This window comes from Cucumis sativus, chromosome 6 (genome assembly GCF_000004075.3).
Source record: "Cucumis sativus cultivar 9930 chromosome 6, Cucumber_9930_V3, whole genome shotgun sequence".
In the NCBI taxonomy this organism is placed as follows: domain Eukaryota; kingdom Viridiplantae; phylum Streptophyta; class Magnoliopsida; order Cucurbitales; family Cucurbitaceae; genus Cucumis; species Cucumis sativus.
In genome coordinates this window covers 26,059,557-26,200,427 of record NC_026660.2, presented here as the reverse complement: position 1 = coordinate 26,200,427, position 140,871 = coordinate 26,059,557, and the positions used below count along the sequence as shown (strand labels likewise).

Genomic DNA, 140,871 nt, shown 5'->3' with positions numbered 1-140,871 from the left:
CTTCACCCCCACTTTGAAACTGGATATATTTTGTTTGTTTGCTAGTAGCAGAGAGAAGGATGTCTAACGTTTCATATAAAAGAACCAAAAAACCCAAATTTCAGCAACTCATAGCCTATTAGCCAACATTACCAACAAAAAACCCAGCTCTCTGTTTGAAGAAAGCAAGAGGGGGGGTTTAAATGGAGCAAATAGAATTAGCGTTGGGGGGGCATGGCACGCCTTTGGTATCTATAGGGATTTGTGTGTGAGAAAGACCATCCTTTTGCTTTACCCTACGCTCTCTCTCCACCTACCCTTTTCCTTTTTTACTTCTTTTATGTTCTTGGAATTAAGGCATGGTTTTGTTGAAGCTTTTATAGATTTATATAAACATGCAAATCCTTTACACACTAAATACAACAATAGAGAAGGGAGGTTGTCTTTCATTACTCTATGTATAATCTAAGACTTAAAGGGCACCCCACCCCACACCACTTAAGCAAAATGTAAACTTTGAAGCACCCTTTAAAAATTATTGACTAATAGTGGGCTTTGTTCAAGTGGGTTCCACCGTATTAATGTGATTAAATGGTCTGATGAAGCCTCTGAAGACCTTGAATTAGATTTACATATACGGAAGACAAACTGTCCCTTTAGTCACTTCATATATTCAGCAGCTTCTGTACTGCATGGACCTACGCATCTCAAAACACCACCTTTGTAGCCATTTGCCAGCTACGCCCACCAAAAAAAAAAAACAGATATATATATATATATATATATATAAACTCATCACATACGGCGCCGTTTCTCCCTATCGACTCTACTGCTCATCCTTTGACTTCAAAGCCTTTGTTAATTGGATGGATATGGATCACACTCTTTGGTCTTTAGGCATTTGCCTTTGCCTTTGCCTTTGCTACTTAATGTAAGCTTTTCTTTTTTCTTTTTTTATCGCCCCCTCCATTTTGTAGTCTTTTTATTCGGTGCCTGTTTACTGCTTCAGAATTCAGAAGGAGGAAAACAAAAATAAAGTGTAAAAGAAACTCCTTTTTTCAAAATGGCACCTCGTTGAATGCGTTGGATCAGATATCCAGCCATTAGCCACCAACTAAACAACACTTTTTCATTCCAATTAGGACATGAGAGAATCTTCTTCTTACCCATTGAGCTTTTGGTGGGAATGCGTTTCAAGAATTTTCACCTGTTTTTTTTTTCTCCATCAGAATCAGCGCATGCTTATAAAAATTGCTTACTCAAACAAATATCCCACATTTAAATATGCAAATCCTAAATCAAACTCTAGAGATACTTTAAATCAATGGATTCATGTATACTCTATAGTTTAGTTTAGAAGCTATAAACTATTTTTTGTACAACTTTATATACTTTTGAGTCAAAACAAGCAAAAATTTTATATTACACCCTTGTTAATTCAGATGTAGTCTTTACATCTTTACTTCTATTGTAGATCATGTGAGAGTAGAGGTGGCTGTCGAATCAATACTTATTGATGCTTTTTTTTTTTTTTTTGACTAATAGGTACATCAAATAAACATCTCAATCCAAATCTTTTTAATGTATATTCCCCTCGTTGCCACCCAAAGTTAACTGAAGGAGGTGAAAATTAACCAAAAGGTAAGAAAGGAAATGGTGAAGAATTATTAGAAAAAAAGAAAAAGAAAGAAATATGTTTGTGGGATCTTTTGCATTTATCTTGTATCAAACCTCTGAAAGCTGCCAATTCCACTTATTGACAAATAGTACTATTTACCAAATACTGAGAAACTTCAAAAATCTAATTTAGCAAAAACTTCGTTCTTGGCTGCATCTAATTATACAACAGTGATCTCTCAATTATTGAGCAAATTAAAAGTGTTCGATTTGGTGGCTACAGGACCGGCAAACATTCACAATTATTCTCCTTCCCCACCATTGTTCTAACATATCTTGAGAGTTGAGTTAGTTTTTTTTCTCTCTACAATGCTTCTGTTTTTAAGTTGATATTCATTTTACTTTTAAATTCATTATTTGCTTTTCTCAAAGAGTTTAGTCTATTTACTAGGTTTTTTCCCCCCTTCTTCTTCTTCTTTTTCTTTTCAATTTTTATGATTCCTTTTGAAATTCTAGCTAACTTCCAAAAACAAAAAGTAATTCTTGAAAACTATTTTTTTAGCCAGATTTCATTAGTGGTTTTGTCTTCAAAATCTCTCTTTTTAAAAAAAGCTTGTTCAATACCTGCCTGTTTCTAAGAAAAGTCAATAGCATGTTTTCAAAAACTGTTTTTCTATATTTTAAATTTGAAGTAAATTTCAAAAAGAAAATTCAAAATAAAGATATATATAAGAATTTGTGTGTGTTTTTGAGGAATATTATTAAATGATCTTCTGGCTTTCAAAGTGGGTATGATTGTAAAATTGTTAAGGAAAAAGGTCTATTTATCAGTTTATAAAACAAAAGAAACCATTGATGATTAAATATATTAAATCTTTAGAAAATGGAATGGACTAAAAAACAAAATTGGGAAACTCTCTTAAGTATCAGCAAACCAACTTGGAAAAATGAGACTTTAGAGTCCAATTTCTCATGATTACAAATTCCCATTTCTGGGTCCCTTTTCAAGTCTCAATCCCATCTATCTGAAATGAAATATATATATATAATTCCACCATATTTTTGCATGTAATTTTGCATGACTTATAAGTTTTTGGAGACAGATTTTCAAGAGGGCATCATTTGGTTTTCTAAAGAAAAGTGGGATTTTTATTTCTCCTTTTTGGAGTATTTGTAACTGAGAAATTATATTAAAGAGAGAAAACCTCTCTTTTTGATTGCAGCAATGATGAGAAACTTCATCATTCCTCTCCTTCCCCACAATAACCCCCAATGACCAATAGCATTCCATTTCCAAAGGAACTTCAAATATAGAGTGATACATGTCAAATCAATAAGGTTCAAAAGAACTGAAGAAAAATTGGACTCAACAGATCGATGATAAATTTGAAACCCAAAGGAAACGGTTTAAAGTCCCTCAGCTCAGCAACAAGCAGCCCCCTTCCCCTAAGTTTGATCCTACAAAAAAGGGATCTACTCTATACTACTACCACTCCTGCTCCCTACAAGGCTACAAGACATCAAAATCCATAGTAGAAATGAAGGGGTATTTTTAGCAGAGGTTTAGCTAACAGAATAGCCGTATAGGGCCCTAAAATTCTTTCTCTAAACACAGTGAGAGACTTTGAAATGGTATATTAAATGGTATTCTTGTAAGAGCAGAAAATGCAATCTAAAACAAAATCTAAAGCAAAGATTTACAGAAATGGACAGAGGTCAACAGAAAAAGTAAATTGTGGATAGCAACCGAACTGAGAGCGACCACATAACTGTGTGTGGGTACACTACTGTTTTGCATGGGGATTAAAGTTCTCTGTCCACTTTCCCTTTTCTTAGAGAGAGAGAAAGACAGTATCTTTCTCAAAAACTTAATGGCCTACCTCCATCAAACCAATGCCATCTCCTGCCATTGCCAACCCCATTGCTCTCTTTAAGTTGCTTTACCATTCGGTCCATCTGTCTCTCTGCTAGAATTAAGAAACATGTCATGTCCCATTCAAATTTTAGATTCTTTTCTTTATGGGGCTTTGGTGACTCATAACAAAAGAAATTCTGACCATAAGAAATGAATTACTCAATCACCCAGTTTTGAGGTTTAAGATAAACAAAAGTTTGGGATATACTGTGGAAATATCTTGTGGGCTTTAGCTTAGTACAGTGCTTTTAATACTCAAGTTTTTCCGTCATCCAAAAGAAGAAAGAAAAGCCCCTCACAAAGACAAAGCTGTAAAGCAATCAGAAACCCAAACCCAACCCCCACAAATTAAGTTTGATCTTAGTACTTAACAGAGGAATCACTAAAATGCCCTTTCTTTCTTTCTTAGGATCCCTATGTTACCAGACAGATTGAAAACAGAGAAAGTCTCGTTAGAGAGAAGGACTAAAAGAAAGAACTTTTTTTTTTTTTCTTCTAATTTTTAATTAGCTTTGGCGCTTGGTCGAGCTCCTTTAAGGAAGAATCCAAAATCGGACCTCCCCTTGATGAATAAAAGACGTGCCTTCCACATCTATTCTGCTACAATGTAAAGGAATTATGTATTAATTTTGTTTCTTTTCTTTTAACTTTGTCTAATTCTAAAGATTAAAGACAAGAGCACATCAAATGTGACTTTTGGACGGGGGTTTATATAGTGGCCTTATTTTCCTCCTGGCGTATGAAGGGCTATAAGACGTGGTTTGACTTAGAAAACGTACTGAAGAAAGGGACAGGCACAGATTGCTTTAACACCAAGACATGGAATCCAGCTTACACTTTTTAAATTTTTCTTTGCCATATATACCTAAAAGGAGGATGTAATCAAAATCTCAGAAATGAAATATTGTATTGGTTTTTGTCTTTTGTTATGAGGGTTCAAATCAAGAAATGGGTAGCGTAATCCTCTAGTGTAATACTGAAAAAAGGAGATTAAAAACATAAAAAAAAAAAAAAAAACAGGATTTGGTGTGCAACCCAGGTGTTTGTGTTGCGAGAGGCAGGCTTTGGTTTTTCAGCCTCTCGTTTGATCAATCATCAAATCACCGAACGAGGAAAGTGGAAAGCTTTAAATTTTGTCATATAGAGAAGGAAGGCCATATCTAATCTATGGAGGTCGCCATCTGTCTCCCGTAGCCATAACTCCTTTGCCCTGTTTTTCGCAAGTTTTGGGGCTTTTTCACCCATTTCCTTGCTTTTCTAAATGGGAAAAACGTTTTACTTCAAACAGTGATATAAATAAATAAATCACCAACCAATCGTTTTAGGCTATTTTGATAATATAAGTGAGTGTCGTCTCACACCTTACATCAAACTATATTACATTTTGCTTGTTTACTCATTTCTCCCTACCATGTCATTTTCTAAAAACTATATTATATAAAACGAGTATTTTCAAAAGTAAAACAAAACGATCAAATATTTCTATTACAACAGTTTAAAAATTAGAAAAGACCCATGAACTCATAATATAAAATACCAAAAGTATCGGGTGATTAATTGATCTTCAATGCCAACGTACTTAATATATTTGAAAAACAATCGTTTAATTCAATGAAAATGAATGACAAACCTGAAATATTTAAAAAATTGGTCAGTTTCATGAGTTTTTTCATTTTGTTATACGAGGTAAATAGTTTACCGACTTATTATATTTATAAAAATTAACCTAATATCAATTTAGAATGGTTGAATGAGTAATTGATGTTAATTTTCACTTAGAAATCAATCTTTGATTTAAAAAGTAAAAAACAAGTGAAACTGAAATTCTAAATTCCTAGTCATACCCACTTTTACCTCTTTGTCACTTAAAATTGCAAATTTTGTCATTAAATAAATTCTTTCATAAATAAGTTAAAATAATGATAATTATGTCTTTTGGGAATAACTTTGAGCTAAGGCACATAGGGAAAAACAAAAGTTAGTAATAGTTACAAAAAATAACACCTCATTCAAAATATTAACCTATTATAATAAATTATAGAATTATAAATATAGCAAAATATATTAAATAGATTACGTTTTACTGTATTTATAATTTTTTTAAAAACAATATACATAATAGTATTTTTTAAATTTGAAAACGTTAAGTTGAAGGGAAAGGAAAATATACATTTCTATGTTTTATATCATTTTGTTTTTCTTATAAGTGATAAATGATAATATTTTTCATATTTATCTCCCAAGTTATTGTAGTAGAGATGGGATGGAGAGTTTTAAATAAACATGGAGTATAACTATTGTTGGTTCTCAAAATTATACAAAGAAGATAAAGAATAATCAAGCTTTTAAAAAATGAAAATAACAATAGGTTGGCGCTTTATTGAGAATTGTTAGTAAGTCAAGCAGTTGATGGCAAAGTAAGAAGAAAAGATAGCGAAGCTTTCCGTTATATGTGAAAAAGAAAATTGTGGGAAGGCAGAGGCAGTAAAGTGGAGTAGTAATTGTAGTGTGTAGTGTGTAGTGTATAGTGTAGAGATGAAGTTTTTGTAGATGATGAACTTCCAATAAATTACAAATTTGTAAGTCATAAAGTTGGAAAAGTAATCTAATAGGTAGCAACCATGATTAAATAGCACCCTATTCAAATTACTAAACAATAGGTCACATCACAGCCCTTTACATCCACTCCAAAATTAATTCAACCCTACTCAACTATAATAAATTATATTATACAAAACAAAATGGCCTCCATCAAGTCTTAATGTTCAAAAGGTACTTATTAGCTCGGTTGTTATACCGCCATCTTTATATGATCTTTTTTTACTAGAAAAGAACGTGTCATATAATAATCGAGATTTAACTTCTATCATATGTCAACCTCATTTTTTTTATCCACCTCAAATATCTTTATATTGGACTAAAAATAATAAAAGAAAATTAGATTTATTTATTAAACATTGGATGGTGTATTAGTTAAGATCATCAACTAATAATTATATCAAATTTGTTATTTTTATAAGCTTTTGTTTATAGTAATTAAACTATTATAAACTATGAAGGTAGGGCAATTAAGGAGAAAAAACAACTTCCTGATAATAATTTTAAAAAATGGTAAAAGTCACCCCTAAAAGCATATAAATATGGTTGTGATTATATCTTGATAATAATTGAACCTGTAAGTGTTGAAATTGAAACTTGAAATTTATAAAAACAGTAAAAAAAAAATAGACCCACAGATAATAAAAATAAAAATTTCAAATTTATATAATAAGTAAAATTAATAGAATTATGTAAGTTGGATGATTCGATTTTAAAACTGGGATAAATTAAAGATTTTCATTTTTAATTTGGTTATATATATTTTGCAATTTGTGCTAAAAGAGAACCAATGTGAATGAATCGTTGGACAAAATTGTAAGGGATGATCGTTGATAAATTCCTAAAATGATTCAATTATAGTTTCTAAAAAACCTAAACTGAAATGGGTCTATATAAAAGTGATTTCTGACCCAACACGAGAACCACTTGGTGGGTCGTACCACTGAACCACAGGCTTGGAGTACAGCCTAAATCACGATGGGCCTTACAAAGCCCACAATTCAAGGTGGCTTATTGATTCCCGAGCCGAGTTCAATTGGGGTTTTAACAAGGGATATGAGTGGAGGCAGGCCCAGTTAATATCGAGCCCAAGAGGTGAGACCTGAGGGGAAGCCTAAGGAAGGAATATCCTAAAGATAAAAGATAAGGGAGCATCAATCCCTTTCTTAAAGGTCGCTCTCGAGGTCTCAGTGTGAAGTGTAGGTTTGACCAAAAATTAAAAAAAAAAAGAAGAGAGAAAGTACTTAAAATGAAGCTAAAGAGTAAAGAGTAGAGACAGATCCATCGCTTTTAGGAACCCTAATTCTTCTTTAACACAAGTGGATGTAAGAAATATATCTTATGAAATCATAAGGTCACGTGGCCCCCCTCTCGATTTATTATTATTATTATTTGGGTAAACAAAAAATAAATTCAATATGCGATATCTAATTGATTTGTTTAGCTATACATTACTTTTTAGTTTTTGAAATTTATTCTTTTACTGGATTTTATTAAACGATAGTTAAATTTAAAAGTAAAGTCACATGTTTCATAGTTAATAGTAAAATCATATGTTCCATAATTAATCTTTCTATTTACAATACAAAATATTATAGGACATACTTCCACCATTACAACTCATGAAATGTACTCTCCCAATTGTAAAATATTAATAAATCCAGTTTAAATCCTACCCAATCTCTCTGTGTTTTGACATTGAATCAGGGGATTCAACCACCAGATTACAAGCACATATAAGAAATTGTAAAGTATGTATTTAAAATATTTATTAAAGTTCTACATCATGCATCCCATAAAGATATCATATCAAATAACCTAATAATATAGTTGAACAATACATGACAAATTTTATGAATTTGTATTATGTGTTAGCATATAAAATATATATTCTTTCAAGCCCTAGATCTACAATTCATAAATTAACAAATATTTGACATCTCTAAAAAGTAGCAAGAATAATATCTCATGCATAGTTTATATGCCAAAAGTAATATAAAGTTTTTTTTAGTGAGTTCAAATAAATTAAATTATGACAGAAGCTATTGTCAAATAAAGTGGTACTAAATATTGACCTATATTTAACACGCTTGTCAACGTGTTAAAAACATCTATCTAATTTCGTTCATCTTTTATACATCTCGTATCTAATCATGTATTGAAAAATTATTTTAAAAAATAATGGAGTTTGTCACGTGTACCCAAATATTTTTAACAATATTTGGAATACATTTATATTTGAAATACGTTTATGTTTGTGGATCATGTTCAAGTCACAAAAATAATTTTTTTAAAAAAAAATTATCATTTGACAAAACTATGACATAAGATAATGGTATAACTGTACTTTCTAACACATTTGAATTTTATTCTTTAAGAGTATGTTACCTATTAAAGATTATAGTTATTAATATGTAATAGTAATATATGTTAAAACATTAATTGTGGATATTTATATACTATACCACATTCACTAGGGTATAATCTTAGATTGGACGATATAATTAACATCAAATAGGAACATAAACAACAATAACGACAATAAATTAGTAAGTTTATTATTCACTCACAAACTCTTAACTTGTTGTCTTAAACATCAAAACATGTGTTGCACAAGCACTACTATATCAATAAGTCACGTGAAAGTTATTGCATTTTACCTGTGGTTAATTCTGGCATCAACACAATAACTTATTTACCGATCAACTATTCGACTTTACAATTATATTTTAATAAACAAATGCTGTTACTTTTATATAAAAATAATTTACATAATTACATTATTGAAAATTGAATAATTGTTTTTTTAAGAATGGAAAAACGACAAAAAAAAAAAAAAAACCCAAGAATTTAATATAGAAGATTGAGAGTATAAGCGAAGAGAAGGTAGTCCAAAATTTATATATGGGAGAAGGACGATGGAAATGAGACATCCTTAGTTGTGTTGAAAAGAAAAGAAGAGGATATGAATAGAGTTAGAAGAAAGTAAGGATTACTTGAATTGACCATACATTGTGGCTTTAAGGGTTGTAGGGTTTTATGATACACATTAATACACAAACTAACTTTAATGCTCTTTCTTTTGGATTATATATAATCATTAATGGCTCCATTATTATGACCAATTCTTATGAATTTTGCACTCACCCCATTTCATCCACCTCATCCATCCATTTTTAATACTCACCCCTACTTCTTTTCTTTTATTATTACTATATAGTTCTCCTCAAAATAAACCCATTTTCCAACTTTATTTTACGTTATTAATATATGTTAATTTGCTCCATTTATACGTAATTAAAATTTCCAAACTATGTCGAAAAGCATGTGAGATTGGAGTTTTATTTTATTATTCTTTTTTATACAGTCAAATCTAATAATAATAGATTCTTATAATCTATCATTATAAATTGTAAATTTTACTATATTCGTATATTAATATTTTTGAATTTAATTATTATATTTTCAACTCTAAATTTGTTTCTTTATTTGAGTGGATTTTATGGAATGTTTTTTTTTCTTTTTATAATTGAAATCATGACATGTTTATACATAATTTTCTTTCTCTCTCTTTTCTCCTCAGTGACTTTTTTTAACTATCTCAAATTTTATTTGTTTTAACTTTTTCTTCTTCTAATTTATTTACCTCCTTCTAACAATCTTTTTGCCATCAAGTTTTTGTTCAGTTTTAGAGTTATTCTACATAAATTTTTTTTTGTCATTTTCTCCAAATTTGTTATATTTCAACAATTTTATTTCTTCATCTATCAATTTTCATTGTCTCTATTAAATTTCTCCCATTTCTAACATTTTTTTCCTCTTTCAATTTTTGTTCTAACTCTCAATTTTCTCTATGTATTATTTTATCGGTCTCTAACTTTCTTCATTCAAACCTATGCAATAGTTTTAAACATGTTAATATTTGATTCTATAATATTACAAAAAGTTAAATTTAATTAAAATTATCATCATTATTCGATAATTCAAACTTCAAACTACAATAAATTTTGAGATGTATTCTTATAATATCTAATAAATATAAACATAATTTAAAATTACTAAAATTACAAAACCAAAAAAGAAAAATGATATTATGGAAACCATCCTCAGTAAATGAAGGCAGGTGGGAGTTAGATGGAAAAGAAAGGAAGAATCTACCCACAGCTATCCAACGTATGAAATTGAACTTAAAATTGAAAAGAAATATATGTGTATATATAAATGATTAAGTTAGTCAAATGTTGAAAAATAACAATAATAATTAAAACCCTTTTTTTTTCCTTTGTGAAAAAAAAGAGAAAGAAAGTAATATTGAATAATTATTGGGTTTAGAAACTAAAGAGAGAAAAAAAGGGGTGCATTGGATTCTAGTACATCCACCAGTGAGTGAGCTTCTTTTGGCTCATAATTACACCCAATGCGCACCCTCACCTCAACCATTATGCACAAATCACAATGCCAATGCCCTTCTTCTCTTTCTCTTAATAATAATTTTCATAAAAGCCTATGCTATATATTTAGCCTTTTAATGGTAAATATTATTTCAACCTACCGAGGCCTCACAATTCAAGTAAAACTTAAAACAATGATAATAATAACATTTCTTTACACATATATGTACATTTGTCTTTAATCAAACCCACTCATTCAATAATTAAGATATTGATAATATATATTCCTAAGTAGAAGCTGAAAATGTTGGGAATCCTTACGATGTATTTATAGTTCTATTATTTATATCCTCAAAATAAAATTAGATCTATCTCCCTACCCCTACCTCTAATTTGTATAATGTTAACCTCTTTTATTCTCGTTTCTGCCAAGGTCAATGGGATTTGTCAAGAAGCTACCATGTCCTAATTAATCTTTTATTTGGAATTAGTATATCTTCGAAATAAATGTTATATGTTGCATTATTTTAAAGTTATTGTCCATGTTCATAGCTATTAATTATCATTGGATTATATAAAATTGATATCGAATCTATCCATATCTATTTATTTTCGTGTAGTTGAGATTCTTTTTCAACGGGGTGAAACATTTTGTATTTAAAGAAAGAAAAAAAAGTAATGCAAAAAATATTATGTTAAGTAAACCAAATTTAAAGAGGTTTGGGAGTTTATTTTGCTTTTATGGTTAATTAAATTACTTCATATGACATTTTAATTTGTTTTATTTAAAAGATGTAGATGAGATTTAGCTGAAAACTTTCTTTTAAATACAGTTTAATTGATTTTTGAAAAAAATAATAATTGAGTTTACGTAAGGGTTAAGTGAAAAATAATTCTATCCATGACCCGTCTCCAAAATTTCAACATAAGGATTCTCAAACCAATCCCTTACGTGGAGATTTTTGTGGCAATTGATAAAGGAAATTGATGGCTGCTCATCTTTCTTTCTATCCTAATTGAACCTTCTAATTTAAATATAACTTTATTGATAGACATATGCGACAACAAAATAAAAACAACTCAACTAACATAAATTTGTACTATAGACTTTAAGATTGAAGGATTGTTTTCCAACTCACATATTATATTCAAAGTTTTATCAATGTCTATTAGTATCTATATGAATAGATTCTAAAAGTTAGGCATAGTTATAAATAACTTTAACAGTTTTATCATTTTTACAATAATTTTTTTAAAACAAATTATAGACACTGATATGCTATCGACGATAGATTCTAAAATTTTTACTATATTTTGTAAATGTTATGATTAATTTTATTATATTTATAAAAAAGCTTTTTAAAATTATTATATATAGTTGAGTTACGTTCGTTTTGATAATTTTGCATGTTTGTTATGAATGATGGAATGTTTTTGAACCTGTGTTATTTTAAAAATGGAAAGCTGTTTTTAGTTCAACCTGGAGGGGGGATGATCTTCAAGCCAAACACCAAATATGTTGGTTTCACCCTTTGTTACACGTCAGAATGTGAGCAATGAGATTATAATTTTATGGACAAAATGAAAAGCTTAAGACAAGCTCGAATATCACCAACAAAGGCTTCAACTTTGTTGTTGAAACAATTTCCAATCTTCAAGTAAGCTATAAATAATCAACAAATATGTTTCAACCCATAAGATAACAATAGCATCAACCACCTTAAAAATACAATACTAATGAATTTTAAAGCTTTTTGCATCAAAAATCATAGGTCTGCCATCGAAGTTATGAACAATGGCTCCAAAGCCCATTGCTCCAATTATGAGTTACACCATTTGGAAGCTTATAGCAGTTTGATACAAACATAATCAATAATAAGAAAAGAGGACATTTGAGATCGTGACAAATTCAATCTTAATTCTTTGAGTAGAATACATATCCATCTTTTAAAAATGCTCCCAAGCTCATTGGATAGTGTCAAACTACTCCCAAGCAAAACTCTATTTTTCTATTTATCTTAGAGACTTTGAAACCCTGTAAAGAAAATACAAAATTACCATATTTTGGTTCATATACGATGGCACACGGAAGCATTTTCTACAAAAAAATTCACTAGTTTGACTATTTTTTATATTTTAAGTCAGTAAGTGAATGATATAATATTAAATTTACTTTCACCTACAAGTTTAAACTTATAAGTTAATTGGTAATTTAAGATGAAATCAAAGCTGGTGGTCCGAAGAGATCGTGAGTTCAAGTTCTTAGAGTATTATAAGTACCTTTCTAATTAAAACATTTTCACTTGGTTCGCCCTTCTCTTCTTTCATATCATCATAATGTTATTCCAATGCATATGAGTGAATAGAAAAGGCATAATTAACAAATATCAAATATGGCTATGTTGATGCTAGTTGAAATTACGTTTTGTATCTTTCTTTTTTGTTTGGTCAAAATAATGTTTTGCATTTAAAATGCCTATTTGGACTGCTATAAATAGATGGCTATGTCAAACGAGTGCACATGTCCTAAATTTAATATACCACCAACTACTCAACACAAATAAATTATTTACATTTCTATTTACAAATAACTAATCACACACACACACACTACGTAGATATTTGTCGTTCGGCACCATATTAGATTTTTTTATAAAAGAAAGATCAAATGATTGTACTTAGTTTTACATGATTTGTGTCCTTTATAATATATATAGTGCAATTATATTGGCTCTCTCTCTATATATATGTGTGTATTATTTTTCAACATCAACTTCATATAATTTTGATTTTTTTTAAAAAAATTAACTTGGTTTGTTAGAGTCAAAGTAATATATATGTATATGTAAGGACCAACCTACCATTTTACTAGTCAATGGATCTCAATAATAGTTGGTGTGTACTTCAACAACCGCACATGTTGAAAATAGCATTTTTAGTGAAAGACAACCACTTCTTCTTCCATGTATTTTGTTTAACCATTGCTACAAAACTATTCTCATTATTGGAAACATTCATTACCATAATATTACAATACCCTTCCTTCTCTATTTTAGTTTATTAACTAAATACATTCTTCTTCAACATGTTTCCATTTTTCAAACAACTCAAACTCAATATAATTTTATTTCCACATTCAATTGCTTACTGCCATATTTAACTCAATGCTCAAACTAGTTAAGATAATGTGTATTGTTTCAACTCTTTTTAATTATGTGTCATAACACTTTTCAAGTAGTTAACCTGATTTTATCACTAATTTGATTTCCTATGTTTAGTTTATAAAATGGCTTTTATTTTCTCATTTTCTTTCTCCTATAAATTCCATCCTGGTTAAATAAGAAAATGGCTGTGAATAGAAAAATATTGAAACATGAGAAAAGTAATTTTTATATATTTTGTAAATAGTTTTAATATGGTTCTATTTTTAAAAATCTATTACCCTTTCTCTTGTTTTATATTTTGAAATTTAATTAATGTTTTAATTATTTTAAAGGAAAAAAAAAGTACAAATGGTAGGTATGTAAAATAATTTTTTTAAAGAAATAGAATCACTATTAAAGGAGATGAGAAAATAAAAATATCACCAAAATATATGTTTCTTTCCTAATAAAAATGGGTAAATAGTGCTAGAAAAAGGTGTTGGAAAGAGGTTGCATTTGTATCAATACAGAACGTATCTATTATCTTGATATCTTTTCGAGTCTTTTAAGTTTGGCATGATGTGTATTTAATATTCAAGTTTTAAAAATATACTTCATTCAATCTCCATATATATAAAAATAGACTTATTTTGTTCTTAGATATGCACTATTTATTTTAAATAATTAGATAGAATTTCAAATTAATTGAATAATTTTTAAATATCACTTCTTCCTAACTCCTCTTTTATAATTTTAAATATCTATAATTATTTTTTAAAAAAGGAGTTTATTTTTACAAATCTGGAGACGAGGGTCGAATTAAAACTCTTTTTAACCAAAAGAGAATTATTTTTTCTTATCATTAATAGTTATTTATTTATATATATTTATTACACACATCCATTGTTAGTCAATATTAATGCGTGCTCGGTCATCCATAAGAAGTTTCAATCAAAACTTGCAAAAGAAACAATAATAATAAAGTTATAGATATATATTTATGATGATAGATAAAGCAAAAACATCTAAAACCAAGTTTATATCCACACATTCACAAAAGAAAATAAAAGAATAAAATAAATGTTTTTTCCATTTATACTTCCATTCACGTGAAGGGAATTCTTTCTTTCTTTCAAAAGCACAATCGTTTCCCTGATATTGCAAAAGCAAAATATATATATTTTTGGAAACTCTAAGTTCCTCTTATAAAATTTCAATAAACTCCCGTCAACTTTGAACACATTTAATATGAATATTGGGTTCTCCATTATCCCATCTTCCAAAAATAAAAGTGACTAAAAAACTTATTGTTATTACGAAAGAAGAGATGAAGCACCAATTTTAAGATAAATAAACAGGATGAAATGAGAATATAGAAGGGGGAAAAAGTAGAGAAGTTTTCGTAGAAAGAAAGTGAGAAAATGGAAAAGGAAATGGAGTGAAAGGAGAGGTTGGGGAGAAGCAAGGTGGCAAAGCAGAAGGAGTTTGTGGAGGAATATCTCAAAGAGGAAGGGGGAGAGTGGGTCCCGAAATGAGAGGTGTTGGTGGGGTCACGTGCCTAATAGCATCAATCTTCCTCCTTCTTCCTTCTTCCTTCTTCCTTCTTCTTCTTCTTGTATTTGTAATTTGTTATTTGTTATTTGTTATTCATGCAACCACGCGCCACTCTGCTGTGCCCCTAAATAGTGACAGATAACTCACAAAACACCCTTCCTCGAAATCTTACCTTTCCATTCCAACCAAAAAACAAAAAAGTATCCTCTTTTTCTCTTTGAGGAATTCAACATGTTTAACTCTCTACACTTAATGACCTTAATTAATGAATTAATCTCTAGAACTAAATACTTTTTACCACATTCTATTTCTGTCTTCAACTACTGAATCTTCTTCTTTTGTACTGTTGGATGAATCTTTCTTCACTTAATTCACTAACCACCCATCAAAATGCTTCCTTTTTTAAGGAAATTTTTTTGCAATGGAGGGGACGGATTTTGTTTTGTTTTTTCCCCCACTTTTTTTTCTTTTATTCTTTTTTCATGTGGGTGGTCGAGGGAGTTTTATGAATGTTAGTTTGTTTGAAATTGAATATAATTTGGGTTTGAAGAAGGGGAAGGAAGAAGAAAAATAAAAGAAAAAGGAGGGATAAATTAGTGAGAAGGTCGAGTGTGTTTGGTACTCCAAGCTTTGTCTGTTCCTTACTTTCAACTCTCTCACTGCAATTATTTTTAATATATCTATATATATATATATATATATATGTTTTATTTTTCTCCTCTCTCTAAAGATCAACCCTTTAAAAATCAGTTCCTTCCTCACGGTACACAAAACCCAACCCAAACCCAAGATGCGCCTCTGTCTCCTTCTTTTCCATCTTCTTCAACCTTCTTCCTTTTCTTCTCCTATTTACTTCTCTTTTTTGCCTATCTTCTTTATGAACTAATGCTTACAACAGATTTTGTAGATTGGTGTTCTTTTCCAGAATGGACTTTGGGGTAGTGGGGTTGGATAGTTTTGTGGATTCAAGTGATGCCCCTTCTCCTCACCCTGCATCAGACCCTGATACTAACCTTAAATCTCTTGGATCTGCTTTCTCCAAGCAGGATAGATCTGGGTTTGTTGATGATGACTGGAGGAGCTCCAAGATTCCTAAAACTGAAACTGTCTCTGCTTCTTCCAAGACAATGCCGCTTCATCAAGGCTTCCCTTTGTTGAGATCTAATACTTTGCTTTCTAGTGATGGGCGTCAAAAGGAGCACATGCTTAGCTTCTCTTCAGTTAAATCTGAGACTTCCTTGCAAAGTAAAGACTCTGACCTGATTTCGAGGAATACCCAAAACTCTATTTTTCCTTACAATCAACAGAAATCTTCAGTTTACTCTAGAAATACAGGTAAATGATAGCTCTGTTTCTTTGACTTTCATTCAGTTTTCTGTTATTTTGTTCCACACGTCTTGAGGTCTGCTTGAGTGGATTGCCATTGTCTTTTATTGATAAATTTACATCATGAGATGTGGTGTTCAATCTGTGGGAATGGCTGAGTTGCATCTTTGTGAGAAGTGGTGGGGTTTGTTTATTTAGCTTTCTTCCCAACATTCATTTTTGAAGCGTGTTGAGGATAACTCTAGTTTCCATGATTCGTTTCTGGGATCGGTTTGGTTTTGGTGTAAGTTTCCAGTTCCTAGATTAGAAACTTAAAGGAAAATAATCGCTTTAAAACTGTTGAAGAATCTGAAGAGGGTCCACAATATTTACCAAACCTTGTTTGTTTTTAATAGAAACATCAGCAGTGAGTCGAGGGTTTTGTTGGTGTGCAGGATGTGTTTCTGGAAGCTATAGTAGCATGCATGGGCCTGTAGCTGGGATTAGAGGACCGTTTACACAATCACAATGGATTGAGCTTGAACATCAGGCATTGATCTACAAATACCTCTCTTCAAATGTGCCTGTACCTTCTAATTTGCTCATTCCCCTCAAGAAATCCCTCTATCCCTATGGCTTGACTTGCTCTTCGGCTGGATCCTTGCCTCCAAACACAAGTAAGTTTGTTCTTTCTATTTAATATATAAATCGATTACTACATTGCTTTTCAGAACTCTGCTCTTTGTCTTTGTCTGTCTTTGTTTTCTTATTGCTTATGGGGTTGGGGAAGGTGTGTTCATAGGCATATGCCTGCATTTTAAACAATGGGAGGAAGATTTCTGTATTTTTTTCAACCATTTTCAAAAAGTGATGTGTAATGGAATTGATTAAATATTCCATGATGTGAAAAAAATCTAGAAGTCTTGTTGTGTTTTTATCCATCATCACATGTTATCTAGTATTATTGCAAGAATATATGCTGGTTTTGGAGCAGAATATATATGCTTAATGCTTTTCCCTTTTTCCGAGTTGTCTTTTGTCTTTCTTTATTTCTCTCTCATTCTCCATTTTTCTGGTGCGTTTCTTCATCAATGTACTGTAGGGTGGGGTTCTTTCCATTTGGGTTTCTCCGGCAATGCTGATCCTGAACCTGGAAGATGTCGTCGAACTGATGGAAAGAAATGGCGGTGCTCTAGAGATGCTGTTGCCGATCAAAAGTATTGTGAAAGGCACATAAATAGGGGCCGCCATCGTTCAAGAAAGCCTGTGGAAGGCCAGACTGGCCATTCCGCCCCTGGGACCACCAATCCAACAGCCATGGTGGCAACGATGTCCACATCGTTGTCATCTACGGTGATGCCCAGCGGCGGTGCATCCAACAACCTCCCTATCATTCAACACCAGCTCAAGAGTTTGCATCCTGTTGCTGCTTCCGATCCTGGTGCTGATGCCCCTGTCAATAGGTGACATTTCTTCATTCCACACAACAAGAGCTTCATTTCTATGTTTTGATCTTGATAAGAACAAACTTGCATTCATCAACATGAATAACAACAATGAGAATTCAAACTCTTTACTTCCTTCTCCTCCACTTTAATGCTGATGGTAGACCCCATGGTTTTATCTTTGCTTTGTGAAAGTGACTTGTCATCTTAGTTGAGACTTAGGATTCCTTTTCCAGGAAGATAACATCATATTGCTATCATTTTTAATTACTTTGAATACAATAGTTGGGTTAAAGGCATCTTGATTAAATGGCATCCCCATTTTAATGGGCCTCTGGCTATCATGAACTCGGTTATGTATGCTTTTCTTTTCCTTTTGGGGTAACTTTCAATTTACCTTTTTTCCTGTATATACATTTGCTTTAGGTTGCTAAACAAAGAGACTGTGTGTAGCAGAATCCAAGAGTCTGGGGGCCTCTCAATGATGTCTTCCACTGTCAATCTCATGTCATCTAATGATAAATCTGGTGCAAAACAAGAGATTTCAATAGGAGAATCCACTCAATCTGAATTTGGACTTGTTTCCACTGATTCCCTCCTAAATCCTTCACAGAGAGGATCTTATCCCAATCCCAAAAACTATGACTCTTTCCTGATCTTCAACGACCAAGAATCCCAAGACCAAGACCAACATCCACTTAGACAATTCTTCGAGGACTGGCCCAAGGACCAGTCTAGTCGCTCGGTCATGACTTGGCCTGAAGAATTCAAGTCAGATTGGACACAGCTCTCCATGTCGATACCCATGTCTGATTTCTCCTCATCATCGTCCTCACCAACACATGAGAAGCTAGCTCAATCCCCTCTCAGGCTGTCTAGGGAGCTTGAGCCAATCCAGATGAATTTGGGGGTAAGCAGAAATGATGGTGAGCTAGTTCAGAAGCAAGGCAATCAGATAACTATGTCATGGGGAAGTTCAATGGGGGGTCCTTTGGGAGAGGCATTAACAAACGGCAGCAGCTGTGTGAAAGCAAGCAAAGTGCCACCATCACTGAACCTCTTAGCCGAAGGATGGGATGGCGGTCAGCTTGGATCCTCACCTACTGGTGTGTTGCAAAAGGCAACATTTTGCTCCCTTTCGAACAGCAGTTGAGAAAAAAGCAGCTCCACGGGGGGGTGGTGCGTGCTACTGGCTGAAGCTCCTTAAGCTCCTTTCTTCCTTTTCCGTAGACAGGAGTTTTCATTAATATTCATAAAGAAGGAATGCAAAAAAGAAAAAAAAAATGGTGAACAGAAAAAGATTGAGAAAAATGGTAATGTCGGTGGAATATGTGATTGAATCAGAAGTTGGGACCTTTTTTTTTTTAATTTGTTCCATTTCCAGCTCAGTGTAATCTTCTTTTTATTTTTTCTCCCCCTCTTTTTTCCAACTTATTTGTTTGTTTGTTTCATTTTCTAAAGTATTGAGTATTGACTTATGCTTAATTCTAATTCAAATAGGGCATTCACTGTTTTTTCTTCCCCTATCATGTGGGTTTGTTGGTAAATCTACAGTTTTGTGAATTTGAATGAAAGTTATTGATGCGTTTTAGCATTTCCTCCCAATGCCAATCCCAATCCCATCCACCATCATTCTTCTGTTTCTGTGTATAATAAATCTCCAACAGTAAAATGGAAGCAGCAGGGAATGTTGAGAGGAAGCAGCAGGGAATGTTGAGAGTAGAGTTTTGATATACAGTCTAAGAAACTATTTACTTGTAACAATCTTCACACGATTCTGTTGTTTTGAACTTTGAGATTCAATTCAATGACAGTTAGTTCCCCATAGGGAAATCCCAAGTAATTAGTTGAGAGATGGAGGAAGGGGGTGGAGGAGACAGATGGGAAAGTGGAGTAGCTTTAGATCGGGACATTGGCAGAGTCTGTGGCTGTGTGTGGTTGCAGAGAAAAGAGAAAAATGTGAGAATGTTTAAGGTGGTGGAAATTGGAATAAGCATTTGCAATTGCATGGTCTTTTATGATATGAATGAGTGTTGAAAAAGGAAGAAGAAAAATGGGTTAAGGGAGAGGGTGAGTTCTGAGTTTGGCAGACAGGAGACACTTCTGTGGGCTGTCAAGCAGGCAGAATTCATCAACATGGGCCATACTTCACCAACCTGGACCCCTCTTTAAAACACTTTACCTTACTATTTGGCCCATACCTTTTCTCTCTTTCTCTTGTCTTGTTTCCTTTGTACTTCTTCTCAAACAATTATACATCTCTCTCTCTATACATATAGATATAGCTTTTTTCCTTCTAAAATTTAAATTTAGCTAGAATAATGGATGAAGAAAATAGGAAGCAAGCAATGGAAAAAGACAAATCCAATTATAAGACAATACAAGTCATGTTTTTAAAGTACTATGATAATTTTTTCGTTGACAATTTGGGTGGGAAGAGTTTAAACTTAGACTTAGGTTTAAATTGTAGTTCAAATTCATGTTAGTTGAGTTGTTCTTTTCTGTTTTGTTTTTTTTTCCATGTACAATGGTTATAGATATGCTTGTTTTGAAGGTGAATACATAAGGCCTAAGTTAAACTTTTGACCAGGATGGGGGATCCTACCCCACTGTTGGTCCTTTTGTTTTGGCTTCTTCTTAATGAAAGTTATGCATTCTATAAAAAGAAAAAAACACAATAATTACAGTTTTGAATAAAAATGAGTAAGAATCAATCAACATAAAATCCTGAAAGTTCAGATCTATAGCAGGCGCCATGATTCACCCATTTTTGAGTCAAATTAATAGTTTCATCCCCAAGATTGAGAGGCCTTGTAGTTTTTTGTCTGAAGAGTAAATACTAAACACTTACACTGTAATAGTATTGACCATAACTAAATAGTTTATGTTTAGTAAAAGGGGCACAAGTATTTAAAAAAAAAAAAACTAGAAACAGAAATCCACATTTTGGATTAGTAAACCCATAGTTTAAAAAACTAAAAAACTCAAGATCGAGAAATTCAGCAACTTAGTGAAGTTGAAAAGAGTAAAGTTTAGTCTAATCTTGAGTGAAATTAATGATTTAACATTCATTCAAATTAAGAATTGAATCAATCAAACAAGGCGTCACTTTCTGTTCAACTTATTCTGGGATAATGTGCAATTATAAGCACAGATGAATGGATGATGATAAAATAAAGAGATGAAATTTATCAAAACCCAAAGAAAAAGGTAATCCTAATTCGTAAAAAAAGAGCGCGTAATTTCAGATAGAGGAAGAAATGGAAGAAGAAAAAGGTGGAAAAAGAAGGCTCAGACACGCACAAACGCTGTCATCAAATCAAGTAAATTCGAAGGTCCGTCTGTGAATTAACACAGTACAGTATTCAGATTCGAGAAATGAATTTGTTTGTCATCACTGCCTCATTTCCACAATCTCCTACCAATTTCTTTTTCCAAAATTTTGAAACACAATCAGATTCTTAATCAACCAAACCCAAAACAAAATTAAGAAATATACCAAACTCAAACAGAAAATGAAGAGATATGAGAACAGATTGCATCCCGCGCTTCCACTTCTGCAAAACCCTAAATTCAAAGCGACAAATATATAGCTGAGATCTAACAAAGTGGGCCGAAAAGTCCAATTTCTTACAAATAGTGGGCCGAAAAGCCCAATTTCTTACAAATAGTGGGCCGAAAGCCCAATTTCTTACGTTTCCATTGACCTCATGTCAATTTGTTGACCCATGGTTTTCAAATCACTTGGTTAAAGTTTTTCGAGTAATTAGGGGTATCCATACCAATAAAAAGGTGAGAAATACAAGTTCACATAAATAACAAAATGATAAATATGAATAAACTATCTTTCATTGGTGATAAACTTAAATGATGGATGTGTTATTTTTATTCATCCAACTCAATTACATGTTGGTTGTTCAAACATTTATTTCAGTCGCTTTTAATACGTTCATAACTATTAACTGTACATAAAAAATAAGTATGTGTTAATTCATTATTCACATCAATGATGCAACACTTCGGAAATAATACTTCCCTAATTATATCTTAAAGGCCATGCTTTTCAAACCACTTGTCTTGAAATGGTAACAATAACCAAAATTTGCTTTTTCTTTTTCTTTTTAGGAGTAAATACTTACTTATAAAACCATTTGTCTTGAAATGGTCACTAATAACAAATATTTGCTTTTCTAATTTTTTTTAATAGTAAATACTTTCTTTTTATAAGTAAGTGGTTAAATATGCAAATTTTCAAGTAGGCAAACAATTACATTTATATCAAATATTTAGCGTGATTGATCAAATCATAATATTAACTAATCCAATCACTCATATATTACTCTTTAGTTACATATACTCTACTAAACTTCTAAATTTGACGATCGTAAAGATACAAGACAACAATACTAATCATATTAAGAAGACATAAAATTTGAAATAATCACAAATTATTTACTACATATAGAATTAAAGTAAGAGTGAAGTAAAAAAAAATGAAGCTTATGACATAATTTAAACCCATACAATCTTAAATTTCGTGTTAAGTAAGAAAAGTCATGGTATTACATTAAAAGCACCCACATAAAATTGTTGTATAAAACTTGATTGGTTTAATCTTTTTCTTTTTCCTTGCACTTAACTCCAAAATCCTTAGCTTTCAGCTCATGCCATTAACTAATATTAGTTCAAACATTCAAACCGAAGAGCCGCCAACTCATGAATTATTCTAAGCCTAATCCTTTGAATAATTGTCCCATGCATTATTCTTGAAAGTGATCCATTGTATTTTTATTTTGTTTTGATATATAGAGACCTTGGTTTCAACGTAATATATATATATATATATATATATAATTTTTATTTGATAAGGGTTTTAATTAATTCCTCCACCTACCATTAATGTGGACTTCCCATTACGCTTCAACTCTTTACTTCTTTTTTATTTTCTTTTGGTGTTTTGTGTGTGGTGGCTCAATGTATTTTATGATTTAATATAATATTATTCCATTTTATGAATTTGGAAAACAATGCTTCAAACGTTAAATCTCCAAACAATGCCTCTTTTTTTAAATAACCATTTTAAATTGAATGAGTGCATGATGCACCATGGAGCTTTGGTTTTACAAAGCCTATTGGTCTATTCGTAGTTGAAAATAAAATCTTTATATATTTAACCAATATTGTTTGGTTCTTAATCCATTTTTTCTCTATTTGTCACTTATGTAAATGTGAAAACACCAATATGCAAATCAAAATTTGGTGTTAGAGAAATTTAATTTCTATATAGATATGAGGTGTAATAAAATACATAAGGGCGTTACTTTAAGAAACAAAGAAAAAAAGAAGTTAAGAAATATAATAAAATAATGTGTATATATGGTATTGATGAAATGAATTAAGGTGGGAGTGAGAGATTTTTATTGATTTGGAAGAGGGCCCATTTTGATCTGTTTGTATCAATTTTCATGAGCATTTAATTGGTCAATTTAGGAGGATTAGTCTTTTGTTATATATATTGATCTTTCCCTTTTGAAGTGAACATATTTTGAATTTTCCATTATCAAACTTTTCACGATAAATATTCTTAATTTCAAGTTTGCATATGGTAGCTTTTTTTAGTTCACACTTACTTTATGATGTTTGGTTTTAAAAGTTTATATAGAACAAAACTCAGATCAGCATCAAACACTTCTGTAGAGATCAGTTCCTAATTTCTTTTAAAACCATAAAAAAAGGGGAAATAGAATGATATACTGAAATAAATAAAATACAAATAAGAATCGCAATCCAAAATAAAAACAGTATTATTTAAATTGGTTTGGGATGGCAGAAAAAACCAAAGCGATTGAGTTGTGGAAACGAAACTACATTCCACGTTTACCGCCCAAAGTACTTGAGAAAATATAAAATATTAAAACCCCCATCCATTCCTTCAACAAACTCCTTATCAAAATCGCCTTTTCTTTCCATTTCTCTTATCAATTATTAAACAAACAAATTCCCTTCCTCTTCACGTCACACCCCACCAGCTACCATTCCCTTTTTTTCTTCTCTTCTTCTTCTTCTTCTTCTTCTTCTTCTTCTTCTTCTTCCTGCTCTCCCTTTTTAATCCCACTGTATGAGCCTTCCCCTTTTTCACAATTATCATTTTGATCTTATCATCATCCAATTATTGTTGTTATTATTAATATGAGTACTCGTCATAGAAAACTCCTTTCCCAAGGAAATATTATTCCCCATCATAATCAAAATCCCCCAGGGGTTTCCAAATTCCGGGATTTTCAAGCCCTTGCCTTACACTTACACTCCTCTTCTATTTACAAAAACCCAGATGGCGCTTCTCAGTTCGACCACCTAGTTTCTTCTAAGATTCCTCCACCGCCCTGCCGCCTTCCGCCTCCCTGCAATAATGCTGTCTCTGCCAAGGAGGAGCTGGACGATCCTTTTCTCCTGGCATATAAGGAGTGTACTAAAAGTGTTAAAAATAAAGGAATTAATAACGACGTTGGTGTTGTGAAGAAGAGTAAGTTTTTGTTTGGACGTTTTTCTTGTAAGACTATTCATTCTTGTGATATTACTGATAATAGTTTCTTCAAGCTTCCTAGAGATACAATTCATGTCTCCACTTGGAAATAAAATCAAACACCTCCATACTTAATAAAATATTATTCACCTTCTATTGTCAATTACCTTCTTTTAAGTCTTATGTTAGCTCACAAATATACGTATTTCAAATTTGTTAGATAAAATATTTGTCTCTTTAATGATTTCTTTGTGTTCAAGATGCTGTTCATGATAAATACAATTTAATGGCATAGTTTAAAAAAATGTTAAATTATAATTCTTTTAGGAAAAGAAAACTTAGGCCTTCACAACTCTCCAAAACCCAAATTTATTTTTGTGCATCTTATCATTGTCTTTTTTTTTTTTTTTTTCTTTTTCTGGAGTATATTGCAATTTGTTTTTTGAGACAGTAAATTTAGTAAGTTGCTTCAGTATCGGGTATTAAAAGAAGCACTATAATACCATCTTAGTGAGTATATACATTTGAGAGAAATGTACGTAACTAAAATAGAAATGCAACATCTACATGTTAATTACGTAATATTTGTGTATTTTTCTTTTTGCATTAAGATTATTGTCATTATTTAATTAATTTTGAGGAAGTAAGGAGTTGAAGATTTATTGGAAATATATCTTCATTTAAACTCACAATAAATAAATTCAACGAACTTTAAAATTAAAAAAAGGAAAACATCTACCGTATTAATTGTTTCGGCGGTCGGCCTCGGCCTAGCGGCAATCATGGGCTGTTAAATTCTTGAGAGCATGTGATTGATGGGCCTACTTAGTAGTGGGGTCTTTGTAGTGGGCTGGCTTTTGGAAAGGTAGGCCCATTAGTGATTAGTTGAGGACAAAAAAAAAAAAAAAAATCTGGCTTTCATTGTCATTTAAAGTTTTAAACCAACGCCTTGGGGGCATTCACCTACCAAACTTGGTCAAAATTCTACTTTTCTAAATTTGAAACCAAGTGGATTTCATTGTATGAGCTGATGCTTAATCTATCAAACTTGATGTTATTGCTACCATGTTCTTCACACACACACACACACAAAATATATATTTATATTCAAAACAAATGTGGTGAAACTATTTAAAATTCTCTTTTTATTTTAAAGAAAATAAAGTTAAGCGTAAACCTATATTGTTTTTCCTTTTCTTTTCTTTTGAAAATTATGTGTTGGTGTGAGATGAACAAGGGATAAACGATTGAAAACGCTCTTGAATGATAACCGTAATCGTAAGAAATGTTAGCATTTATTTATAATGAACCATCTTTTTTGCTTCAAATAATTTAAAAAGTTGCCATAATTGTTTTTTTAAAAAAAAACATGTAATGTAATCTAGAGATGGTTGGAATTGAGAATTTAGGAATAAAATATAAATATATATTTGCTTTCGTATGGTTTAAATCTGTTTAGTCCAATATAAATAAAAGGTGAAGTTTGAAGCATTTATCCACTTGTGAAATGAGAGTGATGTTCTACCATCAAACTATATTTAAGGATATTAATCAAATTCTATTGGGTAATCTGACAATAATAATTATTAAAAGAAAAGAGAAAAAAAAGGGAAGAATTAAGGGCCCAGTTAAATGGAAAAATGATGAGGCTTCACAATCATTTAAGGCTCCCTCAATAATTGAGATTTGAGAGAGAGGATGGTAAATAAATTAATATATTAATGTTCAATTTGGGGAAGAAAATAATGCACATTATATATCAGAAAATTCATAATATTGGAAGAAAATTAGAGTAGAAAGCCAAAACTTAATTAATGATAATATGAATGGGATTATTTTTAATTATGCTGTGGGGCTCTGGAGAATTAGAGAAACACACCCTAATAATCTTGATTATAACTTGCAGGTGAAGAAATCAACAGAAAGACACTGTTTTTCTGCCCTAAAACTATAATCAACCTTTTCCCCCTTGATTTGATGTCCAATTTTATTCTTACCTACCATAATTCTAACAAATATTTACAATGGAGTGAGTATTATAGTCAATAATTATAGATACAAGAGAGTAAAAACCGTAACAAAAAAATTAAAATAATAGTTAAAACTTCGATTAAAGTCACCAAAATATGAATGATGATGTCACATCCAAATATTCTTTATTCAACAAAAATTGTTTTAAAACACTGTTCTATCATCCCATCTTATTTTTAATTTATGCTGGAGGAATAGTTTAAATAGTAGATAAGAGAAATTAAAATTTATAAAAAGATTTAAAAAATATTTTGAACTAATTAATATCTTTTTCCTGAAAAAAGAAACCAATATAATAGTTGGTTAGGGAAAGATATCATGAAATCCAAATTCCATGTAGGTAATTATTAATGACAAAGTTCTTTTTTCTTTTTTTATTAAACGATCCTAATACAACTTAAATATATGGCTATTTATAGCCTAAAACAAAGGAAATGGAACTTGAAATGTTTAAATTCTAAATAGTGGTGAACTAAGTTAATATCACTTTGGTTCCCTCTATCTATTTTGAAGTTTACTGTTATAAAATTTGAAAACATATTCATTCATTTTATTTTATTATTATTATTTAATTAATTCAATAAATATTTAATTTGAGGGATCAAATTTAATATTTTACGATTTAAAAGCTAAATGGAGTTGATGAAATAAATAATTTAGTTCATATTTGTATATGGGAAAACATCCCAAATAATTTAAAAGTTATATTTCCTTCATCATTACCGCCTAAAACTTCCCAAAGTAACAATTTGTAAAGCTTTTTGAAGTGTTTTTAATTTCATGTACTCTATAAGTTTAGTAATTTTTGATTTGTCATCTTCACCCACCACTAAAAGATAAAGAGTTAAACGAGTTTACTTCTTTTTTCTTTTCTAGTTAATTAATTCTTATGAGAAATTTAAAACTCCTTTATCCTTTTAATTGTTCTTTAGTAGTGGCTGGACATCAAATGAACATGACATTTTCAATGTGTAAATAGATATGAATTTTTTACTTTTATTCACACTAATTTTTAAATTTAAAGTATATACCTAAAATTAAATTAATAGAATAGGAGTTATCTATCTTCGAATTAAAATTAACTTAAGATGTGTAATTAAGAATTACTAAAAATGAAAAGAATGTAGAGAAGCGTGAGTAACTGAAAACGAATTAAAAATGTGATCGTAAAATGCAAAAACAACACGAATAATAGAGTTAGGATTAAACACTATGAAACATATTGAGTTTTGTTATATAAATCGAATCCAAGAGGTTAAATCTCAAATATGATAAGTTTTTGAAAACAATTCTTTATTATTATTTGAAGTAAGTTAGAGGTTAGGTGGAGTAATAGTCCACAATATGTATTTCTCAAACGACATTGTATTTATAAACATCGTAAACAAAGAAGAGAAAGAAAAGGAGGCCACAAACACCTCTTCTTCTTTCTTTTTTTCTCTCTCAGTTGGGATACCACGATCCAAATTAAAAAAAAAAATCAATGGGGTTATTTCTTAAAATCCTACTCAAATAGAAATCATAAAATTGAGCTCAAATTCCAAAAACCACCCACATAAATGTTCGAAATATGATAATAATTACTGTTATTACACTTTCAAACATATAATTATTGAGTAATCAAACTTACACGATATTTAATTTAAAATTGAGGTAATCAACAACTACTGATTTAAGGTAGAGGATGTAAATATCCAAAAATACATCACAACTAAAAATAAAATTTATAACTATTCATATAGTGCAAAAAGTAACACAACACACACTACTATTTCTGCCGGCCAAAAGAAAAATAATTAAAACAATAAAATTAGTATTAGTCGTTTCATAATTTGGCTCTATCTTACTCACATATTTTCTCAAAAAAAAAAAAAAACAATAAAATACAAAAATATAAATGATGCTTTTAAAAAAAGAAAGGCAACTTTATGATTAAATATTGGGAAAATATATATTGATGGGTGTAGTAAAGAAAAATAGAAAGAAACCAAAGTTTGGTGGAGAAGAAAAGAATGTTATTATTGGGGAATTGTTAATGCCATTAAAACTATGCGGGGACTATCCAATGCACCTTATTGGATGAATGTCTTTAACTTCCAAAATCTACTTATAAATTTGGTGATGGGATAAAAAAAAGAGTGATGTTTCCATACAAAAAGTCTATAAATAATATTAAACATATACTTTTAATGGATTGGGATCAGAATTGGGGTCATACACTTCACTCTTTTTTTTCAATTTAAATATAATATAATCAAAACTATGATCGGTTGGAATAGTCGTCATTCTTAGAATTATTGAACTAACTACTATACAATTCTATTTTAATATTTCTTTTTAAATCTTTACGAGAAAAAACAACTATTTTGATCTCGTCTTATCACCTCTTTTAACCCATAACTTTTATTTTCAAATAACTTCAACTTACATGATTAGTGGTGTTAGCAATTTTAATAATTTTAATCATCAACCACTACTCTTAACAACAAAAAAATGCAAGTTTATTTATTATCAAAAGTTATTAAATGATTTGTTCATTTGAAAATAAATATTTTATTGATACTCAAATAACTTATTAAATGATTCAAATTACAATATATTTTAACGTTTAAGGCTAAAATTATAACGTGGTCTAAGTTTAGAGAGTTTATGGTCCAAATTGATATGATTGAATAAGTTTAAAGTTAAGATAGTTTTTTCTAATTTATTCTAAAATTATGCATTATGTTTAAGGAGGTTTAAAATTTGCATTTAAGTACTTGAGCAGTCAATCTAACTAAAGATTTTTGAGTCAAGTAAACACGTCTCATTTATCTATAGACATTTATTTCTACAACGAACATGATTAGTACTTCTACATATAAATAATGAATTGAGTTACTTTTCTAAAAATATATTTATAAGGTAATTGTGGTTTATCTTGACCAAACTTAAAAGAATTTCAAATCTTCCAATTTTAAATTTGTGTACTTTCAAGAAATTGGTTTGGTTTATTAGTTAAAGCACACAACCATATAGAGATAAGAATAGTTTCTATCCTTCCACTTTTAAAAACCTTTGCCAAACTTATTTATGAGCTAAATCCATATTCCCATACCATTTCTGTGAAAAAAATAGTATAAAAATGTCTAAATAATTGATCAAAATCACTGACTTTAAAAAAGAGAACTAGGATTGCTTTACTTTTTTTTTTTTTTTTTAATAAAAGATATTATTTTAGTTATGGAGATGAGATCAAATTTCAAATCTTTTAAGAGAAAACACATGATATTTTTTTAAATACTATTTTTATTAAATGGATGAAAAATAATATTTTCTTCAATGAATATGGGGTGTAATAGGTTGTCTAGTTGAATCTTTTTTTGGCTCGAATAAAACCCTAAAGCCATTAACCACTAATTTGTTTGTTTATTACGTACAAATTGAGGTCCCATATATCTCTAGTTAGTGCTCTTAAAATTAATAAGAAACAGATAAAAATAATAAAGTTTATAAACTGCTTCCAGCTCTCTCATAAAGTTTACATGGACGTCATAGAGAAATTAGATTACATTTTACCAATAATTGCCTCACAACATATAAAAATAGGGTTTCACTCATCCTTTTAAACAATATATAATGAATCTCTCCACCTTTTCGTATGTATCGTAATATCATTTAAAATGACAACTGTGCAACCGTACATAAACTAATACCATATAGAGCTTAGTAGATGGAGATAATAGACATTTCACAGTTTCATAATTATAAAGTTCATAAATTGTGTCACCTCGTGAATAAGGCCTAAGTTTGTTTTTAGACATTATTTCCAAAAAAGAAAAAGTAATAAATTAAAAACACTGTTTAATAGAATATAGAACAATAGTGTAATATATTGGCCCCATGCATCTCTAATTTTCAAGCAGATTTGCTAAAAAGGAAAAGGATTCTTTGTTATGAATACTCCATATATATATAAACAAGAGGAAACGGAAAAAGAAAAGAAAAAGCTTAATTGATTAAGCATATAGGCATTACTAATAAAGCTAGTGTCGCCGAACTTCTTTTACACACTATTAGTTGCTTCAAAAATAGCGTAAAAACCCCACCAATAATATATATAATTATATATTTTTCTCTAGCAGCTTCTTCTTCTTTTTTTTTTTTTTTTTTAGTTTACAAAGAAGAGAGAGAAAGAAGAGGAGAGAGCGAGAGCGAGAGAGAGAGAGAGAGAGAAATTGGTTGTTGATGATCTTATAATATAGTACGTGTTGATTGTGTTTAACAATTAATAATAAGGTTGTTGTTGTTGTTATTAAGGATATATTGATATTGAGATTGAGATTGAGATTGGGAGATAGTTGGGGGTTTTTCAAAGGCGTTGTAACCCATTTCTCGTTGGTATTGCCGGAAAATTAATACTTGTCTGCTGCACATTAGTTTCCGCCTCAGAATTGTGTGTTCTGTCTGCAGATGATCGTTTTCTGTCCTTACACGGTTCACTTCATATACCGTGAACCGCAACCGGTTCGATAGCTCCCGGTTTTCTACTTTCAGCTTGTTCACCAAGTTCCTTAAGTTTTCTAAGTGCTTCTGTTTACGCAAACGGGACCGCCTCGCTGACTCCCGGTTTGACTCCATACGCCGTCTTTTTCTCTCGTCTACCACCTCAACTTTCCGGTCCGGTTCAAATGGACCGGGATCAATCGCTTCCGGTTCATCTGGGTTTTCGGAACTGGAGCTGGACATCACTGGGTTCGGTGACTGGAAAACGTCCAATAATCCGGTTGGTTCCGGCATCTGGAACAAAGCGGGGAAGAAGGCGTGGTTGGGATCATGGCATTCCCAGGGCGTGGAAGCAACCGGAAATGGGTTTTCAAGCATGGACTCGTAGGGTGAACCGGTGGGAGAAGTGGACAGCATGACGACAGGATAAAGAATTTTGAGAACAAGATAAAGGAGGAGAGAAGGAGGAGAAAAGGGAAGAATTGCAGTGTAGAGGGCTTCTATTTAAAACTGGAACAGCTGTGGTATTTTGGTAAATGATGGTTAAGGGTTGAGGGTGATTTAGTAATTGAAACAAGATTAGATATCTAAGTGGCATAGTAGTGGAAGTGTGTAAGCGCGCTTTTCTTTTGGCGGGACAGATGGGTGATATAAGCCAGTGGGACCCTGGCATTGGTGCCATGGCTGATAATATTACCTTCGTAGTGAAGAAACAAAGTTTTTGTGGGGTCCCACAGTCCTACACGTGTCAACCATCTATTCGATCCTAACGTCACACCCAATTCTTATTTAAATCTTTCTAATTCACATTTTTTCTCTCTCTCTTTTCCTATTCAAAATATTTAAATCCAATATTAAAAACAAACCACCCTTGCTCCTACTTGTGACTTCGGCTGCGCCGCCGAGGATTAGGACGGCTCACGATTCCTCCACTTCAAAGAAATGGCATCCCCTAATTTATGCCCAATGGATGTAAAAAGGTGCAAACTCAGAGGGTTAACTAGTCATTTTGGATATTGAGATTGTTAGTTTATTGTCAAATAAGTTTAGCATAAAGTTTTGACTTTATTGTTCCATTTTTAATTATTAAGCCATTATTGATATTTTGGCGGTCTGTGTGACTTCAAAGAAGAATCTGACAGGAGATTCGTATACTATACATCGTGTTAGTATGGTGTATAACAATTGAAGAGCTCTAGATGTGCCCTACTTTTAGCTTAGCTTCTCATGTAAGGAGTTGCAATAGCATACGTTTTTTCTTTTCATAAAAGGAAAAATTAAATCAACCAAGGATGAGGCCTTGATCGAGCTTTCACATTTGATGAACAGGGGACACACCAGATGCAGACCCTAGTCCATTTGACTCAAGAGTTAACCTAAACACAACATTGGTGTGCAAATCTTTACATCTTGGAAGTCATACTTTTTTTTCACCAAATTACAAATCTGCCATATTGTCGTGTGAAGGGTCATATATGTGTTTTCTCTATCCAAAATTTTCTACGGATGCATTTAATTACCATGGAATGATAATCTAGAATAGGTATTTGCAATAGAAAGGGACCAAATAAAGGTTGAAGAAGAGGAAAAGGAGGAAAAACTAGTAAACAAAAAGAAAAGGCGTCCGTTGAGAAAAAATTGGGAGACATGAAGCCGTCCAAATAAAAAAGCAAACCTTAATTATTCTACAGAAATGAATCAATGATAGAGAGAGAGTATTGGTTTGAATTTAAATACCACCAAAATTCCTAACTTTAAAAAGAGTAGAATATTTGCTCAATCTAAAAGCTGATTGACTAAAACTGGGAGTTTACTTGTTAAATACTCCATGCACATAACAAAGAATTAAACTAATTATATAGTTTTCGGTGTTTAAAATTAAAATTGTAAAAAAGAAAAAGAAAGAAAAAAGCTGCAGAGAGGGGAGATGGAGTTGAACAACCTTAAAAAGATTCGTGTGTGTTATTCGGAAATTGAAAAAAAAGGAGTGGTTGGGAGTTGAGAGGAAAGGCAGAAAATAAGTTTGGGCAATCATCTCCACAAAGTCCCTCCCTCTCTCTCTCTAAAACATACACTTAGTAGGCCTCATGTGGAACGACACTTCTTTTTGCCCATAAAGATATTTTTTTACTTCATTTAGTTAATTCCGACTTTAAATGTAACTAAAGCATCCTTTCTTCTGTTTGCTCTTATATATTACTTCAACCTTCCATAACTCTAATATCATTAACATCCATCACACCTTTTTTCTTAAGTTTAAGTAACGAAAATAAACTAATCATTACGAGCAATGATTAGGTATAATCTAAGATATACAAAATCTCATATTTCTTTTATTTTTCTATACATGATGAATTTTTTTATTAAAAAATCACTTAAAAGATGTGTTATGTGAGTGCAATAATAGTGTTTGTTTTCATTTTAATAATATCATGATACATATAAATTTATAATGATTTTAGTTTCATCCGTAAGGCATCATGTTATGAGTGAATTTTAGTCACGGTTAATTTATCCATGTCCATATTTTTGGCATTTAAAGATATCACATGCATAAAGACATTGTGTTCTTTTAAGCATATATGGTCGCATAAAGCTTTATGTTTATATTGTACGTATCCCTGACTAAAATCTTGCTTTCACATTATAGAATCATATACGTGAAATGTTCAACTTATATGATTTTGCATTACATTACGCATTTTATCTCTCGTCTACTTGCAACGACATGTAAGAGAATTCTTGCGAACATGAACTAGGTCAAATGCTAAAGTCCCAACTTATTCATTCTCTATTGAGACTGAAGGCTTTCAGTTCTCAAGACAGGGAAGGACAGGAACACAGAGTTCATTATTAAAGGAGATTGAAGCCATGAAGGTGGGAAGTTAACAGTTATTGAAAGCAGAGAAAAGAAGAAGGAAAAGGAAGGGAAGATGACTTTAACTTTAAACTCCAGAGAAAGAGGAAGAGAGGTGGGGGGGTTTGTTTGGACATAAGCACATGTGAAAGTATGTAGTTAAGAAAATGGAGGACAAAAGCTTTTGTGGTGCACACACACACACAAAAAAAAAAAACTGAAAAAGAGGGAATTCCATTAAGGCAACTGGGAGTTATTGTCCAAAGAGATATATAGTACAATATGTATTTGAAAATTTTGAACGAGGAAAGCCTAAAAAGGGAGTAATGTAGGGTTTCAGTTGAGTTGGGCTTTAGAGGACCAATATTGGATTGATTGGGATTAATATTATATGGTGTGATTGTGTTTGTTTTACCACTTTTTTCACTGTTCCTTTGTACCTTCATCTTGCTTTTTTATACCCTTCTTTACACATGCTTCCTCCTTCTTTATCTTTTTCTCCAATTTCAATTCCCAAACCATGAAGAGCTTGCCGTGTGGAGAGATTGCCCTTGATTTTGTTGGATATCTTTTCTTTTTAGTCTTTCAACATTTTAGTGGTCACAATGCTAACATTATATCACACCTTTATTGAATAATATCAAATCTAGAATATCGAATACCATGATTTATATGGTAAGTTTTGTGGTGGAAAAAAATTCTCTCACTCCTTCTACTACAAAAAAGAAAATCAATCATTGACAAACTTAAATATCAACATACCTAAGAAATTGTATTAATTATGTGAAACACAGTGTAAAATAACTTTACCTAGTTTGAACACCCAACTAATAAAGAAGTTGAAATTAAATTTGTTGTTAAGATTTTTTTTGGGAAAAATTATTTAAGTGGAGACCATACATATTTTTATGCACCTTATCCGATTTGTTAATGTAATTAAGAGGTCAGTATCGTGTTTGTATAACATGTTTCATGATTGAATAGATTTTGCTGAATCTATTTTTATTATCTATAGGTGGATATTGCAAATTTGGTGGGTTGCCTTCCTGTTTCGTTCTAGAGATTATTTATTTCCTCCTAATTCAATATTGAAAAGCTTTTGATAAGTTTTAATCTAATTGCAGTTTTTAACAAAAATAAATAAAACAATAATTTGAGGCTATTTATTATTAATTTGTAATATGCATTTTCCCTTAAGTACCATAGTCAAAATCTATTAGAGTTATGGAAATAGTATCCATGAACTTAATTAAAAATAAAAAGACAAAAATATCATCCAACGGAATCTAAGTTAGTCATACTTTAAAAAATCTACATATGTGGTACATAATTTGATGAACGTACGTAACACTCCAATGCAATCTTTAACATGAATTATTCAATATTTAAATTAAGTTAATTTAAAGGAGGAAACAAAATGGATGACAACCACTCAACAAAATCCTCATTAATATTTGTTTAGTTAGTGAAAATGTGAGATCAAACCATTGATTGTGTAATAATGAAATCATATATTTTTTTTTTGTCCTTTACATAAACCATATGATCATATATGGCTCGGCTTAAATGGGCCGATGACATAATCAAAACCTGAAGACACTAATAATGATTATAATTAGGAATAACTGATTATAATAATTAAGAAAACAATGTTAAAATTAGTATATCATAATGTTCCTAGCTAGGCAGAAGAGGTTTGGAGGAGTTGACGATTCCTTTCAAGAAAATGATGGGGAAAATGACCTTATTGTTAATTAACATTCGTAATCCATTTGTCCTCTTGGAATTCGACAACGTACAAATACTTCACTCCAACCATTAATTAGGCTAAACATACATTTGGGTGTTGATTATTGCGTCTTCCTATTTAAACTTAAACAAATTACATCACTTTATTAGGTAAATTACATTAATTAGGGGAACCTTAATTAAGGTTAACAAAACTACATGTGTCATCCCATTTTCAACTGCTTCTATGATTGTTACTTTGGATCGATTCTTTATTATTATTATTATTAGTTTTTATTTCTATTGATAGTGATTTGTATTTGGACTTTTTAAAAGCCTATATAATTTATTGAAAGAAAAACATCAAAAGAAAAAAAAATCACTGGGAATCAGCTGAGTTATTACTTTAATCCCAAGTTAACACTTCAGTTTTTTACAATTTTACCTTAAATTTAAAGATTAAACAAACAAATACTAATGTATCAACACATAACACTATGGTTTTTTTTTCCATTAAAAAACAGAAATGAAAATTTAAAATTATGAAGGTAATCTTAATTCCTCCCTAAAAAAATAATGCTCTCCATATTAATAAAAGAAAAGAAAGAAAAAACAACGGTTCTGTCATCTGTGCCTATCAGGAGGGAAAAAAAAGGGGGGGTTTGTACGGAACTTTAAAAAGTATGAAAAGGAAAAAAAAAAAAAAGATGGGTTACCTTGAAAGTTGAAAGAAAGAGAATTAAATATAAAGAACACAAACTATATACCAATATCTAATTTTATATTGAAATATAAAGTGAGGTTTATTAAGAGGAGATTAAGTTAATTAAATAGAGAGTGGGATAATTGAAGAGAGTTTTTTGTTGTTCAAGTGAAAGAAAGCATTAGAGTGTGATGATTTGTGCGGTATGAAGTAAGCAAATCAAATGCATAAACAAATTGAGAAAAGTAACATTACTACTAAAAAACAATGTCCATGTTAAAAAGTTTAATATGTATATTTAATTCATTTGGAATTTCAAATTGAATTGAAACATCAACTTGGACGATGGTGATTCATTTAAAATTTGGCAAACACTTTAGTTTTGTATTGAAAATATCACATGTTTGTTTGTTTGTTTTTTTTTTTTTAATTTTGATATAGAGTTGAGCAATTAATTGTTGTATCTTGTTGAGATAATTGCTATGGTATGTTTGTCGTCCATTTATAATAATTACTTTTAAAACAAACCTTGTCAGAAAGTGTACCTTGATTATATATATATAGATCAACCTATTTTTATTAAGATAGCTCAAGATATTACGAAAGATAATCCATTTTTACTCTAAAATTTTCTATCATGTTTTCAATAGATGGGATTAAAGTAATTCAAAAGAAAAAAAAATCACAATCTAACAAATTATGGTTGAACAATTGAGTAAAAAAAAAGGGATAGGTACTACCTAAAATAAAATACACGATATTTTTTTATAAATTTTATGAAATTGAACTCTAAATTTAGATCGTTACCACGAGTACTCAATAATAAAACCAAGTTTGTACAAAACTTTTCAATAAAAATAAAGTTTTGCACAATTAAATTTTATCCGTTTGATTTTATTTTTTCGTTAAAATTGAAAATTTTCAACACATAAATTAAGCTTAATTTTTGTCTTCTTTAAACACAAAATATCAATTTTGAAGAAAAAATTGATAATATATTGTATTAGTTTGTACAATTTAAGGTTAAAGTTTACCAAAATTATATATAATATTTAAATTTGAGGTGCTAGTTAATGAAATTTACAATTTAGTGGGTACTGTGAATAAAAATTAATATATTGTGATTATAATGGATGAAATTTTTATAAATAATATAGTAACATTTTTTAAAAAATTCACAAACACGACAAAGTTTATTGTTGATAGACTTTTATCGCTGATAGACTCTTATAATTTATCAATGATAGATTAATATTTGTAACACGATTCATCATGAGAGGTCAAATTTTGGTATATTTGTAATATTTTTAAAATAGCAATGTATGTGTGATATAAATTAGTGAAAAATGATTATTGGATACTAATGTATGTTGTTAGAGCCCATGGTGAAACCCAATAAAACAGGCTAATGCTATTTAGAGCTTGGATGGGTGATCCAAACACAAAACAGGCTCTTTTATTTGGACCTCTTTCAATATTATCAATTTATAAGGCTTTTATTTTTTTAAAAAAATCACATACTGTCTGCTATTTCAAAGAAATCCTTAATCTACTATTTCAAGTTGATCAACATAAAATTGATTAATATGTTGAACCAGAATATGATTAATAGGCAACTTACAAATACCCATTGAGGAAGCCTTTATATTGTCCAACCACAATTTTTTTAAAAAAAAACAAAAGACATTATTTATACTCAATTTTTTTTATATTTTTGTTATGAATGATTTTTTTTAAAAAAAGACATTTTCTTCTATGAATATTGTCCACTTTTATCTTAATTCTTTTATCATTCATCACTTTACAAATTGATGAACAACCATGTTTGCACAAAAGATAAAGTAATGGATATGAATGCTACTATAGATTTTGTTAGATCACAAAATTTGGTCAAAAAAATTTATCTAACCTTTATGTAACATCCGCTATGTATTTGTATTTTGAAAAAAAAGGTCACCTACCAAACAATTAGAGTATAATAACATAATCGTATCTTACACTATGATGCACTTACCTTAGTTTTCAACCCAATGATTAAACTAAGATTTTAGAAAAGAAAATGTTGAGTTGTCTGGTTTCATTGGAGTTAAATCAATGATATCCTCAGTTTCTCTATGAATAGAACTCCAACATGTTGAATTGAATAAGCGATTGGTTGGCCTCAGTCCTGACCTCATCGCCACAGGGTGGGGTACGTGAGGCTTTCGGTCGAATTGTCAACCTTCGCAATTCCCATTGAGGCGGGCCTTTTGGGCCATAAAGGACCCATTTCACCTCACCCACTCTTTAGTTGTGTGCCTTTGTTTGCTAGTCATCTCAAAACTTCCATTTCATTATCTACCCTATTGTTTGTCTAATCCGTGTAAACTATAACTGATAATAGCTTTAACATGAATAATTATATTATAATACAAAGTAGTGTACACATTATAATTGGAATTGCATGGGGGCTAAGCTGAGGCAAGGAGTAGGGGATAAAATTACAAGACCCATATCATATCTATATATATTATTGGTTATGTCTACATGTTGTAGTCAAATGCGCACTCAGGCCCTTTTGGAATCATATGATTATTAACCCAACATTTCTCCATAAAAAACTTTGACAAAAAGAAAAGTTTCTTAGGAAATTCTGTCATCTTATGCAACACATTTCCTCTCCTGGATCCCACAATGTGCAGAATGTGAAGAAAAAAAACCCATCACTAATCCATGTTAAATCTGTACACATTACACACAAACACTGGCACCTTTAATTCTGTTTCTGTTTATTTTTCTTTTTTTTTTTAAAAAAAAATCAGAGTTTCGCTCTAATGATAAGTATTTTATTTCGGCTTTATTGTTTAGAATAATGGAAAATAAATTAAAGACTTGAACAATCGAATAATAATTTGTCGAATTTGTCGTATTTCGTTTTTGCTTCAAATGTAATAGAAGTGGGAAAAACGTTATATATTTGAAATTTGAGTAATGTATTTTTTACATCATCAAAAGATTTCATTTAATCAGAGAAAGTGAAGGGCAGAGGCATATCTTGTTCTTGAAGCAAATTACGAGATTGATTCTTTATGTTTCTTTTTCTTTTGTCTTCTTTTCTTCACCTTTTGATTTAATATTTAATTGTTCTTTACTTAATTTATTTTAATTAAGCAAAAATTATGATTACAGCTTTCACAAAGAGAGATTTCATATTGAATGCGGCCGCAGTTATAACGGTTTCAAAGAAAAGGATCTTTGAAAATTTTTGTTCTATACTTTTCAACTTTTGGTTCATGTAAACAAATATGCTGCACTCTTTGAATTTTTCTCTTCCTAGAAAAGAAAAGAAAATAAATAAACAAATAATCTTTTATCTTTGGTCGATATAGTCAAGCGCAATGTAATCTCGGGACAAACAAAAGCATATTTCAACTAACCCAAGTATGTATATAACCAAATTTAATTCTCCATCTTGCATGTTTGAAATATAGTTCATTAGATTTATTTTAATTTTCTTTCGTTAAACTATATCACTCTAATTTACTAAACATAAACATTTGTCACACTATCGTTTTTCAAGTGTATGTACCAACGGTCAATCTTTTAACAAATATTATCAATGTGAGCATATTAATTTACCTCTCTTTTTTTATACCTAGGGTTAAAAAATGCAGCAATCTGTTGACAAGTTCCAATTAGATTAATGTTTTAACTAATTGTATTCACACTTATGTAGAGTAATCACAATTAAGTTAGTCTTTTAAATGTTTGAAAACTAGCATGGGTACAATGCTTTAAAACCATAGTTTAACCTTATAACTAATTTAATTAACCAGACAAGTATATTTTATTTATGAATCGGTATATTCTATGACTACACCTACCTTCTTAACATTTTCACACATAAATACGTTGACCCACACATTTGTTGGTCACATATTTATATAATAATGGAAAATTTTGTTGTTTCTTTTGAAGGATACAAAAAAAAGGAGTCTGAAAATATTAGTAAATAGAGAATATTTTAGAATGTAAAGTTGTTATAATTATTAAAGGTTGGCTGGTGGTGCACTGCCCATGGCAAGCCCCACTAGTAATTCCATATACAATAAATCTATTCAACCAAATAAATCCACAAAATTTTCAACATATCCTTTTTTATATTTTTTTTAAACTCTTTTTTCTTTTGACTAAATTAATAGATTCGGAGAGATCATTATTATATAGTTAGAAGATCTGCTTTTCTCTCCTCATCTTCAAGAATGCATGGTGTAAAATTCGTTTCTATATATATGGTTTCTTGGAGCTTGGAACCCTAGTTTATGCACACCTAAAGTAGGAGTTGATCAAAGTAATGGATGAAATATATCAAATAAAAAGTTCTAAAAGTATATTTATATTAATATACAACTATTTTTATGGTTGTTTAAACCATGTCAATATATCATGTATTGGCCAAAAGAAAAATAAATTTATCAATAAAAGTTAAATTTTATATTACATCTACATCTTGATATGAACTTATTAAAATTATGTGTTAATATCAATAAAAATGTCAACAAGTTGATAAAAAAAATTAATATAATTTTAGTAATAGGAATAAAAATATCGAAAAGATGAAGTGAAAAATGTGATATCATTTTTCAATTAGCAATACTTGTTCTCCTAACTAAGTGGATCAATTTAGCCACAAATTGAAAAAAAATGTCAAAACAATGTTAAAAATGAAAAGTTTGCCACAATTATAACATATGGTTGAGCCACTAAGTTAGACCAAAAAAAAACGGATGCAACCTAAATAAATATTTACCGCTTTGGAGTCATAATTGTCTTAAAGATGTTCGGTTCACTATTGATTGCAATCATATAATTTTTTAAGAATAAAAGTTGTTGCAATGAATATTCATATTTGATTCTTCAAAGAAGGAAGTTTTGCCATTTTACTTAGTGTGAATAGTCAATGAAATTAAAGGACCTCCTCTCGTTAATGGAATGTTAAAAATTCCATCACATTGCCTTGAAAATGGAAGAGTTGAATTTTTTTTCTTCTTCTTCTTCATAATTTTAATGATGGATATGTCACCTTAGTCCTCAAATTCAAATATACCAACATCAATTATATTTTTCAATACTTAATTTCTATATGTCATCATGACTTAAACCAGGCCTCAGCATGTAGATAGAGCCAATAAAAGCTAGAATATAAGAAAATTAGAATTTAATTTTCCACCTTTGATAAATTTGAAAATTCATCAGATTTGTCCAAGTGAAGATACAGCTACCTGCTTATAGTCTAGGGACCATATTCACAATTTACTATAAATAAATTGTTACGTGTATTTTTTTTTATCAATAATGAATAATAATAATCACACAATATTTCTTTACCATCTAAAACATCAGTAGGATATATAATAAAAATCAAAATTTTATTACGAAAAATAAAAATTAATAAAAAACCAAAAACACTAAAAAAAATTAATATAAAGATACATAGTTCACTAACCGTTATATTAAATATGTCAAGATAAGTAACAACGATCATGTAAGATGAGAGAGTTTATGTAACACGTTTCTCAAAACTCTAAGCTCGAACATATAAATAATATAACTATGTCAAATATGTGATTTCAACCTATGGTTCGAGCACACAACTCCATGATTAGTCAATAATAAAGCTAGACATTCTCAACAATAAACCTCCAACGTCATAGAGTAAAAGAGGTGGATAAAGCTCGAAACGTTGAGTAATTAAAGATGAAAAATCGTAAATTAAAATTAATTACCACTATATAATTAAGAGTATCTGTCTTCAATTATGTACTGTAGAGATGATGTCTATAATAATTCTGTTTAAGATGATCATGATTTTGACCTTCCCTTACGCTTTATCTCCAAAATCTTGACCACCAATAATCAATAAATTTCTGTGTTTTGTCCGATTAATCCTAGTGGGCTTCAACTCACTCCCTCAACTGTTGATTATAAAAATAACCCAAAATTAAAATATATGTTAAACAAAATTGTAGTTTTGTTATATATCAAACCTCTGATCCCTTCACCGTGAGCCTCGTAAGAGGAAGAAAAACTCTGGAAAAGAAACCAAATTAAATAGACAAATCTAACGAAACCAAAAGTAGAAAAATTATTTAATTTCGGTGCTAGCTTTTCCACTTTTTTTTTCTTTCTTTCTGGAATCTAATTAGTCTCGTATATGATTATTATTAATTAGTAATAGACAAATAATAATTTGATTAATTTAGAAAGGGGAAATGTCAACTTTCACGTCCACCTTTCGTTCATCTTTTTATTGTGCTTATTGTGATGTTTGATATAAATTCCATTTATATAAATTTTGGTCCACGATCTGCTGCTACTACTTATACCAAAGTCTAAGGCAGCACCTTCTCAAGTTCACACCCAATCCTCTCCTTTTTCCTCTCTTATTTATACCAACTTCTTTCATTACTCTCTCTTTACCGTTTCATTTTATCCAACTAAATCAAATCCACTATATACTCATGCCTTCTAAATTCTTCTCCTTTCTCTTCATCTTCTTTCTCCTCCTCCTCCTCCACCGCCCGCTAGCTTATGCTGCTCGCCCCACTCCCGCAGCCCCCACAACAATCCCGACTCAGGTAATTAAACTTATCTTAATATCATCTATTAGGTTTCGACAATAATTTAGTATGATATACAGCTTGCATATTTGTAGGGTGCATGGTGTTTTTAATAAAACAAATTTTAATGGTTGTTTATTTTGGCTCTGTAGGAGTTGGCCGAGGAATTAAAACAAAGTGATGGTGAGATGGTGATGGACGAGAATTGCGATGGAGTTGGCGAAGAAGAGTGCTTGATGAGACGAACTCTAGCTGCTCACTTAGATTATGTGTATACACAAAAGCATAAGCCATAGTTTTGAAAATCAATGAATTAATCATATATATACTCTTTGTTTTATTTTTAAAGATATTGGAAGTGTTAGCTTTGATTTTAGTTTCTTTCTCAAATTAAAGTTGTATGAATGAAATGTGTGTGAAAAGGGAATTTAATTATTTAGGGGAAGCTAGGACCATGCAGGCAATTATTATAAAAGTTAGGGTTTTGGAAAGGGAGAATTAATAGGGAGAAAGAAATTAAAGTAAAAATGGTCCCTTGGGGCCGCAATTGTTTCTTTTTAACTTTATGCGTTTTAAGTTATAGTAATGAAATCCAAAGTTGATATGATATTAAAAAAGGGATCATATATCAAAAGCAATTAAAACATGAATGTATGAATAAAGGGAAATATGGGGGGTGGGGGGCTGTTTATTTGACCATCATTCAACGTAACTCCCACCCATGGCCATGACCTATGTTTCTCGGTGCGCCAACCTTTATCCATAACTACTTTCCTGAATTGCTATTTTCAAAATCAAAATTAACCTACATGTTTTTCAATATTTATATTATCTATGTGCTGTTCACAAAGTTATCTAATAAAAGATAAAATTATTTCTTTTTTTTTTTGTGTTAACATATAAACTTAGTTGTTCATCACTCTTTCAAGATTACTCTAAAAAATCGCATATGAAAAATTATTATACACTTTTTTTAAAAAAAATGGTTTGTTCAAACTATACATTTTAAATAATTACTCAAATATTAATTTAAAACAATTTAGACACTGGAATAAAAAATTTACGATCAAAGTGTTTGGTAAATTATGCAAAATTTATATTACTATGAGAGTATGTTCAAAACTATAAATTTTTCTTCATAAATAGTTTTTAGTACCTAAGGATCCACACCATATTTAAAGCTCGTCAATACAACAACTAAAAAAGGATATATATAGTAACTTTATTTTAGTACTTAAAATTTTCTTAAACTATTGATTACATTTGAATTCTTAATGAAATAAGAAAAGGAAGAAAAGTATTAAACATTAGTTAATTTTAGTTTTAAAAATTCTAACTTGGTACTGGTAAAATTAAAACGATGAAACTTAGAAGTAAAAATGATGTTGAAAAATCTAAATGTTACCAATTCAAACTTAAATTGTCATCCAATGGATTAGTAGAGAATTGAAATGGCCGTCCAATGTGTGTGTCATGTGTGTATGCATTTGACAAAGTGCAAAACTAGAAACTAGAAAAGTAAATTCAAGATCTCTTTAAATAAACAAAGAAATTGGGACACAGCAAAATCCAACGAATATCTATTATAATAATCAAGAACACTCTTGGCCGACTAATCCCAATATAACATTATAATTGATATAGTTTTTTAGTTCCAATTTTCTATAAATTAACTATATGGTATATGGACATGTGGTTTATGTTAATTGAAAATTGGTTGCCTTTATGGAATTTGGGGGTTTTATTTAATGTGGAAAAACATATGGAAATTGGATGATTAAGCAATTAATCCCAAAAAACCTTAGATTTAATATAAATATATCATGGAATGGCCTTGTACCTAACCAGAGCCACCATCCTAAGTGCAACAAAAGGCTGTCTCCACATTCCATACACAAGTCAACCCAGTTTCCTATGTTGCCCATTTTAATATATTTGGGGCACATTATTTAATTAAAAGTTTGTTTTCTTAATTAATTGATTGAAAAAATATCAACATATCTTACACCACTCTTTACTAACCTATGTTTGAGATTTGGACAATTAATTAACATATTATACGTTTTAAAATTAAAGATCTCTCTGCTCTATATGTTTTTCTTTTTTTCTTTCCTACTAGAAAGCTTTTGCATGTGTTCATGTTTTGTTGTGAGATAGTTGGTCTTTTTGTTATTTATATTTTTAATTTTACCTATCATCTTGTGTTATTGTAGGGTTATTATTGTTAGATGATATGATATAAAATTTACTTGTATTTATCAAATTAACTTTTTAGGTTAAATGGCAATCTATTTGAACATTATAAAATGTATTAAAAATACAATTATTTGGAAGTCTAAATTAATTAAAAAGCAGTTCTAATACAAAATATTCTTTGTTTATTTAATTTTGCTGTCTAATTTCTTTTTTCTTAAACGAAAATTGATTAGGGAACTACGTACCTTAACTTTGAAATTTTGATTAAAGAAAGAGAGAAATAAAGTTGTAAAGAAGCCGTACAATGTTGAAATGTTGACTTTTCGGCCGGAAAAATGAATGAGATGATTTTGATTATGTTTATCTTCTTGAAATAATTTAACAATAAAAGCCTCATTCAATGTAACTCTTTGAATAAGAATTTTAATATGAGTAGAAGAAAATTATAAAGAATTAAATATAGAACGTCGGACCCTTGACGACATGTCGCCAACCACAAACTGGCACCCAATATATATAATATATAGTTTTGTTTTGTTACTTTGGGAATTGGTGATTTCGCATGGTTTTCTGTGATCACCATCGCATTGACCTAAAGTCTATATTTTCATGTCGGTTGGCGTGCGAAGTACATATGGGTGAAGGAGGAGCTCTTTTATAAAGCATTAAATCCAATTTAATGGAATTCATTTTCTGGGTTCTCATATTGTGGTGAACTTTGGATTACTGTTTACTTCGGGAATAATAGTATTGGAGTTCGTATACCAATTTCGACTGTTTCTGGAATGCAAAAAAGTCCCACCTAAAACTTGTTTACTTAAGTTGAATAATTTCGATGATTTAAGGAGGTGTTACCAAGATTAACTTTCAACTTAAAGAAAAAATATATATAAAAATTGAAAATTGATCAAGTTTTGAAGAAAATCAATTGATTGAATTAAACTTTTGTTCAAATTAGTGAAATTTGACAAAATTATTCAACAAACAATTTGTATATCAATCAAACTTAAATTTGTTTTGAAAAATAAATATATAACGTCCCAATTACTAAATTTGATAAGTAAAGAATGGCAGAGATTTTAACTTGAGAAGAGAACTTTTATATCCATGTACCATTTTTTTTTTTTTTTTTTGCTAACCAAAGAGTTATTTAAATTAACTGAATGTAGGCTGGTTTTTGCATTAAATAGTAAATACAAAATTTAATATTTATCTAAGTTTAAAATCTTTCAATTATATTTGATCTTATATATGGCTAAAGTTTATTCAACTTATATATGAGTATTGACTTCACAAATAAACTGTTAACTATCTCCAAAATAATAATAATAAAAAGACTAAATATAACAAAATTCAGTGATCGACCCAAATTTTTATTATGATATTTAATTGATATGGTTAAGGATATTTAATTGTGTCCTAAAGAAATAACTGGAGTAAAATGGTGAAAACTTTTTTTTGTTTGCTCCTCCTGGTTCTTGTTTTAAGTTTCAAAAAAATGAAAGCATTATTTTGCATTCAAATTGGACGCTAAAGTAAACGAAATAATGATTGCTCTCTTTAAAATTCAAAACTGCCCATTTATGAAATCTCTTTCAATTCAAGTATTATTTCAAGGTTTAAGTTTTGTGGCTTACATTAGCTATTATAGGTACGTAACTATATTGCTAGTTACCAAACAATTCCATTGTTGTTTATGTTTGCTAGTTATCCACTTGTCAAATTTGAGTGTTGCAGTTAACCACATTTTTCATTTGTGGGATTTAAATTTCAATATGCATAACAATTTTTCTTATTAAAATTTCAACAGCATTAATGATGTCATTATAATGTAATAAACAGTATAAGCCCCATGATAAAATCCCAAGCAAACAAAAACAATAATTTTGACATACAACACAACAAGGCAGAGCTAAAAATGAAAAGAGTTGAAGACCATATAGAAACTTCAATTTGCTAACTTTGACTCTGACTCAATAGTCAGACATATAGTTCCCATACATTAAAAACAACCACCCAAAAGAGAAAGAAAAAAAAATCCACACTATGTACAGATAATTCAACAAATGGATAAAAACCCATTTTCCAAAAATAAAATACCTGAAATCAAAAAAAAAAAAAAAGGATTTCTTTTTTTTTCTTCTTCTTGCAATTTCAGGCCAAAAGAAAAAAAAGAATCTAATATGCGAGCAAGAACCATGAAGTTGTGTCAAGAACATGGAAGCATAAGGAGAGACAAATAGTAGCAATTACAGAGGTCTTTGAAGCTACATACCTTACAATTTCCAGCCCTCTCTCAATCACTTCCTCATTCACTATATCCACACTTCGTTTCATTCCTTCATATATCTTCTCCAACAATACTTCTATAAACGATCTCACCATTTCAAATGTCATCCTCCCTGTCAAATTCACAATCACTTTCTTGTTCTTCCCCCACCCTGACCCTCCATTTCTGGGCCGTTTTCCAATTTCCATTTTGGGCTTCAGGCCCATTTCCATATCCTCAAACTCCTCTACTTTTTTACCTGGGCCTTGGCCCAACAACACTTGATGAGATGTTCTGATCAATGTCTTCACTGCACCGTTGGAAATAGAAACCAACATCTCTCTCATTTCTTTTTCGTGCTTCGGATTTGTTAGGCCCGAGAATATTTGATCGAACGTGTTGATTTCCATCGTCTTCTCAAGATAAACAGATATCGCCGAGCTCACGAACATTCTAATTAACTCCCCCATTAATTCCTTGCTTTTCTCATCGTATACCACTCCCATCATCCATCCCTCCACTAAACTACTCCCAGATTTACTCTCCTCCATTAACGCCATCACTAAATTTCTAGCGAAACTCCCAACTACAACAGAAACAAACCCACACCCAGATTCACTACAAAGCTTCTCCATAATTCTATCCGTAAAATCACTCGATTTCTCATTCTCATTCTCCTTCTCCTTATCACCGCCTCGTGAGTACTGGTCGTAACCTCGCAAAACTCCCAGAGTTATGGCCTTGGAGAGACGAGTTAAAGAATCGGAGATCTCGTCAGATCGGGCGAGTTTAGAGATTTGCTTTAAACTCTGAGGGATTTCATCGGAATCGGAATGAAGAAACTCCTTTAAATCTTTAGAAAGAGTAGCGACACAGTCAGCGGAATCAGAAAATGCGGTGGCAGCAGAAGATAAAGCCGCAAAGAATTTGGAGATCTTAGCTCTCTTTCGAGAGATTGAAGGTAGGTGATAAAGTGTGTAAGCAGAGTAGCCGGTAAATCCAAGAGCCGCGATTAGAAGAATCCAATTACTCCTCCGAGGGGAAACTTTAAAATCCTTATCCATATCCCTCATCGTAAAATTGAGAGGGGGGAAGAGATTCAATCCATTTTGATGGAGTTGAGTCGATGAAGGCGTCGTTAAGGTTTAAGAAGAATAAGAAGAATAAGAAGAAATGAAATGTAAACTATATCCATAAGTGTAGAGGTGGAGATGACACGTGACAAGTTGACCGGGTAAAAGGATAATAAAACTAATGGAAAATTGAAGTTAGTTATTAGTAAAGTAAAAGTGGGAAAGCGGAGAAGCACCGCCCCAAGAACTAATAATGGGGAAAGAAAAGAAAAGAGTGTGATTGTGTTACATATCATATCATTAATTATGGCAGTATGGTGCCACGTGGAAGTATGGGCTTGGTTCAACATGGGCCAAGTTTAATGGGCCTTTGATTGCGACTTATCTTCTTCTTCTTCTACTACTCTTTACTCGATTCTTCTCTTCTGACATTTCTTTTATTATTTATTATTTATTAACTTCTTTTCCTTTTTTTTTTTATTAATATAATAATACCGCTATTATTATTCTCTCTCTTTTTTTTAATTATTATTATTATGTTGTATTTACATATTATTTTATATTTGTTTTCTTCTTTTTATGATGAAACGAAAGCATGAGGAGTGATGAAGATTCAATTTTCAATCTTGCCGGATACTCAATCTAAAGTCGGTCCAAAATTCAATGTGTGATGGATCGGAGTGAATTATTATTCTTCTTTTTCTTTTTCTTTTTCGTTTTATAACGAATAGATAATTTAGTTTTTCATTTAATGTACATCTCCCTTTCATTTTGGGAGAGATCTTGAGATGTGAAGATCTAACCTCCATGTCTGAGATGTTGCCTTCGATAGGGGTTGGTTGATCCAACCTTTAATACCTCAATTCATGGACTAACTTTTGGACTTCCATTCTTCAAATTAAATTTTAAACTATGATATATCTAAATACATTGCAAGAAAAGTTTTTTTCTTTTAAAATATGTGTTTCTTTTAATATATGAAAGTTATGATCATATTGGTCCGATGATAAGCAAAATTGTTTGGCCCGATGAACAATTCAAATCTGATTCAATTGAGTAAGCTCAAGGGCCACTCTATTATCAAAAGGTCCTCAAAGGGGATGGATTGAATAATGAACTAGATCACTTTGATCAAATTTGTTTGCATTTATAAAAAGGATAGCCAGGTAAAAAAATAATCATGTTTTCTTCTTTTCCTGGTGAAGTAAAGTGTAGGAGTAATGAAGTTGTTTTTTTAAGGGTTTAGGGCAATGAAGTTTCACTTCCAATCTGGTTGAATACTATCTAATCTAAAGTCTGCACAATCTAACTTTTTTTCTAATGAAGAAATAGTTTAGTTTTTTTTTTTAATTAAATTTTATGTTATTTTATTTGTATTTTAATTTAATTTGGTTTGCATTATATATATAAAATAGTAATGGTAAAATTTTAAAAAACAGTATATATGTATCTGTGTGTATTATAAAGGTTGTTCTTTCTTTTCTTTTTTTAACACAGTTAAACTTATGTTCTCTCAATTTATTCAGCATGAAATTCATTGGTAGTCTTATAATGGAATTTATAACCAAATTTTATTAAAAAGTTAAAACAAATCTTTTAAAACTGTTTTTTAAGCTTTATAATTTTGGTAAGACATTAATAAAAAAAGATAAATTTAAAAGTGATTATAAATTTAAAATGAATTTCATGAAGTATATATAAGTATAATATGCATAAAACTTGCAATAATATTCAATAAAAATAGGTTTTCATCAACATATATAGATAACTTATGATTTACATACAGTGAAGTGTTCAAAAGCTTTGTTAATGGGAGCTGCGAAAAAAAATATAAAAAATGTACTTTAAATAACTAGGCTAATTATATATATATATATATACAAAGTGTATAAAGTTGATGGACTCAACCCTCCAAACTTATACTAAATTTGTCAATGCTTATATGTACGTTAAACAATTGAAATTAAAATGTTGAAAAGCAAATTCGATCACAGATTTTATATTTTAAAAGAATCATAATCAAATAATTAAAGTTGAATTAGTACCTCAACATGAACATGATTCTAGCGTCCGTAAATGTGGGTGTTGCTAAGTGCATACAAGAACCTATGAAATATATCATTATGCCTTAGATGATAAAATAAAAGGACAAGTGCTAGTTAATTTATCCACCCAACTAATTCAAGCTCAAACACTCAAAACTTTACCCTTCCAATAATTTATGAATAATAATAATATGTGATTATTTTAAAAAAATTAAGATATTATACATAAGTTTAACTCAACTGACGTTAACTCGTATCGAGTACCACAAAAGTTATAGGTTTAAATTTATATCTTATACACTAAAAAGAGAAAGAAAAAAGAAATCAATACCCACCCCTTGAATGATTAGATGTTTGGATATTTTACAAAAATGTGAAGTATACAACTCTATTTCTGTTTGTATGGAATGAAAATTAGATAGAAAGAGTAGAAGTGGAAAGATACAAACTCATTTGATTGAAAAAGAAGGTAAAGGAAAGAAAGGATATGGATATTCATAAACAAATTAGTTTGTTAAGAAGGCCAACTCAGCATTGAATCAAACAAGATATGCTAAAGAAGTTTCCATCTTGAGATTGACTACCGAATGCTCTAAGAGGCGGCGAAGCGTACAACAAAATATGATTAAAATCACGCCAACGACAAATATTTTAATTATTGCATAAACCATCACTTATATCTATTCTACACTCAACCTCAAATCATACAACAATTTTTTTTAAAATCTTCTCTCATATATTTCTAAATTCAAGCACAATATAGAAATAGGTTTGTATCAATTTTTATTATTGATAGTATTATTTGCATCTATTTGATTTTATATCGTACCAATGTTGTATAATTAGGATAAAATACTTTTGCAACAAATTATTAGGGTATTAAATTTATGTAAATTTTAACTACAAAAGTTAGATTAATAGGAAATGCGAATTATTTTTTTCCTCATAATTTAACTAATTTTATAAATTTAATGAAATTGGAGGTGGGGAAGAGAAAGGTGGAAGGGAGAATGAATTTAGAAACTATTTGTATGAATCAGGTTTTAGATTCGTAGAAACAGAAACGATTTAATTTGTATCCGTCCGATAGCTTAGGTACGAAGGAAAATACCAAATTCCAAATACACATCCTTCTTTCCTCCTTTCCCTTCTCTTTTTTGTTATTGTCATGAAGGACACGTGGCAACCTTTTTCCTCCAGGCAGCCGCCGCCATTGGACAGCATGGAAACCACCCACCAACTTCCGCCACGCCTTTGCCGACGTGGCAACCCGCCAATGAAACTACTTCTTCACGTTTTCAATTTCCTTCTTCTTCTTCTTCTTTTTTTAAACCTTATCAAACTCAAAAACTCAAAAGCAGCTGCTCCATCTATCTTACATTGTAGAACTGCCTCAATTCTGTTGCCGCCAAAACTATTTTCCCTTTCTTCTTTCTATTCATAGTAACCATAAAAAGTTACCCTTCTCCGCCTCTCCTTTTTCTTTCTTCTTTTCATTTCCTTTTACTTTCCCTCGTCCATCGCCATTCCATACATGCCTTCCATCTCCATCTTTAAAACTTCTCTCTGCTTTTCGAAGTGAAAAATCAGAGGATATGGAAACTATCTATCATCAGCCTTATTTTGTGGATCCCCAGTTGGAATTACTCATTGAAAGAATTTACCCTCCCAGGTTAAAATAAAAACACACACACATCAATCTTTCATCTTTCTTCGTTTCTTTACCCTCCCATCTTTGCTTCTAAATGTTCTCTCAATTGGGGTTTCTTTTTTTCTTTTCTTTTTTTGCCATTTTGCAGAGTTTGCATTGATAATGATACCTTTCAAGATTGTACCCTTGTGAAGGTTCAGTCCTTTTCTTCTAAATTTCTTCTTTTAATTTATGTTCGTCGTATTCTTCCCTTCCCATTTCTGCCATTTAATATATATCCTCATCTGTAACAGAGATGGAATTCGAAGATCACCCTTTGAATTCATTCATTACCTTTTAGCTAAGACTTTGAAAAGTTTTAATCTTTGAGGGGTTTTGTTTGTTCTATTTTGATTTGACAGGTTGATAGTGCAAACAAACATGGAATTCTACTTGAGATGGTTCAGGTTTTGACGGATCTTGACCTTGTTATCTCCAAATCTTACATTTCTTCAGATGGAGGATGGTTCATGGACGGTCAGTACCTATCCACGTTAATACAAACTTATCCCACTTAATTATACTTGTTTTATGTTCTAATTGGTTGATTAAAACTATGATTAACCAAAAGCAAATATATAATAATTCCAGCACTAAGATGAATGGAAGCTGACTTATCGGATAACAACTTCTATAATACTATTTAGAGGAAGGAGACTCGAAATTTCCCAAAAAGATGAATGATTGTTAATGTGATTTTATTATAATGGAAGCTGACTTGTAATGGGTTGTGTTTTTACATATGTATGGTGCTGCAGTTTTCCATGTGACAGATCAGTTTGGAAATAAACTCACGGATGAAAGTCTTATCCATTACATCAAGCAGGTCTCTTTTTAATGTTTCTTTTGACCCTCATAAACTATGCTTAATTAATAGAGAAATTATAATGCATATTCAAATACTACTATGCAATTACAGGCATTATGTGCAAGTAGGAAAGAAGGGTCACCAAGAAAAGTGAGAATGTGCAACACAGGAAAAGAATTATTGTCACCAGAGCACACGGCAGCGGAGATTACCGGAATTGATAGACCAGGTCTCTTGTCGGAGATATTCGCCGTCCTGGTTGAATTGGGTTGTAACATCACAGCGGCCGTGGCATGGACCCACCACAAAAAGGCAGCCTCCATTATCTACATAGAAGAAGGTTGGAATGGTGGAATGATAAAGGATTCAAAACGGCTGGCCCATGTGCAAGAGCAACTTGAGAACGTGGTTGACGCCCATAATGGACAGGGGGAAACAAGCAGCGTGAAGTTGACAGCTCCATCGGCTGGATGGACCCACCCCGAGCGGCGGCTCCACCAGTTGATGTATGCCAATGGCGACTACGAGCAGTGTCGGTGTCACGACGATAGCAAATCGTGTAAAATGAGTTGCACTCGTACACACGTAAAGATAGAGAGTTGTAAGGAGAAAGGATATTCGATTATCAATATCAGAAGTCGTGATCGTCCGAAGCTGTTGTTCGATACGGTTTGTGCTCTTACGGACTTACAGTACGTGGTGTTTCATGCTGCAGTGAGTTCAAATGGGACTGTGGCTTATCAGGTACTATTTGTGTCTTTGTGTTGTAATGGTCTAGAATTTGAATGTTGCAACTAGTTGCGCATATTGAGATTACTTTGTGCTTCCCTAAGTTCATGTGCCATTTCCAATCCAAGTTGGCTTTTGTTTTGGTCCAAAAATTGTCTGGCTTTTGTTTTGTCCAAAAATTGTCAAGTTGTGTGTGTGGTGGGGCTGATGCAATTTTGTCTTTGTGTTCAAAATGGCAGGAGTATTTTATTAGGCAAAAAGGCGGTTGTATCTTAGATTCAGAGTGTGAAAGGAAAAGGCTTTTACAAGCCCTTGTTGCAGCCATAGAGAGAAGGGTTTCACATGTATGGCTCCTTCAAAACTCTTGCTATCACCATCTTATATGTCAGTTTAACATTAACGAAATGGACTACATTACAGGGATTGAGGTTGGAACTCTGCGCTTTAAATCGAGTAGGATTGTTATCAGATATCACACGGGTATTTCGTGAGAACGGTTTTTCGATTTCTACCATGGATGTTAAAACCAATGGCAAGAGAGCTATTGGGTCTATTTTCATCACAGATGCATCGGGGCATGATGTAGATGTAGACCCACATATACTGGACTTGGTGCTTAAAGAGATTGGAGGTTCAATTGCTGTAGTTCAAGGGCCTTCAAAATGGGATGATCGAACCTCCTCTTCAAGAGCAAATCATGGGACAAAAGTCGCTAGAGTTGAAGATAAGCCAAGATTTTCATTAGGCAACTTGTTGTGGTCTCAACTTGAACGCCTTTCAACTAACTTTGGCTCTATTAAATCGTAGTGAAGGAAGGGATTCTAATGTTGGATGTATGTCTTGTAAGATAAAGTTGTATAGAAAGTGTTGTAAGGTTAATCGCTAGTGGCAATAAAGATAGTTGTGAACTATATCTGTTTTAGCCGATAGCATAAGTCTTATCTTATCTGGATGATATAAGCAAAAATGAAACTGAGGTAATACATTGAAATTTGGCAAGCAAATGGATTTTACACAACCAAGTAAAAAGACGGGAAAAATGATATAACAATAGTACAACGGTCTTAAAAATGAGCTGAACAAATTACAAATACAGAATGACACCATGGTAATTACTACAAAGCCATTTGTTATTTGCATGTAAATGAATGTTGTGTTTTACAAGTTTTTCTATATACAGAGATATCATGACATAGTTCCCAAAACTAAAACGCTTGATTCATATAGAGAAAACACATCGATGATATACATTGGAGAGAATGAGATAAAATTCTTTGAAGATAGACGGATTGAAGAGTGCAATGGAGGAGTTATTGTCACATTGAATCAATGTCGTCGACATTAAGCCAGTCACTTGATTCCTTGCGGGTGCCTACATGCCCGGATCCAGCATGCTTAATCTCTAAGGTGCTTATCTCCTTGTCTGAATCGCCAGAAGTTCGGCTAAGCTGAACCCAATCTCGGGAATCTTTAGTTGAAGAATCAGAGCCCGATGTACCCTTCTTATGATATGCTGGCACCTCCTGATCGTCGTCCTCGAGATCGCTAAACGATACATCCTCATCGTTCCCAATAGGGATGTTAGTTCCACTGTCACCATCAATCTCAAGAGTCTCCTCTTTCAACCAATCATCTGCATCATCCACGTCTATGTCATCAAAAACTTTGGAAGGACCAGAATGGGAATGTTCAACGCCGGTTTGCAAGGGCATTTCCTCAATGATAGGACTGTCTACAACTTGGATTTCCACGTTCTTAATTGGATGCTTGTCAGTCTCAACATCAGTCACTAATGAGGAAGGGGCTGTCCTATCAGGGGAGTTCTGAACAATTGGTGGTTCACATTGATCTCTATGTGGAACAGAGAGAAGCTCCTCATTTGATGAATCAGAAGATCCTTTCGAACTAGAAGAGATATTTCTAGATATCTGAGGCTCAATCTTTTCCTTGGTTAGTTGTTGTAATTCATGAAATTGTGCTCTGGCTTCTAGTACCTAGAAATACAGTCGAACAAGTTCAAAGAATTACTGATTAATTATTCGGAATAGGGAACTGCAACTTTGAATATTCCAGAATCCTCTGATGCATATTTGGAAAAATAGTTACTTAGATAGTGCCCAAACCAACATTTGACAGATTGCTTCCAACAATAACAAAACACTCGGGAAGAAAGCAAATTTTCCAATTCAGTAAAACTTTACTTCTACAAATAAGGAAAATAAACTACAAATAAAGCAAACATTTCAGCATCATGGCCGTTGCTTTCTTATTTCAACTGAGAAAACTTCAGCCAATTTAGAGGCTAGCAACTTGATGAGAAAAACATGTAATATAAAAATATCCACGTTGGGCTAGTAGCTGATGATGACCAAACGATTCTTGCAATAACAAGCATTTGACCATCCAACAGACCAAATTATCAATGCTATCTAAGACCCTCAAGAAAGTTCAAAGCAACTTGTTTTCCCTGAAACAGGTAAAAGCTACTAAAGAGTCCCATAAGAAAATTACTAAAATTAGAAGCTGTGAACTTATGAGGAAGATGGGCAAAGCTCCTACTAAAAAACTGCCATCTTTCAACTCAAGGACGAGTTGAGGGACATGATTAAGGTACAGCATCGGTCGTTGTCATCAGGGTTTCATCTCCGTTTCAGGTAGCATAGTCCCCTCATCAAGAGCACCATACCATGTCTGCTCAAGATGCTAAAAAGCTTTGGACTCTTCGATTATTTACATGGAAGTGGCAAGTGTAACATATATCTAGTGGACCAGCTAAGCCTCTTGGCTAAGGGAGTATGGAGATGAAATCATGCTTGACGTCATCCCTATTCAGATGACAAAAAAGGAAGGACAACAAAAGGAAGCTTTGAAGGATAAGATCTGACAGCTTAACCTTTTTTTTATGAGAGATTTAATCACTATTTCATTGATATTATGAAATTCAAAAAGGGAAAAAGAGCCATGAGAGATTACATTCCATTAAGCTATAAGAGTAGTAAGATTACGATCACAAAAATGAAGTGTGTTTACACCAAGACGGAGATATATACAAAAGATGGTAAAAAAATGGGCAAAGTCCATTTCTTTAACGTTGAAAGTGCAATGATTCCTTTCATTCCAAATGTGCAGATCTGACAACTTAACCTTGTTCAATTAACATTGAGAAGCCCACTAGATTGGGCCATTTATATAACGATGATCGTGATTGAAAACTTAGAAATTTGGAAATCAGAAGGAAGATCAATGCAGTTCGGGAATATATTTTGAAAGTAAAACCAGATTTAGATTTCTTTAGGATAGGAACCCAAGCTTCCAGTTGAAAATAGAGGGTTGACTAAATCCATTTTAAGCTTGCATCAACACTGGTTAGTCCTCTGGGGACATCATTGGAGGCAAGGGGAGGGCGTCCTGGATGTTGCAGAATGGAGTTCACTAACTGTTTCGAAGGTGGTGCCTAGTTCCTTCTTCCTGACCTCTCTGTCAGACTATCCAATGACCCTAGTTGCCAGCTTATCAGGCAAACATGGGCCAGCCACATACCACCTTTGGAATAATCCTTGTTTGAGAGGATTTTGTTGTTGCATGCTTAGAAAACTATTTGGAACAGGGAATCAATCGTGCAATTACAGGAAAGAGGAATCATCCACATGCCCTGTTAAATTGTTGGCCCATCACCTTATAGCTGGCCGTCATGCATTAGGTAGAACATGTTCTCTCAATCCAAGCTAAATAAATTTCTCTGGGGTGGGGTAGGTTGGACAGATTTTGGGTTTTGCATTTCATCTCATTAGGGTTATATGCATTCACAAAAAACAATTTCCATTTTATAATTCCCTGGTGATCTCCGGACAGAAGAATACATATACTTCACTGCCATTGCATCAATGATATAAAATACATACTCTAAGTCAAATTTTCCAATATCATCCCTATCTACCTTTTAAACTGAAATTCATCTCGCACCAACATGTTCAAAAAAGAATGAACAACACGCAATACTTCCTAGCCACAAAGATCAACATCTCACTTCGTGGATCAATAACCAAGGATGTTATGGGAATGTCTTCATTTCCTAGCCAAGGATCAACGCTCCCTATGTGGATCAAGTTTACAAATCCAGAAGAACATTAAATAAAAGAGAAGAGGAACGTCCTATGCTATTCACTAGGCTTGAGTCTCTCCCAAAAGGAACTATGAAACGCAGTCTTTCTCCTCTACCTCACATACTATAAATTGTAAGGCAATCACCAGATTACCAAGAGGGTCCTACTGATTTCAGACACAAAATATTTTCTCCCCTGCCCATCACGTAAATAACTATTACCCTAAATAAGGCTTTATTGTTAGGTTAAGATGCTTTTTGTTTTCAGACTCCTCTCGTCTTAGGCTTTCACTTTATTGTTTCTCCCACTCATGTTTTTCATTTTTCTCAATGAAAACTAGTTTTGAATACAAACACACAAATAATTTACGCATTTCTTGTACTAAAACTATAATTGCTTTTCTGCGGAATAACTAATAAGCATCCAACATTTTGAATTCTTAGAATAGATAATGAAATATGAGGACCACTTCACCCCATTGACTGTCACACATGGGAATAGTGCAAGGGCCAACGCCACCAAAAAATAATGGTATTTAATAAGAGTGCCAACTTACTTGGGATGTTGATAAAAGCTCAGCATCATGCTTGCTAAGTCTAGGATGCAAGAGCACAAAATAGATCTTCCAAAAGCAATCTTCACTCATGTATTGAGGACAAAGTTCAATCCTCAAAGCAGCCAATCTTGGAACAAAATGTTCAACAGCTAAAGCATGTTCTTGCTGGGCATCAGATAACTCAAGATCTATATACGAGTAATCAAATGAGAAAAACAGTTGGTTTAAAATTGATGTGGATCTGCTGATACATGCGATAAGAGAGATAACTAACAAGATTAACAAGTTAATTGCTGTAAAAGAACAAAAGAAGCTCAAGATATTCTGTCAGAAGCACATCCGTGATCACTCAAAATCTAAACTTACTAAATAAATTGACATAATACCATACTGCGCGTCAAATATTTATATCCAGGAAAAAAGAAACATTGAATTTGTGCAATGGAGGAAGTATCAGATAGAAAAAACGAGAGGTACCGTCGGAATCTTCGTCATAAGGAAGAGGAAAGTCCAGCCAGGTCTCAGGATGCTGCACAATATTCCTCACAAATAACAAAACCTCCTCTGTTACACCAACCGCGTTTCCCACATCATAATTCTCCAAAGAATCCTCTGATCCAAACTGAAGAAAATTGGAAGCAATCTTGGTGATATCAGAAACAGCCTTGGTGTTGGAAAGCTTGGAGATCCCGGTCTTAAACTTCCCGCTAATTTCCGCGAAATCACTGCGAATTCCAGCAATTAGATCTTCTTCAGACAATTTAGAATTAGATGAATTGTCGGTTGTTGACTTATCAATCGGTTCATTAGGTTTTAGATCAGAGAGTTGAGAATGTGAAGCAGAATGCTCAGGCGGAGGGGCAAGGAAAGAGGCAACACCCCAGAATTGGCGGGTTAGGGTATTCTTGAGCTCGGACAAGTCCTCTTTGACACCTCTGGCAGTGGGAGTTGAAGAGGAAGAGGAGGGCGATGAGGGAGACTCCGTCCGATGGTATTGATTAGATAAGGAATCGGATTTGAGCGGTGATTTGGGGTTGGGAACGGCATTTGGTTCGTCTTCATCGTCATCGTCAAGCTTCAATGAATTTGCAATGGATCTGGCCAACCAGGCCATGGTGAAATGTGAACGCAGAGAAGGTTAAAGAGTGGTGGAGTGAAGAAGATCGCAGCTTGGAGAGTGGGAAGTGAAGGAAAGGAGCTTCCTCAATCGGAGATTACTTGAGGGCGTTCTTTCTTCAGTTTCTTTGTTTCATCCAAAGGCAGGCAGCCAGGAAGCCAGCCATCTCGTCATATCATTCATCATTTACTTAGACGAAAGAAGAATGAAATGGAAGGACGCAGGTGGGCCAAGTTGGGCTTTGGGATTTGCGGGCCTCTGTTTTCAACCCAGCCCGAACCAATTGTAAGGCTAACCCCAGTCAATAATTTCCCTCCCTATGTCGGTTTGATAAGATGTTTAATTTGTTTTCTGTTTCCAATTGTAAAGCTGTCTATTTCCACAAATTGGTATTCCGCGTTTCTTTGTTTTTCTTCCCCGTCTTTCTATAATCAATTTTGGTTACATCGATCAATTGAACTACTTTTACTCTCAAATTATTACCATGTAGATTCAGTTCAATTTAATTTTCATAGGTCCAGACAATAGTTTGGAAAACTTGCCACATTCATGAAATTCTCCCAAATTCTAGCTCAAATACAATTAATATTATCGCTTAATTTTTTCTTATGAGTAGAGAAAATAGAAAGGGAACAGTTTTAGGGAGAAAAAGATACTCATTGATATCAGAAGTTGCTTTGAATATTACTCTCTAATATTCTTTCATGTTCAATATTTAATTTCACTTTTATTTCTATATTTTTCGTAAACTCTCTTATATTACTTTTCATATAATGGTTGTAACTTTTCGAGTAAAATCTTAAATAACACGTAAAATATTTAATTGAAAGAAAGCAATAATTAATACCATGAAATAATTCTTCATTTCAAGTTTAAAATCATAATGATAAAATTATTGTATTATATATACGACCATATCATGTACAATATCAATTCAATAGTTTAACTATTATAAAAAATTTAAAAGATGATAATATGAAAACATTAAAATAATAATATCACATTATCTAACTTCTAGTTTTATTTATTATATTAAAAAATTAGTATTATAGAGAAACTAATTGAAACTAAATATTTCATGTGCTAAAATGATTTTTCAGGACAAATTAAAGGCAACCATATATGCTTGTTTCAAAAGCCATTCTTATGATCTTTTAATTTGTTTCTAGACCTTAAAGACCAAAAGCATTAATTATGGTTATCTACTTTTCATCATTTTCAATTGCCTTTTTCATCTTAATGCAATTTCATCACATTCTTCACTATCTTCTTCTAAATCTTCATCTACTAATCATTTTTTCTTATGAAAAGCCAAGGCTAAATCATTGAACACTTCTTTTTTCACAAAATGTGTGTTTCTGGAAGTTTGATGCTAAATGACAATATGTATCAATCTTAATAAAGCAAGATGTGCATAATTTTTTTTATTTTCAAATCAATCTTAATTTACTTTTATATATATTATTGTACAAGCTAATAGCCTACTACTCATTTGTTGTCTATACTGTGACACTTTTTTTTTTTGTTAGAAGTAAGATCTTCAATTGAAATTAAGTGTTTTTGGATCAAACTAAGAATAAAGTTATGATCAGATTTTCATTCCTCAATACACAACATCATATATATCATAATAAATTCTGATATATAAATTCATAGAGATGTTTGGAGGTATAATTATCACTTACATAACCCATATACCCAAAAAAAGGGCAAATCTCACAAATTATCCAAACCAGCTTCCTATTAGGGTTTTTTAAAAAAAAGTTACTATTAGGTAAATTACATATTGACATTAATAGAAAAAAGATAACAGTAAAGTGTTTATCTTTTACTACATTTTACAAGGGAGATTTGATAAAACCACAATAAGTTTGTACTCAATTAAGAAAGGGAAGAAGGGAAAAAAAATCATATGATATAAATATTCTTTCACAAACCTAAATATAAAACCAAAATGGAGAACCTACCCATGATCTCTCCATGTATGTGTTTGGTTATTTTGATTACATTATTACCAACTTTGGAAATTTAATTTTCCCCCATCAGCCAAAAAAAATATATAACAAACCAATCTAAATTGCATCCAAAATGGCCAAAGTCTCAGGACTCAATGCAGGGAAAGAGCACCAATTCTTGTTGAAGGGCGACAAATTGAGCTCAAGAAAGCCCCCACCGTCCACCGCCTCATTCTCCACCTTCAAAAGCGACGAAGCCTTAAACACCGTGTCTTCCACGGCGGCAGAGCAAGAGTCTTGGCGTCGGGAAATATCAAGCGGTGGTGGCGCCATTTTTTGAAGCCGTGGAGATCGGAGTTCAGCCAAACCGGTAAGCTTCTGAACCAAACCCCGGAAGTTAATTGGGTCGACTTTGTAAACCCTGGGCCGAGTAGGTGGCAGTGGCGCAATCGCTGGTTTCTTCCACGGCTTCACCATCGGCTTCCGAACACAATGAATATTGTTATTAGAATAACTCGAAATCTCCCTCTTCACACTTTGATGCTCAGATTGGTCGTTTTTTTTAGCCAAAAAGCTGGAAGAAGAGGAAGAGGATGAAGAAGTATAAGCACAAAACGCATCCATATCCTCCTTTCTTTTAAAACAAACTCAAATCCAAGTGAAATTATAACCCAAAAAAACAAAAAAAAAAGTAGCATTTATATAAAGAATTTGAAACTGCCCAAAAACATGAAGTCAAACATTCAAATATCTGCCTTTTTGTCAATTTGTCATCTAACGTAGGCGGGGAAATGGGCACTAAGAAAAAAAAAGTATTTAAAAATAGTCAAAGCCAATAATTTGACTTCAAATTATTCAACAATTGGGAGTTGTGGACCCTCTCATAATGTACTAATGAAGTGGGTTTAAGCAAAATTGAAATAAAATAAAATAAAATTAGGACCCTTTTTATATACCACATAATAAATCAAAAGGTTTACAAAATATAATAAAAATGTACTAGAGATTGGTAATCATTTTTCATAAAATTAGGATAACTTGAGATTAGTGTATGGGAGGGAAGGGTGTAGCTGGAGAAGGGTTTATTAACAAAACAAGGGGAGCAGGCTAGCAGCTCAGCCGCCTCTATTTTGTTATTTTCTTCCATATAAATTATAATAACATCCATAACTTTCTTAATTATTATAAAAAATATGGGTTTAATAATTAAAATAGAACTGGGATTGGAGGTTTGACTATCATTGATTGCAAAACTTTTGGTTGAGATTATGAACAACGATCTCCTCAAGATTATGTGATGCAATTTTACTTATAAATAACTTATCTTTAATAGTGGACATTGAATTTGGACTTTCACTTTCTTTCTCACCTCTAATTAAATATTTTACTCTTAAAAATTATTGTTATTATTATCATATTCAGAAGAATGGTGCAAGTTGAGAATTTTTTTTTTTCTTATATAATTTACTCAACTCCCAGATATTTGGAATGTTCTGTAAGGATGTAGTTTTTTAATTTAGGATGTTAGGTTAATTAACTGTTAAATATTTAGCTTTAGATTAGGATGAATTGTATTTTGTTAAAAAAAGTGGGCTGATTAATCATCAAAGATGTGTATTTTATTCTTGGTGTATTGAGATTACACTATTCATTAAGCTGATAAATTTCCCAAGTAAAAGCAATACTTTATACAATTTTATTTTTAGTCAAATAAGTTGAACTAGTTGGTATGAGACAGATACATTTTTTCAAGACCAAACAAAATCCATCCATGAGTGTGGACAGAAAAAGAAGGGTAAAGCAAAGCAAATGTTGAAAGTGACGGTTTTTCAATGGTAGAAGTAATGAATAAGAAGAATATCATTAAAAGATTATATATGATCCAAACTATTGTTTTTTTTTATTAATACAATAACAGTAGGAAGATTTGAATGACAACCCTCTAATTAACTCGTTTAGTTGGTAACACACTTTGTATAATACTTGGATAACACACACAAAATTAGTATAGATCTAAGTAGGATTGGAGTTGAGAGTATAAACTTAGGGAGCTAAGTCGTCTTTCTTTCGTACCTGACAAATATTACAAAATTTCGTACTTTTATACTTTTATGTAAAAAAAACATGTTAAACCACGTATTAAGAGTTTTAGAAAATGATAATGAGTAAATAATTGTGTTTCTATCATATGTTTGGAGAATGGACTTGATAAAGGAAAAATTAAATCCAATTCAACCATAATCAAAACTAACTTAATTAAATATCATCCATAAAAAAAATGCAAAAACAAGAAACGAGTGAAATGGATCTTTTAAAAAAGTAGAACAAAAACTGCAAAATATTTACGAGAACAATTTCGAAAACAGATGATAAATTCTAAAAATATCATGTTTAGATTTGCCTATTCCTATACCATCGTTCCAAATTTAAACGATTTTAAAAAAAAATATTTTGTTAAGATCAGAATTGGCACGTATGAAAAGAAAAAAATTTGTCAAAGAAATTAAAAGACGATGAAGAAAAATTACATAACAACGAAAAGACGACGAAAGGAAAATATTTTATATATTTTATATTTAAAAATATTTTTTATATATATCCGAATTTAGAGTATATTATCAATAACTATCCAAGTTTATGAAGATATAGCGATATTTTGAAAATATTTTCTAACAAACTTTACAGAGATTAATATAAACGCAATCATAATATTGTTCAAATTGAAAGTACAAGAAATGTTAGAATGAGAATGTGTTCGTTGAACATGATAAGTTTCCAAAAACAACAATAATAATTAATAAAACTCAATCATTTTTTTTAAAAAAAAAAATCTTTCACATTAAATTATTTTTGAGTCAACAAAATAGAGGAAGTGGAGAGGTTTTGATGAAATTAGAGAAAGTTGATGGGGCCTTTCTTGTTAGCAAGGTTATTTCTGCTTTGGAAAAAGACAAATTTTCTTTAATTTATTTTCTTCTTTTCCTTAAAAAAATCCACCTTTTTATTATTCATAATATTTGTTTGGCTGTACAGACTAATTAAAGTTGTTTGAACATTCCAACTTCATTTTAATAATCCAATTTCATTTTCTCCAATTCAAATAAATCAATGATATCTTGTATGATTGAAGCCCTTGAATCATCCAATTTTATACTTTGCTCTGTGAGATCGCAAATATCCTAACATAACTCAATACTAATAAAAAAAAATTGTATCAACATTTTATTTTGATCTTTAGCTGAATTATGTGAAATAAATTTCAAATTTATTCTATAAAATTATAATTCTAACCTACAATTCTAATTTGTGTTTTCCTATATGGTTTAGGCCTACGTTTATTTATTTGGATAGGTTTCTAATTTGTGTTTTTGAATTCACTTTATAATAGTGATTATAATATCTAATATAAAGGATCCTTTAATGCTTTCTCCCTCTAATGTGGAAGACATCTTTTTTGGAAGTCTTCGTAAAAAGCAAGTTTTTATTACCCAAAATTTATCTTTTAAGACTCGTTTTTTAATAGGAGGAGTTAGGGGTTAGGCTAGAATCTCCCGAGATAATTTGCGAAATTAAGCTAAACCATAGTAATCAAACCGTAGAGACCAAATGTGAGCAACACGAACTTATTAAATTTGTTATTTTCCTCTTCTTATTTTTTCTCATGTCTTCTACTAATTTGGATTGATATATTAGGTTGTTCGATCTCACTCAGGTAGTTGGTTTTTTTTTCTTTTTCAATTCTTGAGAAATTATATAAAAGTATTGTTGAAAGTTCAATATACATATATGAGTGATGAATGTGGTAGCAAATCTGTGTTGAAGATCTTTGTTTGAATCATAAACTTATTTTCTATGTCTAGTTGAGATGGAACCGAGGAATGAGGTTAGATAAGAGACGAGGCGGCTATTTAATATAATAACTAATAGTGACTACTTTTTTTCTTCCAAGTCAAATCAAATGTGCATAATAAAATGAAAAAAAAAGCGAACATCATTAAAGCACAGTAATGTTTAATTTTAATAACATAACTAACAAACACAATAACTTATAAATATATCAAATAACAATAGATACAGTGAAACATAATTCTTTTTTGGTATTTATTTAGTACACGTATATTTTATAATTATTCAAGGTTAACTTAGGTTCTTCTAAGTTTAACTTTCTTTACTTCTACAAAAAAAAAAAACTTCTATAGACTCCAGACTCGTATTCTCACCTTCATAACTAATTATAAAAATTTATCATGAATCCTTACTAATGATTAGTTACACCTATAACAAATTAATTAGAGGAGCCAAGCTTAATCATTTTCTGGAACAAACTCACACCAAGTGGATATTAATTTTTAATCATAGACATGAATATTCAAGGCTAGAGATAACATGAATATAATTATATTAGACTAAAATATATACAGACACACATATATGACTAGGCTTGACAAGATCTTCCAGAAATAAATTTATATAATCCATCTATAATAAAAGGAAGGGCAGACCACAAAATACTAACAAAGATGGTATGGGTTTTAAGCATGAATGTTATATTAAAATTTAGCTCTCATGAATTCATAATTTAATCTCACACACTCAGTTTTCTGAAAGAAAAAAAAAAGGTATACTTTTGAAGGGTGAAATTACAATATTAGCCCCTTGAATTTTTGAGTTTATCTATTTAATTTCTAATCTTTAAAAAATATTTTGTAAGTATGTAAACTTTTAAAGGTTGATACTTCTCCAAGAAAGCTAATACAGATTTAAAAAACTAGGTAATCTATTAGAAATATAACTAAATTGTTTTGTCCCGTGGGAGTCAAAACAATATTTGATTTTAGATTTGGTAAATTAGTGAATCTAAAACTTTAAAGATTAGGAAAATGCACACTCGTTTTGATTTATATACTCCAAAAAGTTTGTTCAATTATAGTTGATCATACTTTTAATTGTCAAATTTTAATAATTTAAAAATTAAGTGAAAATTTGAAAACTAACAGAATCATTTTTAAAAAGTTGTTTTGTTTTTGAGATTTGATTAAGAATTTAACAATTCTATTTTAAAATATACAAAGAAAAAATAAATATAATTTAAAAAGCCCAGTAGAGATCGTATTTGGGCCATAGTAACCTCACCACGTAAGACCCAATATTGGTTTGGGCTTCAACCATGGATTCATGATTATAGCCCAAGTGAATTTTGTGTTTGTTTTGGTAAATTTGTCCTTTTTTCTTTTTGGTATATTATTGTTATCTCAATATATATAGAGAATACTAAAATTACGTAATTTGTAGAAAGGCAGGATATTGTGATTAAAGAATTGGGCGACTATATGAGGTGTGGCTGACCGGGTCTTCTTGGGCAAGCTTCCACGTGCACAACTTTAAACACAAAAAATGATAGCCTTGAGACAATTTAAGTAACGTTTCACAATTTTATTTTTGGAGGTTGTGTGAAATGAAAAAAACAAAAATCAATTTGAATTCTAGTTTCAATTTCATTATGTTACATCTTCATCTTCAATAATTGTTCCTACTCTACCTCTTTCATGTAATTTCTACTCCTTTTCTCTAACACAATATTATCCTCGCATATATAAACATATTTTATAGTTCACTGTATAATTATTAAAAATTTATCATACTATATCAATATCATACTACTAGGTAAGAGAAATGATTAAATGTAGTCTACTCTTATCTATCTTATTTGTTTTTGGTTGATGATCAACAAATAAAATTTTAAAAACATACTCTTTTAGAAAATTAAGAATGACATGTAGCACTGATTTATTTAAGTATAATGGGATGTCCAACGTTCAAATTTTCTTTCACACTAAGTAAATGGTAGAGATTTCGGTCCTAAATAGTTTTAAATAACTTACTTGCTTCTCTTATTAATTCACTAACAAAATTTGTCAAAAGAATAACAAAATATTTTCTATTTCTTGAAAATATAAAGTATAATAATTTTTTTCTAGTAATGGTTTTTTTCCTATGGAAGATGAGTAGTTTGTTTGTTTTTGAAAAAATCACTATCACTATTGTTCATCTCTTTTTTCTCAAAAAAAAAAAAAAAAACATCTTGGATCCATGAACTATGTAGATTTGTTCTTGGAAAATTATAAAAAATAAAATATTTACACTTATGGAAAACTGAAATATAATAAATTCTATATTAAAAAAAAAGCTTTGTTTTTATATGTCACACATTGCTTTTGTCTAAATAATTATATTTATATACAAAATAATCTAATTTATAGCAATTTATTTGGACTATCAATTTTATAGTACATTTCCATTAAAAAAAACAGGATAATGAGGAAACTGTCAAAACTGTTTTTGTATGAAAAGCTGATGGTTCAATCCATTCGATTCCATATAAAATCTCGATGATAGTTAACAACTTTCACAACATTTTCGTCTTTTATCTTATATCTTTTAAATTAATTTTTTTTTCTATGATTAAAATGATTTGTATATTTTTCAAATACATTTATTAAATTCTTAATCAAATTAGGAAAATAAAACAATTTTTTAAAACTTATTCTTTTAGATTCTAAATATGGGACTTTATTTTAAAATTAAAAGTAAATGTATGTTTATAAACTAATTCCACTTTGTGATTCCAATATCAAATAGACCGTTTGCTTTAACGAATTGAGTTCACCTAAAATCAAATTTTGAAATGATATTATATTAGGTGTTCTTTTAATTTTGAAAACATTTAAACTAGTTTAATATTTTATTTCCAATAATAAGTGCTTCGAGTTTTTTTTTTTAATAAAAAACCTTTCGTGGTGGAGTTGAATTTGAAAGTGTTAGTTTTCAAGTAAAATTTTAAACCCAATAAAGTGGTGAAGTATATATATAGATATAACCTTTTCTTCTTCCAAAATTTTTCTATTAAAAATATAAGTTATTGAATTAAATGAATTAAAAACACATCTTTTAGATTAAGTTAAAAAGAACTCGAATTCGTATGAGATACACATAGTAATTATTTTATTTAATAAAATTATAACCTAAACACTAATATATTATTATAATATATATAAATAAATCTCCTTATCATTTATATTATCGTTAGTTCACAAAATTAATAGTTAAATAAATTAAATGATGCTTAACACGAAACATGATGCATTTTGACCAAATTCATGTTGAATTATTCATTTAGGCAAACTAATTAAAATCTCTCATACTAATTCTTTCTATATATATATACACCCACACACACTATTTCTTTCTATATGAGGTGTTGAAACCTTCTAATTATTAAAAATAGAGTTGGAAGAATTTGACCAAAGAAATTTTTAAATTCAGTATAGCACCACACCCACTTATTAATATAAATTGGTTAACTAATTGATTTATTTTGCAAAGTCTTTGCTGCTAAACTATCTCTCGATATCAAATTTTAATTATTGTCCCTAACAGTCTTAAAATAGTTTAGTAGTTTTTGTATTATTTTAACTTTAATCTCAAAACGATTCACTTCATGCATGCCTCAGCCTCACCTCATTCGCCAACTCAGTTTCTTCTAATTCTTTGGCTATTTTAATTTAAATTATTATATTTTACTTTTGATTATTTCCCAAATTAAATCCTAGCCATATTGTAATTTTAAATTTTCAAATCCTTACTTTTGACCAAATTCAATTGCAGTCTTTAGAAGGCAACCTTTTCTTAATCATATTCAAAGGCCTGCACATTGAATCACAATTTAAAATTACATCCATCATTCAATTCAAAAAATAACTACACATACGATTTTTTTATATAAAAAAAATCGTCTCTCATAGTTAGAGGTATTATATAAAAAAAATTGTTCCTAATAAATTTACAATTTTTTCAATATTGATATAGACGTAGTTAGTTTCACAATTCATAAATGTATTAAAATGACATAATATAAACGTATTAAAATGAAATACAACTTTTTTTCATCAATTTACTTTTAAAATCATGTTAATAGATTTTGCATATTAAATTGTTCATGAATTAAAAATCTAGGTAAAGTATTGAAAGTTAATATGAGATGGGAGGATTAGAAATACATATTTATTCATTGTTAATATATAAAAACCACTTTATGTTATTTAAACTAAATTTACTTCACATGTCTGAGTCCTTCCATATAATTACTTAACATGTATTTCTTAGACATTTTATTTTATTTATTTTACTTTTGCCTTCGCCATTAATATTCCTTAGGCACTTTGTAGTGGTCGAAATGCAATATATTTATTTATTTGACAATTCTCTTTTCAAATTCAATCATAAAAAAAATGACCAATTGATTAAATTAAACGTATATATAGTTGGCTTTTGGAATTTTGAAGTTGACAAGTGAAAGAGAGTTGAGGAAAAATTCAGCACAATAACGGAGCCCAGTGGCTTGTTTTATTAATTATTACAATATTATATGTTACATATATTATAATAACATACTATAATATAATGGTGTAAAATATCTTCTAATTTTATTCAACTTTACTCTCTTGGAATTTCTAACTAAAAAAGATATCATTTGTCATATGTCCGTTTTGAGTTTTGACGAGGTCTTCCTTTCAAGTCTCTCTACCGTACACAAAAAACACAATAGCCTCTATTTTGGAATTTTTCTCTTATAAGAATTAGGCTTTTGGAGTTTGGACTCAATAATTTATATAGATATCCTTTCACTGATGTATAAATTTGTTTAGATACTTTTGATCTTCTTTTATTTAGTAATAGTTTTGTATTTTGTAATTAAATGCAGGCATGTATTTACTAAGGTCAAACTTCAATGGCTTGCAAGATGATAGATGATCTTTAAAGGGATCATCTAACCTAATAACAATAATTAATGTTCAAATAAGATTAATGATAAAGTTAAGTTAGTCAAGTAACCAATTTAATTATAACATATGTTTATTAGTTTATTATATTATGACAAATGCATAATTATAGTACACTCACTTTTAATATTGTCGTAATTATAAGGGAATAGATTCATTCTAAATCGTATAATTATAAAAACTTATGAATTAATTAACATGATACTTTTATTAACAAAAATATTAAATTACAAAATTGTGGTTTAGGAATTGGATATAGTTTTACTCACTTTTAATCCTAGACAATCAATTAAAAACAATTATATAAATTGAAAATACTAAGCTTCTTGCAACTTAAAAGATAATAGTTTACTCAAATTTCACAACCATACTCACAAACCATTAATTCTATTTGAAATTGGTATTTAACTCACCATTTATATCTTGTCTTTGTCTATTATCTAATAATAATAATAAAAATGTTTCAATTTTGTGTAAGATAGGTTTACAAAATTTAAAACATGTACGTTAATAAATCACATAGTTTAACTTTTAATAATTCTATAAACATTTTAAAAGTAACTAAGTCCATATTAGCTACAAAATTACTTGTGTCCAATAAATCGTTAGACTTATATAATAACAATAACAACAACTACAGAACATTGAGTTATTCTAAACAAATAAATAAAAAGAATTTAACACCACAAGCACAAGGATGAGAAACTTTTCTCGTCCCCAACCCTTTTAAGCCTACAAAAATCTTTTATGTCCTACTTCCTCCTTATGTATTTCACTTAATTGAAATTTTTACATCCAATTAGAAGTAGATTAGGATAGAAAAATAAATATCTCTACTTATTACCTCACGATCTATATAACCAAAGCTCCCACAAAAGTAATGACTTATTTTTTATGGTATATAAAACTCGAAACTCATGGTCAAGACTCGTATTCAAAACTAAATGTATATATCAATAAAACAAAATCAATCATTTTGTGTAGAAAATACGTGTGGGAGTATCTTTTGTTTACATTATCTCTCTCAAAACTCCAGTATGGTCTTTGACACATTCCCCTTCCGTCAGACTCCATTTCTCTCTATATATACATAAACATTCAACCACTCCCAAATTCAAACTTCCACCGAATTCTACTCCCCGCCGATTTCAGATTTCCGACATCCACGGCGGCGCGTACTTAGCAAATAAAAGGAAGAAAAAAGAGGGTAAGCAATCAAATGGAGAATATAATTAAGAACGTCGATGAAAAGAAGAAGATGAACAAAGGAAGCAAATTGAGCCAACTAGCAAGAGCCTCGAGCCGGCTGTTGTCCAAAGTCCGAGATTTCTACATAAGAAGCCTGACGGACTGCTCCAACCACCTGGATTACGGGATGGCGCTGAGTGGACCGGGCGGTCAGGTGCCCATCAATCTGCCCAGGAGTTACAGCGTTGGGTCCAGCGCCGCCTCCAGCCACGGTGGCGACGACTACAGTGAGCTTCTGAGGGCGGCGTCAGTCCGAAGCTTGGGCAAGAAAGTGGAACTCGATTTGGAGGCGAGGAAATCGCCGAAGAACGTGCCGAGAAGCCAGAGCGTGGGAATTGGGAGAATCGACGAAGACAAAACTTATGAATTTGAAGATGAATTCAAGGGGAGTAATCTTAATAATTTGTATCCTAGAAGCAAAAGCTACGCTGTTCATACTCATAGAAGATCATCGAGACGGGCGTATTAAAATTCAAACTTAATTGATTATATAGTGTGATTAATTTTGGTATTTTCACCTTCTTGGAATTAATTCAATCATTATTCCATGGTGTCGTGATTAAAAATATATATTTATACTGAATTAGTATATATTATTCATCTAAGTTCTAGCTTCATCTCGTTTTATAATAAAATGTTCAAAATTGATATGTATTGGAGAGGCAGAGGGGGTTGAAACTTGAAACTGGAACGTGCCGGCCGATTATTGCCCATTTTTATCTCCCATTGTTGTAATACGCTCATCCCCATTGAATAGCAATTGCAACTTTTTTCAATTTTTTTTAAAAAAAGTTTGGACTTTAATTTTGAAATTATTGATTGGATCAGTGGAGTTTTAGGATTATGTCAAAGAAAAGAGAAAAACTCACTATCTCATTTTCCAAAAAATAGAAGGAAAAAAAAACTCTAATATGGATATTGAGGAATTTCTGATATAATTTATCTTTTAAAGTATATTAACTAATTAAATTTACTACCTTATATCTATTAACATTTCATCCTAAATTTTAAAAACATATATTATTTATTTGCCTGAAAATTATTTGGTCAATTTTGAAAAAAAAAAAAATTTGATAGTTATTTTCTTAAAAGTATATATACAAAAATTGAAAGATAGGATCTAAAACGTATTTTAACTCAATTCATTGTGGTAGTTTTTTTTTTCCCGAAAAAAATATTCAACGCATTGTTTTAATTAAAAAAGATGAAGTACTTTTCAAATATAAGTATAAGTCAATGAATTTAATTTTTGAAAAAATAAAATCATTAATTAAAGCTTCCTTTTAAAAGCATCCACCTATTTATTCATGCTTATTTAGATATAGAAAATCATAAGATAAGATAAAGAATGATTTTAAAAAAATCAATTTACATCTCCGGTCGTATGTTAATTAGAACTAAGATAAGAATTCTTAATTTAGAAATCTTCATCATAAACTTTGAATCCACGGGATGCTCATCCATCTATGGTAGTTTTACTTCAAAAATTGTCTTATATATCATTCAATTTTTAAAAAGGTATGTATTTTAAAGTTTTCGTTTTATATTTTATTGAGTTGTTTTAGAAAATATTGGATATCTATTGGTGGACCTAAAACCTATAGACATTGAAAGATCGCGTAAGGATTGACATGCATCGTAGAAGGAGAAAAGTAAACGTCACGGGGTTTGTTTTGATCGACCTATTTGGTATATATACTAAACGAAAAATAATCAAGTTACATTCAATCTAGCATCCTACAACCTCAAGTGTCGAAAACACTTTTACATTGACAACGTTACATGTAGCTAAGATCGGTGAAGAGATCGTTTATAAATAGTTTAGTTGACTAGAACATGAGTAAATAATGTAAGTAAATTTAGTGATGTTTGTTTTGGGATTTCTTTTTAATGATGGTGGGATTGGAGCATTTTATTGGGGTATTTAGTTTTTTTTTTTAATTTGATATTTTTTCTTTTACTACACATTGAGGATTGAGATGCTACTGCTGTTTTTATTAATATTATCTACTATTATCGCTGTTTTGATTCTTTAAGTAAGGATTGAATTAATTATAAAAAAAGATTGAATTAATTATAAAAAAAAGATTGAATTAATTATAAAAAAAGGGTTTGACTTGTTCTTTCATCTAAAAACAATTTATTTTTCTTTAGAATTTTTTACGAATTGAGTGTTTCTTATAGATTGGAAAATACGCAATCCTAAATTATTCAACAAATTTTGGAGTTAAGTTTCTAACTTCTTAAAAAATATTATAACCTTTGTACTTATTAAGTTGTGTTATATCAATTTTTGGCAAATTATTTTCATGGATTAAATAAAATTTTGAATTAAAATTTACTAACATTTAATAGACTATCTATACATTTATATCTCTACCTATGACTTTTTCCAAAGTTATTAGTTTATAGAACAAAGTTCAATCATTATAAAATTGTGTTATTTTTCGTCTAAATTATATATATAAATATAGTTTTAAAACAAGGTATGAGAATGAATTAGCAAATAAGGTATTACCATTTTTTTTTGTTGGAGATTTAAATTGTGTAATAAAGAATTGCTAATTGTAAGTATACGTGTGCCAATTGCTAATTTCCATGATTGATTTTCGTAGTTCTTTGTAATATGAAGTAATAATCATTCAATTTTATTGTTGAGAATCAAATCAACAATGGAATCAGAAAATAAAATAGTAAAATTGAATAATAAAATACTCAATATGTATCAACGGAGAAAAAAAAATATATTTTTTAACAAATTGATTTCACTAATTATACATACAAAGACAATAATTTTCTACTCTCGTTTGTTAAACTAAAAAAAAATGAAAAGCAATGACTCGTAAACATTTGATTTTTTGCCCGTGCCATTATACTTCGCCTTTAAACACACTACCGTCACACACCCCACACTTGGGTACTTGCTGCTGTTGTGCCTTGTGTGTGTTCCCTTGATGTGTTCACAAAGTTCCACATGCAGCCTATGTTGCATGCTTGCTCGTCCCATTGAGCACATTGACACTCCCATGCGTGTCAAATTATGATTAGAGGTTAACAGGTAACATAATTGGCCAAATTATGATCCATCCTACTATCTTCATGCCTATTGAAAACCTACCATTATTTTTTTTTTTGTAACAGCACACAAAATTAAATTGTTCCTTAAAGTTAATTTAGTTTAATATTTGGAGGGATTTGGAGGATACGGCATTTAACACAATTACCCTCCGAACGCCAACGTTCAGAAAGTGTTTCTTCGAGTTTGCAAAACCCTGAACCCTAACCCTAATTCCCAAACCTCTGTTTTTGCGTCTTTCTCCAATCAACCAAAATTACCAGCATCGGCTCTTACGATGGCGGAGCTGAAGCTGTCGGAGAGCCGCGACCTAACGCGAATTGAGCGCATTGGGGCTCATTCCCACATCCGCGGCCTCGGCCTTGATTCCTCCCTTGAACCACGGGCCGTCTCCGAGGGAATGGTTGGCCAAACCGCCGCTCGTAAGGCCGCTGGTGTTATTCTTCAGATGATCAAAGAAGGCAAAATTGCCGGTCGGGCTGTTCTCCTCGCTGGTCAGCCTGGTACTGGCAAGACTGCTATTGCCATGGGCATGGCTAAGTCCCTTGGTCTTGAAACCCCTTTCGCAATGATTGCTGGCAGTGAGCTCTTTTCTTTGGAAATGTCCAAAACTGAAGCGTTGATGCAGGCCTTCCGTAAATCTATTGGCGTCCGAATAAAGGAAGAAACCGAGATTATCGAAGGAGAGGTCGTTGAGGTTCAAATAGACAGGCCAGCAGTTGCCGGGGCAGCGTCGAAGACTGGGAAACTTACTTTGAAAACAACGGATATGGAAACGGTATATGATTTGGGGGCGAAGATGATTGAAGCTTTGGGAAAGGAAAAGGTGCAGAGCGGGGATGTAATTGCGATTGATAAGGCCTCGGGGAAAATTACTAAACTAGGGAGGTCTTTCTCTAGGTCTAGGGATTATGATGCAATGGGTCCCCAAACAAAGTTTGTGCAATGCCCCGATGGTGAGTTGCAGAAGCGGAAGGAGGTTGTACATTGTGTCACACTCCATGAGATTGATGTCATCAATAGCAGGTTATTAGATTTTCCTTTAAAACTTTCCAATTCCAATTTTGTCGAGTTTCGTGTTTTTGAAACTGTGCTCTGAGACTGACATTGGAAACAATGTCTCTTATGATAATTGGCATCTGCAAATTTTATGCACGTATAGTGGTTCGATTGAAATATGTTTCAAGGTTTTGTTTGTTTACAGTTAGAAGTTATCGAGAGTCGGGATTGTGGTATCAAATGCCCTTTTGATGATGTTTCATGAAACTTCTGTTTGCTGTTGGTCTCTGTTTCTATGTAACTAGCTTACCATGCAACGAATGTTATACTCCAGTATATGGGGTTTCCCCGGATTGCTCAATTTGTGTTTCCCAAAAATGCACCGTCCCTTCTTGAACTTCCATAAGTGCATGTACATCTAGCTTAGTGAGCTTACATTGAACTATCCGTATGACTTTGCCGTTACTATCACTAAATAATGTAGTTTGTTCTGTTATTTTGCACTTCCTCAACTTTTGTTAATATAAGTAGATTTGAAGGATTCGATCTCTGTTTCTCAATATATCATATTACACGAAATGGTCCCATTCCTTAATTACATACATATTCTATGTTCACACCATTGATCTTGGTTTTCCCTCTTGATTTTTTTTTTTTGCTTTTAAGCATGGGAGGAATTGAACTAATGACACCAGTTCTGTAATACATAGCATTGTGCAATTTTGCGTGTGACCTCTTACCTCTACTAAAGCATAATATATATTTTCTGTGTTCTCTAAAGTAAAATTAACTCAACCCAATCCTTTGTATGCAATGAATGAAGATGTAAGTTGGTTATATATTCTTCAGTTTTACGAGTCATTGGTCATACTCATGTCTCGTGGCCTTGATAAGTTGGCTGTCCCATCTAACTCTTCATTTTTTTCCTCTGGATTTCTCTGAGAGTTATGTTCTCATTTAATTGTCCTTTATCGTCAGAACACAAGGTTTCTTAGCTTTATTCACTGGCGATACTGGAGAAATTCGAGCTGAAGTAAGGGAACAAATTGATACCAAAGTGGCTGAGTGGAGGGAAGAAGGCAAGGCCGAGATAGTTCCAGGTGTTCTCTTTATTGATGAGGTTCATATGCTTGATATTGAGTGCTTCTCTTTCCTTAATCGTGCTTTGGAGAATGAGATGGCTCCAATACTAGTTGTTGCTACAAACAGGGGGATTACCACAATCCGGGGAACAAACTACAAATCCCCTCATGGTATTCCTATTGATCTTCTTGATCGATTACTTATAATTTCTACTCAACCTTATACGGAGGATGAAATCCGAAAGATTTTAGATATCAGATCTCAAGAGGAAGAAGTAGAAATGTCTGAAGAGGCAAAGAGACTTTTGACCACAATTGGTGTAGAAACATCTCTTAGATATGCCATCCATTTAATCACAGCCGCTGCTTTGGCCTGTCAAAAGCGAAAGGGGAAGATTGTGGAGATGGAAGACATAAATCGAGTATATCATCTGTTCTTAGATGTGAAGAGATCAACTCAGTACTTGATGGAGTACCAAAATCAATACATGTTCAGCGAATTGGGAGATGGTGAAGAAGATGATTCTAATGCTATGAACCCTTGACATCTTTAGTAGAATAATTTTGGAGGCTAAACTGAATTGTGCTGTAGTTACTAGGATTTTGAATTTCCTGCAGTCTATATATTACCTAATGGCTTTCCTGATTCTTCACCAGTGTGTAAGATCTATATCTAGTCTTTTCATGTTCGATGCTTATTGCTCTTGGTTTCTGTACTTTGGTTCTGTTAGATTGCTTAGATATTTATTTTTGTTTTAACCCGTGCTATATATGATTTTTCAGAAGAGGGGTTTGAAATTACAAATTTAAGGCTGTTAAAATTACTAGTAATCCTGAATTATTGGGAACGACTGTATTTCTCAATTGTCCTTTGCTTAGCTCGGGCTTTGTAGAGTTGATGAGCTGATAGAGCTGCTGTCTTGCGGGCTTATAAATGAGAAGGCAGGGTTTCAAAATTTTTTTTGTGGCCGCTCTTGAAGAGGAGGCATACATATACTGTATGTCAATTGAACTATACTCTATTTTTAAGTCTTCTAATATTTTTTGTTATACATTATGTAAACACTGCTCGAACTCTGAAATTGGATTGTTTTCACCATTTCTTTTGTGTAATTTCTCCTCTCTTCAGATAGGGGTAAGTAAGCCTTCTGTTTAACTTTATCCCCTTTTGGTTTAGGTTGTTTTTCCTTTTTATTCATTTTTCAACTGAAATTGAACAATATATACTATAATTACATGTAATCACTATTGTTTCAAACCTAACATATTATTAATTATATATAAAATGAATATTTGAAACAAAATACATAAATCAGTTTAAAAAATTGATAACATAATCTTTTATTTATAAAATATACAATGTATTGTTTTATAAATACTATTCTTAAACCAATTTAACATTTCAATCTTTTTTTTCATACAATTCTTTGGATCTTAAATTTTTTAATCAAATTTCATACATAGCAAAATTTTCAGTTTTTTTCAACATTACATATACCAAAGAACAACTAATATTTTAATAGCATATACTACATATACTCATCATAATTTGTTCTGATTCATGTTCCTATAAACATAAACAACTTTCATACATAATCAATATTATTTCAATCATAACGTATTATTTACCACTTAAGATATGAATATTTAAATAAAATACATAAACAAATTGATATAAGAATATTTAATTAATAAAATATACACTGTATTATTCAATATAACTGTAATTATATAAAATATATGAAAAATAATGAAAAATGAAACAAAAAATGAACGGAGAGATATTGAAAAGTGAGAAAAGAGAAGGGGAGAAATTTTAAAATTTTAAAAAAAATCATAAAGAAAACGAATTAATAGAAATTTTTTATTATTAATATTAATATAATAAAATTTAATCACTTACCATACTTTTACACATAATATCTATAAAGGCAAATCTTAAACATGATTCACTTTTTTTATAAATATTATTAATAATAAAAAAAATAAATTTGTCATTTAAACCCTATATTTATGTAAAATATTAGTTCATTCGGAACCTTTCTAACAAAAAAATTGAAAATTTTAGGTCAAATTTATAATAGTATATACAATTTTAGGCCATATTTGTTAAATACTCCAACATTAATACTGGAAATAAATTTAAAAATAGCCCAATAACAAATGAAAATAAATGTTACCCAATGCTTACATTTATGATGACTTTCTTGGACAGTTGTCCTTGTTTAATAAGGGCCAGAGCATTTATGTCATCCCATGCATTTACAATTATATATTAATCTCCATATTCTTTTTTCCGATTTTTTTAACTTTTTTTTAAAAGTACAATAATACATTAGCCCATGGAAGCATAACAGTAACCGACAGACGAAAAACTGAAATTGAATTATTGCATTACGGTACTGTATTCCCCCACCCCTTTTCTTCTCTATTTAATACGTTGACACAAGTATTGTCATTGTCAATGTGGTAATTTAAATCTTTTCCAAAAACCTGAGTAAAATTGCTCCAAATTTCAAAATATAAAAACTAAACTATTACATATTAAAATTAATAAATCTTTTCCAAACCCTGAGACAATTTTGCAAACATAGTGTTGGATGGACGTTCAGGATCACATTGGCGTGCTTTGCTAATGGTGCTAGGCTTCGACATATGACATGTTATTTCTAGAGGTTAGGGCAATAGTGAATGAAGTCTGAGGTATTAACTCAAGTTAAATGGGTGACATGATATTTTGACCACAGAAGCACAACAAAAGATTTATTTTAGGCATAATTTAAAGATCACAAAATATGATAGTTAATGGCTTAGCTCGCTGGAATGATGAGTTTCGGTGCCATTTTCTAAAACTGGCACAAAATGTAGATTTATAATATAACTTTTGCTTGGCATTATACATTATAATTTTCTGTTGATATGTATATATATATTATTCTTCACCTGCCATATTCTAAACAATATAAAGATTGTGCCATAATTACATGAGCAATGATGTTAACGGTTGTATATTAGGCTTGATCTTAAATAATTACAGAGATCCTATGTTTGATTCCTACCCCACATCTTTAAACTAAAAAAGAAAGTGCATAAGTGGCCCCAACTACCTTAATACTTAATTTCAAACCATTAATTAGAACATAATCAAATTAAATTCCCAACTCAACAATAGTAGAATGGGGCTCACACAGAGAAAAGCTAAAACTAAGTCCATTTCAATCATACATCTGATCTAGTAGTAAAAGATCTCAGTAATCTAATCTACATTAATATCATATATTTTAAAAATTATGAACTTTCTATCTAATCAAATCCTTAGAAAAATACAATGTGTCAGAAACTGAATAGAAGTTGGAGAATCAGAAAGTCAATGCACAATCCAACACAACCTACAAAGATATGTATGTGCAAGGTCAGTTTAAGACAAACGTCAATAATACCCCATTCAAATCTCCCATTATATTCTTTTTTTTTATAACCTTTCCATAATGTTTATTAGTACTATTTTTAAATCTAATAAAATAAACTAAAATATTACTTATTTATTTTATCCTTTTGGATGTGTTGTCATAGGTATTTCCTGCTTCCAAGGTCATTATAAATACGACATGCTATGGACCATGCCAGTACTCCAAATTAAAGTGATCCAATCGTCTAGCTATAATTCAAATGTGTGACAATATCAATAACAATTTTAATTCCCCAAATTAAAGATAAAGTATACCCAAAAAAAAGTTAAAGTAAAAAAGAGAGATAGAGTCAATCGGGGCTAATTGAAAGGAAGACAATCTCGCATGCACTACCCGACAATATGATGCTTCCATTATACAAAAGTTGGGTAAAGTAAGAAAAATATTATCAACGATTTTTTTTTTCTAAAATAGAAAGATGAGGAAAAAAAGAAGAGAAAATTATCCTTCAATCATGCCATGACTTTATGCGGGCAATTAAAAATAAAATACCATAAGCATCGCCATAATTTGCTGGGAAGCAAATTAGGAAATCATCTCCTGCTCTTTACACTTTCTTCATGACTTTAATTTTGATTGAATTGCTAGTTTAATTCCTTATTTTGTTATTTTGTCTTTATTTAATTTCTAACTTTAGAAAAATATCTATTTCAAAATTTTAAAGACTAATTGATTTATTAGGTATCAATTTATTTTTTATTTAATAAAAGAAAAAGGAATTAAAAATAAAATTGTTATTAAAGAAATGAAACTCTAAAAATTCAAAAGCACTACTACTAAATTTATAATATTAAAAGTTGAAATATAAAATAATTAAATTTCAGAAACTGAATTTGCATGTAACAAATAAAACAAATTGATATACAAGTTAATCTCTTAATACAATTTAAGGTTAGGTCAAAAGATAATTGGATTTTAGTTCTTTCTACCTTACCTTATTTCTGTAGTACCAAAGATAAACAGCAACAATAATAATACACATTACCCTTTTTGTCTTATGCTTGAAACAGACAAGTTTAACCATTTCCAATATCATCTCAATTTGCATTACCCAAGTTAGCAGCAATTCCTTTATCCTATTCTGAAATCCGTTTTCCCCTTTTTCATATGGATGGATTTTCGAAGCACTTCCAAAAAAAAAAAAAAAAAAACCTCTTTCTTTAATCCATTTTTCTATACAATTTCATATAGATGTGCGAATCTAAGATTCCAAAAAAGCACTTCAACCAAACACACACAAAAAGAAGAACATCAGTTTCCAAAAGCCACTCGGTAATGCACTATTTTCCAAGAAGAAGATAGATTACACTTACTTCTCTTTTCTCTAATTCATACACATACGTACTCCTTCACCTTTCTCTTAAATTTGGCAGATAAATATGACTCCAAATTTGACTAAACCAAGAATTACATACCTCTTAGTCTTAGGCAGGATAATCATAAGGAACTTCAGAGACGGAAGAATCAAATGCATCTGGGTGCATGAAACCATACTTTCTAAGCACTTGATTATCAGCAAAATTCAAAGCTTTACGCATCCCATCCCAACAAGATCCACCAGAATACATCTGATTGTGATCTCCACTACAAGGCTGACACCCAGTGAAGTGTGTGATAAAAGGCCTTCTCCAACTCCCTTTACCATTTCCAGCTTCTTTCAAATATTTCTCCCTAAACTCACCGTATTGCTCACTCACCTTCTCCGCATGCCGCCGTCGCAGCTCCTGTCCCCCTCTCTCCATTTCCATGTACCTCTCGGTGATGTTGTCAAATGTTGTAACGATCTCTTCCCAATACCCTTCGAAGTAATATTCCCCTTCTAAGTAAATCTTGTTCCCCCATTTCTCCTTCTCCTTGTAAAGAAGATAAACCAGCCCCGTTTGATCGTCTGATTCCGGGAACAGCTTGTCCGGAATCGTCGATTTCAATACCTGTCCCCACTTCTCGTAATTTGGGGTTTGTGGGCCCATGCTGGCCCATACGTCCATGAAGTCCATGGACCATTGGCAGTTTCTCATGAGAAACACGCCGGCGTTCAGCCCTGTCCAGCTTTTCCGTTCGTAAATTAAGTGGGTCCAGCCGTGGACGATGAGGTTGTGGTTCTTGTAACGGTCCAATGGGAGCTTGAATTCCATGTCGGTGAACAACGCGTCTGAGTCGACCCACCAGATCCACTCGGCTTCTGGGTGGGCTATCATGGCTGCTCGAACCACCGGTAGTTTCGCCCAGTACGAGAACATTTTCGGCTGGAGTAGCGCGTTGTTGTAGAAAATATCGTAGCCGTGGATACGGCAGTAGTCCACTTTGTTCTTGAAGAATCTCAGTAGCAAGTGGTCGCCGATGGGGTTCCGGCACGGCTTGGGCTGCGACGCCGTTATCAGAAGCACCCTCTCAGAGGCTCCAGCAGCGAAAGAAGGGTGGTGTTTGAGCCAATGGCGGCGCTTCTCGTCCCAATTCTTGATGGGTTTCTGAATGGAGTAGCTGAGTTTGGGGTCATCGTAGAAGGTGATATCCGGTGGGTCATACGCCAGAGAAGGATACTGATTTTGGGAATTACGGGAGGAAGAGGCAAAATCAGGAGGGTGAAGGGAGTCAAAATTAGAAGAAGAAGGAATAAGGAAAGAGGAAAAGGTCCAGAGGAGAAGAAGAGCGAGAAATGAACCGACGAGGAAACGGAAAACGTCGGCGAGACAGGCAGAAGCCCTGTGGCGGAGAGTGGGTTTAGCCATGGAAGGTGAGGAAGAGTGAGGAGAAAGCATGGTGGGTTTAAAAGTGGGTTTAGGGAAAGAAAATCATGTGAGTATTGATTAGGAGGAAAAGTAAGTCGAATAGGTTAGCGGTGGTTTGTGCGAGTAAAAATGGTAAGTTTAGAAGAACAGAAGAGAACAGGGAGGAAAGGGAAATGAAATGCGTGAAGAGCGTCAGAAGTGGCGCCCTCTTCCCTCTTTCTATACCACTCTACTCTCTCTTCTTTTATGTCATAACCATCAACGGGGTTTCTTTCTTTTTTTTTCTTTTTCCCCTTCTTCACACCCTTAAAATACCTTCTTTTTCAACTTCCAAAATAATTCTTTTTAAAAAAGTAAAATTTTAAACAATCTTTATTCCCATTGTACTGTACTGTATCCCCTTTAGTCTTTATACTTTCAAATTGTAAGGATTTAGTCTGCATCCTAAACATTTTCATCAAAAATAAGTTTGAAAAAAGAATGGAATAAAGGAAATAAAAGTAGAGATGTGGAGCGGATTTCCTGGGAAGATAGAAAAATGTTAGGAGAAACGCCGTTCAAGAAAACAACCCATAAAAGGGTGCAACGTGTTATATGTGAGTGTGACCAAACTTTTTACCATCTTTGTCCCATCTCTCTCATTTTCCTTTTTCAATCTTTTCTCTTTTTCCATAATATATCATACATTAAATAAATAACTATATATTTTTATCTCAACTACAGTGAAAAGAAGAAACAATGTTACCTACCAATATATTATGGCTTAAAATTGCTATAGATTCCTTCTCGGTCTTAGTTTATATATATATATATTATATATATATATATATATATATATATGGGTAGTTTTCCAAAATAAATAAATAAATAAATTTACAACTTCGGTAAAATTCAAAATTAATGATAAATTTGGAGGAGGAATTTGAATTTAGTATTTTTTTTCCCATCATCTGTTCGTTTCTTAATTTGAATTTTCTAAAAATATATGATTGTTCAATTTTGCTATAGAAAAATCAATAATTCTGATAACTAACCGCACCCTAACCAATCTTTCCATTGCTCACCGAGTCACATCAACGTTCGACATTCACCATCACTAAACCCAACGGCCAGTCTTCCGTTGTTGGCATTGACCATCTCCTCACTGCTCTTTTCAATTTTGCCTTTTTAGATATACATATGATACAACTTTTATAGCTCTCACATGACACATTTGTTATCTAGGTTACCATCTATTGTCCAAATCATGTAGTTTATGTATGTTAAGGTCATGTAACTTGTCCTAATAGTAGATATGCTACTTGTACCATGTCCACGATTCAGCAACATACCCATTGATAGGGTATACAATTTATCCAACTTAATTATGCACCATGTGCTACCTAATCTTGCTTAATTATTCGAGACCATTCCATAATTTTATGTTTCTAGGCTATTTTATAGGTTTTGATCAATTCAATAGTAGAATTCAATGTTTATATCATTTTATTGTTAAAATGAGTGTAAGCGAAGTCAAAAGGTATCGACCAAAGCAAAGTATGAAAAGAAAATAGAAGTCAAAGAGGTTTATGCTTGCAACGTCCTATGGCGCTATGAATGTGTCACACTCCCTCCCTGAGCCCTTTCTCTAACTCCTAACCTGACCTCGAAAGAGGATGCAAAAGTTGACAAACATTGCCATAATTTGACAACACTTACCAACCAACTAACATATTTGACTTAAATATTGGCTTTTGCATGACAATCTTAAAAAACCTCTTGCTTACCGTTCTTTTAAACTCTTTCATGCCTAGACACTTGAATTCTATCTTAAAGAGCACTACTAAAATGCCTAAGCTTTACTTGGTCGCGTGGTATCTAACCATTCTCGCAAAGCCCTCACCTCAACCAAAGCGTCTAACCCTTGACACACTTTAAAACACCAACTCTTCAATGCATGACATGCCCTTTGGCCACATTCTTCATGTCGCACACCTTCTCACATGGCCTTTGCCCCAGTGCCTTGCCTTGGTCGCATGGTGTTGCTCGCCTAGCACACCCTTCTCGCCTAGCTAAGCTTGCCAACCTAAATGCCTAGTATATGCTTTGTCCCTAGAGGTTATTTTTACAACTTGGCTGCCTACCTTTGACTTAAAATGCCTAGCTAAAACACTTAAGCCTATTTCCACCTTGCTAACCTCACTTTAGTCACCTACCACCAACAATTAATAAAAATAAATCCTTTTTCAAGGATAAAATGACACGTAAATCATGACACTTTGGTAACAACCATCTTTTACAAAAATTTCTTTCCACCCTTTCTACTAACTCAACACAATATCAACTTCAACTTCTCCATTAAAATTTATACTACACACGACTTAAGCGTTCTTAGGTATAAAGACTTATATTATACATAGTGATGTAAAGCAAAATAGTCTAATTTTATGAAAACCACTCAAAACGGCTGCACATGAATTTCCATAAGGGTGGCTTTCTATTCTTATAAAATTTGAGTGGTGAATGATATAAAGGTGGGTAAAACAAAAATTGGTTGATTGAGGTAAAGGATGTATCGTTTTTAAGGGTACCCTACAAGAAAATTAAATACACACCATACCATATCATGTGTTTAAGTGATAATGTTTGTGTCTCCAGAAAAAGCACTACACCATCTTTTTGCAAATGTCAAAACACACAACGCCGACACATTTTGTAGCAGTAAAACCATAAGTAGAAATGTAGAATTAAGAGGAAAAAAACAAAATAACTAATTGGAGTTTTATCTCTACAAAACCAAAGGAATAAGTTCTAATTATTTCGATTTTTTATTTACCAGATATAAACTTAGAACTTCATAAAACACCAAACTTTCCCTTTCTTGTTTAATAAGTTTCATTCGCAATTATATATTATCAAAAGAATTTTAAATTTAATTAAAACCTCAAAGTTTGTATTCAATTAGATCTATACATTTTGAGATTAAGTGGACAAGAGAAGCTTTTAGATTTTTTTTATAATTATATCTAAAACTAGCTTATTTGATAAGATAAAGTTTCATCTCAAAATCAATTGAAAATAATATTAGTAGATCGTGTATCATATATGGAGTATGAGTTTCAGACTCTCAACATTTCAACACCGCTCACTCTCCGGATGTTTGCAGCACAACCCCACCTCTCTATTTCTCCATCTCCACTACCCACGTGTAATGTTATCATAACTCCCCACCACACCCAATCCAATGCGTCTCCAAATAATACTCCCATTCTAAATGAACCTTGTCGCACCATTTTTTCCTCAAATAAATGAGAGCCCACTGATCGTCCGGAACTGGAAATTGCTTGTTCTTAAACGTCGCCATCAATATTGGGCCCCATTTTACGTAATCAGATTATTGAGGGCCCATTTGGCCCATGAGTCCATTAAGTCCATGGCCCATCGACAGTTTCTTATCAGAAATACTCCAGCATTGAGGCCGGTCCAGCTTTTATTATCCCAGTCCTCGTAAACCATATTGGGCCAACTGTGGACCACGAGGCTGTGGTCTTTGTATCTCTCTATGGTACCTTGAATTCCATGTACGTGAACACAGCGTCAGAGCCCATCCACCAGATCCATTCCACTTCTGGATGGGCCAACATTGAGGCCCGTTATTGGAAGTTTGGCCCAATGAGAGCCCATCTCGTGGCCGTGGATTCGGCAATAATCCACCTTGTTCTTGGAAAGTTTCAGTAGAAGGTGATCGCCGGCTGGGTTATTGCACGCCGATGGCTGTGATCCGGTGACCAGAAATATTCGCTTGCTTGCTCCGGCGTAAAATCTGCGGTGGCGATCCGGCCATGTGTTTCCGTTTCTGGTTCCAATCCTCCATTCGTCTCTCGATTGAGTAACTGAGACTTGGGTCGTCGTAGAAGGTTGGATCGGGCGGGTCAATTTTGTCGGATAACTCATCTCCGGCGAAAGATTCACTCTAAATACGGAAATGGAGTAGTGGGTAGTATTTAAGAAGAAAACCAGAAATGATCCTCCGACAAAGAGAAACATTGCAAAAGAACCAGCAAGTTCTGCTTTGTATTGCCATGGAAAATTTTGGGAGTTGAGAAGTATTGGAGAAGGCAACCCCATTTGTAAATGTTTGGAGATGGAATTTGTTGTCCAATAATTTTATCATTAAAATAGACAGCAATTTGGGAAAGAAGAGTGATCAGATTCGTTGTTGAATAAAAGATTTGAAAGATATCGATAACATTCCTCAAAAGCTTTTGACTGTACTTGGTTATGGAAGGCTCATCCGTATCTGACAGAGGATGCTTACTATTTAAATATAATATAAAAAGATAAAAAATCCATAAATGGTCAAAGAATTATGCCCCATTTAAGTAAGATAACATCAAAATCCCTCGCCTGTGCATGCTTTTCACATCAACAATTAAATTAAAATGGATAGATCACACCGAGACAACTATAAGACCTCAATAATTATAAATCCAAATGACTCAGTTTGAGATATAATTATTTTTGTTGATCGAGTTCACACTGATCTACCATGAATGCAGTAAAAAGTATATTTCTTTTTAAGGATATAGAAAAAGCCTGTACTGCAGAGCATGTAGATTTAACAATTCAACATAGTGGGTGGGAATTGAGCATTGAGAATGAACACTCAAGACTCAGCATTGGACCATATTCTATTAAAACCTTGAAGCTGGTTCTGATCTTACGGCCCGTGAAATGTTGGGACTGGGAGTGAGCTTTCTTTCCAAGTCCGGCTAAATATTACATACGTACATATAGAATATATTAAACTAAATTCTCGTTGAAATTCTAATTTAACAACCTTGCAGGTCACGCCATTTGAGGTAAACCAGTCCTGCGCGATAATGAGTATACGCCCCAGCAACTACTAAAATGTGGAATAGTTGGTGGCTGTGGCCAGCAATGTCAAATTTTCCAGGCATCCATCGCTCCGGAATTCTTGATGCATAAACAAGGGCTCCAAGACCATACAATATCCCCATCAGTATCTCATACCCTGTTGTGTGGAGTGCTTCAGGTGAGCCCCAGAACAGGATAAGCTTGTGTAGAATAGGGGCAATCCCACACAAGCCCATGCCAAGGAAGAGGGATGCTCGAAAAGTGCGATATTCGGGGCTTTGAAACATTGGCAGCAGAGACACCAAGATAGTTGCAATTCCCAGTAGAGTAATGAACCCCATATAGAGACTGCAAAAGAAGGGGTAGCACATGAAGGAGTAGTAAACTGGGGGGTAGAAGGAGGTAGATATAAGGGCCGCAATTCCGGCATAGTCTAGTCTGAGCATTATGTACGAGACACGCTCAGAGTGGCAGGAAAGAAGGTGGCAAGTGCTGCTGGCAAGCAGGCAAAACATGGCTCCGCCCAAGAATGCGAAGAAAGGCCACCGGGTGATTGGTCTCATAGCTAAGGGTGCAATCATGTTGGCAACCTCCTCCTTCATACTTCTCTGGATTAAATCAAGAAGATAAGAACAGAGAAAACAATTAGAGGAATATAAAATCAAGTTCTTCTGAACGAATCCCCAGGAAAAAGGTAAGAAACTAATGTCTAATTCCATAGAATCCAATAAAATAACCTGGGAATCCCAATATTAGAATTAAGCATACAGCTTACCAGAACACAGTCATCAGTTTGATTTCCATGGGAGAATCGCTCAGGCAAACAATTGTATAGAAGTTCCACAACATGCCAACGAGATAGTGATGAAAGCATATCCATTGAAGGCATTGCAATCTTCAACTCCTCCCTGAGCTTCTGCAGATCAGGGAAGTGAGGCAACGAAGGAAGGCACGTCAAGAGTTCTTCTTGCAATTTGTGCAAATCAGCTTTTCTCAATGCGTCAGGCAAATGTTGAAGAGGATGAATGTCAACAACGTCAGGAATCTTTGTTGCAGTGTATATGGTCAAGGAGAGAAAGAGGAAAAATCCAATTAAATGCCTGAAACGTACAGTATTCAAATGCAGCAGGAGGCGACATGAAAAGAAGAAAATATCAGTTTACTGCATAGCAAAGAATATGCGAGATTCATTGCATAACTTGATGCTGAACATAAGCGCAAAGCACAAAATTTCTTGATGAATAAAAAGGATTATGGCCCATAGTATAATTTAAAACAAGTTCCAAATGTTTCCAAAGGAAAGGGGGGAAAAGAGGGGCAAATAACCCAACCCACTATAGAACTGAGAGTTGACGATTGTTAGAAATTATTCAACTAAAGTCTTCAAGACATATGTATAAAGCAACTTCTTTAACAGTGGATGAACCTAATCTCTACAGCGGAAGCTAATTACAGATTTATTCAAGCTTTGATTTATACTCCTTATAGATTTATTCTATTACAAGTCCCAATGCCTTATCAGAAAATATTATTAATTAACTACTCCTGTCTCTCCAGCTACTAATCTCAAAAGAATTACATCAAAAAAAGATGTAGTAGGCACCATGGCGTTCGAGAAACAAAATTTCCGTATTGTGCACAACGCTCCACAGATTACATAACATAATGATCTAAACATATTACTGGGTATATCTAATATAAACTTTGACGATCCAATTAGTAATTAAATTTAAGAACAATGCTGATTCGCAATCTTCATGTTTTGTAGTCTAAGCTTGTAATTGATCAAAATTTCACAATGTCAAAGCAAAAAAAGTACCAGCTATCGTCTTCTCAATCTCATGAAAATGAAAATTTTGCTAATTTTAATTAAAAACCCTCAAAGAACAGTAGCTAGCAAAATGAAGTGTAAAGCCTTACGTCCAAACATTAAGAGTCTCATTGTGAATGGAAAAGATGCTGAGCAGTGTCTGCTTCATAGGCCAATCAGCACGGTAATGGCCCAAAATGAATTCATTATCCCTCAAGTAGGCTGGTAGAGCGTGGTACTCAACCAGCTGATACTTCACCTTCTTCCAAAGCCTTTTCCCTTTTCCCTCCTTCGAAGAATACTTATGATGACCCTCATTTGTTTCAGCAGAAATTTTAAATTTCTCAGTCACTTCCTCATATGCATCCATATCCATCTCCTGCTCAACCAAACAAACAATGTGCAATGAACAATATAACCAACCAATATTATTCTCCAAGTCAAACGATTCAAAATAAGAAACAATTCAAAACTGTCTCAAGCAATATCATAAACCTCCTATTTTCCCGCCATGATTGACTAACCGAACAAAAGTCTTGAAATCGAATATTAGAAAATGCAATATGCCAAAATATCAAACCAAACAAAGACAACAAAACCATTCTCACGTCCTGTTTTTCCAAAAAAACGCTCAGATGTAAAATTAGAAGCGAAAAACACGTCCAGAACTCGGTGAATTAAAGAAGAAAAGAAATCCCCAGAAGAAGAAAACAACAAAAATAATAATAATAAGATACCTATAATTTGGAAGAAACCCAGAATAATATAGGACAGAAGCAAACCCTCGTCCCCTCCTGCAGCAAGAAGGGGAAAAAATGAAAATTACCGGACAAAATCCTGCAAGAGGGGGAATAAGAAGGGAAGCAAAGAAAAAGGAAAATGCATTGAAGTAGGGAAAAGGGGAAAAAAAAAAAACTGACCACCAAAATTGCCAAGGAGATGGATCAATTCCGACGTCGGAGACCCCCAGAAGGAGAAAAGGCTTAGATGTTAACGAAAAGGAAGGTTTATATGTTATTGGGAGCGATGAAAAAGAGAAAGAGAGAGATTCGTTGGCAAGATGCGAAGATGCGATTTGGCAATGTACGAAATTGGCTGGTGGCGCAACTTCAATTTCTCCTCAATATAACCGCAGATTTTGATTTGATGTGTACCTTTCTTTCTCTTCCTTTTTTATTTGGCTTACTTAGTTTCTGCCTTTTACGTAATTAATTAAATAATTGAGTTGGTGATAACATAAAATTCTTCAAACCGCCACATTTGGTGAGCCTTTAATTCGATTTTTCTACTCATGTATCCTATTTGTCACTCTCTTTTCCTTTTTGGAACCTATATTCCTATTCTTAATCTTCTTTTATTACTCTCTATCTTTCACATTTTCAATTTTCTTTCAATTTTATTTTTCTATAATACTTAACCTTCTATTTTCACTCAATATTCGCTTTTTTCTCTTTATAGTAAAATATTTACCAATTAATTTAAACTTGATTGAGTTTCGTTGTTTTTTTAATTATTATTAAAACTAAATTTAAATTTTCAGTTCATCATTATTTAAACTTAAATAATTGTTGAAAACTTCAACTAAATATTTTGTAAAAAATTATAAATATACTTTTTGAATCTATAAACTAAATAAAAACAATAAAATCAAATTAAAAATTAAAAATTAAAAGTGTAAATATGTTAAAACCTATCTATCCAATAAAAATTAGACTCTAAAATTTAATACTAGAAGTTATTTTTTCTAGTTTTTTAATTAAAAACATCATTTTATATTTCTATATTTCATACTTGTATGAATTTAAAATATATGAAACTATAAATTTATTTATCTATTTTAATTATTTTACTTATTGGATTTATTTAAAAAGTAACGTGTCAAATTTAATTATGTGAATTAAATACCGACGTCTTTAGAGAGTGGACCTAAAAAAATATTGAATATGACATGTGGTATTGATGTTATTCACATAGGTTATTTAACTTCATCTTGAAACCAAAACAAAAGCAAGAAAATTAGGCACACTATGATGAAATTTGAAGTACAAAATGAGAAGTTTATGGTTAAACTTTGAAATTTTCGAAGTCTTATTTTAATTTATTAACTTTAATAGCCTTCAATGCTTCCACGATTGTTAAACAAATTATCTCGCATAAATATTGAATAAATTTTGTTGGATGTCCACATCTACTTTAAACAAGTGGATTTGATAATAGATTTTCAATTCTCCTTCCCTACTTTCTAAATATTTTATAGCCACATTGTAGGTATCCTCTCACATCTTATGCATTCAACTTTCATTTATATATATATATATATATCTGAGGGTGCTTAGTTCAATTTATACATATTTTACTTAATTTTGTAGGACAACATATTTGATCCTATGTTAGTTGGAAGTTAAAAGGAAACTTTTGAGAAATTGATTTCTAGATAGTTATCCATGGTGAAAATTAAATCATGGTAAATAGGTGTAATGAAAGTTGAATATTCAAAATTAAAAAAATATATTATTGATTGTTATCACACATATGGGAATGACTAAATATTTTATTTATTGGTTTAAGCTATAGATATATATGAGCTGTGTTAAGTATTCAAATTGCGCATTCACGGAAAGTTTCCTGGTATTAGTGATTTTGTATCTTGCATAGAGCTTGGACTTTATTGTTAAAATCTTTTACATGTTTACAGTTATAGAGCTAGACAACTAATATTTTTTTTTACTTTGGCAGATCAATTATACAGTAGTTATCATTAATTTACTATGGATCATATACATTGTTTGATTACATCGCCACGAATTCAAACCATAAAGATATGATCCAATATGTTAATGCTCAAATGATTTTAATAGAAAAAAAAAGTGGATATCATAAATATTTTTATTTGAAGGGATAAGGTTGGGGCTTCCATGTATTATTTTATTATGTGGTGTAATGACTAAGAGATGGCGGTTTCGTCTATAATCATCATTCTATTATTCTATTGTTTTGTAATGTAACGGACTTGTTTTTTTCTTCCAACTAACTCTTAATAATTTGTTTTAAAAAAATTATTAATAGTAATTAATTTGGTTTTCTATCTCCACAACTATCATGCTAGACCAACTTGGTTATTATTGATTTAACTGTTTTCTTTTTTTTTTCTGAAATTTAAATTTATGTTTATGTATCTAAATTTAACTTTTAAAAAATAGTTGAATATGAATTAAATGTTTTTAAAATAGATAAACAAACAAACAAAAAATTTACAAAAATTGGAATCACATGAAAGTAAAACTAAACAAGAAATCATCGGTGGATATTGAATTAGTAGGGGCGGCTAATCATCTCGGACTCTAACAACGTCGAAATGATGGTTGGGCCAACTGAGCCCTACATGGAAAATACACGCCGCCCGTATTTAGTTATGAGGCCCAATAATATGCATTCTAAAACCCCCGTCTTAGATTACTGCAAATCTATAATTGACGAGCACATAGCAGTTTTAAAAAAATTAAAAATATAACAAAGTTGATTGAGGATAGATTTTTACTGCATACATTCTTGCCTAACATTGATAGATTTAACCGATTTGGATATATTTGTAATATTTTTAAAACTTTGGTATGTACTAAAGGAATATGATTACAATATTGACAACTACCATTTATCATGAATGTTATTTTGTACTCACAGTTTTACTCCTTGTTGAAACTATCTCTTCCTATAGTGATTTCACGTTTTGAATTTATGCTTTTTGCAAATGTATTGTAATAAATGCTGAGGTGGAAAGTTAAACCCAAAACCTCTTGTCTACATGAAGATACATGTGTCAGTCGAGCTAAGCTCATGTCCGCGAATTTATGCTTTTTTTTTTATATCAATACTTTTATTAAAGATTGTTGTTACTGCATGCACTTCTAGTTGAGAATAAGGAAGGAAAGCTTTCTTTGAGGGGATCAATTCTCTGTTTTCTCCTTATATATCATTTCATAGGCAACCTGCCCATTTTATACACTGGTGTACGCCTACAATTAGAACACACAATAAAATACAAAAGAATAATAGACAGTATCAATAATTAATCTTACACTTCGCTGATGCTGATACCAGGCAAAATATTCCTTAAAACTGAATGTTAACCAATGAATGCTTCTAGATTATTTCCTCTTGCTTTCTGAATTTTCTAATCTGTATTTGTAGGATGAGATGAGGATTTTTAACTCTGATGACTGAGCTGCTGACTCGTGCTTGTGCTGATTGGGCCTAAGTTCTTCCTTAATACTTTTTACTCCATGTTCACTATTTTTGTTGTCGCGCGTTATATGTATGAAACACGCTAAAAATAGATTAGCTCTATTTATGCTATACACGTAAGGACCAAAAGTTGATGCGTTCAAATTCTCTATTTTCAATTTGTATTAAAAAATAATAAATAATTACAACATTTATATATATTATTTAATTTCTACTAAGTATCTATTATGTATACTTCATTGTATGTTCTTAATATATTTAGCTAAAAAATCACACCAAAAATATGTGGTAGATGTTATTGTTTTTTTTTTTTTTCGGTCAGGTGTTGTTCAATATACCGAATAGATATTTTTAAATATAGCACAATCAACCACCATATTTATTACAATTCAGTTTCAAATTTTACCGTATGCTATATGAATTAAAATATTGACCTGTTGAATTAAGAAATAGAAGTTGTAATTTTAACATGACGATCATGAAGTTTCATCGAAAAATCAGGTAGTAGTTCGATACAGAGTATTTTGCCGTCCATGCCCACGGCCGGGAGCGACTAGCTAGTGACTAATGACAGCATCATGGAAAAAATCAGCAGCCGCGTTTGTGTTTGGCGTTGAAAAATTAGTATCAGATGGCCCGGTTGCAAGTTGACTTTAAGATAAAATAAAAGTTAGGGCTTCTTTTCTTTTTCTTGTTTGGTAAAATAACATTTTCGAGAGTCCAGAATCCTAACGGAAAGAACCCGTACATACAGGAGGTATTAGTTAAAACTCCACCATATCCTTTAATTCTTTACTTTTTCCTCCCAACTTCCGATTCTAGGAGGCTGTGGCTTTATAATAACCTTCTACACACTTTCTTATGAGTGGGTAGTTTCATTTTTTAAAATTAAACACACAAAACATACTATCTACACTTTTTAACTTCCCACATTTTTTTTATGTGTTCTTTACCATTCGTTTAAAAAATCTAAGCTAAATTTAAAGTTTGTTTTTATTTTTTAAATTTGACAAGGAGTTCAACAATTATAAAAGGATGTTGCAAATTATAACGTGAGAGAGGAGGAAAATAGGCTTGATAAAAGAAACAAAAAGGAAAAAACAACATGTTAACCAAACGAGGATCAAATAATTAATCAACCTAGTGTGTTAAGGGATTTTCTGTGTTTGGTACTCAGTGTGGTTTGCTTCATAGATGAAGAGATATTAGATGGTAGGGAGTTCCATTTTAAATAAAACTTATTTGACAATGTAAGAATAGCTATGTTAAATGAGAGTAAGATCCCTTCATTAATTTTTCCTATGTGGAATTGTTCTTTTTTATTTTGTCAATTTAAGTTTTATAAAGTTCCGATACAAAATGAAGTTTTAGGGGATACTTGAGAAATGGGAGAAAATTGTTTTTGTAGAGGGCAATAATACGGCCTTTTGTACACACAAAATCTCTTTTATGGTTTCAACCAATAATCGAGAAAAGGAAATCATTCCTATCCTTTATCGAAAAAATAGAAGAAAAAAGGGAAGTCTACAATATATTATTGTAAGTACTGGAACAATAAATAAAATGTACAGAACAAATTGTAACAAACTAGATTTTTCAATAAATCTTCATACTTGTTAGTTCTTCTTTGGTTGACGTATTTGACGTGTGAATGGTTGAATTGCTGATTTAGTTTCATACTCACAATGGTTGAATTGTTGACTTTGTATTGCACGCCTGGCATTCTCCACAGTTACCATATTCGATCTATACATCCCTACAATAATTTTCATTGGTTCTACATTTTTATCATATCCATTGAGTTGCCAGTTGCATCTAAAACATTCTACAGGAATTCAAAATAATTATTGGTAATTATATAAATATATTTGATCCCCAACCTGCCAAATATTAGCTGTGTTTTATCTTTGAAGTAGTTACAAAACAGTAGCTCTTGAAATTAAGATATTTTATATTGAGATTAATATATAGAGGGCAAGCAGTTTGAGCCATACCATGCCCATCCGAACACTTTACTTGGCATGTGGTTACAAGGTTTGAAAAGTCAATAAGATCGATGGTGATATTAATTCCAAATGCATAAATGATGAGAAATGGATCCCATTCATTTCAATGTGAACTGTGATTCAGCCCCTCTCCTCAAATTTCAGCTCTTTTTCTATATCCTTTCAAAATTAATTAGTTTGGAATTTTCCCAACAAACGAAATAGAATGTACTATTCGTATTCAAAGTCTTCCATAGTGGGACACATCAACAAAAATTGTTGATCTAATTTATACCGATAATGTTTAAAAGTGAGTGGGTTAAAGGTTAATATGTATATATATATTTTTGACTGATAGTAAAAAGTAAAAGAGAGGGGGAATATGTTTTTGAGTAGGCAGAATAGGTTGGAATCTCCCGTCAAATTAGAGTCACATCCCAAAATTAATTGGCCACGTCAGCATCCCATACTTGGTTTTTTTTTTTTTTTTTAATACAAATAAATAAATAAATTGTTTAGAAAAAGAGCTCGGCCTAAACCGGTCCTTGGGGCCAACTCTGACGGTCCCTGAAACCTGAGGTCAGAAACTCAGAATTAAAGACATACAGTGGGTGATAGAAATTCAAGTTTCCAACCTCCTTTTCAGTTCTTCATCAACAATATTCATATTGAATAAAAAAGAAATAAAGAAAAATTAAATAACTTTTCTCTCGTCATTGGTCAGTTATATTGCTTTTAATAATAAGTTCTGAACTTTAACACTTAATCATGCTGATTTAGTCAAATTAGCATAAGTTCCAATTTGGGATGAACTTCTAAGGTTATGGTTCAAATTGGTACCTTAAATGTTTATAATGAACATAAAACTACAACTCCGATTAAAAACGAAACTGCTGTTTCGTTTCTTAAATTTGTGTTAGTTCATATTCCAATATTTTCAGACCGCCGTTCTAAAACAATGAACGATAGATATGTGTAGGGATGAGATGGAGATTAGAAAAATCATTATAATAGAGGCTGAGGGTGGGACCCAGCCCTAGGTTAAAAGGACCCAGTTGGGTTTTGCAGATCTTACACGTTTCGAGCAGATGGGAGCTTTCAGTTCTTACGTTCCTTCTGAACCATTTTATAAGTACCCATTACCCAACTCACCAACTTCATTCCCTTCTTCTTTACCTTCTCTATCTCTCTCTCTCAAATTTTCAGAAAAAAATAAAATAAAATCAGAAATTATTTTTCCTTCTTCTTCTTCCTCTGTCTCTGAATTTGTTTCGTATAATAATTTCTTCTTCTTATTGTTTTGTTGGTGTGCTTTAATCGTTTAAGTGTGTGATCTGGAAAACGTCACGTCCTTTTGTTCAGAATTGAGATTCTTGACGTGCATCGTGTAGAGAGCAATCAAAGAAAGGCGTCAGACTCATTTACTCGTGTGTATAGTCTGTGATTAATTAATTTTTATATCTATATCTATATATATATATATATAGCTTAAGATTAAGCTTCTACTTCAAAAACAATTAAGGCCAACTTCCCCAACGCACGCGACCCACACGCGCACTTGGGATTCTTGAGTTGAAGGATTTGGTTTAGAGATAGGGAGGTAATGGGGAACTGTCAGGCGGCGGAGGCAGCGACGGTGGTGATTCAACACCCTGGTAATCAAAAGATCGAGAGGATTTATTGGTCTGTAAGTGCACACGAGATCATGAACTCTAACCCTGGCCATTACGTTGCTCTCCTTATCACTTCCTCTACTATGAAGTCCGAAAATGGAACTCCCATCAAACAGCTCAAGCTCCTCCGCCCTGACGACACGCTTCTCATCGGCCACGTCTATCGCCTTATCACTTTCGAAGGTATTTTTCTTTTTCTTTATTTTTAACAATTATATTATACACGCACACACTTACTTTTCTCGCAATGCAACAATAGAACAAGTACATTGGTTGAATAGTTTTTTAATAAATATTCTTAAAGTTGGAAGAAGAAAAACAAAACTTTAGTGCATGTCACAGGCTTTACCCATCTTTTATGCAATCTAGTCAATATCGGATAAAAATATGTCATACGTACAGTAGGTTTTTTTTCCTAAAGATTTCTTTTATCATGTGTAAAAAAAGATGCAGCAATAAGGAAAAAAACTATGCTGCGCCTAATAATTACTCTTAAATTTAAAGGGATGTTCATTACTAAACACAATGATGAATCTGATCATATGATTCGCCTATCTCTATTTTTTTTACCACTCTCGCATATCTTTATCCTTGATATGCCGACCACACAGTTGAATTATACTTAAAAGTAAGCTATTTTGTTAAGAGTTCGAAATATAAATGAATGATTTTATTTTAAACTTATATAAAAATGGTCCTCTCTTTAATATAATATAAGGAGATAGTGAGATGGAACTTCCCAAGTAATATAATATAAGGAGATGGTGAGATCAAACTTATCAGCTTCAAAGTTAAAAGTGTTTTCTGTTATAGTTGAGTTGGACTTATTTAAACAAATAAAACGGTTATTAGAGAGACTGGAGTGGGTTGCTAACTAAATTTAATGTGTGTATTGTGTGCTAAATTGGGAATTTTCTTTCCTCTTTCAGATGTACTGAAGGAGTTTGCTGCAAAGAAATGTGTGAAATTAGGAAAGTTGCTGAAAGAGGGAGGAGCGCTTTCGGTTGGGATGAAGATAAAGGGCTCAGATTCTGGTTCAAATCCGAATGCTAATTCTAAATCCCAAAATTACATGAAGGTAATCAAATACCCCATAACCCTTAATCATGCTCCAAATCCCAAAAGGGGATTTTTCCTTTTCTTTTCTTAAAAAATCCATTGGTTGGGGGTAAATATCGCGATTTATTGAATTTCGTTTTTCATGATTACACTCTGATTAAAGCCAAGAAATAAAAGAAAAAACAAAAAGTTGTTTTTTCTGAATAAAGAAGCATCTGAAATTGGTTTGAAATTTAAGGCCACAAATATCGAGGGAAAAGGCTTTTTATGGGTCACCTCATGAATCTTGTCAGGAATTGAAGTAGAGCTGTACACACCAGCGGTATTCAATTTTTATATCATCTTCAACTCAGATATATTCACTCAACCCAGTTCTTTTTTTTTTTTTTTTTTCTTTTTCGAAAATGAAAAAAAGTTCAACTTCATTATAAATTAAGGATTAAAAAAATAATAATAAATAAAAGGGGAAATTTCTTTTATCAGCTTTCGCAAGCATTCTCTGCATGTTGTCTTATAGATTTAGAAAGGAAGAAAAAAAAAGTTTGCTTAACTTAAAAGTTGAATTAATTATTCAGGGGACCAAATCATAATGGGGTTTGCCTGTATATTGAAACTAACTCATTTTCAATTTGAGTTCCATTTCCCACAGACTTCATCAACAATTTTATATTGAAATCTAGAGGTTTTAACTCTTGAGAACGTTTACAAGTGACCCTCTTTAAAAAAAAAAGGACAATGATTGAATACAATTTGTCCATTGAAAAAAGTCAAAATTTCTTGTTATTTTGAAAAACTGGAGTATGCAAAGATATAGGTGCAACACAACCAATCAACACTCTAATACTTTTTCTTTTCAAAACAACACTTTCTAGCTCCTTTCTCCTTTCTCTCTTTTGCTGATATATATATTAAAAAGAAAAAAAATCTAAATAACATGGCCTTTTCTTTGATCATAATCATAAAGTAGAAAGATATTTGTTTGCTTGCTCTTTACAAAGTCGATAACCAATATCTTCAAATGAACGTGAACAATCCTACTTTTTGATCATTGGAGTCAAATCAAAAACATTATGCTAAAATAATGATATTTTCGCAGCCGGAGCAGGATGCCGAACACCGCCTCGAAAACAGCAACGCCGGAAGCAGCGGCGGTGGAAGAGGACAGAGAGGTATGGGAAGACATTATGGTGGTGGAAGTCAATGGAGGCCAGCCTTACAAAGCATTGCAGAAATTGGAATTAATTGAAAAGGAAAAAAAGGGAAAGGGAAAAGGAAAGGCAATATATGAACAAAAACCAAAACAAAAAAATTGGCCTTTCGCTTTCATGATCTTCAATGAATAATTACTACAAGAAGTTAACGTCAAAATCTCAATCTTTATCTTTTATATATACCTCTTTTTATATTTTTCTCTTTATTATTTAGATACGTCTCTTTGTGTATTTGCAGTAGTACTTTTATTACTTCTTTCTATCTAATTTTAAATTAGTGTACGGAACTTCATTAGTTGAGGTGCTTTAGTTTTCTTTTTTAAATGTAAATTATTGGCAATTACTTTAATGATCGTCTGCCTTAATTAACTTCCTTTTATTTCATTTTCAATTAATTGCATCATATGCCATGTTTGATAATGTGTTTAGGCTGATAACTAAGTGTGACGATATATCATACAAAATTGTATTACCAATAATGGTAGATGTTTGGTGTATTATTATTTTCATTAAATGTTTGGTGTATTAATTGCATAAATACAACCGAATTCTATGGTTTAATAAGAAATTTTTTATTTTTCTATTCCACTTGCCTTCTACCATTGTAATAAATTATTGTTAATGTGCAAGATGTTAATTAACTTTCATCCATACATTTAAAACTTTCCATAAGGAGTTTTTGGCTTATATAGTTGGGAGTAGAAGTATTATTCCAGTTAGAATTATATATTAACCATTTCAAATAAACTCGAGTTTGCCAATATACAATAATTATTTCTACAAAAGTCACGAGCTTTTCAAATATATTAAAATGAAAAGAAATAACAAAGTATAACTTTTTTTTTGTCATTTTTCTATAATTATAAATGAGTTATCAACTCATTTTATTATATGAAAAATAAAATTTCCATGCATTCTCTTTAATTTAATTAAATGTATATCATTAAAGTGTTTTCTAATATATGGAATTACAGACATGTACATATCTCAATTCACATAATTCATAAACTCAATCAAAAGTTTTGACATTTAAACGCTCTACTATTGATGGAATAATTGATAGGTGAGATTTGTGATCTATATAATTGAAAAAATATATATATAATATGCACTTCAAAATTCTAATGTCAGATATATTATATTTCCAAAAATAAGTATATATATATATAATCTAAAATTTATAAAAAAAAACCAATTAGAGATTTGTTTAATCTCTAAAGATATAATGCGTTATTATTCTTTCCAACTGTTCATATCCAGATTTATACATTATGTAGTCTAAAAGCATATGGTTTTGAGATCATATATGATTACAATAATTGAGCCAATCATTCATACGCATGCTGCATATCCCACAAAACAAAAAGGATATACCCCACTATATTATATATTTATGGATTCACTTGAATCATCTCCAAAGATTCTAATTATTCCTTAATCACTCATTGTTCTCCTATATCTATAATATATATATTCAAAATCTATATGTACGAGGCTTCAATCGAATTCCCATATGCCTTCCATTGATCTCACATCAATTATTCTTCAATTTGGCTACGCCATTTTCTTCTTAATTATATATCATTTCTTGCTTTAAAATGTTCGATTTCAAGTAACTGAAAATCACCCAATCGCTATATTTAAACAACATTTGTGAAACATCATACGTGGTGGAAAAGAAAAAGTTGAAAAAATGTTTATTTTTTTGTTATTCAGTTAGAATGGTTATAATTTTTAGATTAAATATACCATTTTGGTCTTTTCTAACTCTATTACATGTGATTTTAATTCTCAATTTTTAGTTTATATATGTTTTCAATAAATATAAAATTTATATTAAAAATGGTTAAATAATCATTTTTATTTAAAGAAAACAACCATATATTTTTTTAAGATTGTTTTTAATATAGTAACTATTGAAAATATTTATTAAAAAATTAATTTTTATCAATAATATATTTTAGACTTAAATAAATATTTGTTCGTGCCTATCATTAAAATAATTATAGGCATCTATTTGAGTGATAAAAAGTAAAATTAAGTAAAATTCTTTTATATTTGTAAATATTTTCTACAATATATAATATCAATTGAAAAAATAACTTGAATTGGTTTTTTCTCTCTTTCATAATACAATGACGAAAATGTAAATTTAACTAAATTTGTAACTAATTTCTATATCAATATCCATGTAAATATTAGTAGCTTAAAGCATATTTGTGTGGTTAAATAAAAGTTTTTTTTCCCTTCATTTTATTAACCCTTTTAAATGTATATTTGTAGATATTTCAACTATCACTTGAAACAACAACGTAGAGACTATTTTTTTTTCTCAAAATACAAGAACCAGAATATAAATTTAACAATTTTTTTTATTAATTTCTATTTCATCGATATTTATTTTTGTAGCTTATTGGCTTATTTGTGTGTTAAAATAAATAAAGTTAACTCCCTTAATTTCATAATCCTTTGGATAAGCTTCAATTGAATTGAAAAAGGTTACTGACATTATGTAAATATAATGTAAAGGAACAAAACTTTGGTTTGTGGTTATGAATGGAAGAGCACCATGGACAATGGATATTCGTTGTTCCACCTTTTTTCTCAATAAATAAATAAAAGTACCATTGTCACCTTTTTGTGGTTTCAAATATTTGTTTGAACGTATGGGACATGTTTTGATTTTCTTGGATTCCTTTGGCTCTTTAAATTAAGAACTACACATATTACATTATCTTTGGCAAAATTAATCCATTTTTTGGAAGTAGGGTGTATTGTTTTTCGTGTGGGGTTTGGGTGGTTTCATGTTCAACCATCTTAATTTCTTTAGGAAAATGACCAATTCACTTTACGTGTCAAAAAATAAATGAACACTTTCTCTCTATATTTCTACATCATTGGGTATTTGATTTTGTCTTCATTTAAAGCATTATTTTGCCGTCTCATTTTATTTTTGGGTCCATATTAATTCCCTTGTGTGTCGTGTGAAAGCTTTTAAGTTTATCGGTTTGAAAACAGTTAAATGGTTCATATACCCTCCGCTCCTATACACATAACATTCAAACAAGTGAGTAGAATATTGATTACATACAAAGTAATATTGCACCAACTTCAACATTAGACTTTTCTAAACTAACTTGCTATAATACCATATTAAATCATTGATTGACTCAATAACTTAATTAACAAGTGAAGATGAATTTAATTATATATTTTCTAACAAATATAAGGACAATAAATTGAACAAACAATTCTATTTGTGAGTGCATGTTGTACATTGAAAATTTGGTATGTGCGGTATTATTGTTATGCGTGTTTCTTGAATTATCTATCAACTCACTTTTCAGATCTCGTTCTGTCGTTTGAGTTGACTTGCATGAGAGTTACTCACACTATACTTATGTTTAATTAACTGACGAATGATATAGTATCTAGATCAATACAAAAAAAATGATATAGTTGAACCAATTAAGTATAGAAAATAAGGTTGGGAAGTTGTTTGGATTTTACTTGCTTCTTTTAGGTATACGTTTCGGAATAGTTAAGAGAAATAGGGAGAGGGAAGGTTTCATATTAAGATTTCAATATCTACTGCAATGACAATTAATAAGTTGAAACTTGAAATACTTCAAATAATTAATAAGTTGGGTCCATGTGTTTTTGCCTATTAAATAAACCAAAACTAAATAACACAACAGAAAATGCCATTATAACACACTATCTTACCAGTGGAACTATTTTGGAATCTCTTTCATTTGACACTCACATGTAGTTATTACTTATTACGTGGACAATGTTAGAAAGATGATGACTCTCAAGGTGCAGAGTGCTAGACTTAATATATTCAACTCGGTTATTTACTTAGATAAGACACTTCCTTTTTGTTCGACTCGCTGTCACAAAATTGGAGGGTTTTCCCTTTTGAGATGCAGGTACTCTCTCCCCATGTAGCCCCTTCCAATTTTAATTTCTTAGACTTGAACTTGCTCACTAACTTTAGCCCTTGTCCTAGGCAATCCCCAACCATGTATATGAGTTTTTACAATATGGCATCATATATAAAAGATAAAATTCTAACATAATGGTGTTGATTTTTTAATATGTGTTATCAAATAACATAACTAGTTATTATAAATATAATCAAATAATAAGATTAAGGATTGAATTTGTCATCTTCACTTCTCTACCGGTAAAGCCATGTACATAAGATCAACTTTTATTTTATCACTAGTAATTTAGATTATCAGGTTTTTGGTGGGAGGTTCAAAATCTCTTGTACACGTAAGTTGTACTAGAAAAACAGTTTATAATTTATTTTTTAATAACTATAATGGATAGCTTTTTCTAATTTATTTTTTGAATAATTACGAAGGACAACAATTTTATGAATAATAATTAAATACATTGCAATATATTTAAAGAAAGTGCAAAGATACTAAAGTCTATTAAATAATATATCAATATTTGTAACATGGTTCGATAGATTTGTAGTTTTTCAAGATGTTGTATACTTTATTATTATTGTTTTAACATGGCTGTTATATTTGTAAATTACAAAGGGCATATAGTTGTTAAGTTTTTCCCTTTTTCCTACTGCCTTTTGCATAATTTGGGCCATCGCGGAAGGCAAATGCCCTACCACAAAGTGATACCGTTTACAAGCCCAATCTACAATATAATGACAATTGGGCTTTAATTTTTATTTTCTCAAATGGCCCATTGGGCTCTCCTCAATTTCGAAAATAATAATGCATTTCCCACCTTTTCTTTAAGCATCGGTGGATCGAACACCTGGTACTCATGCAATATCTCTAACGTATTGATTAGACACAAGAGACAGTCGGGAGGTTTAAAATTGTTTGTTCTCCAAAAAAAGAAAAGAACATGTTTAACACTATTCTTCCTTTAACTTATTCGAACACTATGTAAAAAAAAAATCCGAACAGGTTATTTAATTTGATAACAAAATCATACAAATTCCATCTCAGTAATTATGAGATTAACAATAACAACAATGATAATATTATGTGGTTCTTTTCCTTAATTCCGTTGGTCATTGTTCTCTCTGCTTTATCAGTTCAACTCATTCCCATAAAGTAACTTCCCTTTGCCATCTCCTCACAGAAAAAAGAAAAAAGAAAAAAGAAAAAAAGAAAAAAAAAGTATTTTTCGGATAAGTATAAAAAAATATTAAATTACAAGGAATTTACTAAATTGCCCACGACATTCTAAATTCCTCCACGTGCCCTTTCTAATCTGCTGAGGTAAACCCAAATGAATATTCAGGGAGTGGAAGTCACGTGCAATGGAAACCCCCGCCCGCCTCACTCTCATTTCTTCTCAATTTCTTATTACAAAAAAAGGTTCAATTAAAAAGTCGAATTAGGAATAAGAATAAACGAAAGAAAAAATTCGAATAATATCAATGACTCATTTCTTTTGTCTTTCTCTAAATAATTGAAATGTATGTGTTCAGACTATTTTTTTTCTTCCTTTTTTTGAATAAAAAAAGAATTTACGTCCATGAATGCAGAGGTCATCAGCTTCTCAATTGCCATTGCTCAATTATTTTATAAATATTAATGAATGAGTTCAAAATTGAACCTCACCAACCGATTCCATACATTCTTCTATTTAATCGCCACTCCACAATTCCTTTAAACATTTTTTTACTCTTTTATCACTTCTTTTCTTCCCACCCCACCGTTTCGCCGCGTTCGCCATTCAGCTTCTTCCTCTCTCTTCTTCCTGCCTTTCTCTGTTTCTGTTTCACAATACACTCTTTAGAAAACCTTTTTCTTTTCCTTCTGGATTCTGTTTCACTTCCATTAAACTGGTGGTTATGGCTACTCCCACAACAAGGACTTGGGTTTTTCCGAAGAGTAGTTACCGTGAAATTACTTGCTTTGATTTTGAGTCGGTGGGTGTGGGACGTGGGTACAGAAAGAATCTGCGGCGATGGACGACGATCAAAGGTCCAATGTGCTGTGAGAGTGGGAAAAGAAAATTGAATATGGGATTGTCGGCGGGGAAAGTCTGCAACCGGGAGGAGGTCAAAACAACCGCTGAGGGGCCGGAAATTGAGACTAAAAATGATGCGTATTATACAAAAGTTACTGAAGAAGACAGGAGATTTATTGAAGAATTCAGAGAAGCTTATCCCTATATTTTTTCTCATATAGGCCGTACTTTTGTCGTCGTTATATCCGCCGAAATTGTAGCCAGTCCTCGCCTCCATGCCTTGCTTAAGGTCTCTCTTTCTCTCGTCTCTGTAATAAAAATTGCTTCATTTTAATTCTTTCTATCGGTGGCGGATAATTATGAACTCTACTTTTAGTTTTGTTTGAGTTAAATGGGAACTTAACCAAAGGCAAGAGGCAGACAGAGAGAGAAATTATCGAGTGGGACCCCTTGTTTAGATCATCACGAAAAAGGAAAAAACAGAACATAAAATTAATGTCTACATTAGTGTTTTATTATTTTAAACTCAAATATCTTTACGTCACACATTAGTATTTTAAAAAGTAAAAAAACTTTGGAGTTTGGGACCAAACCCAATCCCCATGTTTTTATCTTTTGATGAAAAGTAGAACATTTTTGGACTTTGGAAGCATTTTGAGGTGGAAGTGCTTTGAAGGGCCAAATCAGAAGTTGTTTTACAAGTTGAGTAGTGTAGGATTTAGACAGGCTTCCGTTTTGTCGCTCTATCTTGGCTTGATATATTCTTGCGTATCTCATCGGCTCTTCGTTGCTTGAGGGGCTTTATGATAAGTATTAGAAAAAAACAGTGAATGACAAAGGCCAAGTGTTGAACTAAGCTTTCGGTCTCATCACCACAGTTTCGTTTAGTCGCGTCTTCCTTTCTATTTCCATGACTCGAAACAAATCCGATAGCGATAGCCACCATCTCAAAAGAATTGGGTTCAGCCCATTTAAAGCTTCGTGGCCCAAAAGGCCCAAGATTCTACAACCCTTTTCTCCGTGGTCGGCGGCTCCGCAATGGCTTTTATAAGTTGGAAGTTTGAAACCTCCAAAATTCTATTTTGTCACTTTCTTGCCTCGCTTCGTCTGCCATGTCTGCCTCCCTTTCAAGCTCTCAGCTTTATTTACAGACAAGCCGAGGATTTCCTTCTAAAAATGTCCCTTATAGCCGTAGTTTCCAAAATGGGAAGGCAATGTTTAAGTTCAATAAGTTAGAATTGCGGGACAAGGGATTGAAGAAAGTAGGGGAAAGCTCGAGAAGGTTCAATCTATTCAACTACGGAAATGGGGACGTGGAGGAAGAGGAAGAGGATTACAATTCTGTGGAGGATAAGCAGTTTGTGCGTTGGTTTAGGGAGGCTTGGCCTTACTTATGGGCACATAGAGGAGGCACTTTCGTTGTGATGATTTCTGGGGAAATTGTTTCTAGCTCTTACTTAGATCTTATTCTAAAGGCAGGTTTTGTCATATCTCTTTAATATGACTTTTTTCGTGTTTATATTGATCAGGGACCTACGTTTTATGATGTATTTCTTTAGTTTTGGTGTTGGTTTCAATTTATCCTGTTGAAGCTATTTATACGTCCAGGACATTGCTTTTCTTCATCATCTTGGAATCAGATTCATTCTCGTTCCAGGGACCCACGTTTTAATTGACAAACTTTTGGCGGAGAGAGGTTTGTTCTTTGATGTCTTTTGTTTATCATATGCAATATTGTTGAAACCAAGGACTTGGGCCACTTTACTATTATTCTATTAGTATACTTAAAAAAGAATTTGTTATTTTTTCAGTTCTCTTTCATTCTCATGTTGACCTTGATATGATTTTTAATTTTAAATGTCTGTACCCGTTACAGGAAGCAAGCCGAATTTTGTTGGTCAATACAGGGTTACTGATAGCCAATCTCTAGCAGCTGCAATGGAAGCGGCTGGAGGTATCCGGGTGATGATTGAGGCAAAGCTTTCACCCGGACCTTCTATCTGCAATATCCGTAGACATGGAGACAGCAGACGTTGGCATGAAGTTGGTGTAAGCGTTGTTAGTGGCAACTTTCTTGCTGCTAAGGTAGAAATCTTTTTAGTTTGTTAATATGGTATTTTCCTTGAAACGCCTATGATATATCGTGGATTTGGGATATTATTTGATTGTAAATTTGTAGAATGAGTGGTTACTCTCCTTTTGCAGAGAAGGGGAGTTGTTGATGGTGTTGATTATGGGGCAACGGGTGAAGTTAAGAAAGTAGACGTAGCTCGCATGCGTGAGAGGCTTGATGGTGGTTGTATAGTTATATTGAGCAACCTTGGTTATTCTAGTTCTGGCGAAGTTCTGAATTGCAAGTATGCAATGATGCCTGTAGTTATTTGTTGTTAAATCTTGTTTATAGTTTCTTCCTTTATAATTATGATTCTTTTTGTGGGCGTTTGATTTCTTAGTCTCTCTATCACGAGCATTTCATTATTTCTCAGCTTGTGTAGTTGTTTCCCTTGTATGTCCGGGAAGTAATTTACTGAAGAGAAAGGGATAGTCCAAATATGTTTTTGGTTCATACAAAATGTAGTGCTTAAATTAAAAGGGTGGATATTTTGTTGAGATCACTTGGAGGAAGAGCCATTACTGATGTTCTTGTCTTGTGGATTTCAGTACATATGAGGTTGCAACAGCTTGTGCCTTGGCTATTGGAGCTGACAAGCTTATATGCATCATTGATGGTCCCATTCTAGATGAAGCTGGACGCCATATTAGTTTTCTAACTCTTCAAGAAGCAGACATGTTAATTCGTGAAAGGGCTAAGCAATGTGAGATTGCTGCAAATTATGTGAAAGTTGTTGGTAAGGAAGATTTCACTCGGTATAATGATTCAAATGGGAGTATTCATCTGCAGAATGGAAAGGCTTCTTTGGAAGCTCATACTCCATTCCAGAATGGGGTGGGTTTTGGCCCTCATCATATGCCAGTATTCCAAAACGGAGTTGGTTTTGGTCATGGAACCGGGCTTTGGTCTTCGGAACAGGGGTTTCCCATTGGAGGTGAGCGGAATAGCCATATGAATGGTTACCTCTCAGAATTGGCTGCTGCAGCTTTTGTTTGCCGGGTACAATTTTCATATACTACCATTCACCAAGTCATCTACACAGTGTCTTTTTGTTCTTTTCTTGGTTTTCTAACTGTCTTAAATTTATACTTCACATGAACTTTCTTCATACTTCTCTCTCACACAGGCATATTTCAGGAACAAGAAAAAGGCCTAATCATGTGTTTCATTGAATTGGGGCTTGCTTATTCCTTCTGATGTTCTTGATCTCTGATCAGCCTGTTGCTTAGTTATTTATCGTAATTAAGTTATTAACTATTTCAAATCGAAAATTTCCGTTTTTAAGTTATCATCAGCAGCAGAGTGAAAAAGAATGCAAAAAAGTAGGGGGCAATTTCCCTCCAAATAGTTCATTGTAATTTAAAATATGTTCTTACTATTTAAGATTTTGTGGTTATCCTCTAGTTTCTCCCTCTAAATTTCCTGACGCAATAGATAATTCCTCGGTTACCATTATGCAAGGCTTTTATATTTGGAAATTGGTTCATGTTTTCTTTGTCCATTTTTGACATTAGTTCCTTGGTATGTGGCTCAATAGGCGTTCGATGGTTGGAAAATTACCTGAATTATCTAGATCGTTGTGGAATGAATTATTTTTCATTCATGTTGATGACTGTTCTGAATTGGGCTTTATTGAGTTTGCTATCATACTTTTAGGGTGGTGTTCAAAGAGTGCATTTGCTAGATGGCACTATTGGAGGAGTTTTATTGCTTGAATTGTTTAAGAGAGATGGAATGGGCACTATGGTAGCCAGGCAAGTCTCTTCTGTTATATCTTCATCTCAAACAATGGATATACTTGACAATAAGTTTCACGTAGTACTATTATTTGGGTTTTTTACCCCTCAGTGAAAAGTTCTGTTCCTTTTGAGGTCAACTAGCTCACGTTATAATTATGTGTTGGAAGCTATTTTAGTGATATTGTTTTTGGTTTTTTTTTTTAAGAAGTTTCATTGTATTCATCCGTATATTGTTTATGAATGTATTGTTGGTGACTAAACTGTTAAAATCATTTCGGAGAATTACAAGTAGTAACTAGTAATGCCCGGGAATTATATCTATGAAGGAATTCGTTTGTAAATACTGTTAACCTTTTGCCTTTTTATTTCTAAGAAATGTGCTTGTTTTCACACCCTTTCTCTATAATTGTATTCCTATTTATCTTTCATAAAAGAAACATGTTAACGCTTAGCTAAATTCTAAAGTTCACTTTTTTTCAGTTCTCCAATTTTTTCTTGGTTTCTGAAAACACTTATAAAATAGAGATTGCATAAAAGAAACTCATAGGTAGACGTAGCGTTTAATGTTCATATGCTCAATTATAAAAAACTAAATAGTTATCAAATAGGACCTAAAAACTTCATTTTAAAGAAGATTAAAAGCATTCAATGGGCTATTTTTTATCCATTAACTGATATGCACGATGAACTTTCTGTTTCCAGTGATCTTTACGAGGGAACACGAATGGCCAGAGTGTCTGATCTTCGTGGAATTAGACAAATTATACTACCTTTAGAAATGGCTGGTACCTTAGTTCGTAGAAGTGATGAAGAGGTTTGTATTTCAACTTCCACCCTTTCCAGTGTTTTGCAAGAACCACTGTCCAATAAGTTATTCCCAGTTTGTGGGTAGTGATGTTTTGTTTTCCTATGGAGCTTAAATGGAGTTTTGAGATCGATTGATTAGAATGTCTGGATCCTGTTTTGTTATTGCAGCTACTTGAATCATTGGACTCGTTTGTTGTTGTTGAGAGAGAAGGTCAAATCATTGCATGTGCAGCTCTCTTCCCCTTCTTTGAAGAGAGATGTGGAGAGATTGCTGCCATTGCAGTTTCTGCCGAGTGCCGAGGACAAGGACAAGGCGACAAATTGCTTGGTATGATAATGAATTGTTGCTTTATCACATACTCAACAGAAGGAGCGAATTCTGTTCAACTCATTTAGGTCATGGTTTACAATGCCAGTGTATGGTGACATCAATTGGCTGTTATGATAATGAGTCATTTGGATTGACTTTTTAAGTATTCAAAAAAATCTTTTTTCAAACTTCAAAACAGCTAAATAGTCGGGATATTGGTTATAGCTCTTATGATGGCATCTTTGGGATTTTCATTTGAACCTTTCAAAACGAATTTTCACTTTTCACATTTTAAGTGCTGCATTTTGTAATGTACCGTAGATCAAAGCCAACAGATACTCATGCTAGGTCTCTGTGTAAGATAAAATATTAATGTGCATGTTTTCTAAACTGTCCCGAAGAGTAAATGGTTTAAAACCTTGAGCTTTCGATAGGTATCTTGGAAAATACTATTTATGATCAGTAGAGAACAAAGTGAAAGATATTACCATACAGCCTTAGCCTGTTTGAGAGGGTTCTTTTCCATCCCAAAATCTCTCTACCATTCCCAATACCAAAGATACCCTCCTCTCACTTGGGAGGTTTCACCTTTTTACTAGTCTATTCAGGTGACCTGGGTGCTCACTCTTTCCATTAACTTATACGTAACTTTGCTTCCTGATCTGCAGATTACATGGAAAAGAAGGCTGCCTCACTTGGACTGGATAGGCTCTTTCTGTTGACAACCCGAACGGCGGACTGGTTCGATTGCAATCTTTCTTAATTTATTGTATCTCTTCCTGCAACAGTTTTTAAGTAATATCAATCTGAATTCTTAGATGGTTCTCGTTAGCTTTTGAGAGCAAAATTTTATGTCTCGAATGGCAATGTGAGAAGATAAGAACATGTCAACATGTTCGGTTATAGGTTTTCATTGATAATTTAGTTGATTTTGTCGATGGAAGGAAATGATGCCCCAGTTGTTTAACAGGTTTGTGAGGCGTGGTTTCTCAGAATGTTCATTTGAATCAATACCTGAAAAGAGGAGAAGTAAGATAAATCTATCCAGAAATTCAAAGTACTACATGAAGAAGCTGTTGCCAGATAGGAACAGGATTGGTAGCGTCGATAGAGCTTTTGCTTGAGGATTGACGGAGCATTGAAGAAGCAGCATTTCATTCTATATGGTTGGTCAGGGAGGAAAAAAATATGCCCTGACCATATAAGAAAGCAAAATTTCCTCTTGGTTCTCACTGTTCTTGTTTTATTCTGTATCAATGTCAGTCGTCACCATGTCTTACCATATGGGTGATCTATGTATTCGTTTACCAAGACATGTATATATGCTGCTGAAAAGAAGATCATAGGTCTCCTTAAAAAATTTTGATTGTCTACATCATATTTATGCTTTGGCAAATGAATTATATATATAAGTGCCTTTTTTAGTAATAAAATAATGGGTGAAAGAGTCAAGAAGGGTTCCCATATAGTTCTTTCATTCTCTACGTCCTTAAGGATACACAATTAACCTTATCAATTTGAACTACAGAACTATATCGATTTACATTTTCCCGAAGAAAAACACAAACTGCTGTCTCGTGAAGAAGAAAATTAGAAAGGGAGTCAAGTGTTGTTTGGAGGAGAAAATTGTCAGTACCACAAAGTTACAGCTGCGCTCTTGATAACATTTTGCACATGGACCATACTTTGTGGACTGATATAACTAAAAGTTAATAGGCACTGATCTAAACAATGTTGATGGAATTGCGCTATACTATTGCTAAAAAATTTCATTCATCGCGCAAAACAATCAACTTATCAATTCCTATGCTCGTTTGTTTCTTGAGACTTTTCATTTGGTGTTCTGTAATGGTAACGTAAAGAGAGAACAAAGTTACAAGGTCAAGTGAGTATACACCACGGTTCTCACTTATTACAACCAACTTCCTCAAAAATAAGCAACGAAACGGACTACACAAACCTTCCAGTCTGTTCAGCCTCCAATTAAATAAGAAAAGGAGTGTCAAACAAGGTCTAAGCCTCCTTGGCTGCAGCAGGAGGGCCCTTCCATTTGAAATTGTCTGCGTATGCCTTCGCCTACAGTCAAAGCAGGGAGTAGTAAGTTTTTTCTGTTTCTTTATTTTGGATGCTCCCATTAGTTAGATGATATAAAAATTACAAGCAGCATCAAAATTCCTTCATCAGTGGGTGTTAAACATGATCGACTTTCAAACCAATTTGTCCGAACTTCATCCTTCTCCTTCATCTATCTTAAACGGAACTCTGACCTGTTAGTTAGGAGTAGGACTATAAAGTACTCTAATAATAACAAATAAAATTTTACGTCATTTAGAAAACAGAAATAACTAAAGGTACCAAGAGGAAACTGAAACTGATCTCCCCTAAACTATTCACAAGACTATATTGCAAAAGGATTTATAATTACCAAAAGACGCCAGCAGAATTCTAGAAGATGATGAAAGAAGTTGCATTGATCAAATATATAAACTTAACAAAAGGGCTTATTCCTTGGAAATAATCGATGCTTGTAAATAAGACAGAAAGCTCAATGGACGAATCACTCTATACTTGGGCATCCAACCCCCACGGAACTAAAAAAGACAGTTAACAAGCTCAGTGAAATTGAAATAATGGGAAAGAATCTCAAACCTTCAAAAGTGGTGTGTGGCGCTTCTTAACCTACAAAAAGAAGGGAAAAAAAACAGAAAATCAAGAAACACAATCAACAGAAAGATTAGAAGTTAACCCAAATTTTGGAGATGGTATGAATGTAGTAGTCTCATAATTATATGTAGGCCAGAAAAGTATTTCCTCAATCTGAACATTAAAGAAACTTTTAATCACTCCGGACAAAAACAGAATGGTAATGCAATGTTAAGAGAATGCTAAAATAAATAATATAAATTTTCTTAATCTAATGAAAGAAAAACTGACTTCTCCCCCTCATATTTCTCCTCTCGAAGCTTATGAAGACTAGCTTCAAACTAATACTGGGATATTATATAACTGACTAAATTTCCACTATCTTCGAAAATAATATCTTACATTTAGAGTCAAACACCATGTTATAGCCCAAAAGCAGAAATCATCAATCATACTTGTTATTCTAAATAAACACACTAAACAACCATATCCAATGTCAATTTCATTTCAGTATTATTTATTTGTTCCATATTAGTTTTATGGGAGGGGATTTCCTCAACCCCTGCCCTTAAGGCTGTCTTTTTGGCTCTTTCGAGTTTACTTAGAATCAGAATGCATTGTTCCACTTTCAACCTTGTGAAAATGCGAAGATTGTTGTCAAGAATATATTAGAGTATGTGCACAATTAATCAACACTACCGACTCTAAGTATTACTTATTTGAAGGAAACTGACAGTGGAAAAACAACATAATTAATAACTAACCTAGGATATGACAACTCAAACTACATAAAGGTATTACAAGAAGAAAAATCTTTCTAAATGGTTAAAGCAAGCATTACCACATATTCCCATCCATGTTTCTCAGCAAATGCCTTTGCAGCTTCTTCGCTATCAAAAGACAGTGCAGAATCCCCTACATTGGCATAGGGATCCCCAGTAGAAGTCCACCCCATCAATGGGTTCTCCCACCTACAAACATGACAGATAAGCATAAAAAACTTTTGCCCTTCCGTATGATATTTTCCTTCTCTAAACGACAAACCACACATTTATGAAAACAAATTAAATATTACACACAGGCAATAGAAAATGGAACCAATCCATCAGAAAAGGTGCCTGATCAGAGAAACAAGATTTCAAAAAGAAAAAAATTATAAGGGTCAAAAAACTGTAATTGTAGAGAGTAAAAGAACAAGGACCAGTAACTTTTGGGCACTTGAAGTTTGCCCAGTATAACATGTTCTGCACAAGATTTCAATCTAGCATCTAGAAATCAGCTAGACCTGAACTAAAATTGCTGTTAAATATCGACGCAACAATTTTCTGATTTCTTTTCCCTTTAAGATCAAACTCAGAAAAAAATAAAGAAAACAATCAGATAAGAATTCGTACTTTTGTGTTGACACAAAATTGATTTTCCACTTGCCAACCTTGCCTGATCCTTGTTGGGATGCAGTTCTAGCAGGAGAGTAAATTACAACCTGACATAATTACATAAAAGGAAAACAAATGAATCTAGATGATCAGTATAGAAAACGAATAACATGACAGGAAAATCCGCACCAATGATTAGTGTATTAGAATTACAAGATTAAACCTCAATACATGTAGAGATCAATCCTAAAATAATTGAGATTCAAAACAATATTTTTAAAGAAAATCTCAACATTTGCCTTTCATACCTCTAAACAATAGATGATTGAACAATTGGTCCTAATGACTTACAGAAACTGTGAGATAGTAATTGGTCAAGACCTATGTTAAATCAACTTAAAAAAAAAACGAATTTCTGCCTATCAACTGACTAGGATCTTGAGATTGCAACCAATAGCAATATAAAGTAGCAGATAAGAAGAGAACTCGGGCTCCTCGACATACTTTAACCTCATTTTAATCAATTTTTGGTTATGAACAGCCGGACATTTCCATCTCCTCATGGGAACCGACTACATTTCAACATACTAGTAACAAAGTAACATCTAAGGGGGTTTAGCCACTGCAAACCATTCTAATAAGGCCAAGTTACAAACAAGAAAGAACACCCAAGCAGATGGGTATAAAAAAACCTAATCACAAAAAACATCACTAACATCCAATAACCCGATCCCTCGAAATTAAACTAAAATGTAAGCAATTGGAAACTCGTTGATAAAAAGTAAAGAAAAAGAAATATCTGGGCTATACCCTTCTAGTAAGATGCTCCTCTGGAATTCCAGAGACTACACCGATCTCGCCAGGCTTCATTTCAACCAAGGAATCGGTGGAGAATGACCTGGAAAGAGGAGCCAGAGTACCCCGAAGAGCACGTCCGTGGCTCCAGATTCGCTGCAAGGAGTTAGCCATCCGTGGATGAAGAAAATTCGACGCGAAAACTAGTTTTCCGTCAGCCTCGTCCCCCGTTACAAACAAACTTCCAACTCGATTGAACTTTGAACGACGGAGAAGAGATTTATTTTACGGTGTTGTTTTGTTTAAAACTTGTCGAAAATGGAGGTTGGCCTTTAAAATAATACGAAAAACATCAAATAAGAGAGAGGCCGAACGTAACTCATTTGGCTGACTCATTCTACTATCCTAAGTATGATTAAGGAAAAGTTTATTTAACTTCACTCCATCCTTAGGTATGTTAGTAATATATATTGATAGATACACAACTTAAAATTTATAATACCGCAACAATGATTGTATAAAATCTTAGAAGAAACATTTACAAAGACTTGCATTTAAAATTTTCATCTTACAAAATAATCGTAACAAAAAATAATCTGTTTTAAAGAAAATGACTTAAGATTGTGATGTCACAAAAAGTTTATCCTTGAGCTAAACATGTCTTGATTGGACATTACAATAATGTTGAGATGTGATAATTTTATTTTTTTTAAAAAAGCTCTTACAGCTATTCCATCATTATACCAACTTCATGATACTCCAAGTAACTTGATGTTCTTCTTTTGAGCTCTCTACCTCTTGCTTAACTTTTTTAACACTAGAGGCCAACCCCATATCTATCTCCCTCTCCAAAATTTCTACACATCTTCTAGATGGAATGATATTTGAAGTTAGTCCATTAATTATTATTTCTTTCATACCAAGACTTCTAAACTTGACTACAACACATAATATTGACATGGTTTCTATTTATGATAGGTGAGTTAAATAAAAAATTTAACATTTATTTACTTTTTCGCAACTACGAAAGGCGGGGGACCAAAATTTAGGATACAAATGGGAGAATTTAAACAGTAAGTTGTAAATGGTTGTGTAGTTATGGAATTTGATTACATTAACTTCTACTTTATCAGCCATAGTCCAATTGGCAGTGATTTGTGTTAATTTGGTTGAAAGCAGAGGGGGTTTGGTGTGGTTGAATTATTAGGACACATAAATTCAGAGTGTCCCTCCCATTCTCAATTTCCCACTTTTTTCTAAACCCATTTCCTCTTCATTTCTTCTTCTCTATCATTTCTTTGTTCCTCCCAAGATTCGTCTACTTTCGATGACGACGTGACCCCTCAATTTTTCCTCTTCCAAATAATTTATCCGATCTTCCCTTCGATCAGCACCCCGCCCACGCGTTAATTGCTGACGACAATCTGAGCCACAGAAAAATGGTTTAAGCCCTGGCCTTTTTTTTTTCTTCTCTGGGAAGTCCATCCCAACTGCCGGTTTCTATTGTTGTTCCCTATTTCTTGTAAGGTAAGAAGGCACTGAATTTTGTTTCACTTCTGTTTGTTCAATTCTTGCTTTTTCTTTTTTCAGTTTCGATGAGTCGTTCGGTGGAAATAGAAGTATTCTCGAGGCACTATAAGCTTGGACCGTTTCGGAGAGAAAATTTATTTCATATGTCTAACAATTTGAATTACTGGGTTGAAATAATCTTGCATTTATCTTTATTTGATCACCAACTTTACAACTTCGGTGTTAAATGTGACATTGAGTTATCCTCATTGAGGATGAAATCGTTTTACATGGAAGCATTGATTGGTCCATTTGATCGTTTACCATTTTGTTCTAAAATCGATCAAATTTGTGTTGAAAGATTCTTGTGAGCAATTTCATGTATTTTGAAAACACTCTATTTCTTGGAAACAATGGAATTACTAATTACCTACTGGCTACTGATTTGTGTTCCTTGAGTTGATTTTATTACTTAACGGGAGTACAGTTCAAAAATTGTTGCAGTGTCGGGCTGGATTTTGCAGATGGGTGCCCCTAAGCAAAAATGGACAGCTGAAGAAGAAGCTGCCCTTAAGGCAGGAGTGATCAAGCATGGAGCGGGAAAATGGCGCACAATACTCACAGATCCTGAATTCAGCTCAATTTTGCATCAACGCTCAAATGTGGATCTCAAGGTGCCTCCCCCCTGTCCCCATACTTCTCGTTCACTCACCACAGTATTAAGTCACAGAATGTAGAAATTCACCAAACATCTCATGTTGAGTTTTCTTTCAATATTCTACTTGGAAATACAGTGCTTGGTTTACCGAAACATTTAATGATTTTTCAATGTAATTTTGGCTCTGAACAGGATAAGTGGAGAAATATAAATGTTACTGCAATATGGGGGTCTAGGCAAAAGGCTAAGCTCGCACTTAAAAAGAATTCTATGGCCATAAAACATCATGATAATCTTGTGCCTGTAAGCACTGTGCTTCCAAATGAGGAGATCGTTGACGCTAAGCCACTTGCGATTTCAAATGGAACAAGTCGCTCCAATGGTCCGAAAGAGCCACTAGCAAGGTCTTATGGCAGCTAATCATGTGAATCTTTTTTTGTTCCATGGTGAAATAATCAGATATTTGTTGTGATTGTTGCATAACCAATTGTTATTTGGGTTCACATTGTTTCATTTAAAATATCAAATACCATAGTGCACAGCAAGCTAATTTTTCTGGTAAAGTAAATATTGGCTTTAATGCATTACCAAAGCCCTTGACCTTATTGCATTCAGTGACACTCTATTTATTTTCTATTTTTTCATATTATTTTGGAGAAACAAAAGGCCTTTTCTGGCTCTACACTATTTCCTTTTGCCTCTATGTCGGTTATCTTGTACTATGAAATGACACATTATTGATCTAAGTGGTTCTTTACCTCCGTTCAGAATGAGAAAATATAATTACCAAATTGGTTTACATCCATTAGACATGGTTTTAAACATCATGCTCTAGAATTAGTCTTTCATTGGAAACTGCAGGTGCTTCATCCTTCCTTTCCTGATTTTGGATTGATTTATAAGACCTCTTTTGCATGATGTAGATTGGACAAACTTATATCAGAGGCAATTAACAACCTAAAGGAGCCAAGGGGTTCTGACCGAGCTGCAATTGCTATGTACATAGAGGTGCTAATGCATAACACGGTTGAATTCGAATGTTTGACAATTTTATATTTGCAGTAAACATCTTTCCTCCTGGCGTCTTTAATTATTTTGTATGAATAGAATGGATAATTAGCAAAATCATAGTGTTGTCATTGTTATGAGCTGCTGTATTTTTTTCTTTCTGTGGAAGGAATGCCTATCAGTCAAAAGTCTGCCAAATGTGATTTCTTTTTCTGTTTATAACATTACATGGTAATCTCTTGTGCGAGTAGGAAGTAGGAAATAACTTTCCATTAAAAGAGGAGGAAAGAAACAAAAAGAGTGATAAGACATCTAACAAAAACCAAGGAAAATCTAAAAATGTTTTCTTGTTTATCAAATTCACTTATTTCATGCAATTTTATCATCTCGAAGATTTGGGTGCTTAGTTATATATCTTTCAGTTTCTGGGTTTTTCTCATTCATAATTTAGATCTCTATCGAATTGTGCACTCTGGCCATTTGAAGGTTTAGATTATAGTAAATCCTCACATATTGAAAGAAGTATAGATGAATACAGAAAATTTTATGACACTAGCTTTACAATTCTCAGTTCCTTATTCTTTATGCAATTCTCAGTTCCTTGTTCTTTATGCAATTCTCAGTTCCTTGTTCTTTATGCAATTCTCAGTTCCTTGTTCTTTATGCAATTCTCAGTTCCTTGTTCTTTATGCAATTCTCAGTTCCTTGTTCTTTATGCAATTCTCAGTTCCTTCTTCTACCTTGATGCCTCTACATGATTGTTTTTTGTTGACAACATGGTTCTATACAATCTGAAGTTTTCATTTTCTGTGTAGGAGCATTACTGGCCCCCGTCAAACCTTAAAAAACTTCTTTCAACAAAATTAAAGCATATGACTGCAAATGGAAAGTTGATAAAGGTAATTCTCGTACTACAAATTGAGAAATTATAATATCCAAGGGGCTGCCCCATTGGCCAGGACTTGGGTTTTTTTGGTCATACCGGCTTAGAGGTCCTAAGTTCAATTCTTTCGGTGAGGGGTGAGCTTAATGCCACAAACCCTTGCGGGGAGATTTGCCCAAGGTTTGCCTAAGGAGTTGGAGTTGGGAACTCTACTCCTTGTTTAGTCAAAGGAGTTGGTGGGTCCCATGACTATAAACACTTTATTAATTCCTTAATCTGTGGGCTCCACGACTGTGCCACTCTCCAAAATTCATAACTCCACTCCTTGCCCCAAACACTTCCTTGATGTTTTTCGGGCTCAGGTTTGGGGCAGGCAGGCACCCAAGTATAGGGGCAAAGATCTAACTCCTTGTTTAAAAAAAATGAAATACAAGAATTATCTGGAACAATGATTATTATAAGTTTGCAACTGCTCATGAGTCTTGAGACAGTTGAGCTGCAAAGCTAATTGAATGTCAATGGTAAGCATGTGCTAAGGTCTTCAGTAGGAGAAAGGCCTGAAGGAGCAGTGGCTTAGGAGATTACAGAATAGGAAGGGTAATTGCAAGAATGATTTTGAACTTTTATGCACGAGAATGTGTCGTTCAATAGTGGGGAATGTTCATAAGATATGTCCAGGTGGGAGTAAGGTTGAAAGTTCGATGTATACAAAACAAATTGAAAGGGGAGGGGGGAAAGGGTAAGCTGGTTATGATAGCTAGTAGGAGAGAGCAAACCAATCAGTTGTGTGATCCCTGCTGTTTGCGCAATACAAGGTAGCCAATTCTTGTAATTGATTGGTTTGGGAAACAAATTCACTGAAGTGAGATATTATCAATAGGACACAAGCCCATGGTTGAGTAGACAGGCCATACTTCATGATGAGGTGATTTGTTTGTCTTTTTTAATGGCATTTTGGTTTGTGGCCCTAGTCTGGATACTTATGTGCAGCATTGAGATGCATCACCGCATGATCAAAGGCTATATGCTAACTTTCAGTAATGTGTATTTGCCTCAGTGAAACTGGGGTACCTCAGTCATATGGAGAGTATCTTTGATCCCAAGGTGCTCAATGGAGCATCAGAGAAGACCATGTTTTTTTCTAACACTAAGTCCAAACTAGAGACTGTTAGAAACTAGAATTTGAAATAGAAAATAACAGAAAATAGCTTCAAACTGAAGGAAGATTACAGTTCCCTTAACATGGGTTCTCTACTTACTCCTTACACCCCTAACCCACACTGTATATAACCACCATCCATTACCAACCCTTTATCCAATGATCACTATGCCCTAGGTATCTTTAAAATATTTCGAATGTTCATTCTAATTATATTTCTAACAAGAAGCAATGTATGATTTTCTCGGGGTTTTAACTGGGCTGAATGATACTAACTTTTCATAGAAGCTAATTGGGGTTCTAAAAGGAACCTCTTGCTTTGTGAAGCTCCTAGAAATGATCAGCTGGGAATTTTTTCTGGGAAGGAATTAAAACAGATTTTACAATAAAGTGTGATGAACAAACTGATTATTCAATGATGGCAGGACTGTAGAATTGCTGCTACCTTTATCTCAGCAAGTTTAGGAGGAAATAACAGTGGATTTTATGAAGGCTTGCTCCACTCTGAAGGATAGGGTTTATAGTAAGTATCAATGTCTTCTTTGCTGCATCCCTTCGCAGCTTGAGTATAAGGGACCTTTTTTTTTAAAGAGGCATATGGCTCCGTGGATTTTTTTCAATCATATCCAACAAGGAGAAGAATTTCTTAGTTTTCTTTGGCAACAGCTATTCAGGAACCTGGAAACGCACTTGAAGAATAGTAGTTCCTTTCACCTGCAAATGGATAACCAGTTCAATTGTAAACAGACCGCTTAGAAGCAGATCCTTGACGCTGCACAGATAGACCAAACCAGTGGATGTGCTGGATGCATTTGGGCCGAAATTGTTCTTACAATTCATACCTTAAAACAACAGCACTCTGGTCAAAACCTAAACACGGTTTAACTCCTGAGGAGGATTTGAATCGGAGGTCTTGAACTTGAGTTAGTGAAAGAGTCTTGCCTCTCCTCTGCTGAGTCGTTTCTTATCTTCTATGCAAGAAGCTCTGCAAGCCCGTTCTTTTAAATTCATTCACTTCAAGGCAACAAAGCCAAGCCACTAATGGAGTCGCAAAGGGCCACATGTCACACATAAGCCACCAGGTTGCCACCCTTCCCTTTTTCATTGAGCATGATTTTCAAAGGACACCATTTCCTGAATCAAAATCATAGTCCATGAAGAAATATCTTAATTCTTCTTTATTGTAGGGAGAGCTATTAGATACTAAAACTTTACAGTCTCTACAACAATCCATCCTTTGCCTACATTTTACCCTACGTTCCAAAGCATGACATTTTATATTCCAGGCTTGGCATATATGTGTGAAGACATTGGTCAACAAGAAGAGGAAGGATTTGAGTTTTGTGGTAGGTGACTTGGTTTTCCTTTTCGTGAAGCTACTCCCTATGGACCACATTCTCTTGTCCAGTGATCAAATGAGAAACTTCCGCCCACTTTCTGCAGCCATTTTCTCAAGGAGGAGCTTAATTGACCATGATGCTAGAGTCATAATAACATGGCACATCAAACACTTTAAAAGTGCCAAGTTATGTGGCTAAGAATATTTTTAAGGGCATTTTGAAGCATTACGTGTTTTATTAAAGCTGCAATTTCAGAAAATACTTTTGAACTATGGTCTATCATGCCATGCAGGCATGTATAACAAATCCATGCTCAAATTAGAGGGTTCATTTTCCATTTCGTTTTGTAAGTTAAAAGTTTGATATATTGATAAGTCAAGGCAGCGTTGTAAAGTGTAATGCAAGTAATGCTGGATTTTTTAAAAAAAAAATCACAAAGAAAATGGCACTTGACGCTAATTTAAATGAATTTTGTTTGGGTAGGTAAAGCATAAGTACAGAATTGCACCAAATTCTCCCTTACCTGGAAGAAGAAATACACCATTGTTGCTCCTTGAGGATAAGCAGACGGATTCTTCAAAAACCGAGAAGAGTGAAGTCAAAATTATCACTAAATCCCAGGTTGACTCGGAACTTTCAAAGATGAAGGTAATGACTGCAGAGGAGGCAGCTATAGCTGCTGCACGTGCAGTAGCTGAGGCAGAGGCTGCCATTGCAGAGGCTGAAAGGGCAGCAAGAGAAGCAGAACAAGCGGAGGCTGAAGCTGAAACAGCACAAGTTTTTGCTGAAGCAGCAATGAAGGCATTGGAGTGCAGAACATTCCCTAATAGAAGTCCTATTCAGAAAGTTCTTCTCCAAGGTAATTAGTTAACACACCAGCATGTCTTGTTTAGTTAGCACTCTGTAAACTTACATATCTACATGTGTTATCTAGATTTTTCATAAACTAGTATGAACTTGAAAAAGACAACAAAAAGCTTAATATAAATTACCCGTTGGTCTGTTAACGATTCACCTTCCACTTCACTACCCCTCGTGATCAAATCCCATGGCTATTGACCAAGTTTGTTTGAGTTCTTATATCAATGATTCCACGTCTGATTTTTTGTTATCAACTGGCTCACAATGTACCATTTTATTCTCGTTTTTCTTCCATTGATGTCTAGCATTATTGGACTTGTTACGAAACAACCATGGGAAGGAAAATTCGAGCCTAGTGATTTTTCTTTTTGTATCAACTTTTTTCCTTTTGTTCTTTTTTATTTTATTTTATGTTATTTATTATTTTGGCAGATAACAAAACTTTGCAATGACAACTGTAGGCAATGTGTTCTGAGATGAAGGTGGTGCTGATGCTGGATTTCCATGTGCAAGTGATTGTAACTAAACTGTAGATATAGTTAGCATTGTAAATCTGCAGAATTTGATTGACTTATGAGAAAGACCATCTGGGGATCTTATGATCAGAAGTGTATGTCGGTATTTGATTTTAGAATCAAAGAGTAAAGGATTTTGGTGAGAGCATTGTGAACTACTATACCCGAAAATGGTGTTTTCTCGGCAGACTGCCTTTATATGATTCCAATAGAAATCAAATTTGTAAATTAAGGCCTCCTTTCCATTTTTTGGTTCTAAGCTTACATTTATTCCACAATTAATTTGAATTTCTTGTCATTAAATTTTGAATACTTTTTAAAAAACATCTCTCTTATTTTCATCTCGTATACTTGTAAAGATTGTAAGATGAATGGGAGAAAATAAGTTTCATTTTTAAAAACAAAATAATTACCAAGTGAATCAAAGATTTTTGTTCACTCTGCACATCTTAGAAAAAGTTTCTCACCCTAATTATGCTTCCTTGGTGATCTGTTTTTGCGTTTGTTTCAGCATAAATAGGTCGAAACAGAACAGCCAGAAGAGGAAACATTTTAACAATTTGAATGTGTAGATTGAATCGGATTGCAATTTCCGAAAACAAAAGACTGAATTGCTGATTGAAGCGTTTCTGCAAGAATTAACTTTTCAGAACTGAAGGAAACGAACGTTTTCACTTATTAGAGATAAACGAGTTTCGACATAACATAACCAATAGAACTTTTACTAGTTTCTGGTTCGTGATTTGAAGAAAAATACTATTGCCATATTTTTGTTCTACCTGCATTCAGCCATGCATTACAAGACTAATAAAAACCATGAATTTAGCTTCAATAATACAAGTGAAGGGAAAAAAGGGAGAATTTATCATTAAACTTGATTAATTAGATATAATTCAGATTATAAAAGCCCCTTAAACCCATGGAAAAAGGAAGAAATAAACCGATCGTCAAAGAACGAAGATCAATTCTTTGACAACTTTTTGTCAAGAATTAAGCCCACATGAGAAGAGAAGCAACATAATTAAAATTGTTCAATTGTTCTTCAAGAATCTCATGGAAAGAACAAAATACATATAGCTTTTCCCTCGGGGAATTTTACCGAACAAGAAGTAGAGATTTTTCTTATATCACATCTCAAATGGGTAGAAGAGGAGAGAGAGCTTTTAGGACATATTCTTCCCCTTCGTTTACATGGGGATTATAGATTGGCTAAATTCATCAGGTCCGGCTAGGAACGTCAGAATGAAACTGATTCTCATTGCAAATCCGGCGGAGAAATGTCAAAGGGGAAAAAACCAAATGTACTTTGAAAATCGAGTCAAGCAACAATATGACTTTGAATTGTAATCTTCATAAATCTTGGCACTTTGAAAAAATTTCGATAGTTCTCCAACAAGGGCAGCATTATTTTACTCCAAAAATAACGTATGAAATGACAGAGGAGAAGAAAAAAAGTCATTCCAATACAGCAGTAGCTCCCAATTCCTTAAGCTTCTCAATAATTGGGTTTCCTTGATCTTTTGTTACTCCCTTCTTGAGCACCACGGGCACCTTCTCCACCAAATCCTTAGCCTCTTTCAGACCCAAATCAGTGAACGTTCTTACCTCCTTTATGATCTTGATCTTGGCCGCCGCATCAAATTTCTCGAGCTTTATATCAAAAACAGTTTTCTCAGCTTCTTTTGTTTCGGCGGCGGCAGATCCGGCGGCGGCTGAACCTGGTGCACTTAGCCCAGAAACTGCAGGCCCGTACTTGTTTAAACCCATTTTATACCGGAAGAGGATGGCATAGTCATGTCGTTCGATTTTAGTGAGGTCGAGGAGCTCATCGGCGATCCTCTCGAGTTTCTGGGTTCGTTCCTCGGCGACGGTGCTGAGGGACCGAACTAGCAATGGTCTTGGAGCGACAGTGAGAAGCCTCACTAAAGATTTGGCCGGAAGTTTGGAGGCAATTGATGGCATTTCGAGGTATTAGGGTTTGTGGCGGAGACCGACGACGGTATTGGTAAGTCACAGAGAATCGTGTTTCATCGAAGCGTCTCTGAATTCATTAGGGTTTCACCTTCCATTAGTGACCCTCAAAACTAATTGAAATTTTGAAATATGTCTTACAATGTCAAGAGTTTGAATAATAGTCCAAAAATAGGCAAAAAAGTCCACGTTACCCTTTAAAAGGAGGATTTCACACGTCATTTTTATTAACATTCAATTTTGTTATTGTAGTTCTTTAAATCTATTTTATTTTAGTATTTCTCAATTTACTTCCAAGTCTAAATTTAAACTATGAAATGTTGACACTTTTAATATCCATCGTTTTAGTTTGTTTTAACTTTTTATTATATACAAACACACATTTACACAAAAATTGAATTAGATTAACATAATTTGTAACTTTTTTTAACTTAAAAAGTTTTATTGTTATTATTTTATTTTTTTGTGAAAAAAATTAAAAACAATCACAATAGTAATCTTGGAAATTAGAAAACTTAAAAGAGATAAAAAATCAATCACTATTATAGTAGGGTTGAGCTTGAGTTGGTGGTAGTGAGAGCTTTGGTTTTATACCTATCTTTTAAGAAAAATTAAAAATTAGTATGTACATATTTGACTGTCCACATCTATTATAGATAAAGCAAAACAATTCACTATATTAAGAAATGTTTCATGTAAAGATTATCTCCAAAATTATCTCAAGACGCTGAAGTTGAACAGACGAGTGGTAAGAATTCGGACCGTTGTTGTTATTGGGAGGTTATTTGTCAGTAAAACATACTCTCTAGCGTTATGGAAAAAGGCCGCCACACTACATTATAGTGAAATGCAACGATTTAAAGCTATGGATATGCAAATTATGTAGAAATGTACTATATACATACACATGACAAGACAGTACTAAAGTACTAATTCAAAGAGTGGAGAAATAACCCATCAGCTTTTCTCTCCTCTTTCCAGGTTTCCAATATTTCATTGACAGCAGGCAAGTTTGAATCATAAGCATCATCAAATTCATCAAGTAACGTGTTAAGTTCTTCCTCATCGTCCTCGCTTTCACCGCATAAATCAAAAGGCGAGTGCACATTGTTGGAACCGTCTGAAAATTGGCCAGTCCCTAAAGCACCATCAGAAATACTCACTGACCAAGGAGACATCTTTGACTCACTATTGACTTTCATGTTCAAACTTGCATGGTCAACAGGAATGATATCCAATGACTCGTCTTCATCTGGGTGAAGCTTCATATTCTCCATGTTTTCAGAATCAGGAAGTTGCAATTCATCTGTTGCATCATGGTCACAAGCTACAGATTGGGAGGTGTTCTCTGGTATGTCAAATTTGCAAAGAGACTGCAGTGACCTTGACAAGTTCGAGACCGTGGCTTCTGAAGCATCACAGTCGCCAAGAGCATGCAACAGTTGTTTCAAGTTATTCCGACGAATTCTGTCCGTGTTCCCTTCAAAAAGTTCTGTCCATTGCCTTTCACTCACTTGAAATGGAGCATAACCCATGGTTCTAACTAAGGTGACAGCCTGCTCATAGTTATCTTGAGTTGTGAGTTGCAATATCATTTCTGTGAACAACAATGGATGGGGAATCTGTCCAGCTTCCAAGATTGTGTCAAATGCATGATCCAACAGATACCACTGAAATAGATAAACTTTAGTATATTAGTTCAGGTGCCTATCTATTTAAGACTAACTTCACTACAAATGAAGGGACATGTAAAATTAAAAGATCGATGTCAAGAAATAACCAAACACTGGAAGGATTCAGTTTTCAAGAACTGGCTAAAGGTTCTAAAATATAGATAAAGGAAAGAGGGAAGAGTTTCCACCTTCCCAGCTTTGGATGCTTCCACAAGTAATAATGCGTGTTTACTCTGATCAAGCTGGTATCCCGACAGAGCCATTTCTCTGTATACGCTCTCAAAATATTCCCATTGGAGTGAACTAGCAGCTGCCTCAAGCATTGAGGCATACGTATATTCATCCGGCACTAAAGAAGGAACAGCGCTATCATGGGAGGAACTATCAGCTTTTCTCTTTATTTCTTCAAACAAATCTTTTGCTTTAGAATACATATCATTTCGGCCATAAACTTTGAGCATGGTATTTATGGTTCCTATATTCGGGGCACATATTTGCTTCATGTACTCGAAAATGGATATACAATCATCAATATGTCCACCATTGAAGGAAGATGAGATCATGCCAGTGAAGGTCACCACCAAAGGTTTCATGTGTGATAGTGTTTTCATTTTTTCCACCTGCAGGCACGTTTATATAATGAGAACAGAACTTCCTACCTGCAACTGTTACAATCAAGATTGTGTTGCTAAAAGATCATGAATGTTGTTAGTGAAATATAATTAAATTTGCCTTCAACCACCAACTTAAGCTTTTGGATGAATTGGTGGTTTAATAAATGTGATGATATTTTTCACAAGATTTGAATGCATTATAACACCTAAAATTTGAATTTATCATAAACACTGCCAAAACCCTTCTGGAAAGATTTATTTCCAGAATCATGAAAAGTAAGAAAAAAGAAAAGAAATCGTCATTGAACGTTGAACATAAATTTGCTTTAGTCAGGATGTAGAGATTATAAAGTTAAATAAAGAAATGATCCGAGACAAAGGTCCTGAAAAGCCGTATGCTAAATAAGTAAGTTAAATATATTGACGGTGAACCTACCTCTACTAATGCATCTTGCCACTTCCCATTGTAACATAAACAACAAGCTAGTTCGTAATAGACACTGGCAGATCCAACTACTCCTCTTTGTTCCATATCCCTGACTGCCTCAATAGCTCCATTGACATTTCCTTCCTCCCAAAAAGCTTTGACAAGAACTACAGTCCCATGCCAGAGTCAGAGATTCATTAAGTCAAGGGTCCAGAAACAACCATTTGCAGAAGACATACAGATGAAAATACCTCTGTAAGTGTTTGCCTTTAGAGTTTGTCCATTCTTCTTCATTTTTGTAAAAAGATTGTGAAGTTGCTCATACTTTCCAGATTTCAGCATAACCTTGCAACAATCATGTACAGTAAGGCTTAAACAAAAGTTTCTCAAAGACAGAAATATCAAGTGACATGCTTTCTCCCACTCAAAACATCAGATGAGTTTCCTCTTATTAAAAAAAATAAAACATAAATGCAACAACTTACTAGGAAACGTTATCCAAGAATATCATGGAGGGTCCAACTATTATCAGCTCAGAGTAGCAAAGGGCAAAATTATATTAAATAATATGCTATAATATATGTCCAAGAGCGAATGTTCAAATAATCATTGTAGTGGTTAGTTAATACTGAGCATTAGAGGTGGTTAATTATACTTTTAATGCTTGGATATGATTTCTAACATGGTTGGAGAATAACCACTAACGCACTTTCGTGATTCCGATCTAATGTGACCCTCACATCTTTTCAATGGTGCATGAAGAATACCTATTAAAAACTAAGTGAGATGGATAATGATCCCTTTGTTTCTTCTTTTGAATATCAAGGTCAAACAGGCAGCATTGGGTGGATAGCCCACCTATCCTCATTTTGTTGTAGAAAGTGAGTAACTAAGGTACAAGGAAAACCTTGTCCAACCCGATCACAGCTCACTAATGCACTGTTGAAGTAATTATACTTGAGTTTAATAGATGACCGTGAAGGATAGCTCTAAAGCCTATTTCGGGAAGAGTTGCAAAAAGATGGTGAAGGATTTCTCAGAAAATTGAAGTTCATCAATGTTGTACTAAGCTTTGTCTCCTGCAGGCTTGTCACAACCCTTTACCTTCACCATCCTTTCTTAACCCTTCCATTTTTTATGAGAAACCTATGAGTATATATCTAGACATAAGGCATGGAAAACATTATGCACAGTCTTGCGGAAATTTTACAATAGATAGAGTGAAGGATACACCCCAAATATTCCTATTAAAATTGGTATTTCATCCTAGTTCACATTCAATAAGAGAGGTCAAATTTTATACATGCCAGAGCTCTAAAGTAGCCGTTCAGTTCAGGAACATAATAGCAGAGGGCAGGTACAAAACACAATACCATCCATCTCAAAACAATAACTTTGAATCAAAGCATGCGTTTAAGTATGACACACACACACACAGTGAGAGAGAGAGCTCTTTTCTGGTATTAACCTCATGGCGTTCATTCATAATACGAGGCATCACCATGAGTACACTCCATTTAAACACACACAAAAAAAAAAAAAAAAACAGGAATTTCAGTTCAACTATTCAAAAATAGGATTTAGCAGGTACCTCCATAGAAAGTCCATATGTTGCTCCATTAGGTCTCAAACCACTCTTTCTCAATTGTGTGAACACCCAGTAGACACCTTTCCACTCAAGGGTGGGAATGCATGCGTTCAAAATCTAGCAATAATTTTGGAGGGGATTAGCAACTTCTACTATATTGTAGGACATAGCATGGAGATCAAGTACTTTTTCCACACTAAAAACATATTACTGAAAAATATAAAAACGTGTCAAGATGCTAGATAAATATGATCTCTTACAGCATTATATATAACAAGGTCGGGTTCAACTGCAGGATCCCAAGATTTGCGGCACTTGTTTCTAACTTTTTTAGATGGTTGCTGCCTCATGAATTCAATAACTTTCAGCAATTGTTTCAAGAGGCCAGCTTGACCTAGCGTAACAGCTATACTGTGATATGCAGCCATATCAGGATATATCTGGCCGTCTCCCTGAATAAGGTAACTATAACATATCTAACAACATCACACACATATTGAAAAATATTTTTTGAATATGGAAGAACAAAGGCACTACAACATTACCCTCATCAAATTAAATATCTGAAGGGCTTCCTGTGGTTTCCTTGCCATCCCAAGAACAGCTAAAAGCTTTGTATAGACAAACCTGCAAAATGCACAACTTATTTAACTACAGAAAAACACGTACTTCATGAGGGAGCTAAAAAATAAAATTAATACATTGATCAAACACATGTATGAATAGCAATTAATCAAACTTGAGGAAATTTCCAACAAAGAAGGTAACAGACAACATTCACCATTATAATTGTTTACATATGTAATTCAGTATGGATTAAATATCTTACCTGCTTTTAGAATGACTATGACTTTTCAGATTGTACACCCACTCAACCACTGATAAGGCCTGTTTCCAACATCCCTTAGCACCAAGGGCGTCCAGAATTTTAAGTAGTTGACCTTCATTGAACTGCAAGCCTGACCGTATCATCATCCTCGAGAATTTCCAATCTCTCATTGAAATTGGTCCCGAACTTAGCCTGAAAATAGTAACGTTGCTGTCTTGAGTTATCGAAACTTCATAGTCGTCCAACCGAATTCGACCTATACAAACCTGTCAACAAGGAAGCGAATAACCTCTCCGTCGCCACGCCTCCGTTTCACGACGTCATATCGATCATTTTCACTCTCCAACCACTCTTCCTTCAGTTCCACATCGTCATCCAAAGCCCACTGCGATTCCTCGAGCTTACGAGTCTCAAACAGCTTCCTCAATTCTCTCAAACTCTCCTTCTTCAGACTATCCCGATTGTATCCCGTTCTAACACCCGTAAGTTCTTTAAAATTAACTCTTTCCAGTCTCTCCCAAGGCCTCCCGACCATCAAACCACCGGCTGGTTTTGCCTCAATGGCCTTCGAGAACTCCTTGTACTCGCTTCTCAACGTCAGAAAATGAGTTTCCTCGGCGATAAGTTGCTTTTGGGACTCAGAAAGAGGTGGCGACTGAGCGGATTGTCGTTCGGCCACTCGCTTGAGTTTGCGATTGTACTTCTGGATTTCTTTCTTGCGGAGTGAGCGGACAATTCTGGGAGTGGGATAAACACCCTTCTGGAGAAGCATTCGCTTAATTTTATCGGTATCTGGTTCAAATTTTGGTGAAGGAATTGGTGTATTTGAGTTCAAAGCTTCCATTTCCGGAAGCAAAAGTTCCACAGAAATTGCTTTGGATAGAAAGGCGCTATTGATTTATATATGCCTTCGACTAAAACCCCGCGCACACGCGAGCACCGAGCACGCCCTTGGCCCTTCCTCTAGATATTTAATTTGTCCCACCAAAAATCGACGAATTTAGAGGTTTGTATACTCTCCCAACTTCCAAACTTATCATTTCTATTAACCTCCTTCATACAGAAACAAGATCCATTTTGAATTAGATTTATTATTGGTAATGTTATAATAACATGTATTTGAAGAAAGAATTATTGTTGTATTAATTATGATAATATGCGTACGAAGGAAGGTTTATAATTGTAATGCTATTATAACTTATGTTTAGGGAAAGTGTTACTAGTGTAGTATTATGATAAAAATGAAATAGATAAATTTGTAGAATTATGGGAAGATGAAGTAAGGATATTTGTGGGGTTATTTAACTCTAATCCCAAAAATGTAAACCCTTGGCCCCTTTTTCCTAATTCCCACCCCAAACACACTGAGAGTTCATCATATAAATGGATTTTTATAAGAGTTTAGCCGACCAAACTCTAATATATCCCAAAAATATATTTTTTCTTACGTCAATCTAAACCTGTCTTTGTAAAAGTTTATGAAATAATTTTTTTTAAAAAAATGTTGGAAGTGAAAGTAATATATACAAGCTTAATTTTTTTGAAAAAAAACTAGCAGAGGAGATCTTCATACATAAACTAAATCACTCCGTCAACCAAAATGTGGAACAGAGGGAATGCTTCAACCTATACAAACGAGTACAAGTATCCGAACAATGACAATAAAGACTCATTAGCTTGAACCCATAATAATTTTGAAGATGAAAGAAGAAAATAAAATATAATCTTGGTATTGGAAGTATCAAGTGTATGTTTGACATCCGCCTCACCACTGCCACAGGCGTGGGATGAAGAATGAAAGAATAAAACAATGGTGTATATAGAAGAATAGATATTCAATTTAACGAATCGTTGGCCACTAATAATATATAATACATTGAAAAATCACAGAGCTATACTACAGTTCGATAAATAAACAACGGCCTCACTAAAATCTATGTGATTGAAGAAAACATCTTCTTCCTCTCTGCTTTTGGATCTGGGTTTTGTTTATACTGCAATTGTCTTCAAGAAAGCAGCAATTGGCATTCCTAGAAATCCGATCACCAAGCTGAACGTCCACTGCGACATACTCAGAGGAGTTGTGCTTGCAAATGTTCCCAGGAATTCGATGATGATTATTTGGAAGATGACGGTGGAACCAAGAACAGCAACAAACACATAGTTATCAAGTATTCCTTTGAACACATCGATTTTGTCCATCTCCCTTGAACTTATTTCGTTGAAAATCTGCAAGAATGAGATCCAAAATTATTCGAGTAGATGGGTTACGATAATGTAGTAAATATAGATTCAGAAAGTGGTTGGATTTGATCATATCATCAACCATCTTCTCATAATAGCATAAATGCAAAAGGTTAGAAACAGTGTGTACCTGACAGAACACGAATGAATTGAAGATGAGAGTATTCAGTATCAGATCAGAATCAGGGCCGTCGAGACCGAAAGTTGATTTCCCTTTGGCCTGTAAAAACCATATGACTGAGAACTGATAAAAGGACTGACCCAAGATATTTCTCCACATGACATTGCTGATAAAACTTCCTCTCCTCCCGACAGGTAACCGCTTCATCAATTCATCAGTTGGAGGCTCGGTAGCGAGAGCCAATGCTCCAAGTGTATCCATAATCATGTTCACCCACAAGAGTTGGACTGCAGTAAGAGGAGCACTACCTGAAGCAACATTTTCACACCAAAAGGTTAGCAGAAGAAGGAAAACAAGAAGTTTTGGGCCTAATAATATTATAAGTGAAACAAGCAATATAAGGTGGTGTTTCAACCTGTCAAACAAGCTGACGAGAAGTTTACAATCAACGCCACTATGTTAACAGTCAGCTGGAATTGCACAAATTTTTGAATGTTTATGTAAACGGAACGACCCCATTTTCCAACGGTCACTATTGTAGAGAAATTATCATCAAGAATGATCACATCAGCACTCTCTTTGGCGACCTGAAAGCCAGAATTAGATGTCAATTAAACAGTCTTTACAGTTAACTAAGGCAGATATGTTTTCTTGGAGTTTGAATAGCTCAATGTTAAACTCGCCTCAGTTCCAGCGATGCCCATTGCCAGTCCAATATCTGCTTCGTGAAGTGCGGGAGCATCGTTTGTCCCATCACCAGTAACTGCAACTACTTCATCAAAGGTGGTCCGCAAATGCTTGACCAGAGTGTGCTTATCTAGAGGTGAAGATCGAGCCATCACCTACATAAAAATCAGAAGTTCTTAACTGTGATTGCGAACATAATAGACTAATTGTGGGAAATTAGATAATGCACAAATATTAGGAAAATAACTATGCACCTGGATTTTCGGAATAATTTTAAGCAGTTCCTCTTGACTCTTCTCTCTGAAATCTGGACCCTCAATAGCTATACCATCATCTGTGAGAATTCCACATTCCCTAGCAATAGCTTTCGCAGTATTGATATTGTCACCAGTAACCATTCGTACAGTTATACCAGCTGAACGACAAACTGCAACAGACTCCTTCACACCAGGACGAACAGGATCTTTAATACCCACTATACCTATACAGGTATAACCAGAACCTGGAATAGGATCATTGACAGAGAATCCATTTTCCAGTTCCATATAGGCAAGGCAAAGTGTTCGGAGAGCTTCACCAGCAAATTGATTGATAATAACATTGAGATGCTTGATGGAAGATTCATCTAAAGGAACAACCTCACCACTCGAGTTGATCACCTTGTCACAGGCAGCTAGTACTATTTCTGAAGCCCCTTTCGTGTGTGCACGGTAACCGCCTTCAGGAAATTGTAGGACAACACCCATTCGCTTTTTCAAAGAGTTGAACGGCTCCACTTTAATAAGTTTACCTGCCTGTCTTTCAGCCTGAAAATCTCCTCCAAGTGAGAGACCAAACTCTAATAATGCAGTCTCAGTGGGAGTGCCCAACAACTCACGTTTGCCACTTTGGTTGATTACAACTTCTCCTCCAGTGTTGTTGAATATGGATTGCAGCAGAAGTTTGACAACAGAGGATGGAAGGTCAGAAGAGAAATCTGATGCATTATTACATGATTCCTTGACATTCATGCAAATGCATGACTTGACTACTGTCATGCGATTTGTGGTGATTGTTCCAGTTTTGTCACTGCAAATACTTGTGGCAGAACCCATAGTTTCACAAGCTGCCAAGTGACGGACGAGTGCCTTATCATTCATCATTTTCTTCATGGCAAAGGCAAGACTTAACGTCACAGCCAAAGGAAGGCCCTCTGGCACAGCAACAACAACAATTGTAACTGCAACAGCAAAGAATTCCAATACCTCTAATGCATCATCTGCTGACCAGCTCCAGTGAGTCCCTTCTCGAATTTTACGGCTAAGCATTCCTTGAACTAACACAGCGAAAGTGATGACTGCAAAGAAAAGACCAATTTTCCCAATAATTGTTGCCACCCCATTTAATTTCACCTGCAATGGAGTTTCGTCATCTCCACCTTCACTAAGAGTGGCCATCAACTTACCCCATTGGGTTCTCATCCCAACAGTAGTGACCATCATCTTGCAGGATCCATCTTGAACTTTAGTTCCAGAAAGAAGATAGGGGTTTTCTGCTGTCACCATCACTGGCTCACTTTCTCCCGTCAAGCTTGACTCATCAATCAACACAGAAAACCCTGAAACAAATAGTCCATCAGCAGGGACTTGATCCCCAATCGACAGGTGAACAATATCTCCAGGAAGTAAGTCATAGATTGACATTTTCTGTCTATAACTGTTCCTTGTAACCTGAATTGATATCTTTTTTTTCTCCTTATCCAAGTCCTTGAACTGCAGGGATTGTCTGTAATCACTAGTTGCTGTGACAAACACAACTAATAAGATACTAGCAACAATTCCAAGGCCATCGTGAGCTCCATGTGGCCATCCTTCCGTTATTATGCCAACCACCAAAGAGACAAAAGCACAGAGTCCAAGAATCATGAGAGTCATGTCTTGAAGGGCTTCCCAAACAAACACAAAGAAACTCCTCTGTTCACTCTCAGCAAATTTATTTACTCCATAAATCCCTTGCCTATGATTGAGTGCATCGGCATCACCAGTAAGTCCATTTGTTGTTGATGTACAGAGCTTCTGAGCAATCCCTTCAACCCCACCATGATATTTAAACTTCTTTGTATCATGGCCTTCAACAACAGACCCAAGTTCATCGGCACAAATATGAAAACCTGCAGCTTTGACTTCCTCCGGAACAGTATAGTCACTTGGTTGCACACCTAAAGATACGATGACAAATTCCATCAAATATGAGAAAACCACCACAAAACAACCACATTTCTTCATCAAAATTCCAGAGCTACTCACCTTGGATGAATTGAAACGCAGCTTTTGAGACTAAAACTGCAATCCTCAACTTTTCCTACAGTAACAAAACTGGATACGTCAGCTCATAGCAGAAGAAAAATCTGTCAACCTAAAAGCTTTACTGTTATCATGTTCATTTAAACATACAGAATCGTTATAATCTTCTATTAATACTTCTCACTTTTGGACTTAGAAATTAGCACAAAACAAAGCCCCATTCTTTTTGTGAATTGAACGCAATGAGCGACTACCAGTACTATTTGAAAACTAATAACATTAAAGGGATACGAACAGAGAACCTCCAGCTTTGAAGTTTGATATAACCATACGCTATACTTTTAACTCAACTGTTTCATTCGAGGATTCAGTTATTATAGCCAGCAAGAAAACACACCAAACCCAGATCATTGAAAATAACAATGCTCCAAAAAGCAAAAAAAAAAAAAAAAAAAAAAAAAAAAGATAAGCAAAATACAAAAATGAGAGGAAGTATGGAGAATGAAATAGAAGAAGAACCTGATTATTCTGGCGCATAGCAGCAGCTTCCCCACGCTTAGAGAGATTAGCAGTGAATCGAAACCTTCTTTTGGGGTTCTTGACAACACCACAAAGCTCCCTCCACCTCTGCAGCACCTCTTCCGACGAGTTTTTAGGTTTGACGCCACTAAAATTCTCCTCCAAAAACCTTTCCATTTTTCTGAAAACAATTTTTTTAGATTATAATCAGAGTTTGTATATATATAGATAGATAGAAACGAAACGAAAGGAAACGATGGAAGGAAATGTTGATACAAAACTCAGTCACTTTCTACGGAACTTGGGTCGGAGTTGCAACGATGCTTCGTGCAAAATTAACAAATTACGACAATTACCAGAAAAATAATAATAATAAACAGTAGTAGTGGCAGCTCTCTCTCTTACTCTCTCTCTCTCTCTCTCCCTATCTCTATCTATCTATCTATCTATCTCTACGTCGCCATTTTGGATTCAGAAATCAAAATCCAAAAACACAATGAATTACAGAGGAGGAGGAAGAAGGGATGGTGAAGAAATTAGTATGAGCTAATCAATCAATTTGAGTGTTGATCCGAATTTTTTTGCATTACTTTAGTTTATAACCGTCAGTCTAATCCTCCTCTGTTTCTCGGACTCGTTCTCAATTCCAAAAATTAGCGAATTAAGAGTATTGTTTTCTTTTCAAAAAAAAAAAAGTTGTTTTCTTTTTCTCCTTTTTATCTGCGTCTTTTTTTTTTTTTTTTCTTGACAACATCCATTAAAAAGAGTTTCTTTTTATACGCGGATTCTTTCTTTATTACAAACATCGTTAAAAGATTGATTAAAGTAAAAGGTTTAGGTCTAATCAACATTATAAATTGTCATATGAAAAGGTATGGTCGTTTCTGTCTATCAGTTTATTCGAAATATTTTCAAATATACTTTGTTATTCACATATCTATATATGGTGATATACAACACCAATTGGCTCAAATTGATATTTTAATACAATTTCTTTAAAAAAGAAAGGAAGTTTGGAGAAGGATGCAATGGCTGGAAAAGAGGAATGGGAAAAAAGGTTTTGGCTTTATTGTTTATAGATTAAAAGCGGAAAGAAAGAATTGTAAAATAATTCAAAAAGCTGACTTTCAAACGCGTCAATAATACGTGGACAATGCCACCATCTTCTTTGGCTGATGCGTGCGACGGCCAATCTTTCCCCACCAACAAAAAACTATTTTCACATACACTAAGTTATAGCAAAATATCCAAAGTTTGGTATATACTTTATCATATATATCAATATTTTTAGAAGTTTTATTTCATCCTCCAAATTTCAAAATTATTGTAACTTTATTTTTGGTGTTGAATTTTGTTTTCAAAAACAATTGTGGAAATTAATTTTATTAAATAGTAATTACTTTACAATTAAATTAATATGCAACCTGCCAAAATGAATCATTTAATTTGATAAATTAAACAATGTTAATATGTTAATGACAACAATGTTGAATGAAACTTAATTGACTAGTCAATGTCAAAAAGGTTCTATTTAGTTGACCATAATTAAATTATGGAATCTTATGTTTAAAAAATTAAAAAAGTTTAGGGAGATTTCTCATAAATAGTAAAAACATAATAAAACTATTTACAAAAATATAGTAAAACACAGCTTAAAATGAAAGATAAAATTCATTTGATTCGGCTTTGTTTTGATCTTGCTTATTCTATATAAGAAATAATAGAGTTTCAAAAGTTAGTGGTGAAAGTGTGGGTACCCTTAGCTTTATAACAAATAATATGAAGATATATGTGTCTATTGCGTATAGAAACATGTTAGGCAACATTTTAGAGATAATTGGAGGATAAATTTTTAGTAGGACCCAAACTTTTCATATTTACTTTTTTGTTTTCATGGAATATCTTTTTTAATATGAGAATCTGAAAACGATTTTTATCATTCATTGTGAATTTTAATAAAATAATCAATTTTATGAAGTCTATTATTTTTACGAAGCATGTTATAGTAGAGATATTTTGTAATAAAAATTAAAATCCATTTTAGTTATTTTAACTAATAGTCTTTTAGTTTTGGTTTATAAAGTTTTAGGATGGAATGATAGTTTGAGTAGTAAATTTAAACAGTGGATTTTGTAAAATAATTTTAAAATTTTAAAGTGATTTAAAATATTATGTTTGAATTCTCAAATTATCGAATTATATTTTATATTTAGAATTTTATTTATTTAATTAATTATAATTAATATCCTTTGTTGTTGTTGTTATTATTCATTTGTTTTCAAAACTGCTTTAAGTTGGTGGCCTTTGTTACCAATGTTCTATCAATATATGTTGATGACATGCATTGCACTATGATGCACAAAAGGAAAACGTGTATCCTCCTACCTACATTTTTGGGTTTTCTTTTTCCTAATAAGTTACCGACATTTGTCTGAACATATTTCTAAGCACATTTGATGCGGAATAATAAAAATATTTTTAAACTTGGTATTTTGCGTAAAAGGTATGGATGAATTTTTAAAAGTTTCGTTAATAACCTTGAAATATTTCGTGTGAGTTTAGATATACTCATATCATTAATGGATGTTGACATGACTCGCATACCAGGAGATGAGAGGTTTAACTATACACAATTTTTAGTTATTTTTCTGAACAAAAGCAAAATCAAAGCTAGAGACCACAAGAGCATTTTTTTTTTTCATTATAAACTATGTTCAATACTTTTTTTAAAATTATTAAGTAAAATATAATCATATAAAGCATAAAGTTGATTGGACTCTCTAATTAGTATTTAAATCAGTGTTTATAAGTAAACAAAAATTGCTTATAAACATTCAGAGAGTCCATTCAAATATGTACTTAATTATAAATAAATCTGGAGCGCATCTTAAAGGACTCTTAATGTTTTGTCAAGGTGTGGCCAATCAACACATTATCAGTCTCTAGTATTGTAGCAACAGTAATTGGTTCTATATAATTTTGTAATTAATAATAAAGACAATTATCAATTTTATATCACGGTCAAAATCAATTTAATTTATATAATTATTATGAAGTGTATCAATTTATATTACTATGCATGTTGTTTGATGATTATCGAATAACTTACAACGAACTTTTTAATCAGGAACTTTTTAATCAGGAACTCAATGCATTAACGTTTGAACCTTAGTTTTGGGGTTGGAGAGTGGTGCTCTAAAGAAAACCTCTTTGTATCCAAAGAACAAAAGGGGTCCAAAGTTGAGGGGCAAAGGGAGAAGGAAGTTTCTATGAGAAGTGCAATGAAAGGGGTTGGTAATTTAGTCCACGAGTTGTTGTGTCAAATAAGTCCAAAGTCAGTAATTTACCCAAAAATTGATGCTGGGTCAGTCAAGTCAAGTCCACTTGAAATTGGTAAATTAGAGATGGCTTGCTTTCTAAGAAAATATAATTCTGAAAACAAAAGAATTATATTCCAATTTGAAAAAAAAAATGAAAAAAGTGTTCGAAAATATATTTAGTTACTCAATAATTGGATATTAACTATTACTACGAAATTGTTTCAGGTTAAAAAATGTGTATAACTATTGCTTTGTAATATCATGCAATATATAATGTCCAATATGGAGATAGTTGCAAAAGTGTCCAATTGATTGGTTAAGTTCATAGTCCATGTCTTAAGAATTTTCAAAAATGACAAAATTCTTGATACGTGTCAATTGAAGTATTTGAATGAACAAAACCGTTGTAAAAAATATGTGATTACATGTGATTTTCATTTGATTATCAATGATATAAAAAATTAATCCCATAATCTATCTTAAGATTTTTATTGATTGCATCTATTAAAAACGTATACTAGAATAAATAGAAAAATTGCAAAAACCATCCTCAAACTTTAATAATTAAAAAGACATTTACTGTAGAGCAATTGCAATTGATTCTACTAGGGTGTTTGAACAATAATATGGAATTTGACATTTTGAATGTATTATAATGTAATCTAAAATTCATGTTTGTATTGAAGTCCAAATCGTAATAAACTCATGTCATTTTGATAGTTTTTAACTAAACTCTATTTTCCATCGTTTTCACTTTTTACGATTTTATTTTTGTTTTTGTTTCGTTCTCAATTTGACACGCATTCCAACAATCACCTGATTTCTATTAATTTTGATTACATTTCAGCTCTCCAAACACCTCCTACATTTAAATCATTATATACATTTGTTAAATTATCAAATTTCAAAAAGAAAAATTACACCTACTTATTTTTTGTTTTACTTTTAAACAATTAGTAGAATATAGACAATATAGGAAGAAACTTTGGATGGAAGTAACACCTATAAACTTAATTTTTAAAAACAACAAATAAAATGATAATAAAATTGGACATAACTTAAACTCTTGATTTTTGATTGAAATTGATTAAATAAAAATAAAATTTCTTCTCTGGTAAGAATATACCACGATTGAGGGATTTATTTTATAATTCGATATTGGGTATTATTATTACTATGGAGCAAGAATAAAAAAAAACATATAGATATTTTAGTTTATAAATT

General features: G+C 32.6%; 18 protein-coding genes, 1 non-coding gene and 1 pseudogene across 30 annotated transcripts in view; 7 read left to right on the top strand and 13 right to left on the bottom strand.

The window, feature by feature from the left end:
- The window catches only part of LOC101203323 (AP2-like ethylene-responsive transcription factor ANT), a 3,974-nt gene extending 3,626 nt beyond the window's left edge, over positions 1–348 (bottom strand). The window contains exon 1 of one of the 2 annotated variants that reach the window (XM_011659607.2): positions 1–348. This exon is cut by the window's left edge and continues 395 nt beyond it. The gene's annotated coding sequence lies outside the window, so the exon portion shown is untranslated. The other variant, XM_004143480.3, reaches the window with a different exon arrangement.
- Positions 349–15,911: 15,563 nt separating this feature from the next.
- LOC101216004 (growth-regulating factor 1) lies at positions 15,912–19,541 on the top strand. 2 transcript variants are annotated; one of them, XM_031887837.1, is made up of 4 exons: positions 15,912–16,532; positions 16,919–17,179; positions 17,605–17,965; positions 18,374–19,541. In XM_031887837.1, exons 1-4 carry the CDS (start codon positions 16,124–16,126, stop codon positions 19,098–19,100), a joined length of 1,758 nt encoding a protein of 585 aa, XP_031743697.1. In that variant the 5' UTR covers positions 15,912–16,123; the 3' UTR covers positions 19,101–19,541. The 2 variants fall into 2 exon arrangements, with proteins under 2 accessions (XP_031743697.1, XP_004143409.1); XM_004143361.3 differs by having other exon boundaries at positions 15,916–16,532; positions 16,958–17,179.
- Positions 19,542–21,233: 1,692 nt separating this feature from the next.
- Positions 21,234–21,350, bottom strand: LOC116404861. The gene has a single exon (XR_004217958.1). It is a non-coding gene; the product is annotated as a small nucleolar RNA snoR126 (small nucleolar RNA).
- A 9,411-nt stretch (positions 21,351–30,761) lies between these two features.
- On the bottom strand, positions 30,762–31,403 carry LOC116404518 (bZIP transcription factor 2-like). Its single transcript, XM_031887045.1, has one exon. The coding sequence runs from the start codon at positions 31,401–31,403 to the stop codon at positions 30,762–30,764; it is 642 nt and encodes a 213-aa protein (XP_031742905.1).
- Positions 31,404–47,247: 15,844 nt separating this feature from the next.
- Positions 47,248–48,411, bottom strand: LOC101203085 (protein PHLOEM PROTEIN 2-LIKE A10). The gene has a single exon (XM_004143479.2). The coding sequence runs from the start codon at positions 48,409–48,411 to the stop codon at positions 47,248–47,250; it is 1,164 nt and encodes a 387-aa protein (XP_004143527.1).
- A 3,167-nt stretch (positions 48,412–51,578) lies between these two features.
- LOC101215529 (ACT domain-containing protein ACR1) lies at positions 51,579–54,594 on the top strand. Its single transcript, XM_004143359.3, has 7 exons — positions 51,579–52,128; positions 52,256–52,301; positions 52,509–52,623; positions 52,905–52,972; positions 53,066–53,698; positions 53,923–54,027; positions 54,104–54,594. Exons 1-7 carry the CDS (start codon positions 52,052–52,054, stop codon positions 54,488–54,490), a joined length of 1,431 nt encoding a protein of 476 aa, XP_004143407.1. The 5' UTR covers positions 51,579–52,051; the 3' UTR covers positions 54,491–54,594.
- Positions 54,595–54,785: 191 nt separating this feature from the next.
- LOC101215762 (hypothetical protein) lies at positions 54,786–59,647 on the bottom strand. The gene is made up of 3 exons (XM_004143360.3): positions 58,820–59,647; positions 58,343–58,530; positions 54,786–55,677 (listed from the first exon to the last, which is right to left on the bottom strand). Exons 1-3 carry the CDS (start codon positions 59,454–59,456, stop codon positions 55,000–55,002), a joined length of 1,503 nt encoding a protein of 500 aa, XP_004143408.1. The 5' UTR covers positions 59,457–59,647; the 3' UTR covers positions 54,786–54,999.
- Positions 59,648–61,182: 1,535 nt separating this feature from the next.
- On the bottom strand, positions 61,183–62,228 carry LOC105435910 (hypothetical protein). The gene has a single exon (XM_011659606.2). It carries the CDS (start codon positions 62,036–62,038, stop codon positions 61,532–61,534), a length of 507 nt encoding a protein of 168 aa, XP_011657908.1. The 5' UTR covers positions 62,039–62,228; the 3' UTR covers positions 61,183–61,531.
- A 9,401-nt stretch (positions 62,229–71,629) lies between these two features.
- On the top strand, positions 71,630–71,971 carry LOC105436027. The gene has a single exon (XM_011660181.2). It carries the CDS (start codon positions 71,630–71,632, stop codon positions 71,969–71,971), a length of 342 nt encoding a protein of 113 aa, XP_011658483.2.
- A 2,515-nt stretch (positions 71,972–74,486) lies between these two features.
- On the top strand, positions 74,487–77,523 carry LOC101215290 (ruvB-like 2). The gene is made up of 2 exons (XM_004143358.3): positions 74,487–75,604; positions 76,556–77,523. The coding sequence occupies exons 1-2, from the start codon at positions 74,856–74,858 to the stop codon at positions 77,202–77,204; spliced, it is 1,398 nt and encodes a 465-aa protein (XP_004143406.1). The 5' UTR covers positions 74,487–74,855; the 3' UTR covers positions 77,205–77,523.
- Positions 77,524–81,331: 3,808 nt separating this feature from the next.
- On the bottom strand, positions 81,332–83,164 carry LOC101222323 (galactomannan galactosyltransferase 1). The gene has a single exon (XM_004141806.3). The coding sequence runs from the start codon at positions 82,886–82,888 to the stop codon at positions 81,554–81,556; it is 1,335 nt and encodes a 444-aa protein (XP_004141854.1). The 5' UTR covers positions 82,889–83,164; the 3' UTR covers positions 81,332–81,553.
- A 2,728-nt stretch (positions 83,165–85,892) lies between these two features.
- LOC101211830 lies at positions 85,893–86,965 on the bottom strand (annotated as a pseudogene).
- Positions 86,966–87,316: 351 nt separating this feature from the next.
- Positions 87,317–90,688, bottom strand: LOC101222564 (heptahelical transmembrane protein 4). Of its 3 annotated transcripts, none has more exons than XM_004141807.3 (5): positions 90,446–90,688; positions 90,263–90,319; positions 89,636–89,904; positions 88,491–88,815; positions 87,317–88,323 (listed from the first exon to the last, which is right to left on the bottom strand). In XM_004141807.3, exons 3-5 carry the CDS (start codon positions 89,899–89,901, stop codon positions 87,670–87,672), a joined length of 1,245 nt encoding a protein of 414 aa, XP_004141855.1. In that variant the 5' UTR covers positions 89,902–89,904; positions 90,263–90,319; positions 90,446–90,688; the 3' UTR covers positions 87,317–87,669. The 3 variants fall into 3 exon arrangements, with proteins under 3 accessions (XP_004141855.1, XP_031743741.1, XP_004141856.1); XM_031887881.1 differs by having other exon boundaries at positions 90,263–90,362; positions 90,446–90,648; XM_004141808.3 differs by lacking the exon at positions 90,263–90,319 and having other exon boundaries at positions 90,446–90,649.
- A 6,161-nt stretch (positions 90,689–96,849) lies between these two features.
- LOC101222947 (hypothetical protein) lies at positions 96,850–100,074 on the top strand. Its single transcript, XM_004141809.3, has 3 exons — positions 96,850–97,608; positions 98,355–98,503; positions 99,581–100,074. The coding sequence occupies exons 1-3, from the start codon at positions 97,356–97,358 to the stop codon at positions 99,728–99,730; spliced, it is 552 nt and encodes a 183-aa protein (XP_004141857.1). The 5' UTR covers positions 96,850–97,355; the 3' UTR covers positions 99,731–100,074.
- A 5,219-nt stretch (positions 100,075–105,293) lies between these two features.
- LOC101223180 (probable amino-acid acetyltransferase NAGS2, chloroplastic) lies at positions 105,294–112,091 on the top strand. Of its 2 annotated transcripts, none has more exons than XM_004141810.3 (10): positions 105,294–105,945; positions 107,265–107,352; positions 107,533–107,741; positions 107,862–108,013; positions 108,318–108,768; positions 109,426–109,523; positions 110,211–110,322; positions 110,484–110,643; positions 111,294–111,366; positions 111,596–112,091. In XM_004141810.3, exons 1-10 carry the CDS (start codon positions 105,538–105,540, stop codon positions 111,747–111,749), a joined length of 1,905 nt encoding a protein of 634 aa, XP_004141858.1. In that variant the 5' UTR covers positions 105,294–105,537; the 3' UTR covers positions 111,750–112,091. The 2 variants fall into 2 exon arrangements, with proteins under 2 accessions (XP_004141858.1, XP_011657907.1); XM_011659605.2 differs by lacking the exon at positions 105,294–105,945 and adding an exon at positions 106,351–107,131.
- A 259-nt stretch (positions 112,092–112,350) lies between these two features.
- Positions 112,351–115,896, bottom strand: LOC101203147 (NADH dehydrogenase [ubiquinone] iron-sulfur protein 4, mitochondrial). The gene is made up of 5 exons (XM_004141812.3): positions 115,455–115,896; positions 114,663–114,751; positions 114,110–114,239; positions 113,275–113,304; positions 112,351–112,701 (listed from the first exon to the last, which is right to left on the bottom strand). The coding sequence occupies exons 1-5, from the start codon at positions 115,611–115,613 to the stop codon at positions 112,639–112,641; spliced, it is 471 nt and encodes a 156-aa protein (XP_004141860.1). The 5' UTR covers positions 115,614–115,896; the 3' UTR covers positions 112,351–112,638.
- Positions 115,897–116,582: 686 nt separating this feature from the next.
- Positions 116,583–123,609, top strand: LOC101202913 (telomere repeat-binding factor 2). Of its 5 annotated transcripts, none has more exons than XM_011659603.2 (7): positions 116,583–116,966; positions 117,453–117,622; positions 117,799–118,010; positions 118,530–118,614; positions 119,430–119,513; positions 122,480–122,855; positions 123,319–123,609. In XM_011659603.2, the coding sequence occupies exons 2-7, from the start codon at positions 117,473–117,475 to the stop codon at positions 123,330–123,332; spliced, it is 921 nt and encodes a 306-aa protein (XP_011657905.1). In that variant the 5' UTR covers positions 116,583–116,966; positions 117,453–117,472; the 3' UTR covers positions 123,333–123,609. The 5 variants fall into 5 exon arrangements, with proteins under 5 accessions (XP_011657905.1, XP_011657903.1, XP_011657906.1 ...); XM_011659601.2 differs by having other exon boundaries at positions 123,290–123,609; XM_031887539.1 differs by having other exon boundaries at positions 116,617–116,966; positions 117,473–117,622; positions 123,290–123,609.
- A 610-nt stretch (positions 123,610–124,219) lies between these two features.
- On the bottom strand, positions 124,220–125,466 carry LOC101203973 (50S ribosomal protein L7/L12). The gene has a single exon (XM_004141816.3). The coding sequence runs from the start codon at positions 125,332–125,334 to the stop codon at positions 124,828–124,830; it is 507 nt and encodes a 168-aa protein (XP_004141864.1). The 5' UTR covers positions 125,335–125,466; the 3' UTR covers positions 124,220–124,827.
- A 623-nt stretch (positions 125,467–126,089) lies between these two features.
- LOC101212071 (pentatricopeptide repeat-containing protein At5g67570, chloroplastic) lies at positions 126,090–131,427 on the bottom strand. The gene is made up of 9 exons (XM_004141934.3): positions 130,741–131,427; positions 130,475–130,666; positions 130,191–130,272; positions 129,906–130,097; positions 129,649–129,762; positions 128,309–128,402; positions 128,067–128,224; positions 127,205–127,636; positions 126,090–127,013 (listed from the first exon to the last, which is right to left on the bottom strand). The coding sequence occupies exons 1-9, from the start codon at positions 131,316–131,318 to the stop codon at positions 126,273–126,275; spliced, it is 2,583 nt and encodes an 860-aa protein (XP_004141982.1). The 5' UTR covers positions 131,319–131,427; the 3' UTR covers positions 126,090–126,272.
- A 755-nt stretch (positions 131,428–132,182) lies between these two features.
- On the bottom strand, positions 132,183–137,064 carry LOC101212315 (calcium-transporting ATPase 2, plasma membrane-type). Of its 3 annotated transcripts, none has more exons than XM_011659599.2 (8): positions 136,918–137,064; positions 136,328–136,508; positions 135,812–135,866; positions 133,781–135,723; positions 133,523–133,681; positions 133,255–133,426; positions 132,849–133,147; positions 132,183–132,703 (listed from the first exon to the last, which is right to left on the bottom strand). In XM_011659599.2, exons 2-8 carry the CDS (start codon positions 136,502–136,504, stop codon positions 132,464–132,466), a joined length of 3,045 nt encoding a protein of 1,014 aa, XP_011657901.1. In that variant the 5' UTR covers positions 136,505–136,508; positions 136,918–137,064; the 3' UTR covers positions 132,183–132,463. The 3 variants fall into 3 exon arrangements, with proteins under 3 accessions (XP_011657901.1, XP_004141983.1, XP_031743177.1); XM_004141935.3 differs by lacking the exon at positions 136,918–137,064 and adding an exon at positions 136,609–136,904; XM_031887317.1 differs by lacking the exon at positions 136,918–137,064 and having other exon boundaries at positions 136,328–136,905.
- Positions 137,065–140,871: the final 3,807 nt, after the last annotated feature.

Bases quoted from the DNA above. Each gene is read 5' to 3' on its own strand.
- LOC101222564 (XM_004141807.3), bottom strand. From the start codon at position 89,901: ATGGATATGGATGCATATGAGGAAGTGACTGAGAAATTTAAAATTTCT. The intron at 88,816-89,635 runs GTAAGGCTTTAC...TGTACGTTTCAG, and splicing joins GAGACTCTTAATGTTTGGAC to GCATTTAATTGGATTTTTCC. The intron at 88,324-88,490 runs GTAAGCTGTATG...GATTTAATCCAG, and splicing joins AAACTGATGACTGTGTTCTG to AGAAGTATGAAGGAGGAGGT.
- LOC101212315 (XM_011659599.2), bottom strand. From the start codon at position 136,504: ATGGAAAGGTTTTTGGAGGAGAATTTTAGTGGCGTCAAACCTAAAAAC. The intron at 135,867-136,327 runs GTTCTTCTTCTA...TTGTTACTGTAG, and splicing joins CTATGCGCCAGAATAATCAG to GAAAAGTTGAGGATTGCAGT. The intron at 133,148-133,254 runs GTTGAAACACCA...ATGTTGCTTCAG, and splicing joins CTCGTCAGCTTGTTTGACAG to GTAGTGCTCCTCTTACTGCA.
- LOC101222323 (XM_004141806.3), bottom strand. From the start codon at position 82,888: ATGCTTTCTCCTCACTCTTCCTCACCTTCCATGGCTAAACCCACTCTC.
- LOC101215762 (XM_004143360.3), bottom strand. From the start codon at position 59,456: ATGGCCTGGTTGGCCAGATCCATTGCAAATTCATTGAAGCTTGACGAT. The intron at 58,531-58,819 runs GTACCTCTCGTT...ACTCGTATATAG, and splicing joins TTATGACGAAGATTCCGACG to ATCTTGAGTTATCTGATGCC. The intron at 55,678-58,342 runs GTAAGTTGGCAC...CTGTATTTCTAG, and splicing joins AGCTTTTATCAACATCCCAA to GTACTAGAAGCCAGAGCACA.
- LOC116404518 (XM_031887045.1), bottom strand. From the start codon at position 31,403: ATGCTGTCCACTTCTCCCACCGGTTCACCCTACGAGTCCATGCTTGAA.
- LOC105435910 (XM_011659606.2), bottom strand. From the start codon at position 62,038: ATGGATGCGTTTTGTGCTTATACTTCTTCATCCTCTTCCTCTTCTTCC.
- LOC105436027 (XM_011660181.2), top strand. From the start codon at position 71,630: ATGGCGCTGAGTGGACCGGGCGGTCAGGTGCCCATCAATCTGCCCAGG.
- LOC101215529 (XM_004143359.3), top strand. From the start codon at position 52,052: ATGGAAACTATCTATCATCAGCCTTATTTTGTGGATCCCCAGTTGGAA. The intron at 52,624-52,904 runs GTCAGTACCTAT...ATGGTGCTGCAG, and splicing joins TGGAGGATGGTTCATGGACG to TTTTCCATGTGACAGATCAG. The intron at 54,028-54,103 runs GTATGGCTCCTT...ACTACATTACAG, and splicing joins TAGAGAGAAGGGTTTCACAT to GGATTGAGGTTGGAACTCTG.
- LOC101202913 (XM_011659601.2), top strand. From the start codon at position 117,473: ATGGGTGCCCCTAAGCAAAAATGGACAGCTGAAGAAGAAGCTGCCCTT. The intron at 118,011-118,529 runs GTCTTATGGCAG...TGCATGATGTAG, and splicing joins CCGAAAGAGCCACTAGCAAG to ATTGGACAAACTTATATCAG. The intron at 118,615-119,429 runs GTGCTAATGCAT...TTTTCTGTGTAG, and splicing joins CAATTGCTATGTACATAGAG to GAGCATTACTGGCCCCCGTC.
- LOC101212071 (XM_004141934.3), bottom strand. From the start codon at position 131,318: ATGGAAGCTTTGAACTCAAATACACCAATTCCTTCACCAAAATTTGAA. The intron at 129,763-129,905 runs GTAAGAGATCAT...AATTATTGCTAG, and splicing joins ACCTTGTTATATATAATGCT to ATTTTGAACGCATGCATTCC. The intron at 127,014-127,204 runs GTGGAAACTCTT...TATCTATTTCAG, and splicing joins AAGCATCCAAAGCTGGGAAG to TGGTATCTGTTGGATCATGC.
- LOC101216004 (XM_031887837.1), top strand. From the start codon at position 16,124: ATGGACTTTGGGGTAGTGGGGTTGGATAGTTTTGTGGATTCAAGTGAT. The intron at 16,533-16,918 runs GTAAATGATAGC...TGTTTTTAATAG, and splicing joins AGTTTACTCTAGAAATACAG to AAACATCAGCAGTGAGTCGA. The intron at 17,180-17,604 runs GTAAGTTTGTTC...AATGTACTGTAG, and splicing joins ATCCTTGCCTCCAAACACAA to GGTGGGGTTCTTTCCATTTG.
- LOC101203085 (XM_004143479.2), bottom strand. From the start codon at position 48,411: ATGAGGGATATGGATAAGGATTTTAAAGTTTCCCCTCGGAGGAGTAAT.
- LOC101215290 (XM_004143358.3), top strand. From the start codon at position 74,856: ATGGCGGAGCTGAAGCTGTCGGAGAGCCGCGACCTAACGCGAATTGAG. The intron at 75,605-76,555 runs GTTATTAGATTT...CTTTATCGTCAG, and splicing joins ATTGATGTCATCAATAGCAG to AACACAAGGTTTCTTAGCTT.
- LOC101203147 (XM_004141812.3), bottom strand. From the start codon at position 115,613: ATGGCTAACTCCTTGCAGCGAATCTGGAGCCACGGACGTGCTCTTCGG. The intron at 114,240-114,662 runs GTACGAATTCTT...TCATGTTTGTAG, and splicing joins AATTTTGTGTCAACACAAAA to GTGGGAGAACCCATTGATGG. The intron at 112,702-113,274 runs GTTTGAGATTCT...CTTTGACTGTAG, and splicing joins GCCACACACCACTTTTGAAG to GCGAAGGCATACGCAGACAA.
- LOC101223180 (XM_004141810.3), top strand. From the start codon at position 105,538: ATGGCTACTCCCACAACAAGGACTTGGGTTTTTCCGAAGAGTAGTTAC. The intron at 108,014-108,317 runs GTATGCAATGAT...TGTGGATTTCAG, and splicing joins GGCGAAGTTCTGAATTGCAA to TACATATGAGGTTGCAACAG. The intron at 109,524-110,210 runs GCAAGTCTCTTC...TTCTGTTTCCAG, and splicing joins ATGGGCACTATGGTAGCCAG to TGATCTTTACGAGGGAACAC.
- LOC101203973 (XM_004141816.3), bottom strand. From the start codon at position 125,334: ATGCCATCAATTGCCTCCAAACTTCCGGCCAAATCTTTAGTGAGGCTT.
- LOC101222947 (XM_004141809.3), top strand. From the start codon at position 97,356: ATGGGGAACTGTCAGGCGGCGGAGGCAGCGACGGTGGTGATTCAACAC. The intron at 97,609-98,354 runs GTATTTTTCTTT...TTCCTCTTTCAG, and splicing joins TCGCCTTATCACTTTCGAAG to ATGTACTGAAGGAGTTTGCT. The intron at 98,504-99,580 runs GTAATCAAATAC...ATATTTTCGCAG, and splicing joins AATCCCAAAATTACATGAAG to CCGGAGCAGGATGCCGAACA.